Source organism: Thamnophis elegans, chromosome 1, assembly GCF_009769535.1.
Source record: "Thamnophis elegans isolate rThaEle1 chromosome 1, rThaEle1.pri, whole genome shotgun sequence".
NCBI classification, from domain to species: Eukaryota; Metazoa; Chordata; class Lepidosauria; order Squamata; family Colubridae; genus Thamnophis; species Thamnophis elegans.
The window spans coordinates 68,003,486-68,130,063 of record NC_045541.1 but is presented as its reverse complement, the minus strand read 5'-3'; the positions used below and the strand labels follow the sequence as shown (position 1 = coordinate 68,130,063).

Sequence of the window (126,578 nt, the reverse complement as noted above, 5' to 3'; positions counted from 1 at the left end):
ATCTAGGATCAAACTGCAATTAAACAAATATGGTAAAAATACAAGCTGCTCATTTTACTTTCTTCTTTTACTTCTTTACATAATTTTCTTGTCCTCTCTCTGGACTCCCAGACTTCTGCATGTGGCTCTTCCTCCTCTTTTCCTGCCAGCTGTCCTCTCTCAGCCCCCATGTCAACAGAGAATTAAGGGAGCCCTGCAGATGCTCTCAAACATTTTAGTGGTACGTACATATTATTGCTCCTTAGGCTAATCAATGCCCTGACTGCCAGAGTGAGCACTCATGATTTAAAACTGTTCAAGTAGATGGGGCCAGCCATTAAGAAGTATGAGTCACTTTGAAGTGCATATTGAAACGGGTGCTAAACTGGGCTGATTCAAATCCCTGTGCAGTAATGTTGAATGAGCAGATATTTTACTAGGGTGAATTATGTAGAACCAAGGGAGGGCTTTATTGAATATGTAACCAGAGCTGAAAAGCCTCTAGCCAAGAGTCTAGGATTGAAGGGAGCTACATTGTGAGTTCAGTGGAGCAAAGAGAGGCTACGAATTGCCACACTGAGACACTAAGACAGAAACATTGTTTTTCAGATAGTCTCCAAAACAGAGATAAATATGCAAGGTTAGGGAGCAAGCTGTTATATAATATAGTTAATTTAAAACAAGAACAGATTGGAAATTTTAAGTAGGCTTTTTAGAGACAAAGATACCATAGCACTGGTGACAACCTGGCACACGCATAAGAAGGGAATGGTTTGGGATGGTGTGAACCACAAAAATGGTTGTTTGGCTAGCCTTTTTCTTACCTCTTAGTCGAAGTTCACATGTATATGCCTATTTCTTGGTTTCTCTGCAGTTGATGCCTGGCAGTGGAGCATACAAATTCTGTCTATGTAGTCATAGTTATGTCTGTGACAATATCTTCGTGTATGCAATAGTCAAGTGGTGGCAATGAATGTGTGAAGGTTTCATGTTGAAAAATAAGTTCTGTTCGAAAGTATGGAGAATTGCCAAGGAGGTCCTCATCTTCTCTCCATAAGCCTCTTGGCTAGTCTAGGAAGCAGGTTATCAGATTAGTGCTCAAAAAAAGATTGCACAGCTCATCTCCTCTTCTATTTTTCTACTATTAAAATATCCCTGGGATGTTTTTTACAGCTTCATCTTTCCTCCAATTTCATCCATCTCTACTTTCTTTGCTTTCTTTTGTTTCCAATGTATTCATTGTGAATTGTTCACTGCCCCAAGTCGTGTTTTCCTTACTAAAGTTAGCATGATAATTGCTGACATGCCCTTTTTAAAAAAATATTTAGTTGACTGGCAGTATTTCTAAGAAGCACAACTGGCATCAAGTATCTTTAGAAAATAAGCTGGAGAATGAGGGGCAAGGCAAAAAGCATTGCAATGGTGCTTGAGGATATGAAGGAGAAAGGGCTGGCAGAACAAAACTGGAAGAAACTGAAAACTATAGGCAAGGTATCCAGAAAGGGGTTAGAAAACAGATTAATGGAGGCATGAGCAGATGAAAGGAAACAGCCCAGGGAAAGCAAGATATATAGTTGCTTTCCTAGAAGAAGATAATGGCAACAATGCATTTACTGCATTGTTGCCTAGAAAATTGTATGAATTTATCCATGGTCACCAGAATGGAACTTAGTTGAAATGCTTTACGTTTACTTTTCTTATCAAATAATTTGGAGTAGTGGCAGTAGAGAAAATGCCCTGCTAAGTCACAGTATTTGGCAATGTGATAGAAATGAACTAACAGGCTCAGATGTTCCAGGTTGTTGTTCCAAACAGGCAGCAAGAGGTCAACTTGTTCAGCTTTTATGCAGCAGATCAACATCCTTAATGGCCAGCTTGGCATGGCTTGTTTGTCAGGAAATTTGTCAAATGGTATCTGGTAGAAAGATGGGTCCAGTAGATGGCACTGCAGAACTATGTCAGCTTGTTCTGGGACACCAGAAAACAAGGAGATATAATGATATCTCAAGGGTGGGGGGTTGCTTTGGAGAAAGCAAGAAAAGTGACCCCACTCTCTATTAAAAAAAACATCTTGCAGCCACAATCACTCATATTCAATTATTCATTGATTAAAGCATGTAAGGCTTTAGGAGAAAGAATGCATAATCTAGTTAGCAGTGACAATGTGTACAGAAATGAAGCATTAGTAATTTAACATTTAAATGTTAGATGTAGTGCAAAAATAAAAAGGTAACCCCCTCAATATTTAGCCTTACAAGATCTTCCAAAATTAACCTTGATGTGAGAGGGAGAAAGGGAGGGAGGAAGGGAGGGAGGGAGGGAGGGAGGGAGGGAGGGAGGGAGGGAGAGAGAGAGAGAGAGAGAGAGAGAGAGAGAGAGAGAGAGAGAGAATAGACATAATAGATATAGTTATCAATCAAGGTCACTTTGATTCTCTAGCCCGTGAATAGTTCTTTCATTATTTGGAAGATACATCACACTTATTGGAAAACCTAAACTGCTTCTACAAAGAATTATTTTTGAGCTATGGCATTTTACTTTAGTTTAAATACATGTAGGATAATTCGAAAATTCCCCTCACAAAAACAAGATCTTGGAAAGCTGCTCTAGCTATCTGTATATTTTATAAGCCTTGCTCAATCTGGTGCCTTTTGAATACCAAACTGTAGATTCACAGGAGGCTATGTAAAAGAAGAAAATCTTCCCTTGGTTGAAACTGGTGATAAAATGGACCTGTAGTCTTGTAGTTTCATTGGCAAAAGCCCCAAATGGTTTACCTTCCTCCAGGTTTTTTGTTTTTGTTTTGTTTTGGAGATCAGCCGAGGTCAACCCAATGCTGCCACCTGCTGCACCTGTAGTCTCACACATCTGGAAAGCAGCCGGTTGAAGAAGCCTGCCCTACATCTTGTGTGCAATTCAGTGACGCGCCTGTTTAGTGTTTATTGTTTTACTATTTAGTTTTGCTCTGGGTTCCATGTTCTAAACCTATTATTTTTCTGAGAGAGGTGGGTAGGAAGATATGTCCGGAGAGGTTGCAACTTCCTGGACCAGAAAACATCCTCCTAATCTTCAACACACTTCACTTAACAGTGCAAAATTGGGACTAGGCGTGGGAACAAAGTTGGCGCCCCTTCTAAGGGGCTCAGTTGTTTGCCCTAGAAACACTTCTTGGCTTAAAATCGACTTGGAGAAACTACAAACCTGCCCGAGTTAGTTCCCTTCTCCGGGTAATACCGGTAATACGGATCTTTCGGACGCCTTGAATTTCTGGCTGCAGGGACGCCAAAGGGGCGCCTCCCTCTCCCCAGGAAAATCTTTTCCCGGGCCAAAAAGAAAAAGAGGCAGAAGGGACGTTGTAGAAAGGAGCGAGGCGTCCCTCTCAGAGAAGAGGCAGGGAGGCAGGGAGGGACGCCGTGATCAATCCTCCCCCTCCCTTCTCTTGTTCTCCCCCACCCCCACCCCCGCCCTCCCTGCCGCCACCCGTTCCAAATATGCTTCAAGAGATAATAATGGGGCGCGGGGGAAGGCGGCAGCGATGAGCAAATGGAGGGGCCGAGAGCGGGAAAACAACGTGTTTTTTGCTGCTTTAACAGCGAACAGATGGCGAGAAAGGGCTGCATCTCCTGCGGGGGCCGAGATTAGGGAGGGAGGGGGGCCCAGCAGAGGCAGGATTAAACCCCTCAGCTCCCGGCGGCAAGGCAAAGACGGAATCAGGGCCTCTCCCACAGGCCACACCCACTGCCCCCTCCCCTCCCCTCCCTTCTTTCATTCATAAGAGGGATTTTGCCGAGGCGAAGCAACAGCGAGGGCGGCTGATGAACCTTCGGAGTGGTGGATTCGGCTGCTCGGCTTTGTGGAAGTTTTTGCGGGATCAAGTCCGCCTGCTTGCCGACCCGCGCCGCTTTGTGATCTGGATATCCTGCGTACTGAGTATATTGCAGGTCCAGCCAGATTCCAAGGACAGAAATCCGTGGAATGGCAGAAATCTCGCCCAGGCACCTTCACGTTTGTTTTGAACGCCATTAAACCATCCACTCTTACTTTTTAAAAAGGTCTCTTGTGTTTGATCTATTATTCTAGATTAATGGAGGTGGGTTCTGGACAAGCCAGCCCCTCTTCTTTTTTGTTGTGACAGATTAACTGGCAAACCCAACAGATGGATTAAAATGCTCTTCACCAGTCCTTGATCCTCATAAATTAGGGCTGTCCCCATTGCCAATCCTATTCAGCCTCAGGATGGAGGCCAGGAACTGGCACCACTACCAGTGATTTAACATGCAATAATTTGATGGGTGGATTCACCCAGTTTTGTCACCCCTCCAACTAAGTGTCACCTGCCGATGGGAGAACAACCATCAACCTCTCTTCATAACAACAAGGGTTGGGAGAGAAAAAGGGATTTTTGGATCCACATTTTCAGCTGTCTCAGCTGATGGGCCACAAGCAGGGAAGAAAGATATGAGGGAAGGAGAGAGCTCTTCTAAAGCTTTGACTCTCTTTCTTAGCACTTGGAAGGGAGGCCATGAGGAGAGCCAAGGGATATAGGCTGGATTAAGAAGTTTGCTAGGCTCAGTGGCTAAGATGCTGAGCTTGTCGATCAGAAAGGTTGGCAGTTCAGCGGTTCGAATCCCTAGCAGTGTGTAATGGAGTGAGCTCCCATTACTTGTCCCACCTTCTGCCAACGTAGCAGTTCAAAAGCATGTGAAAATGCAAGTAGAAAAATAGGGAGCACATTTAGTGGGAATGTAACAGTGTTCCGTGCACCTTCGGCATTTAGTCATGCCGGCCACATGACCACGGAAATGTCTTCGGACAGCGCTGGCTCTTTGGCTTTGAAACAGAGATGAGCATCGCCCCATAGAATTGAGAATGACTAACACATATGTGTGAGGGGATCCTTTACCTTTACCTTACGAAGTTTATACCACCAGGAGAAAGGCAATGTCAGGCAACTTCCCTTTTTTTCCCCAAGAAAACTGCATGGAAATATGTCTATGCGATTTCCTGGATTCAAATGTGATTTTTTTTCTAAAAGGTTTTCTAATCCTGGTTCTGAAATAGCTTGACTGATAGGTAAAAATAGGAGGAAGGGTGAAATAGGACTGAGTGATTGATGAAGCTCATCCTCAATGAGGGAAGGAATTGGCAGCAAGTGAACAAGGGCTCCAGTGATGGCCTGGCAACCAGCAGTGCCTGGAAGTAGCCAATGTAGTTAAGGAAAGCCATTGTGATTAGTCCATGTGTAATAGCGATAGCCCTTACTATGGCACCCAGTGCACCATGGCTGAAATGTAGGCCAATGGCTGTGTCTCAGTCACCACAAAGTAATAAAAACAAACAGAACCTGCAAAATCTCCTTATTGCCAGAAAAGGTAGAAAACCTGTAATACAATGAAGGGTGATAGGATAAAAACCAGTAGCCCCTACCTGGCAGAACCTATTCTCTTTCCTGGATTAAACTGACCTTCTGTGCAGCACAGATCTAGCTCTCTTTCCAAAGAGTGTAAGTTCCTTGCTTAGAAGGAACCACTGTAAGACCAGAGAAGAAGTTTGGATAGCAGCAGTTGACATTAAAAAGTGGGCAGAAGCTTCTGCAGAAGCCAGGGGTCTACCATCTCCTCTACCTCCCAACCCTAAATGGCAACAGGTGGCAGTTTTCAGGGACCAGAGGGAAAGGGGCTGGCTTGCCATTGCTTCAATGGCCAATAGGAACTCAGCACATCTCAACCCCAAGCTGCATTAGCAGCCACTTTATTGGTGGAGTGTGCTGAATCATAGTTCAGCACCCTGAGTTATATATTAAACCTGCAGGAAATAATAATAACATTCTTTCCTCCAAAGGAACAATGCCTTGTTGTGCTGGAGAGGCCTACATGCTCTAAGGGCTGTGCTGAACAACATTTCAGACAGGTCTTAGCTGAAGAGTCAAACCAAATCTCTTCCAAAAAAAGACGATAAATATTGTGAGAATACATCATTCAAATGTACAAGAGTCCTGTTTGGTACTGTGGCTCCTGAACATCTACCACGAAATATGCCACTGGGCTGAGCTCTCTCTGCTAGGTAAGCAAGACATGGAATTGGAGAGCTACTGGAAGATAATCAAAAGTGGGGAAAAAAAGGAGGAAAACTTCTCAATTATTGAATAGCCATTGAAACATGGATTTCAAAGGTGAATGTACCCACATTTTAATTTAGGGATTAATGAGTGCCATGGTGACGGAGTGGTTAGAATGCAGTATTGCAGGCTCACTCCAAAAGTTTGATTTTGAATGGCTCAAGGTTGACTCAGGCTTCCATCCTTCCGAGGTTGGTAAAATGAGGACACAGATTGTTGAGGGCAATAGGCTGACTCTGTAAACTGCTCAGAGAGGGCTGTAAAAGCACTGTGAAATGGTATATAAGTCTGTTGCTATTGACCAAAGGTGTGTAATTTTGCAATTTGCAGAGTGAGCAAAAAACAGACCATGAAGAGGTTGTTGATATTAATGAAGAACAATAGAGAGAAGAAACTGAAATTGATGAAGTTCTGCAAGCATGATTGGTTAATTAAGTTGGGAAAATCAAGGATGGAATGAAAGAAACTAAAATAGTATGTTTGCCAAAACTGAATGAAATTAACAAGCACATTTTGGCTAAAACAATAAAGAATGTTAATGCAGCTATTAAAATTGTGCAACATTGGCTCAATTGAACCACTAGCTATATGACATAGCCTATGTCCATGATGGTGAACCTATGGCATACGTGCCACAGGCGGCATGCGGAGCCATCTCTGCGGGATGTCATCTAGGTCAGTTCCACTGCGCATGATTTTCGGGTCTCTGGTGGGAGAAACGCGTAGGGGTGGGGGGATCGCATGCACAAGGGTGTGGGGGGGGGAGTCACACATGCATGGGGAGGTATGGTGCCCCCCATCCATTATTTGGTTCCAGGAGGCTTCAGGGAGGCCTGCTAACACCAAAATGGAGTGCGGTAGGTGTGGGGGCCCCCCTATGCCCTGTTTCCTGTCCCAGAAGCTTCAGGGAGGCCTGCTAACATCAAAATGGGAGTCATCCACACATGCATGGAGGGCAGGGGGAGCACAGGGGTTGTGCGCATGCACAGGGGAGTGGGGCCTGTGGTGTTGGTGGTTGGATTATGGGTGTCAGCACACACACATGCACGCACGCTTTTGGCAGCCAAGGGAAAAAAGGTTCGCCATCACTGGCCTATGTAATCACTGAAGAATTCGGGCTTGAAATAGCAAGGAATGAAGTTATTGAGAAATGGAAAAGGCAATTGGAATTGAAGATAAAGAAACTTTGCACGGATTTGAGAAATTTGAACAAGTTGAGGCAGGAAAATTTGAAAAATAAGAAAACCAAAGCTAATCTCTCGGTGAAGTACAACCTGGAGACTAAAGGAATTGCAGAGGCTGTCATACAAAACAAAGCCATGCCTATTGCAGAGAAGATCAAGTGATATGACAATCAAATAATTCAATTCCAGCAGAATTTGCAGTTTAGAGTAAATCAATATCAATTCTACAAACCTTTGAAAATGGAAAAGGACCAATACAAATAATGATTTGCCTGTAGAAGAAGAGACACCAAAATTTTGGAAAAGCTTGTTGGAAAGCAATAGGAGTCACAATACGAATGCAACAGAGATCAAGCAAGTTGAAAATGAAGTGAAAGTATTTATTTATAAAAGACAATAGGATAATTAGGGAAGTGATACAAAAAGAATCAGAGAAATAACAAACTGGAGTGCTGCTGAACCAGATGAGCTCTATGGATTCTGCATTATATCATTGACAAATCTATACTTGAAGATTAGGGTTTTGGAAGCACCAGGAAACAACAAAAACAACAAAATATGGCTAACAATCGGAAGGAAATTCTTAATTCAGAAGGATGAAGAGAAGGGAAATCTACCTGGAAACTACAGACCCAGAACATTTTGCAAACTTCATACAAACTACTTAGGACAGTAATTGCAAATCAAATCTACATCCAGGGGTGGGCTGCTGGGGGTTCGCCGGGGTTTCGAAGAACCTCTAGTTAAGATTCTGTGTAGTTTGGAGAACCCCCAAATCCCACTCCCGCCCACCCCTCCCAGGAGTCCCCACGTGGCCTGTTTTGGATGAAGGTAAGTGCAGGGCAAATGCAGAGGTTCAGGGAGGGTGAAAAATGGGCCTATCAGAAGGTCAGGAAATTCCAGTCTCCAGAGGGCCAGAATGGTCTCCCCAGGCTCCAGAGGCCCTTCTAGAAGCCATTTCCGCCATTCTGGAGGCTTGAGGAAATCTTCCAGAGCCTGGGGAGGCCAAAAACACACCTCCACCATGGTTCAGGAGGCCACCATGGCCATGCCCACCCAGCAACCGGGCAGAGAAACCCTTGCTAAAATTTTTGAAGCCCACCCCTGTCTACATCTATTTGAAAAGAAATGATCAACTCCCTGTAGATCAAAAAGTGTGTTGCAAAAAAAATGAGAGGAATGAAGGATCAGTTAATGAATTATAAAGTGGTTTTAAAGAAAATAAGAAAAGAAACAAATTTGTTTATAGCTGGGGTAGATTATAAAAAAGCATTCAATTCTGTTTCACATAGCTGAATTGACAACTGTCTCAAAAGTTTTGGAATCAGCAAGAAACATTTGGCAATGTATGAATATTTCAATTCAATTTTGGTGAATGAAGCTGCGGGTTGATGGGGGAGAGTTAGTAGTCGGAATTAATTGTGGAATTTTCCAAGGTGATTCATTAACACCTTTATTCTTTAGTACTATAAATGGCCCCACTGACAACAGTTTTGAACAAGACAAACTGTGGATATGAATTGATAAAAAAGGAGAAAAAATTCTAATATGGATGAATTAAAATTATTTGGAAATACAGAAGCCAAAATAGATTCCTTATTTAAAAGCACAAATGGCTTCAACAAAAATATTGGAATGTGATTTGGCATCCACAAGTTCACAATTATAGCCATAAAGGCAGACAAAATTGTTGAAGATGATGAAATACAGCTTAACAATAAAGATGCACCTGCCACACCCCATGATTAAAAAAGATGAAAAAAATCTGGAGAATGGATGTTGCAGTATCTGAAGACAGCAGAAGAGAAGAAAAAGAACTGGAGAAAATCACAAAATATAAAAATCTGCAGATAGAGGTGGAATGACTATGGTGAAAGAAAGCTAAGATAGTATCAACAGTAGTGCTGGACCCGTGCCCCTCCTGGCTGGTTGTTAACAGCAGGGAGGTGACACGGGGCTGGATCCAGGCGGTTGTTGCCGCCTCCTTACGGGAGGGGGTCTTTCCCCCCGCATTAAAGGCGGCGGTGGTGAGACCCCTCCTGAAGAAGCCATCCTTGGATCCAGCCGTACTAAACAACTATCGTCCAGTCTTCAACCTCCCCTTTGTGGGGAAGGTTGTTGAGAAGGTGGTGGCCTTTCAGCTCCAGCGGTCCTTGGAGGAAGCCAGTTATCTTGATCCATTCCAGTCTGGCTTCAGGCCTGGCTACAGCACGGAAACCGCTTTGGTCGCCTTGATCGATGATCTCTGGAGAGCCAGGGATGGAGGTCATGCCTCCATCCTAGTACTCCTTGACCTCTCTGCGGCTTTCGATACCATCGACCATGGTATCCTTCTGCGACGACTGCAGTGGTGAAAATTAGCTGTGCTGCGATGGTAGGAACCTTTTTTGTGTGTGAAGTCCAGCTGCTTTTGCGTTGTGTGTGTGAGTCAGTTGTGTAGCTTTTGTGTTATTTTTGTGTAAAGTGTGATAGTTTGTTTTTGAGCTCTCTGTGACTCTGTGAGGTTCCTGCTTGTTGCCTGCCTGGCCACATGACCACCAAGCCACGCCCACCCAGTCACATGACCACCAGGCCATGCTCACCAAACCATGCCCACCAAGCCACAGCCACAGAACCGGTAGGGAAAAATTTTGAATTTCACCACTGAGACAAAGACAATAACTTCACACATGGTAGGAAAATGCAATTACTGAGTCATGTTCGTGCTGCAACTAGAAGAATTTGAGAATGAATCCATTGGTAATAACAATTAAATAAAAATGAATAGCAGGTAAACAGCCCTGGTAGATCTTATTTTTCCAAAGAATTCCTATTTATTTTAATGCTTTTGAGTTTGGAGAAGGCAGACATTTATAGTCCCTGTTATCCTCCAGGTAGAATAGCTTCAATTCTCTGAATGGAACTGGCTTGGCCAAATCCATATTAACTGGGAATTGGAGAATATGAGATTGGGTTTGGCTGCACCATGAATTGGAATGCTAGCATAGATATTCATGCTGGTTGTACTACAAGTACTCCTATACTTGTTTCTCTTTTTTGATCTGGCTATCAAAGCCACAAGTTTCAAGAGCCCTCTGGTGTTCTTTTGTGTCTTGAAACTCTAAAAAAGATACCTTTTTTTTCATACTGAGAATATAGTCCAGGTAGGTGGAGCTCCTAGTACTCATGAACATTATAATGAAAGATACAGATATATCTGGGCATGCTGACCAGGTAGGAGACTTCCTACCTGGTGAAAATGTTGTAGGCATCACGCATCATTTAGACAGATTGGTAGGTGGTGCAAAAGAAGCCATTGTTTGTGGTGCATGTTGGTACCAATGTTGCAAAGTAGTTGGGTGATCCCATAAGTCAACTATAAATTCCGGGATAGGATGTTGAAACTCAGGTCTGCTAAGGTAGATTTCTTAGGAAAATTACCTATCCCTCATGCATTAGGGCCAAATAGGGGAGAATAATCCAATCTATGGATGAGGGTTTGAATATTCATGTTTGTGAGGTTCTGCAGTATCTTTTGAGAGAAGCCATGTCTGTAGAAAAAAAGATGGCTGCACTGAAACTAGAATACATGAGACTGCTGGTGCATAATATCAAAGGCAGGAGATGGCAGAGTGGATTTTAAATTGATTCCAGGGAAAAGCTGCTAGGATGCAAGAAGCATTTGGTTCATGAAAAATTACTTCTGGAAGAGGGAGGGCGAATGTTTTTGTAAGTATTCAGGAGACAGGATAGAACAAGGAAAATAGGCTAGTCACTCAAGAAAGCCATAAGGTCACATACCAATTTCAAGGTTGAATCTGTATACCAGTGCGTATCTAAAAATATCAAGCTCTTGTAAGCCAAATGGGAGAGCTACGGTGTTTAATGTTAGATAAATCAAGTACTGCAGAAGCCTAGAGGAATGGAAATAATGAGTGGTATACGGTTTTCTCTAGAAGAAATTGCTACAGAAAAGTCAGGGAAGGATGCACTTGGTATGGAGTTGCCCTGTATGTAAAGAGGCCATAGAATCACAGGAAGCAAAATAGACTCTTCCATTGAATCACTGTGGATGTCTGTTGTCTACCTGACTAAGAAGCTAGAGCTCCAGAGGAGAGGGGAAAAGGAGGAATGAGAAAGGCAATTGAAAAACAAACAGCCATTCTAGATATAACCAAAAAAAACCCCTACATTTCTAGATACCTAAAAGACTGCAACCTTGAACAGCTGGACAAGGAATCAACGGTAAGAGATTTGGCATCTCATGTAATACAAAGTAGTGCTCCTACCCTTGTGGACTATGATGTTCATAATGTGGTCACTTCATATCAATGTGCATGCAAATGATGGCCTATTGAGAAAGCCTAGTGTAGTCACATTTAGTTTCAGAAAAGCAATTTAAAAATAAAAAGGAATTGGTGAAAAGGAAGTTGAAAGGGAAAGTCAGGAAGGTCAATTCTCTTCATAGTGCTTGGAGAGTCCATAATAATAATAATTGGATCTCGGGTAGAAGGAAGATATACTCGAGTTCAGGAAAGTCATCATAACAAAATCCAGGAGGATGCCAGAGCGATGAATGAGCAGAGATGCTATTAAAGGCAAGGAGACGTCTTTCAAAAAGGAGAAGTCTTTGCCCAGTTGAACAAAATAAAAAGGGACATAAAACACTGGCAAATGATAGCAAGCAATTGAAAAAAGATGCCAAAAAAATATATTTTTTTTGAGAAGCAGATGACAAAGAACTTCAAGATAAACAATAGGATCCTTCCAATTTATTTATGATCATGGTACTGTTGGTTGACAAGGGCAGTAAAGGTGTGAGAGAAAATAGGCAAACAGAGGTTCTGAATGAATTCTTCCCTTCCCTCTTGGCTGCTGAGCCTGTAGGACAAATGCTGGTTTCGAGACTGAATTTTTCCTGAGAAAAATTGGGAAACAAATGTAGGTTGCAAGAGATGAAGTTGCACAAGCCAAACGAAAAAAATCAACTTTAAACTAAAAAAAATCCTCCTGGACCCAAACAATCTCTACTCAAGGGCTCTGAAAGAACGTACGTAGGAAAATATTAATCTTTCCACAAAAATATGCAGCCTCTCTTTGACATCAGCTTCTATTTCTGTGGACTGGAAAAAAGCCAATGTGATCATAATTTTTAAAAACAGATCGAGGGGCGATAAAGGAAACAATATGGCAGTTAGATTAACATCTGTTCCGGAGAGCGTGATTGAGAGTATTATGAAAGAGAAAATAAGCAAACATATAGAAGAATGAACCTTGCTAAAATGAATCATTCAGGCTCCTGCAGAAGAAAACCTGCCTGCCCTATCCTTCTGGAATTTTTAGAGGTTATCCACAAACACACAGACAATGGCACTGGATAGCTAGACTTTCAAAAACCTTTGGTAAAATCTTTCTCCTAGGATAAGGTGACCAGATTTTCAGATTGGTAAAGAGGGACACCTTTGACCGGGGGGGGGGGGGCTTGATTAAAAAATTTATATGGAGCAACAAAATTTTTCATAGAACGCAAAAATAGTATTGTAATATTTTTTTATTTCAACATAACTACAATTTACAAATATAAATTGTAACTGTTGCCAAACATCAAAATTTTGATCGTGTGACCATGAGGATGCTGCAATGGTCACTAAGTGTGAAAATGGTCGCTAAGTGTGAAAAATGGTCATCAGTCACTTTTTTCAATGCCATTGTAACTTTGGTCACTAAACCCATTATACCACCTTTCTTGCCAGAGTTCTTAAGTGAATAACTGCAGCTGATAAGTTAGTAACATAAGTGAATCTGGTTTCCCCATTTGACTTTGTCAAAAGGCCACAAAAGGCGATTACATGACCCCAGGACACTAAAACCATCATAAATACGAATCTGTTGCCAAACATCAAAATTTTGATCGCATGACCATGAGGATGCTGCAACGGTCGCTAAGTGTGAAAAATGGTAGCTAAGTATGAAAAATGGTCATCAGTCACTTTTTTCAATGCCATTGTAACTTTGGTCACTAAACCCATTATACCACCTTTCTTGCCACAATTCTTAAGTGAATAACTGCAGCTGGTATTTTGTATTTTGGATAGAATCTTTTTTTAAATAGTCTAAGACAATTTAAAAAAAGAATCCCCACAGAATAAATTGAAGTAAAACATTTCAAACTATTCCACACAGAATAAATTGAAGTAAAACTATTTTTAAAAATTCTATGCACAATACATTTCAAAGTATTGTGTATAGAATTTTTAAAAATGGTTTATTTCAATTTATTTTGGCTAGTCTAAGACAATTTTAAAAAAGAATCCACACAGAATAAAACTATTTAAAAAAATCCTATGCACAATAAATAAAATATTATTTTAAAATACATTAAAAAAAAAAAACCTGGCTCACTTACCAGCAGGCAGGCACTCCAAGTCAATCTAGAATGATGTAGATGTTAATACAAAGAACTGAGCAAATTAAAATGGTGAAATTAGTCCCAGGGAAATATTTTTCAAAGAAACCTTGATAATGATGAGGAGCCACCATTTTTCCCACATGAGCCAACCTCCAACCTCCGTGCCCCTCCCCTCCGGGAAATCCAGGAAGGAACAGTCGCTCTTTCTCTAGCCAAAGTATTTCCTGGAGCTCTATGGTACTGTGTCATCTTTTCTTATAAAAGGAAATAAAAGGGGCGGGGGAGGGTTCCATTTTCTTGCTTTAACGTTTTAATATCTTCAATGAAAGTACTGAGACATAGAGAGGGGTTAGACAGAGTGTCTTTTGTCTTGCCCTGGTTAGGATTTCTTAAGCAAATCCACTGCGCTTTCAACATGAAGCCAGAAAGTCAGGACTTTTTAAAAACGCCAAGGAACGCGGGACAAATTGTTAGAAATCGTGACTGTCCCTCCGAAAGTGGGACGTCTGGTCACCTTATCCTAGGACCGTGAGGCTGAACCTATGGCAGGCGTGCCACAAGTGGCATGCGGAGCCATTTCTGGGGCCATGTGAGGCGTTGCCCTGTCAGCTCCAGCACACATGCGCACGCTGGCCAGCTGATTTTTGGCCTTGATTTTTGGCCATTTTTTGCCCCTCCCCCCCGGCGGCTTCTCTGAAGTCTCTGGAGGGTGAAAAACCACCCAATGCGTAAACTGGAAGTTCAGGAACAGACTTCCAGTTTGCGCGTTGGGCTGTTTTTCAACTCTCCCCGGAGGCTTCAGGGAATCATCCTGAAGCCTCAGGAGGAAGGAAAATGGCCCAATGCACCTCCCGGAAGTCTGGAGGCTTCAGTGAGGTGTGCACATATGCATGTGAATGCATGAGTGGGGGGAAGGCATTGCATTATGGGTGCTTGTGCATGTGCTTGTGCGACCCCCTTCCACACTCCCCATGCTTTTGGCATGCCTTGACAAAAAGGTTAGTTTTTGGTTAGTCCTAGGAGTTCAGAGAAAACCCAGTTGGTGGCATAAGAGGACAGGAACTCTCCTAGATTGGCAATAGATTCAAGAATAGGATAAAAGAACAGGGCTAGAGTGGCATTGCTCAAACTGGCAAGAGGGACATTGTGAGGATGTTCAGGGACAAATGTTGGGGCTGGTGCTTTTGAACATTTTTACAAAAATGGAGAGCCATCATGTAGGGGTTTGCTGATGATTCCAAACTGTTCCACGGGATAACCTCAACAAGGAATTGCCAAGAGCTCTGCAAGTATATTTACTCAGTTTGCCAGCTGATGAGGCTTTAAAATGACAAAAGCAGCTCAAGGGCCAAGAAGTGCATATGGGTGCAACAATCCCAAATTTCACCTATACATGAATGAAAGAGCATAGTCGGCCAGTGGAGAGCTCAAAGGAACGGTTGGGCTCAGCAGCTGCTGTCAATGGTAAAGCCACATGCTTAGAAACATCAGGAAGGAACATGAAATAGAACTGCTAATATAATATTGTCCTTATAGAAATCTCAGGTGAGGCTGTGCTTGGAATATTGTGTATATTCTGGCCTTTGCAAGATAAGAAGTTGCTATAAGCAGAGAAAATGTGCAATTTTTTTTAAAAAAAAGTTTCCCAAAATGATTAGGGGACAAGATGAGCTGCAACTGGGGTTGTTTTAGCTTGAAACAAGGAGGGAGGTGAGATACAACTGAAGTATGTGAAATCTTGCATCACATAGATACTATGAAGAGTTTCCTGCCCTCTCTGGTAGAATTTGAAGTCACCAACTGCAGCTAAATACAATGAGATTCAGTACTGACAGAAGAGGTTTTTGCATAACATGCAGTTAAACTCTGGAATTTGTTACTGGCAGTTGTGATTATTCTGGTGGGTTTGAATGTTCTCCCGTAGTTCAAGGTTATCAATGTCTACTAATGTTGATGGCTGTCCACTACCTCTAATATTATCTTAAGTACTGATTGCTGAGAAAAAAGAGAAAAAGTTGGCTATTATGAGTTCTGGCAAGGCTTGAGTGTTTTCCAATGGTATCCAACCAAGCAATGCATGACACTTGAATTAGATGAGTGTATGGGTTTGACCAGCAGGTTCTTGTATTCTCATGAATTGTGGCACTAGGAGAGGCCACCTACCATTCAGATGCATGAAGGAGAATCTTTTGATTGGAGTGTTTGCAGTCTATTTATTTATGTATTGTTTTTCCTCTTCTATTGTGGAGCCAGGGAATTCAGGGAATTGTTATTCTGCCTCCCTCTTTAATTCTTGCAACAGCCTTGTGAAGTAGGTAAACTGATTGTCCATCTTCCCAGATAGTCCAGACAGGAAAGACAACCAGACGAGCTAATTCTACTTTATTGTAAGGTTACATTAACAAAATCTTGCAAGTCTGAAAGTACAAAGCTCCTGGTGTCTTCTTTATCATCTGATAAATTAGGGCAGATTCTTTCTGGATTTCTTTCTCTGCCTGTTATGCAGCTGTGGGCTATGCCCTCTCTTATCATTCCTTAGGCAACATCTCCCCATCCCCAGCGCTCAAGGTCATTTCCACATACTATCATATTGACAGAGAAAAATACTTATGAGGTCATTTATTAGTTTGATGACCTGGCATGTATTTTCATCTTGATCCCCAAAGTGACCTAATACTTACTAACAAGTCATTAATGTCAGGATAGGGGCCATGTTGTCCCCATTTTTGCACCTTCCCCAGTTGAAGCATTTCGTCCTGGAGATGAAAGAGGTATATTCAGTTAAAAAAAATCCACCTAACATTTTCACTTGATTTAGGAATTAGTGCTTTTTGTTAAAAAAAAAACCTCTCTTAATCCATATAGTACATTTTATGTGTTTTTCCTATTCTAAATTTGTCGGGGTTTGTTCTGCTTATTTATGGTTATTTTGGGAGATATATCGGACTCTGGGCCCTCAGATTGCCAGACTTAGAATAAGGACCTAATTGTGTACATTCTGACTGTAAATGAGGCCCACTGTGTTAGTGATGCTTATCAATTACCAGATGTGCATAGGATATCATGGTCCCACTTGCCCACTCTTTGGGAACTCTCAGAGTTCAGGTTGGCCCTAACATAATAGTAGACTTTTGTAAGGCTTTAAATATATGGTCACTCTGGAGATCAGAGTGTGCATTTGAAATGGTCTTTGAGTGTGTGTGTGTGTGTGTGTGTGTGTGTGAGAGAGAGAGAGAGAGAGAGAGAGAGAGAGACAGACAGACAGACAGACAGACAGTTTAGTCTAGAGAAAAAATGGAACCACGGCAAACATTTCAGAAGGGACTTTCTGTAGTTTTTTTGGACTGTAAAGGAAAGGGGGAGAGATGTACTTCGAAATTGGCAAGGTTCTATTACAGTAACCTTACAACTAAAGATGGCGTTCATGGTTAGTGCTTCTTGTCTGCATTACCTCTAAGGGCTGATAGAGTACAGCTTGTACAGTAGTTATGTTGGCCATTGCTGAGTGTTTTTATATCTCAGTAACTGTTTATGGTTTTTATATATTATTCAGGGAGGGGGGGGTTGCCTTGTTTTAATCCTAAACTGTCCAGAGTCCTGTATTCGAAATGGATGGCTATATAAATCAAAGTAATAAATAAAGAATAAATGGACCTGTAAATGACAGCTTTTCCCATCTTGAAGGCAGCAGAGAAGAAACCAATCTCTGCCTCTTTGTGGGGCAGAGTGAGGACAGGCCTTTTTTTATTGCTCTGGGATAATAATTGCTCTCATGGAAACTTCTGACCCATTTTAAACCGATCATATCAGCCTGGGCAGATTGAAATGTTGGAATTAAAAATGATGCCCGGCCCTCACTTTCCATTCCAAAGGGGGAAAAAACCCCACCCATTCTGAGGTAAAAACACACTCCGACAAACTTTAACTCATTGCACCTACTGGAAATATGTCATTGTGCAATATGAAAATTGCACTCTAAACAACCTGTCTGGAAACAAAAGGCAGGGAACCATTAAAATTTCAAAACAGAAACAGTTTCAGGGGGGAAAACAGAAAAGAAATAGGAAGGCAAATTGGTGATGAACAGGCAAGCGCTTTAGCTTCAAACACAGTGACAAAATATCAGTTACATTCTCAACAGTGTCCTAGGAGAAAGCAAATCATATCTGAGAGAAGATGTTGCCTAGTGACAGAATACAAAAATGTTCATTCTGGAAATCTGGGTGTCCTGACTTTATTTTATTGAATGACACCAAAGAAAGTCTCTGGTCTCCTTTTGCATCTCTCTTTCTTTAGCTGTAAAACTCGAGGTAATAGAATTGCAAATAGTTACTTTTGTCACTTGTATGATGGCTACATTTGACAAAATCATGGGCTTTCTTGCTATGCCTTTCTCCTCATCCTTGCAAAGTGTTCAGTACGCATGCATGCATGCATAAAGCTAATAACGTTAATAAGAAAAGCAGCTTTATTATCTCTATTGAACTGTTTCAACGCAAAACATTCCCATTGTAGCACATTTGTCTAGGAATAATAGCGTGTAAGGGTGATAACAGATAATTTATGATTAGGGTATTGGTGCAGATGTCACCTTGCTTATTAAAGCAAAGAATTATCGTGGTTTACGAGAGATTGCAATACAGTAGCAAAGCAAATGAGAACGCACTCTGCACTTGAAATCCCTTGGTCCCTTGTCCTCTATAAACCAATAGAACTTTATCATGTCTGTTCTCACAACCGCCCTCCACCCGAGGGCTGTTTTTAACTGGGGTTCAGAAGGCCTTGTCCTTGTCAAGGTCAGTAGGAACAAGGGAATCGGTATTGCCCAGATCCCTTTCCTAGAAGTGGGGGTACAAATCTTGTAATGAGTGTTAAGCTGAATGGCAGGGAAGGGTTAAGCCTCCGCATTGGAGCATTCGGGTGTGGGAGGGAAGGAGCTGGTTGCCACTTACTCATGACTGCAAATTTCAGGGAATGTGTTTCATGTTCGGGGGATCACAAATAGAAAGGGGAAATGTGTTAATTAAGACAGAATACAGATCAGGGGAAAAGGGAGAGAGGGAATGTGTAAAACACGGAGATTTTTCATTATCTTTGTAAGGATATATCTAATAGGAGCCCTGAGCTGGCAGAAGCCAGTCCATGAAATTCCAGCTCCAGAAAATTCAGATAGGTTCTTTTGTTTATGGGATGGGGGACAGCACTTTTTTGAAAGCTTGCAAACTCCATTGAGATAGCCCAAATCCACCGGCTGAGTGGCGGCCTCCCTTTGCCCAAGAACAGGGCTGGTCCTTTGGAGCCATGCTTATAGGGAGCCTTGGAGAAGGCATCCAGAAGATTTAGCACAGTATTTTTCAACCTTGGTGACTTTAAGTCCTGTGGACTTCAATTCCCAGAATCCCCCAGCTAGCATAGCTGGTTTAGCACAACAAACAAGCCAAAGGGGAAAAAAAGCATGCATAAAGCCCAGTGGGCAGAAAAGTATTAGAAAGAGACTGGCTACCTCATGATTTCCTTGGCTATGAGAAGCAGGAAATGACAAACACTGGCTGATTCACAAGATCTGATTACTAAAGCTATGTCAACACAGGTAGTCCTCGATTTATGACCGAAATTGAGCCCTTTGTTAAGTGTCTTTTGCCCCATTTTACAACCTTTCTTGCCACAGTTGTTTAGTGAACTATTGCAGCTGTTAACCTAGTGCAGTGTTTCTCAACCTTGGCAACTTGAAGATGTCCGGACTTCAACTCCCAGAATTCCCCAGCCAGTATTCAATGGCTGGGGAATTCTGGGAGTTGAAGTCCGGACATCTTCAAGTTACCAAGGTTGAGAAACACTGACCTAGTAACAGGGTTGTTAAGTGAATCTGGTTTCCCCATTGACTTCACTTGTGAGAAGGTTGAAAAAGGGGATCACATGATCCCGGGACACTGCAACTGTCATAAATGTGAGTCAGTTGTCAAGCATCCAGATATAAATCAGGTGGACTATGGGGATGTTGCAATGATCATACGTTGAAAAAAATGTCATTTTTTCAGTGCCGTTGTAACTTAGAAAGGTCACTAAATGAACTGTTTTAAGTCTACTTAAGTTTTAAGTATAGTTCTGCTCTTCCTATGGAGCCAATTTCCTGATCTGGCTACCTCACAGGGCTAATCATTGCATAAGGTTTTATTGCAGAAACAGGATGGGCTGTTATTCAACTGGTGCTCAGAATAAATTGTCTCTGTCTCAACATCCATAAATAAATGATTGGTGCAAAATTATCCAACTCTCCTCAAGTGCCCCCCCCCTCCCCAACCGAAGGAGCTAGGTTTTCATTCCTAGATAGCGGCTTCAAATTTAGGAGCAGCAGGCCCCAAACACCCCCAAAGTCTCCTTTCGGGACTGGATTAAATGAAATGACGCTTTATTTAGTTCGGTTTTGTTGCCCATAAAATCAAAGTGATACCATGTTTTATCCTGATCTGCTACTGACATTTCACCCTTGGAGACAAACGGGCGAGTCCAGATAGGTCGATACAGATGTCAGAATGTTGTGATTTGTGTAACAGTTCTCGTTCTTTTTGCCTTTCAACTTGGCTGCTCTACAAGGGATACGGCTGCTAACCCCTCACAACAACCCTTCAGCCAATTATTTCCCCAGTTTCCATCACTCAACAACCCTGAGGGTGGGTGGGGGGGTGAGGCACCTTCTACTCTTAACTTTCATTCGTGGATTTTTTTTTCTTTTGCCAAGAAGGGCGGTGGGGGGGAGGGTTCATTGCTATTTTCCATGTTCCTCTTGCTGGGAACTGCAAACCAATTGTCAGCTCTCCCCTTCTTTCTCTTTTTGCCACTCAACAAGGGCTGAAGGGCACCGCGAAGAACTTAACATTGGGCTAGGATTGCAGTCAAGATTGATTGGATTGGATTTGACTGTGAGAAACGGAGCTAGAAAAGATTGAATTAAGCAAAACAACAGACAAGCTGCCGAAAAGTTGTTGGACAACAAACCAAGCAGCAAGGGCAAACTTTGTTTCCAAGTGCTTCCTTTTTTTTATGAAGACAACGTTGAGTTAGATGCAACCTCTCTTGAAATCAATATTTGAACATTGAAGATGTGCAATGGGTTTGCTAGAACACAGAGACATTCCTCAACCAGAATTGGGTATAAAATGCTTGGGGTCAAAGAATTTGGGGCCCAGCAATTGAACCTCAGGAGTGAAAACAGTTCAGAGACACCCCTCCTCCTCCCACCAATAGCAATAGCACTTAGACTTATATACCACTTTACAGTATTTTACAGCCCTCTATAAGTGGTTTACAGAATTAGCATATTGCCCCCAGCAATCTGGGTCCTCATTTTACCCACCTCGGAAGGATGGAAGGCCTTGAGCGTGGTGAGATTTGAACTGCCAAATTGCAGTCAGCTGGCAGTCAGCAGAAGTAGCCTGCAGTACTGCATTTTAACCACTGTGCCACCGTGTCTCAATGTAATACATGTAATACCTTCTTCCCAAGCTTTCTTCATTTCAGCAGACTCATTTAAGGTGCTCATGCTGAAGTACAATCATCCTTGGCAAGCTTTTGCAAATGACCTTGAGAACTACCAGGACCCTGCCTTCTGTCTGCCTTCATCTTACCTTATTCTACCCAACATCATTCCGTTCCTTGCATGCCTTCTCTGAGCAGAGATCTCTGGCATCAGGCCTGAGATGAGAGACAGGTGCATGGGTGATGACACTGAGAAGATATCAGCCAAGCTGCAGGATGAGCAAATTTATGCAGGATGATACAAGAGAAAATACCTCTGGGGGCAAATATAAAATATATATAGCTGAATTAGGAGGTCACAAATCTACAGAGGGGAAAAAGAGACTAGAAAATGGAAGAACATCTACAAGGGTTAAAGCTTCCTCCGCTGAAGAGTATTCTTATAATCCTGTGTTGTGTGAATAAGTTTATAAGGTCCTAGCATGTTTTGAACTACCCAGGTGAACAAAAGCCCCTTTGTCTATTTTTCAGCTTAAGTTTAAGGGAATACTCTGAGGTGTAATCCTGAGTTAAGCTGAAGGTTTTGATTTGGATTAATTAACCTGGAGTGATCTCATCACAATCAATGATGAGTCTTAAACTTCCCACTCTTTAAATGCTTGGAAAGGAATTGGCAAAAGAAACATAGCTTTAGTACTATGAAGCGGGGAGGAAACAGTGGAGTTAATTCTGCAGAAGTACAAAACGTTGGTTGTAGGTGGGAGAGTAGGATGGGGATAGAGAGTAGCTGAAAATAAAATTAAGCCCCTCCCCCTCACATTTTTGAAAATGAGCCCCTGAGACAGGCAATGGTACTTTGGAAAGCTCCCTTCAACCTTCTTCCTTATAATTCAAGCATGACTTCCAATGACGTTGCCTGAGGATAAAAAGATGGTGGTGGAGAACTCCAAAATGTAACAAGGACATCATCCTGATTTCAGCAGATTCAGTGTGTGTGTGTGTGTGTGTGTGTGTGTGTGTGTGTGTGAGAGAGAGAGAGAGAGAGAGAGGGGGGGGGGGAGAGAGAGATTAAAAATTCATGGAGGTCACTGGCCCTTCCTATCTTCCACCCTCCCCATTACCTCTACTGGTTCCACAGGCTTGCATTGTCTGTGTGCTGAACACTGAGTTGCTATCACATTTCATCAATGAACAGCAAAGAATGGAGACTGTCAATCAAAGTCCAGCAACAGCAATCGGAAGCTTCCAACCTGACAGGGCCCTGCCAAGACCTAATGAAAGCATCAAAGTGAAGCCTCACAAAAGAAAGCTCTCTCAATGCTCAGCTAGAGTTGCACTACCTGACTTCACCCAGCTTCCCAGAGACAGAGACACACACGGGGGGGGGGGGGGGGGGAGAGCATTCCTTTGGGCCATGGCTCTGCTTTTGAACTTGTGCAGACATGGGAAAAAAAGCTGTGTACACAAACCTAGAGGAGGCCCTTGGTATATTTTACTGCACTTGCTTTTTAATTCCCAAATCCTGGGAATTAAATTTTTTGTGAGGTTTCTGGGAATCCCGTTAGAAATGTTTAGGCCTGTTCCCCAGTGGTGGGATTAACTTACCTTCACTACCAATTCACAAATGTGAGCATGCTCGCGCATGTGCAGAAGGTTGTACATTACGGCGGGGCAGGTGGGTGGAGCCTCCAGCAGCCACCACTACCGGTTTGCCTGAACTGGTAAGAACTGGCTGCATACCACCTCTGCTGTTTCCCCAGTTTTTATTTCCCAAGAGATGGCTCCCAAGTGAGTTATCTACTGGGCAAGTCTTGCTTTAGAGTTAGAAGGAATGGAGAACCGTCTCTTTAATCAAGGGTAGGAAGGAGCAGCACCAATTGGCAGTCTTCATCTTCCCATCTTCTTAATTGGATGGGGAATTTAAAAGAGTGCATCCAACAGCCCATTGCAGCACTTCCCATTTTGTGACAGGGGCAAGAAGGAGTGCAGACCTAGTGGAGTTCCATTCGCCTTGCTCATGCAATTTGCTGCTTCCATTTGTATATTTCAATATTTCTCAATCTCATCAACTTTGAGGTGTGAGATGTCCACCTCCCAAAATGCTGGCTAAAGTCCACATATCTTAAGGTTGCTGTGATTGAGAAACACTAGTGTACTTCAAGTCCCAACAGGGGTCTTCAGCATTCACTGTTAATGTCCATGTTTCTATGTAGACCGACATTACAAGGTCTGTATTGTAATGATTATGGAGCAATGGGATGGTGGAACTGGAGAAAACAACTGGCCCATTTTTATATCCCAAAATAGAAGACCCTGTTTCTACACACCTGAGACCAACAACTCACAGTGCTGAAACTAGCAGATTTGCCCTATGGTTTCCTGGTTTCTTAACAAGCTTAGATTTATCAGGCCAGCAATGAAACAATCAGGTTTATTAAAACTCTAGCTAGAGTTGATCCTGTTTCTCTTCAATTGCACAAGTTGTGCCTTATTTCAAATGCAAGTGAGAAAGTTGCCTCCTTGACCTTTTTATTATTATTTTTATTTATTAGATTTCTCAAATGCCTTATAAAGTCTGAATATATCCCACAAACAATTTTTATTGAGTGTGGAATGTATTAAGTACAAGCAATAAGTCCAAAAGGATAATAACACACGGCAAAAGTATGGTATTATGGAATTTTGCCATTTTATATCTGTTAAGCTTATTATCTATTCCTTTTTTTCTGTCCAGGGAAGTATTGGAAATAAAAATCCAATCCTCTTTTATAGCAGTGTAAAACTGATATGTGCTACCTCCAAAAAGAGGACCTGGAGGTACTTGATGTAATTTTACAGAATTAATATGATGTAATAGTTTTAAGAAGGGACGCAGTGGCTCAGTGGCCAAGACGTTGAGCTTGTCGATCAGAAAGGTCAGCAGTTCAGTGGTTTGAATCCCTAGCACCACGTAACGGAGTGAGCCCCTGTTACTTGTTCCAGCTTCTGCCACCCTAACAGTTCAAAAGCATATAAAAATGCAAATAGAAAAATAGGGACCACCTTTGGTGGGATGGTAGCAGCGTTCCGTGCATCTTCAATGTTTAGTCATGACCACGAAGACGTCTTCGGAGATGACACTGGCTCTTTGAAATGGAGATGAGCACTGTTCCCTAGAGTCGGGAACAACTAGCACATATGTGCGAGGGGAACATTTACCTTTAATAGTTTTAATTTTCATATATATTTCTCCTTTTCTCACTGTAATCCTCCCCACTTTTTGGAGGACCTTCAAGTCAGTCCTGACTCCTGGAAAGTTGCTGGATAAGTGTCTGCAGTTTTCTTGATAAGATTTTTGAAAGTGACTTGCCCTTGCTTCCTTCTTTGGGGGAAGGGGGAGAAAGAGACTGTCTCCAAGGCACCCCCAACTGAGTTTGTGCCTAAAGCAAGACCAGAATTTACAGTCTCCAAGTTTCTAACATGTTGCCTTAATCATTATGTCAATCATTATGCTGGCCCTTTTAATATATGATGTTATAATATTAAAAATAGTTCAAATTATTGCTTAATATTTGTAAATATTAAATTTGATATTTGTCCCTAAGGATCTTTTTCCATGTATGTGACTTTAATTGAGGGGAAAGAATAACCTAATATGCACCTAAAAAAACAATCAAACTCTGAGAGCTACAATATGTTTAAAATTAATTTAAAGTCAGAAAAAATATGTCATCGTTTGATATTTTCCAAAACAGACAAAGTTGGAGGCAGCTTAGTGGAAAATGCTGAAGTCAAATTGTTTTGGCTGCAACATTTGCTTGGATGTTGTGTCATTAAGGAGCAAACTGTAATGCCCATCAATCAATTAAATAAATAGCTGAAAGGGAAAGCAGTTAAGAGTCACAATGGACATAAACTGGTTGAGATGGGTTATTTGCGCACACTGAGGAGCAATAGCACATATCTCTGGTAATATAAGAAATTGCTAAGACTCAGCAATTGCCTCCTGCTTTTCTAACCACATTCTATTTGGTAGGACTTTGCTAGGCAACATGTGTGAGTTTGTTGATCTTTATTACTTTACTGTGTGCAAGCAAAACTGTACGTATAGCGTGCAAGGGGAACGGAGAGCTGATGTTTAGGGCATGTGTGAAAAGTTCTCCTGGATCCCAGGGACTACCCATTGCAACCTCAGCTCTTGCTGACTGGCTGAAAAGTGGGTCACTGCAACGCTGTGATGTCACGTTTCAGTACTCAGTTAAAATTACAGCAAAAAGGAGCTTTGGGAGGAAAGTGGAACAATAAGAGAGGAACCACTTGAAAACATCATGCTCAGTAAATCTCATTGGCTGCTGGTCCAGCAGGACAGCCTTTAATGCCACGTGGAAAGTGTAGGAATGCCTCAGTTACCATCTGCTATTGTCACTCAGTGAGACTTCCCTAGGCAGTCTGACAGATCAGTTGGGTCTCAGGATGAAATACTCCTGGGTTGCCTCACATCTGCATGGAACTGTTTCTCAAAATTCACAGTCATCACTACTCAGATCCAGACTTGGAAAAGGAGAGGAAGAACCACAGGCATTTCCCAACATGGACTTCATCCCTTCCATAATGGAGGAATCCACCTGCATAACAGTAGTGGATCATTTCTCTGGTTCAAAATATAATTTTTAAAAAATTGCATACATACCACCAGCATTTAAACTGAACAGCCTGTCTACTAAACACAGATATAAAGTAACTTTAATATTAGCCCCTTCTGCTCAACTTCTTGAAACTCAATTTTCGCTATGGAACAATGTGAATTTATAACACCGGATGCTATTTATTAATTTATTGAATGTATATAGCCCCCCCCCCCATTCTCACACTTGTGACTCTCAGCAGCACACAAAATTAAAACATAAAACTAAACAATCAACACAAATAGAACAAAACCATCTAAATATACAATAAAAACAGTTCAAAAGTATTACAATAACAAAAAGACAAAGCAGAGCACCTTCTAAAGGTAGATATTATGCAACAATTGAATAGATTCCATAAATCTATAAGATACCCTTGCCTGATAGCAAAACAAAATTTTAAGGCCTTTCCAGAAGGCCAATAGGGTTGGGGCCAATCTTAACATGTAAGATTGTATGGGATGTAGGTTTATTTGTAAAAAGTATTTAAAGATTGCACCCCAGTCTCGATAATTCTTGTTGATTTGCAATGAAGTAAAGTTACAATACCAAATGAAGGTTTGTTTCCAGAGCATCCTTCTAGCTCAATTTTCCCCAGGTTTTTGGGAAATTGAGTTGGATTATATCTCCCATTTTTACTAGTTGGAAATTAGACAAACCACATATGAGTTGCACCACTTACGTTACCATGATGAAAGCTATGAAACCCCTCAGGAACATGCATGGCGGTAAAAAATTGCAGTAGTTTATTAGAGCAGCAAGAATGAAATGTTTTTTGGGGGAAAAGGAGAAATTTTACATGACATGAATTCAAAACTAATTTCCTAACTATTGACCACATTCTTAATTGTGTTTAGCTGACAATGGGTGCTTTTTATGAGGAGATAATAACACAAGAGTTAAACAGACTGTATTTACTAAGATCAGCTGGGAATTAACTTTGACCTGGAACTAGCAGGGATTTAATACATTGCAAGGAGTATTCTATTTCTCCCTATAATATGGAAAGGTTCATCTTTTGCTAAATATGGATTTCTTCATGTCCCCTTCTTTTGAAATAAACTGATATATCCATGCACCATTTAGTACTGTTCATTTATTGTGTCTGGCCATTTGTTCACAAGTTTGCTCTCTGTAAGCTGACTAGTAGCATCTGTGAACCTTTTATTTCTTGTAGAAGGATCGCAAAATTGCATAAGGGATGTGGGCTTAGAGTATTGTTGAGGTAACTTAGGTTCTGGTCATGTGCTGAAGTCTAATGCCAGGAGGCATCTTTGCAAAGTAATGCCCTCAAATTTGTGGTGTGGGCAGTGAGGCTGCGAATGCATTTCAAGACATAATTTACCATTCCCATGATACTCAGAACCTTGGTTCTGACATGTTTACATTTGCTTTTCCTTTAGCATGGTCTGTTCAATGCCATCTTTCATTAGTATTTCTCCCAGAGGCTGTTTTTCTTGAATTTTAAAACATTTGCTTTTGTTCCATTTAATATTTGAGGACCTGGCTTTTTTCTTTAGTGCCACATTTAATCAATGATCATGTTCTTCTTCTGTGGTACCCCACGCAAGTAAGTCATTCTTGAACACCACACAGTTCCTGGAATGCCTCCCAAGAGTTGTTGCATGATGCAGAGAAATATTTCTGAATGAGAACATAACCTGAAAGTCATGTGTTTCAAGTTGTACTGGCCCATAAAGAAAAGGTTCCCCTTGTACATATGTGCTAGACATTCCTGACTCTAGGGGACAGTGCTCATCTCCGTTTCAAAGCCAAAGAGCCAGCGTTGCCCGAAGACGCCTCCGTGGTCATGTGGCCGGCAATACTAAATACTGAAGGTGCATGGAGCGCTGTTACCTTCCCACCAAAGGTGATTCCTATTTTTCTACTTGCATTTTTACATGCTTTTGAACTGCTAGGTTGGCAGAAACTGGGACAAGTAACGGGAGCTCACTCCGTTATGTAACGCTAGGGATTCGAACCACCGAACCACAAACCTTTCTGATCAACAAGCTCAGAGTTTTAGTCACTGAGCCACCCTATGTACTGACCCATAGAGCACACTAAAAGTATACAACTCAATGCTATGAAAGACATCTGCCTATCTGCTTAAACATGGAATATTTTCTTTTTTCCACTGATAATTCTATGTCTATTGAGTTAACACTATTGACTATTTGTAATTTTTCAGGAGTTTTTAGCCAGGATGGCTCTTCCAGATTTGGTACTACTAATGCTTTCCTATCTGATAAAGTGCCATTTTATTTTAAAGTGGCTTCAAAGCCAACCAGTGTGGCTATTGGGTTCTTAGAATATGATTTTAGAGATATGGTTACTGGGTATTCAATTTGTTGTGGTCACTTTCACCTATGAAATAGACTTATGCACCGGTATAAAGTTTATAAATGGGAGATTTTATTAGTGGGTTTGTCCTTTAAAATAGTCGCTGGGTATCACTTCTTTCTCAAGGTCACTCTTCTCCTGTGTGGACACCCTAAAGGCATCTCTCAGCATTCCCCAGCCAGCATGGTGTTTACTAAGAGTTCTAGGAATAAAAGTTCACAACTGGAAGCTTCTGATCAACAAGAAGGAATCATATCAATGGGATTGATAAAGAGGACAAAGATAAGCTATTTCCCCCTTCTCAAAATATTAGAACCAGAGATCACCCGTTGAGATTGAATCTGGAAAAAATCAGGACAGATAGTAGAGGAAAAAATTACACCACTTTGGATTAAACTTTGGAACATGGTACAGGCTACCCGCTTAACTGCTTCAAAAAAGCTTGAATCAGTTGACAGAAGTCCTGGGGATTAATGGCCATTAGTCTTCATGGCAGTATGACTGCCTCTGAAGGCCATCTGCTGGGTGGCTAATAGGCTTCCTTATGCAGTTGGTTGGCTGCTATGAGGACGGGCTGCTGGACTAGATGGACCAGGGGTCTGATCCAGCAGAGCACTGCTTATAAGGTATTATATTTATGTTTGAAGCTGTGCGACAAATAGAAGCTGTGTGTACTCAACAGTAGATGATTTAAATCAAGAAAATATACAGGGGGAAAAATATTGTTTCCTTGCTGAAGTTCAACTACACTGCTCCCTAAGCAGTGGGGAGATTAATCAGTCTTTGTTTTTTTCTGCCCCAGCTTTACTAAAACTCTTCAATGTAAAAATACACAGTAGGTAAAGTGGGTAAAATTTATACCCTCAGGGTGAGGCAACAATGATGCCATCTAATTCTGTCCAAGATCAACAAAGGCAGCACTCTAAAAATAAAGCAGAAGAGGAATTTAAAGGAACCTGTTTCTAAAACATCTGCACTTATTTCAATAAAATAAAGTTGATATTATTCACAATTATCCAACTGATCCTTCTAATTTCATCCTATTCCGCAGCAAAGTTTTGAAATTAAAGCCCTTAGTGTTTTCCCCATACTTGACAAGGAGACCTGTTCACAATGACAACAATGACAATTGTACATTTGGGATTAAGACTCCAGTCAAAACAGATGGCCTCTCCGGGCACTTCCACACTACTAGAATTTCCACTTCCATTCAGAAATACCTTCACTGCCTCAGCTCTCCTGCTGGTCTATGTTTACAGGTTTTGCGCCTGCATGCAGAGAACATGACTCAGTATCATTCTCTGTCCTTCCAGCTGATCAATCCAAGATAGATTGCAAAACAGATACATAAATAACTCCATAACCAATTCCATTGCAAGCTGCCAAGGGCTTCCCATTCACCACGGGGCCAGTTTACAATTGCTTTAAAACGTTCCTGTGGCTTGTGAAGCTGCCATGATAGGCGTCAATTATTTTGCAATGGGCCCTATTCCCAGGAGCAGATTTCCCAGGACCATGAAAAGGGGTGTAATTTTGATAATGTGCTGCACATTTTGCAACGTGTTAAATCTTTTGATAAATCCCTTCTCCTCCGCACCACACATGGGTCTCCAAAGGGCTAATTTCTACCAAGCCACATTGTTAAAGCTACACTTTTATGGACTATTGATGTAATCTTCCCCTAAGTCCAAATCAAGAAATATATCCTAATTATGAATGAGAGCTCCAACTGCAAATTAACAAACATGCCCAAATAATGCACAAGAGATCATTGGGCTGATGCAGCATTTTCTATTCTGGTAGGCAGTGGGTAAAGTGACTGGATTCTTTGTCCGTACACAGTTTTCTTAGTTATTTTGCTGCCTGGAAAAATGGACTACCAGTTCACCGAAACAGTTATTCATAGCAAATTGTACTGCAATTTAAAAAAATCTCTCTGAAAAAAATAGTTCTGCATTCACTGCTCGATCTATGACTGAGTTCTGTGAATTGGTCCAGAAGTTGTTGGTATTTAGGAGCACTTTAAACTTTTATATTCCCATTTTTATCTTACATTGGAGGAATCCCTTTGCTCCCTTATATCACAAAACTCACTGGAGGATAGCAAAGTCACAAGTCTTTCAATTATAGAAGGTTCTCTCTCTCCCTCCCTCCCTCTCTCTCTCTCTCTCTCTCTCCCTCCCTCCCTCCCTCCCCCCTCCTCCTCCCCCTCTCCCTCCCTCCTGATGTGCAACACTGAATGAGGACCGAAATGGGTTTTTTTTGTCTTTGTTTTGTTTTTTTGGCTTGGATTTGTGTCTGGGCTTCCCAGGCCACGCAATTTTGGAAATAAAAATCTCTTTTGGAGAAGTGAGGCTTGAAGCCCTTAAGCAGTTTTTGAAATAAAGAAAAGGCTAGGATAAGAATAAGATCTTGTGATCAAATCTAAAGTAAGTCTTAGAACCAAAAAAGACTGCTTTGAATAAGGGAGAGCCTTTATTTTATTCCTGTTTTTGCAAATGAAATGCCTGTGTGTGAATATCTATATATTTGTATATGTACAAGCACACATTTATAAATATAAATATACACCTCTTTCTGTTCTCCCCTATAGTATCTTTTTCTCCTTCACTTCTTAAAATAAATAGTGATGTTGGAAGAAATATCCATCTGGGTTCAGTTCCAAGTGGGGAGAAAGACACTGGAAACATGGAGGCTGATTGGAAAGATGATTTTTAATGGGGGACAGGATCACATGGTTTGAGGTCCTGGGCAAAAAGAGATCCTGAGAGTGCCTGGGTTTTATGCCCTCTGTTGGGCTTTAAATTTGAGCTTGTATTCTGATTGGTTGTCAGACTCCCAGGGGGACACGCAGGGATAACTTTTTAGGTTTGTCTGTGTCCCAGGCTTGGTTGAGCCTTGCTGGGTGATGATGTAATGAAAGGGCTTTGGATAATTCTTACGATGACACTGCCTGAAGGAGGTAGATGGTTGTTATGTAGAATAGACTTAATGGTCCATTAACAAAGGTTGGGGATGAGTTTCTGCCTCCCTTTTAGGGGAAATATTCTGCCCTTTTAATATTTCCTAAAATATTTCATTTTCCTAGGAGAGGGGTGGGTGCTACTTCCTACATCGATAACTTAATATTTGCTGGTTTCAGTTAACTAACTGTCCAACTATTCCAGGGACTTTTCTGTTCAGCAGTTACACCAAACTCACACTGCACTCATGAACTTCCTGGGGGATGGGGGGGGGCAGCAGGGTCAGGCTGATGAAAGCAAAGTCATGGCACAAGTGCCAACCCTAATCTATGGGCCATGCCCATGCAGTGTTGCACATATGCCCCAAAATGGAAGAGCTTGCCGTCTGATACCACTGTGCTGCGTTTGTTGTTCAAATAAAAGCAACAAGGTTTTCCAGATGTCCCTGGCAAAGGGACCAGCAATACCAGGACATCAGGATGTAATCACACAAATGACACCAATTACATACAAATCAGTACATTTTGAATCGTTTGTGTGATGATATCCTCCAGATGACTGACCAGAAGCCTCCTCATGGGCCCAAACAATTGTACTGAATGATACCAGTAAGCTGCAGTAAAAGAGGTGAAAATAAATCTTTGTTATCCCCCCTTAGTGGTATTCAGCTTTAGACATGTAAAAAAAAGCTTTAAAAATGGATTCAAATGCATACTTGGATTCAGAGGATTTTAAAGATTAATATTCAATTGAAGCCAGAACTTTCCCTTTTAGGACTAATGGATAAGCAGTTAGAAAAAAGCCACAGAAGATTATTTCAATATATGATTACTGTGACGAGGTGATTATCATTATATGTACAGGGGTAGAAAGTTTCAACACTGCCCACTATGGAGGAATGGTTGGTGAAATGGGCAGATCTTGCTCAGATGGGTAAACTAACTTTCTTTGATTAGAGAAATGACACTATCTGCATTTATTGGTGACAGGAAACCTCTTAGGGACTTTTTGTGTACAATTGAAAAAAACGAAGTTATAATTTATAGATTATAGATTTAGATTTATTAATATTTGTAGGCCGCCCTTTTCCCTGAGGGGACTCAGGGCGGCTCACATAAAATCGGGGAAGGGGAGATACAGACATTAAGATAAGACATATAATAAAATAATAAACAACATACATTCATCATTCGGGAGGGGAATTATCCTTGTCCCCAGGCCTGACGGGCGAGCCAGTTCTTCAAGGCTGTGTGGAAGGCCTGGACGGTGGCGAGGGTGCGAATCTCTACGGGGAGCTCGTTCCAAAGGGTCGGGGCTACTACTGAGAAGGCCCTCCTCCTTGTAGTTGCCAGCCGACACTGGCTGGCCGATGGTATACGGAGGAGGCCTAATCTATGTGATCTTATTGGTCGCAGGGATGTAATTGGCAGAAGGCGGTCAATTTATGACTTTCATAATTAGATAGGCTGGAATATAGAAAGAAGAGCACTATGTAACTTCATAAATATGTAATAGTAGTTATAACGGCTGTGAAGAATACAGGTAGTCCAGTGGTGGGATTCAATTTTTTTTTACTACCGGTTCTGTGGGTGTGACTTAGTGGGCGTGGGATGGCTTGGTGGGCATGGCAGGGGAAGGATACTGTAAAAACTCCATTCCCTCCCCACTTCAGGGGAAGGTTACTGCAAAATCCCCATTTCCTCCCAATCAGCTGGGACTCGGGAGGCAGAGAATAGATGGGGGTGGGCCAGTCAGAGATGGTATTTACCGGTTCTCTGAATTATTCAAAATTTCCACTACCAGGTCTCTAGAACTGGTCAGCACCTGCTGAATACCTCTACAAGAGTTCATTTAATGGCCGTTTGAACTTCCAACGGCACTAAAAAGTGTCTTATGACCATTTTTCACACTTATGACCGCTGCAGCATCCCATGGTCACGTGACTTATATTCAGATGCTTGACAACTGGTTCACATTTATGACCGTTGCAGTGTCCCAGAGATCCTGTGATGATCTTTGGTGACCTTCTGACAAGCAATCAATGGGGAAGCCAGATCCACTCAACAACCATGTTGTTAATTTAACAACTGAAGTGATTCACTTAACAAAAGTGGCAAGAGAAGTTGCAAAATGGGGCAAAACTCACTTAGCCACACATGTTTCTCACTTAGAAACATAATTTTTTCGGCCTCCATTGTGGATGTAAGTTGAGGACTACCTCTATAGGAAACCACTCCCCATTTCATCACCTGGAGATCCAAGGGCCCTTCTGGAATCCAAGGCACTGAGGAGTCCATTGAGGTACAAACGCCATTTCCATCTTCTCATCCAATTTATGTCAAAGGCCTGAACGAAATAGAAATCTGATCAGCTGGAAAATCCATCAAAGCATTCAGAAAATATACCAGTGTTTCAAAGCAGAACACACCAATGGGTTCTTCTTTAAATGGGGCTGCCCTTGAAAAGTGTTCGAAGACTTCAGCTAGTCCAGAATGCAGCCGCGCAAGCAATTGTGGGTGCACCTAGGTACACCCATGTTACACCTATCCTCCGTGAGCTGCACTGGCTGCCCATTGGTCTCCGGACTCGCTTCAAGGTGCTAGTCGTTACTTATAAAGCCCTACATGCCATCAGACCTGGGTACCTGAGAGACCGCCTCCTGCCAATTACCTCCCAAAGACCAATTCGATCACACAGGCTTGGCCTTCTCCGGGTTCCATCTGCCAGCCAATGCCGGCTGGCGACCCCCCGGGGGAGAGCCTTCTCTGTTGCTGCTCTGGCCCTCTGGAACGAGCTCCCCGTGGAGATCCGGACCCTTACTACCCTCCCGGCCTTCCGTAAAGCTACTAAGTCCTGGCTGTTCCGGCAGCCTGGGGGCTGTTAAAGCACCCAGCCCCGTCTTAATTGTGACTGTTGTGGATTTTAAAATTGTTTGTATTGTCTTATTTATTCCCTCCCCTGTTTATTGTGAGCCGCCCGGAGTCCTTCGGGAGTTGGCGGCATACAAAACCAATAAACCCTAACCCTAAACCCTTTATTTACCCTTATGGAGAGGGTCTATTCCAGGCCATCTCAATTTTACAAGGAAGTGGTGTGGTCCGAGATAAACTCACCTTTGCCAATCTAGGCTTTGCTCATTTGCAAGTATCAAACATGCAATACTGTCCCCGTGACTGCCTATCACTGTGGCTGGATTCAGGAAGCCAATGACAGGAACCAGAGGCTGCACCTCTATGGGGTGAGAAGCTTTGCTTGGACTTACTCTGTAGCATTTTGCTCATTTGAACCCAGGAATTTGAAATGAAGCAAGAATTTCTTCCAGCAGGAACTGCTGACACCCCTCCCCCTCCCAATGCTGCAGAACTGGATTAAATACTTTTTTTGAAATATGCCAAAGGAAAACAAAGCTAAAATAATAATAATCAGGTTTGCTCCTTTTTTCCAGTAAGCCAGGACAGTGCCAGGAATAAATCTTGCTTCACATCCTAGCATTTCTATTGAGGAATGACTTGATTCCATCTGTGCAGGGGCTTTTCGGAAGTTACCGGCTCTTGTGCTATGTGTATCTCTGATCTTGACCGTATGATACCTTTTTGCTGTAATTGGCAGTTTTCATTGTAAGACCTATACAATAGCCCTGAACCGTGGCCATTCCTGTTAGAGCAGAAGTCTTTTGGGGTTTTGAGGAAATCTAGAGCTTTGGCTGACCTCAGAGTTCTCCTGTAATATGAATGTCACTAGCTGAAAGAAGATCACTTGAAATCACGTCCATCTGTGGGCTCTTTCCTGAAAATATTTTCCTCAAACCAGTTTAAAGCTCACTAGTCACTACTTCCTTTCCTCTATGGCAGTGTTTCTCAACCTTGGCAACTTGAAGATGTCTGGACTTCAACTCCCAAAATTTTGGGAGTTGAAGACCGGACATCTTCAAGTTGCCAAGGTTGAGAAACACTGCTCTATGGCATGGATCCAGCCTGCGGGGTGCTTAGACCTGGCCTGCGAGGCCGCTGTGGAAACAATGAAGGACCAGCCCCAGTGTCTCTGCCAGTGAAAAAGGAACTCACGCAGCCCTCCCAAACTGTGATGGTCTCCTGCAACCCTCTGCCAGCAAAAATAGAACTCTGTTTTCACTTGCATCCTGGCCATGGCCCCCTCCCCCCTCCCCAAGGTCAAACACGACCCTGATGCAGCCCTCAATCAAATTGAGTTTGACACCCCTGCTCTATGGAATTTAGTGGGCCTATGCTAAGCAGCTAAGGGGAATTAAGATTTCTGGGAGAAATATCAACAACCTCAGATATGCAGATGATCCCACTCTGATGGCAGAAAATGAAGAGGAACTAAAGAGCCTCTTGATGCGGGTGAAGAAGGAGAATGCAAAAGTTGGCTTGAAACCTAAGATCATGGCATCTGGCCCTCTCAATTCCTGGCAAATAGATGGGGAAGTAATGGAGGTAGTGCCGGGTTTTATTTTCCTGGGCTCCAAGATCATTGCAGATGGGAACTGCAGGCAATAAATTAAAAGACAGTTGCTCCTGGGGAGGAAAGCTATGGCAAATCTAGACATCATACTAAAAAGCAGAAACATTCACCCTGCCAACAAAAGTGCACATAGTCAAGGCTATGGTTTTCCCAGTTGCAATGTATGGCTGTGAAAGTTGGACCATAAGAAAGGCTGAGGGCTAAAGAATTGAGGCCTTTGAACTATGGTGCTTGGACTGCAAGGCGATCAAACCAGTCAGTCCTAGAGGAGATCAACCCTGAGTGCTCTTTAGAAGGCCAGATCCTGAAGATGAAACTAAAATACTTTGGTCTAATGAGAAGGAAGGACTCATTGGATAAGAGCCAAATGCTAGGAAAGATTGAGGGCAAAAGAAGAAGGGGACGACAGGGAATGAGGTGGCTGGATGGAGTCACTGAAGCAGTAAATGTGAGTTGAAATGGACTCTGGGGGATGGTAGAGGACAGGAAGGCCTGGAGGAAAGTTGTCCATAGGGTTGTGATGGGTCGGACACGACTTTGCAACTAACAACAACAATGCTAAGTGGCAATGTTTGGCTCAAATGCAGTGTATACAGGTAGTCCTTGACAACAGTTCATTTAGTGACTGTTCAAACTTACAATGGCACTGAAAAAAGTGACTTATGACAGTTTTTCACTTGTCCGTTGTACAGGGCGGGGCATAACCTTTTCCTAGGGGGTCACAGCAACACTTGTAATAACAACACAAATAATTCATACACCATTCGAAAGCCCATCAAAAACTGAGTTTATTGACACGATTTAATAGTCAGTATGACCACCATTAGCCCTTCGAACAGCATTCAAACGAGGTGGATAAGAACACAACAAATCTTCAAACAGTTCCGTTCGATTTTCCAGATTTTTCAACACAGTTTCCAAATTCATTCTCAAAGTTTCAACCGAATATCGATTTTGACCTTGCTCCTGAATCATCAGAGCTTCCACTTCATCCTTAATTATGGCCCCAATGTTCTCTACCGGATTGAGATCTGGCGAATTTCCCGGCCAGACGTCATTGCCCCAAAATTCGACATTGTTTTCCTTTAACAATTGCTGAGTCGCATTTGCACGCATGCAAGGAGCTTTGTCATGAAGAAAGACAGCCTCACCAACCACCAAGACATTGTCTGGATCACTGAGAAATGGAATGACATTCTCCAATAAAATTTTCTCACGGAAATAACTGCCATCCCAGGATTCCCCTTTATCCTTCAAAACCCAATGCAGTTTCTTGGCTGTGAAAATGACGAAAATCCCGATGCAAGTCGGATTGCGAACGATTTGTCGATATCGTTCATGTTTGGCGATGTCGTCGACGTCTTTAGCCCAAATTCGATCGTTCTGGAAATTCAGTTTTCGAATGGCATAAACGAAGAATTCGTCAGATGGCGCCAAATGAAGAAAATCTTCCTCGGTCCATTCAGACAACCAATCGCACAACCAAAGCCGATCTTGAACGTGTGTTTGAGTTTTCAATGGTTTGCAAATGACGTGGAATGGCTTCAAACCTTCTCGTTCTCGATATCGGCCGATTGTCCTTTGATCAACTCGTTTTCCACGAATTTGAAGGATTTCTTGGGCCACTTTTCGGTTTCCTTTTCGTTGTTTGCGACTGCCAGTTGCAATGATGGCTTTGCTTTCTTGGGACAGTTGCAGAGGACGCCCTTCTCCAAATTTTGTGAAACATTCTTGGGCTGTTTTGTTCCAATTATCAGTAACCCAATCCGGATGACGTTTCAATTTGTTTGCAATCCATTTTCGATTGATAAACGTCGCTCCAGCATCGCGAGCCTCTCGAAAGGCAATGCATTTTATTCTGTCAATGATCCTTTGTTCTTCCGAATCGAATTTTCCAGCCATTCTTAAAGCAAATTTAACATTTAATAGCTCATTCAATTCAGGTTTTTATGGGCTTTAAAATGAGGTGTCGCGGAAGTTGTAAACTGCTGTCGATCTTGCTGTGACCCCCTAGGAAAAGGTTATGCCCCGCCCTGTAGTATCCCAGAGTCACATTATCAAAATTCAGACATTGGCATGAGAACTGACTCATTTAGGGTTGCAGTGTCCCCAGGATTATGTGTTCATCTTTTGCGATCTTCTGACAAGCAAAGTCAATGGCCAAGCCAGATTCGCTTAACAACTGTGGTAAGAAAGACTATAAAATGGGGCAAAGTTCATTTAACAACTGTCTCACTTAACACGAGAAATGTGGGGTTCAGTTGTGGTTGCTAAAGTCAAGGACTACCTGTATTTCCACCATCAGGAAAGGATGTGTCCATTCCTGATAGCCAGAAAACAGATGCCATTTTCGTATTCAAAAGACAAAGGGTGGCGTTACTTCCTGGAGCCTCATGTTTGTTCCTTTAATACGGGCATGATCGACACATCTGGAAAGCTCGTATGTACAATCTAGTGGAAGGTGTGTTGGAAATCCTTGCAAAATTACATCTGTGCCTTTCCAAGGGTATCCGTCAATAGTGGCTCATGAATTCCGATTCCTCCCCATCAACCTCTCTGCTTCCCTTGCTCCATCTGCCAGCCCGTTGCCTCTCATTCACTCTGGCCTGCTCACTCAGTCTGGCTCTCTCCACAATGCAATAGCAGTTAGCAATAGCAGTTAGACTTATATACCGCTTCAGAGGGCTTTCAGCCCTCTCTAAGCGGTTTACAGAGTCAGCATATCGCCCCCACAATTTTACCCACCTCGGAAGGATGGAAGGCTGAGTCAACCCTGAGCCGGTGAGACTTGAACCACTGAACTGCTGAACTAGCAGTCAGCTGAAGTGGCCTGCAGTACTGCACTCTACCCACTGCGCCACCTCAGCTCTAGTAACTGCAACTGATCCATTTCCACCATCAGAATGAGACCAGCTGCTCCTCCCAAAGAGACTCCTCCCAACCACCCTGGAATCTTCCTGGATTTGATGCTTAACCCTCCCGATATCCTAAATCACAATGTGGCAGCAGTTTATTGCTATGCAGATGCAGTGGCCTGGGGGTGGGGAGTGGACAAGGCCAGCAGGCCTTCGTGAAATCAAGACTTGCAGCCGAGCTTTGGCTGCAGTATTCTTGCTGCCGGGATCATTGAAATGTATTTCTATTTATATAGTCCTGTTGAGCCCAATGCGGTTGACAGGAGCCATGAGTTTCTGGTGTAAGCACCAGGTTCTGTCCTGCTGTCAGCAGCTGAATCATTCCTGGGTTGTTATATATAGGCTTCTTGAAGCAATATGGTTGAGGTGGGGAAAGGGGCTACTGGATACTATAAGGCCTTTGGGTGTCCTGAAGTGTGATCCAGCAGCTGCTCACTCTCTCCACACAACCACACAAAATACCTCTTACATCTCTTGCAGTGAGTGGCTCTCCAATATCCAAGCTCTACTGGGAGCCATGTCTTCTTCCATTTCCTCCTCTCTGTCTAGGCCATAAGAAAGGACTAACAAGAAGGAAGCATTTTGTTTCAGGGCAAAAAGGAATCCCTGCTTTCTACTGTGCCTGTCACAGGCCATCCAACTCCTTGTTCTCACCCCTAGAATGGGGATCTAAGACTTCTGAGTCTTGATTCTTCCTTCTGTGCTGCCGGACATCCTTGGAACTCACATTTGATGCACTGGGCTCCTGAAATACCTTTCCATTTGATGCTAGCATCTAATAGCCTTATGTCTTTAAGATCAAAAACATTTAAGACATTTATCTTTTCCTTTCCTGCTGCCTAATCCCCCTAATCCCCCTCTCAACAGCTGTTTCAGCCCTCAGATGTGATTGTAACTAACTTCAGATTGAGTGGCCACCCAATGAATTGTGGCAAAGAAACCCAGGTCCCTGTTGTCCCCTGGAGCAGGGCAAGGTAGGTGTGTCTAAGTTATTACCAGATGTAATCCTGTCTCTGACAATTGGACATCCTCTAGGCTTGAGGAGGGAGGGAGGGGGAGAGAGAGGGTGGGAGAGCAAGAGAATCATTCTCAGCAAATGATGCCAGACAAAGAGAGGGAGAGAGAAGCAATATGCCCAGGGAAACAGAGCAGGGCAGGGAGGGAGATGAAACAAGAGCCCAGCATCTATTTTCCAGCAAGGCATTTCACTGCTTTCCACAGCAAGATATATGGACAGCCAGGAGAATAACCATGGGGATATATCAGAGAGCGCACTCTCATTCACCAACCAATTATGAATTCATAGGCCCTCTCTTTTCTAAAAGCAGCACTGCAAGTGATCTTAAGGGACAAACGGGGTGAGATGCCATTAGCAGTTGGGAACGGTAAATAGCAAGCTTCAAAGAAATTCCTCCCCAATCAGGGTTTCAGCCTTTTGCACACCAATGCTCTCACCTCAGTGGAGTCCCGATCCAAATCTAGAGAGCCCGCTCTGTGAATTGAAACACTAAGAGGAGAGCAGAGCTGAAGCTAAAAAGCTAGCTTGTGAGATAAGTCTTCTTGGAAGCTAGCTTTCTGCCCTGTAAGCCTTTGTAGCTGCATGTCAGAAATGGGTTAATGTTTGTGCAAATTGCAAGCACTTAAAAGGCAATTCTTATATCAGCCCTGGTGTACCGAAGGATTATGGAAGCGGAAGTCCAACCCATCTAGAGTTCACTAGGTTAAGGAAGGCTATCTAAGATTTGATAAAAGCAATCACTTTGTTTGCAGAATATGTGTGCAGTCATGCCTAACGTCATCAAGGTTTGCTTAATTCACTTTTGTGGTTGTACACAATGAATTGTAAAATAACCATATGAATAAGTACTGTAGGTGTGGCACACAACCACTATCTCTACCAGGCTTCCTATAAAGCCATTACTCCAGCTACTCAAATACACTAGAAACTGGGGAGGGGGGATGGTCAAAAGCTAAGCTCAAAATCATGTCAACTTATTCTCAAGAGAAGTCAGGCTTCCACCAAATTTGTTGTCTGAGATATAGGAAATGAAAGCAAAATTAAACTGGAAACCAGGCTAATCTTTTTGGGATGAACTGTTTTTTTTAAAGTAGGTTGAATTAAATAGCAATAGGGAATAAAAAATAATAACAAGGAGAAGGGAAGAGGAATATGCAGTTCATATGCAGCTTATGAGTGCAATTTTATAACATATAAACAAAATATACTTGATTGTACAGTCTTTGGTGCCAATCAGAAAGAGTCTCAACGAGATAAAAAATAGAGCCTGGGAAATTTGTCTATATTTAATTTTGTCCAGATGTCCAGGCGCTTTTGAAGAGTGGGGGAACAGCAAGCATGACTGAGACCTGCTGTTTCAGGACTATAGACCCCCATTAGCAGATGGAAGCCATGCTGTGTGCTGGCAGGAATGCCAATTAGATGAGGAAGGCAAGGGAGCAACCAATAGCTAGTTTCTCCCTTCTCAGTGGAAACCATATGCATAACTGATACCTGAGCCAGTGCCATGAGGTTCCTGCTCAGGGTCTACCTTCTCTTTGATGGGGCAATGTTGGCCCTTGGTGCTACCTGTATTGTTCTCTCTGATCCTACTGAAGAAGTGGCAGCATCCTGTACTTGCCTCAGGCTCTCCAATTTGGTACTGGAACAGACTGGATCTAGAGGAAGAGCACAACCAAACTGTTAGCAGTAAAGTGGAGGTGGTTTTCTCCTGAGGTGGTTCAGAGATGGCATTCCACAGGAGTGTTGAGTTATGGGCATAGCAATCATTTTCAGAGGAGGAAGGTGGAGCAGATGAGACACCATCTCAGTTTCACCCTGGAAAACCAGAGGTGGGCATCAGCAGTGGGGTAGAGTCATGCCTACTGTTCCTGTCTTAATTTTGGAGACTGAAACCAGAGCCATGGCTATTTGACCAATAGGAATAACCACAGCTGCCACATGGAAACCCAGAAAACACAGTGCTCTGCTGCCTGGGGAAGACCTTTAGGCAGCAATACTCTTTTTGGGGCAAACTATTGTTCCTATGTAGATTTAGATTTAGATTTGGTTTATTTATATGCCGCCCTTTTCCGGGAGGGACTCAGGGCGGCGAACAACTCAAAAGGGGAAGGGGAAACATAGAACACAATACAAATAGTTAAAATAGCCAAGAATCATGCAACCACACAGGTCAAGAGGGGAGGGGAACTCATCAACCTCAGGCCTGCCGGCAAAGCCAGGTTTTGACAGCTTTTCGGAAGGCCTGGAGAGAGGTGAGGGTCCGAATCTCTGAGGGGAGTTCATTCCAGAGGGCCAGAGCTGCCACAGAGAAGGCCCTCCCCCGGGTAGTAGCCAGATGACATTGGCCGGTAGACGGAACCCGGAGGAGGCCGACCCTGTGTGATCTAATGGGTCTTTGGGAGGTAATTGGCAGCAGGCGGTCTCTCAGCCTGGCTTTCATTACGAGAGCTGATTTAGATGGAAGCTGGGAGCTCTTCATTCAAGTCCTACTGAGTACATCATGTGTGGCACAGAAACATTGCCTGCCGCAGATTATCTTGTGAATTTTGGGCACTCTGTGCCTTCTCTCCGAGCTGTGGGATCCTCTCTGGAAACCTTGATTCCTCACCTGGACCTGACAAGTTCTTTTGACCTTACCTGCTGAAATCGACACAATTTGGACAGGGCCTTTCCTTCACATTTTCACTTCAAGGGTGAGCGCTTCTGTGATTTACAGGTTTTCTTAACGTTTGTCAAGCCTGCAGACAAGGATCAAAAGTCTCCAAAACCTACTCATAACATTCTTCATATTGTGAAAATGTGCACATATCTTTCATTTTTTTAGCTGTAATGATAACATTATTTTTTATTATGAGGTCTATTAATACATGTGCTCTTTTAAAAAAAAATGTGGATTGTCTTCCCAAAGAAGAAGTGGACCAAATAGTTTACTCTAAGGAGCATTCACTTGGTGATCCCTGCATTTCTGATTTTGAGTTGTTAACTGCACAATCAGATCCGATGTAGACAGGCTGGCGTAATGCATCTCCTTGCCAAGTGCCCTGCAGCAGCTTTTCAGTAGAAAAAGAGACTCCTTTGCTTGCTCTGGCTCTACCAAAGTGGCATTGGTTTAAGCTGGAACTGAACCAGAAGTGTTTTCAACTGCAGCTGAAACAAATCCCAATTACAATAAAGTTCGGTGATTTGACCAAAGAGAAGGTCATTATTGAGAGGTAGAGGAATATCCATTTTACAAATGACTTTGCTATGCCCAAACAAGAGAAATTCACAACATCCCTTCTTTCTCTTTCTCTACCTCCTTCACTTTCTACCAGAGAGAAAAGATTATAAGAAATACCCAGTAAGAATAGCCTGGTTACATGGATAAACATTCAATTTTATTCCTGGACAATATGACCATAGAAATTGTAATTCAAGAGAGAGCATTAAGTTCACCAGTTGCTGTGGGGTGGGGCTATGCAATCCAGTCAGGGAGGCAACATGACTGCTAGACCTTCATACAAATTTTATTTTTGGTTATTGGATGGGGAGGCACTTGTTCACTACTTCAAGAATCAGATTTTGAAATGTGTTCTTGACTTTTCACCTGTCGGGCGATTCATTTTTCAGTTGAGAGAAGAAAGAAAATGCTGTGTAAGTGAATGTTTGTTCCATTCTGAAAACACAACTCACTTGTTCAAATTGGTGCGGCATGCTTGTTCCGCGAAGATAATATGTTACTTCAAATGGTCCATAAAGCTGCTCTCTTTCATTTGAATCTGTCATTTGCTGTAGTTTAACCTTCCCAACCCAGAGTCCTCCAGTTGTGCTGGGAATAGAACACTTAGAATTCCTGGCCATCACAGCCAAGAGTCATGAGTGCTGGAAATAGAATGAATTGTATCTCCAATGTATCTGGAGAGTATCTAGTAATCAAAGTTCACTGACACAATCAACAACCTGTAAACCATGGTTATCCAACCTTTTGGCTTGCCTCGGCTGCATTGAGTGAAGAGGAATTGTCTTGAGCTACATGTAAAATATATAACATAGTCAATGTATATAAACAACAAACCTTTATTTTGGAGGGTGGGGTGGAGTCTTATGGGGCTGCAAGACTAGTTGTCCAGGACTGCATGTAGCCCCTGGGCCATAGGTTAAACACATCTGCTCTAAAACATTCTCCTTATCTACAGAATGTGCATTTTCCATAGCACTAAGCTCAAATTCAGATGTCTACATAGATATACATTAATAGTGTTTTTCTTACATTGCTAGAGTGAACTCAGTTTCCAATTAATTCCTGACGTTAGCAAGTCTTATGCTTAAACCCTGTTTAATTTTCTAAATGGAGAGAACCCTACTTTGATTCATAGAGGTAAAACAAACTTTTTTTTTGCTTCTAGCTTAGTTCAAATCCAGTTATGGTGATAAAATTGCTTGATCAATATATGTTTGCAAATGAAATGGCACTATTGGCGCCGTAGCATTTTCGCAATTTGGGAGGTTTCTTTGTAAGTTGATCATCTGCCTACTTGTTCCGAAGTGCATTCTGCCAAATTCAGGTCAGCTTCCATAAAGGCATAGGACTATAGCCTTAAAGTACAGGACAACCAGCCCTCTTCTGGGTGAGCCTGAATCATCCCTGAGTAATGAGGCTTGTGGCTTTTAATGCCGTCCAGGCCCACCTTAATGCAAGTCCTTGGCAGGTCCAATGCAAGCTACTTACATTGATCCTAGTAGGGCCAGGAAAGGAAAATATAGCTTTATGGCTAGAACACCGGGCTCTGTTTAATTTCTTGCCATGCCAGGCCTTGCTTAAGAAAGCTTTCCATGATGGCACTTTGCCATCTGAAACCCAAAGATCTTTGGTATGCAGCTCTTGATTGATCCAGGAAATTTAGTGAGCCTTTAATACCCTCCTCCACAAAATGCTCAGAAATAACTCACTCCAGAGATGGTGACCTTGCAAATTCATTACCACATCCCTCCAAAGGGCCGAGTTGAGGTTATGAATGCATAAGATGGCATACCAACTCCTGGCTGATTCCAGTTGCCCTTGTGGGCAACACTAAAGGACACTTGCCCGTAGCCTCCTCTCACTCTGGAGCCAAAAAGTTGGCTCTGGAGTTGGGATCTGCATTTCATGGTATTCGTGCGTATTCATTTAGAAACGTTAGGAATTATCAGTAGTTTCAACTTCTTTGTTCATCAACATATTGCTTAGGGACATTGCCCCAGTCTTCAGGGAAAGAGGGGCTACTTAATTCATGAACTGTTAATGCTCTTTCAGTGGGTCACAGAGCAAACATTTCCTTCTACCCTGTGCTTATCTCCTTCCCTCTTCCTTCTAGCATCCAAACACAAACATGATGGGTAAGAACTGATCACTGTCCTGTAAAGCTTTCTATATTCAGTGTTTTCCTTTGAAGTGTTTGAAGCTGGTCTCTTTTATAGAAGGGGCATAGGCATTAGGCAGTCAGTAAGATCCTGTGTACATTGCATAGCCCCAAGATTACATTGCATACCAAGATAATACAGCTTGTTCTTTGAGTAAGTTATTTGATGTTAGTAAATCTGACTGATTGCTTCTTTGGCACTGTTTGAACTCTAGTAGTAGCCACAATGCTGGATCAGAACACTTTCACTCTATGCCTCTGGCTTTCTCCAGGCTTGCACAGGATTCCATTATGATTTTTAAAGATTTTAAAGGTTTCCATTAAAAGAAATCTGAGTTTTTAAAGAAGTTGATGTCCATATGCATTCTATCTTTATGCATTAGAGTTAAGGATGCCTTGAATTCATGGATTGGAGGCTTCGGTGTGGTTCAGTTGAGAAGAAAGAAGTGCTATATGAATGGCTCTGATGTTCAGAAGTCTGTACAAATTCACGAATGAGCAGACCTACAAGATATGGACTTAGCTCTCTCTATAGAAGTCCTTGTTGGGAGAGAATACAGATTATTTCAGAAGATGTAGGTTTACTGTAGAGACACAGCACCAGGCCATCCCTTCGTATCTCATATCTCATCATATCCCATCTGTCAAAGGGAGACATCACAACTTCACCAGAAACTAAATATGATCTAGGATTAGTTGCAAGGATTTTGTAAAGCTGATGTGAGATGGTGCAAATGGGGCACTTGGAAAAACGCACCCCCCTTTGTACACCAAAGACTCAACTTTTCCTGGCCCAAGCACATATACAATATACAGAGGATATAAGATATATTTTCCTATGCATCTCACACATGCATATTCACATGAAATGATTGAAGAAACATGACCTTCAAGGAATGTAGGAGTGGGAAACTATCCAGAAAGAGAGAGATCAGAAATTCACACATAGAGGAACTATTGAAGTTTATCATTATCTCTCTTACCTCTACATCCCTGGAACAAAGATATGTTCCAGGAATGTAGATACATAGGGAGATGGAAAGTAAACAGCCAGGAATGGACTTGCATAGATATTCCATATTGGGGGGGGAGGGGATAGAGTGAGAACAGTAAACAAATGGGATGGCTTCAAAGTTGTGGGTGCTTCATCATTGGAGGCTTTTAAAAATAGATTGGACAGTCATTTGTCTGAAACGGTATAGATTTCCTGCTTGACCAGGAGGTTGGACTAGAAGACATCCAAGGTCCTTTCCAACTCTATTATTCAGTTATTATGAATTACTATCTCAGCAGTTCTAATCCATGTGTGATTTGCCTTAACTGCTGATTTGCTACTCACTTAACAGAGAATTAAAAGCTTACAGCCAAAACAAATGGAGGAAAAGAAAATTGATGGCTCTGGTTATAGGAGAGAGCAAATTCCCAATAACTTTTGCATAGACCATTGTTGACTTAGATTGGCCTTGCCCAACCAAACATTGCCCGCCCGACAGTCTCAGTTCATGCCACTCTCAGCCTAGCTGTGCCAGGCTGGGGAAAATGGACAGATTCCTAGGAAAACACTTTTTGTTGTTGTTTTGGAAATGCTGAGCTCGACTATTCAAATTTATGTAGCAGCTGATCACACAAGCAGATGCTACAGGAGAGGCAGAAAGGGCGAAGATTAATTAGGATATAGCCAGGTTTGCAAATCCACAACCTTAAACATCTCTGAAAACATGAAACCGTGTGTGCCCAACTTACGGATGTTTGTGTGCATTGAAGAGAAAGGGTGGGCTGGAAGCCCTGGGATGTGTGTAATTTGTAAAGATTCGTGCTGTGAGGTAGGTGTGTGCCTGTATATTTTCTGGAGCTTTCATTCTCGCATCCCAATCTCTCTCCCCCTGCTGCTCTGAAATAGCATCTGGGATAAGGGGTCATGAATATTTCACAAGGATAATTACCTGACCTGGAAAGACTCAGCCTGCCGGAGTCTTGCTGGCAGATTTAATGGCACTTTCCTCCCAATTCACGGCTCAGCATGGCCCTTACTACAGCTTTGGCCTTTGTACACAACCCCCGGCCAATGAACCCTAACATCCGTTGACCCACTCACTCCCAGCATAACCCCCTCACTAACATTGTGGGGTAGCTCTGCAGATCGTCTGCCTACACCTCCCCCCAACCCCAACCCCAGTTCTCTTCCCACTCCCCATTTCTGCAATCCTGATAATAATCTTCTCTCTGCTTAACTCTTGCTCCCCTCCAGCATGAGGCATGCATGTAGATATGTCTGGGACCATGCACAGAGACATCCTGCACCTGTATGCTCACATTTAACTCTGACTACTAGCAGACAAAGGCTAAAAATAGCTCTCTCTTCCAGCTCTCCTCTCTCTCCCGTATATGAAGTTAAATTAAGAAAGCCGCCCTTAGACTAGGAGGATACAGGCTCTTCCTGCCATTTCAGCTCAAGTGCCAACAACTCTGCCCCTTTCCACACGCTGAGAAAGACCCTCTCTCCCACAATTTGCAGTCTCTGGAAGATTATTAAGCACCAGAAACCCCAGTGCCAGCCATAAAACCCACAGATCCCTCTAGATACAGAGGCCAGGGCTCTATTTATTTCAGAAAGCTGAAAGATCTCGCGTGTTGCTGCAAAACAGACTAAGCTGCGGCATATTTTGAAAATGCAGAACAAATCTAATAGAGCAGATAGGAGTGTTAGATTTAGACTGTCTTCCTGTTGGCAAACAGAGGGAAGGAAAGAAGTAGAAAAAAATATTTTTAATATATTGTGTTGCCAAAAAGTAAAGGTTTTGGCAAATAAACAAAAGAAATCAAGCAAAACAAATCTTAAAACAAAAGAAAAACTGTATGAGAAGTGTGAACAGAACATTTTCAAAGTAACAAGTCACTTAAAGACAATTTCTGTTTCATTTGAATTATTGGTGTCAGACTTTTTTCTTTTGAATGAGAACAATATACCTGTGTATTCTTTTTGAATATATGGGACCCAGAAAGAATTCTGCATAACCAGAAAACAAGAGATGGGTGGGGGGATCACAGTGGTACTTTGGTACTCATTGTTAATTGGTTCAGGGAGGTGCTATGAGTACCAAAAATGATGAGCCTCCAACAAATGTTTCCCATAAGGAATAATGTAGTCAGTCAGAAGGCAGCCAACACTGACAGGTTCTAGCTTGTGCGTTGAGTACCAAACAAACGATGAGTGCCAGAACAAAATTTTTGTGTCAAACTGCTTTAAGTACCAAATTCAAAGCAGTTGAGTACCAAGGTACCACTGTATTCTGAACCTCATTTTATGATCAGTCCTACACTAACAAGGCTCTGCATTGGTCCTGGAGAATGTTCTCTTCTATGATTGAAAGAATAACCACATGGACCTGAAAAATGAAACTGGTGCCACTTACAACTCTGATTCTTTCTTAACACTCATAGGAATCCTTGCAATGGCTTTCCATCTTACTCAGATGGAATATTTCCACCTGACACCATAATGAGTGGGCTGGTTTTGAAGGTGTTATTTTTGAGACTCTGAGTGTGTGTTTGTGGGGGGGTGTCTTCCACACTGCTTCTTCTGACTTAATTTCACTAAACTCTTCTTTTCCAACTAGATCTGACATTTTGCAACACACTTCCAGGAGAATGCTATTTTCCCCATGGCTGCTGTGGGCCTGGCCAAGCAATGTCTTTGTTCCCAACAATTTCCTTCCCAAAGGGCAGATTAAGGTTGACCAAAGCTTTAAAATTAAGGCATTTTAATTGTTGCATTCTGTACTGTGCAAACCACTGGAATATCTGTGTTTAAAGGCAGCATAATCAGGCTACTCAGTCAGTAGTTTGTTCTGATGGGGTCTGGGGACAATTTCCATCTAAGTCTGTAACAACAGCTATGCTAACCTATTTGCTGACCAACTTCTAGTACATTTGGAATTAGCCTGGTCAGAAATTTCCAGAATATCTTCAGTTGACTACATTATTTTTAGGCATACCATTTGACAAAGTAAACACATAACTGCAGGAACCCTTTGCATTATAGAAGTATATATCAGGGAGTCAGGCTTATGCGGGTTCCTTCTAGAGTGTGTGCCCTTTGGCAAAACTTGGTTACAGTCTGGATTTTAGGAAGATGTGTGTTTTGAATAAGTGAAAAGCCCAGATAACTTCAGTGTGATCTTTTTCAGCAGACCCAGGGCATTGGACTGGATGGGAAGGTGATCCCAATACAAGAATGAGTAGTGGGGAAAATGGGAATAGGAAAGAAGATTCCCTTTCAAGCTACTTTCTGGGTTATTAAATGGAATGTTTAAGCAGCTTAGTTCACAATACACTGAATCATTGTGTATTACATTGTTCATTTGGTTGAGTGACTAAGTTGTTCCAGCCGTATCAAAATAGTTTAATATTTCTCTAACTGTCCATTGTGGTAAAAGGGGAGACATGGAGGCACCAGAGGAAAGTCACACCCATCAAAATTAAGACCATTTTTTATGAATAAAGATCAATTCACATGAATTTATCATATGATTGCAACCTTTCTCTAAAGATTAAATTACAGAAGTGAAGGGACTGCAAAAAAAAAAAAAACATTAAATCCAGCTTTCCACAGCCTGGTGCCCTCTTATGTTAGATCAGACTTTCAGTCAAACCAAGTAGATGTAACCATGATGGCTGAAGGTGTTGGGAGTTTTAGTTCAAGTTGTCTGGATGTCACTGAATTGGAGAAGGCAGATTTGAACTAACTGCTTGTCAGTGCAGAAAATCCATTGTTAAGAATATTTGATATGGGTTACTGAGAAGCTGAATGGTCCCCGATCTACTCAAGAGTCATCCAACGATTTCCGGTTTCAACAGCCAGTGGGCCAAACTTCCACCATCACACCTCTATCAATTAAGACAGGGGTCTCCAACCTTGGCAACTTTAAGCCTGGTGGACTTCAACTCCCAGAATTCCCCAGCCAGATTTGCTGGCTGGGGAATTTTGGGAGTTGAAGTCCACCAGGCTTAAAGTTGCCAAGATTGGAGACCCCTGAATTAAGATGACCAACACTGCAATTAAGTGTGTGAATTGCTCCCCTGGGGTCCCCTCAAATAGCTTTAAGAGAAACACCAGATAAAAAGAAGTCACAAGTGATCAGAGCCCCAAATTTTGATTATTATTATTTTCTTTAGTTCTGGAAGAGGACACGGTATCCTTTAGTTGAAGGGTCCTATCCTATGAGACAGAGCAGGCACTTATATGCGTGAAAGGATATTGTTAAAAGAATGGAGGCTCTGAAAAAAAGAGGTCCTCATCCATAGTTCCTTCTCATGCACAGAAGAGATCCTTGCCCTGTAGAGCAGTGGTTCTCAACCTGTGGGTCGGGACCCCATTGGGGGTCAAACGACCCTTTCACAGGGGTCGCCTAAGACCATTGGAAAACACATATTTCTTTAAAAAATACGGAAAACATAAAATAATTTTATGGTTGGGGGTCACCACCACATGAGGATCTGCATTAAAGGGTCACGGCATTAGGAAGGTTGAGACCCACTGCTGTAGAGGATATGGAGACTACAGAAGGCTCCTTACACACTCAAGAAGCAGTAGGATTTCAGGAACGCCTCTAACAAGAGAGTTTTGCAACACTCTACAAATAAAAAAGAATGGATTGCCCTTGCCATATGTTCATGAAATATAACAGGTGCCACATAGAAAGTGGCTTCAAGTCTCACAATTGGCCAGAAAGCAGCAGCAGCAGTAACAGACCGAGTTAGTCTTCCTTTACCCCTGGGTTAGGGTGAAGGTGAATCACTTTGGCCTCAGCTAAGTGCTGGGTAGGGATCCAGCCTCCCCACAGTCTCAAAGTTCCCAGACTCTATTAGCAATCAGTAGAGTAACCACCTTCCATTGTCAAAACTATGAAAGTTCCAACAGAATGAATAGACAGGAAAGGAGAAATAACCGGCAGCCAATCCTGACTGTTCCAGCGTTCGGAGACGAACAAGAAGTTCCTAGGCATCCCTTTTTCAGTTGGCTTCCTTCTCCATTACCATAACTCCCCCAGTAGTTATCTTCTGTTGGTGGATCATACTTGTGGCTCTGGATGTCATTGGCCGGGACATCCCTATAGAAGGAGGAAGGATCAGCAGGAGGGGATCCTCCAAGGCCATAGAGATGATTTGATGAGCCATTGGGGTGTGGGTGAGGGTGAGGATGTGGGTGGGGGTGAGGGTGGGGGCGAGGATGGGGGTGAGCCAGTCCATTTTCCCATTCAATCCTACAGCTCCAGTCAAACTCAATAGGGTGATGGCTGGTCGGAGGGCAGCCTTGAAAGACTGCTTCATTCAGATATCGCATGTCATGCCCCTTGCGTTCCACAGGAGAGATGCATATGACATCTGAGATGGAGACATGCGTGCGCTGGAACCAGGACCAAAGAGAGTAGGCACGGCAGTCACAGGCCCAGGGATTGTTGTTGAGGCGCAGAAACTCCAGGGAGGGCAAATCTGAGAGTGTTTCTCCAGACAGAGTTGTCAGGCTATTGTTGAACAGATAGAGAATGGTAAGCTTTCCCAAATCATGAAAAGCCCACGTAGGAATTGTGTGCAGGTGATTCCGGTGCAGCAACAGGCGGTCTAATCCAGACAGGCCACGGAAGACATTCTCGGAGAGCTTCCAGATTTTGTTCCCATGCAGAAAAAGATGGCTCAGGTTAGCTAAGTCCACAAAAAGGTCATCCTGGGAGAGAAAGGGAGAACGAAAGCTGTGAGATTCTGCTTTTCTGGAATGGCTCACCCCGAGTGGCCTCTCCTACCCCTGAAACGCTGCAAACTCAATTCATTGCCCCACATCCCAGACTCTTCAGCCAACCTTCCCCTGCTTCTCCCTGCTACGGTCTGCTGTTGCATGGGAGCCTAACATGTTTTCATTATATGGATCCCTGTTTTTTAATGCCCCTCCTTCTCCCTCTGTGTGCAACCCGCATTGTCTCCTCCAACTAAGGATGTGGCTGGAGGCAGTGAAGGCATAATCTGGAAATGCATTTTTACTGCTGCAGGGCCAGACTGCAGTTTCTCCACTCTTAAGCCACAGCGCCTGTAGCCGGATAGGTGTGTGGTTTTAGAGTGAGTTGCTGGCAGGGCATTGTGCCTTTCAGGATGATCCAGCATGAAGATGAAGGTTGAGAGCCACACCAGTTCTTTGCCAGTTTTCAGAAAAAAAATTGGGAGGGGGTATTCCTCTCTTGGGAGACATTTCAAACATTAAACCATCTATTTTCATATTATTCTTAAGAAGTAAATCCCTCATGTCACATCCCTGTTCTGCCAAATTAACTCTCTCCCACCTATTTTACTCAAAACCCAGAAGCCACATTTTCTTCCGATTCAGTTCCCCCCCCCCCTTACTTCCCAGCTATATATAGTTTCAGAAACTTTTTGGGCAAAGCCAAGCTTGTTTTTACAACATCTTTCAAGTGGGTAAGGACAGCCATAAGGGAAGGAGGATCACCTGTCTCTCGGCCCCATCATCCTTCTAGAGTGGAACAGGATCGTTTATGGCTCACAGGCTGCATAGTGTTCCTTTCATCATGTTCACTTCATGACTTTCTGCCCTGATCCTGCCTGTGTCTTTTAATCAGCCATGCATATATTTCGGAGCTTGGCCTTCTGCCCGAGAAAAGATTTCCCAACCTTGCTCATGCTAGGCCAGATTAAGCAGATTGCTCACCTGTAGGCAAAGCAGGTTGTTTTCCTGAAGATAGAGGTATTGGAGGCTGTAAAGATTGTGGAAGATCGTGTTTGGGAGGCTGCTCAGCTGACAGCGATAAAGGTGCAAAGACTGCAGCCGTTCAAGTCCACGGAAAGTATCTGGTTCAAGTGTGCGCAAATTGCGGTTGTCCCCCAGATCCAGCTCCTCGAGAACCTGGAGATGGCGGAAAGTGCCAGGCTGGATGGAGGAGATATTGTTGGAGTAGAGCCAAAGGGTGATGAGGCTGGGCCCAAACATTCCAGGTCTCAGGGTCCCAATCAGGTTGTTTTGTAGAAAGAGGCGCTGGGCATTGGGCGGTAGTATCCGTGGCACAGAGGAGAAGTTATTGGCCTGGCAGCTCACTGTGGGTGGGGAAAAGTAGCAGGTGCAAAGCATAGGACACATTGGAGATCCAAAGGGCAAGGCCAACAACAGGAGGAAGGTAGGAGCCAAGCCTGCAAGAGAAAAACATGGGTTAAGGCTCTTTGCTTCCCAGGACTTCGTGAAGGTGGGATCGTTCCCCTTTGCCCATTGATCATATGAACTATTCTAAGAAATCTATATACTTCCATAATCTAAACAGTACATTGTATTACCTCATTACAGTAGCTCCATTAAGTACAAACCAGTAGGCTCAGTTATTAAGTTTTCAATGAAATAGTAAACGATCAACGTTCTACTCTAGACAACTTCCTATTTGTAGATATTTTGAAAAACCTTTTTGCCAGTTACAGATTCCACCTCTTGCCTTTGGTCTCTGAGTACTGACTGCTGTTTTAATTGAATTACATGGGAGCTATAGCTCCCTCCCCCACCTTTTTTAAGAGCTTGGCTGCGGAGAGAAACATCCTCAATTGTGAGATTTACAAAGGCACAAAGTTGGCAACTACGCGAGGCACAATCCAACGTGAGACATAAGCATGCCTGTGTATGCACTTCACTAGGCAAGGCAAGCAAAGGTTTGGCCATGCGTGTCTCTTCACAGATGGTCTCACATGAGCACTCCCCGTGCACGTGTGCATGGTTCCCTACCTCTGTATGCATGTGTGTGGGTGGTGTGACGTGATGAACGAGTAACACAAGCTGCCAATGCTGTTTCAGTAGTTCACACCACCTCCACTCAAGTCCTCTTCTCTTCCCACTCTTCCCTCCAGCCTCCCATCTCTTTCTGACAAGCACCACACAAAAGCAGGAGCTTTTCAAGCTACCTCCTCCATAACTGGAGATCTGAACTCAACCCTTCTTCTGACCGGCACCCTAAGCTTCAAACTGCAAGAAAGTTCTTTCAGCAAGACATGCATTCCATTCCCTTTTATTTTTAATCCTTCTACACAAAGTGCCCTGAGAACAAAAGCCCCAATGGATGGAGTGCGATGGCATGGAGCTACTCCAAGAGTAGAGATTCAGTTGGGAGGGTGGGGGTGGGGAAGGGAGGGCTGAAGCATTTCCTCTACTTCATTTTAGGCTATTTCCCCTTGAAATGGATATTGCGACTCTCCCTGCTTTCTGCTGGCAGAAGTCAACTTCTGAAATGGGAGGCCTGAAAAAGGGAATTGTTACCTGGCAAAGTATAAGCTGGTCCTGACCCTGAAAAGGCTGAAAAGGGCTCCGTCTATTCTGTATCCACCCTTTATTGTGCTGCAAAACTGTAAGCTCAGGTTTTATAATGACCCAGTTAGAAGCAACATGCCAGAGGAGCCAGGCGGTATGAACACTAGGCCAAAGGGAGTTCTCCTGCCAGCTGCTGACTGCCACCAAGGTAAGACGGCCGCTGCCCCAGCACTGTAATAAGGGAAGAGAATCTGGCCCTTCGTTCCCTGCCTGGCCCCCACCCCTGAAAAACCAGCTTCCGTCTCATATGTTAACCGAGTGGGAAAGAAACCTTCACAGACATCGAGTGGATGATAGCCACTTCCTCTAATAACGCAGGCTGGTTTTCCCTCCAGGGAAAAGAGAGCCTGGGAGAGAAACAAAGCCTTTCTCTTGAGCCTGGGGAAGGGAGCTGTACACAGCTAATGTTGACGGTCTCTGGACTCTTCTCTGGTGCGATGCGAGCAACGGCTGTAACCCAAGGAGTCTCATCCATAATTCAGGCCTGTGGCTTTCGCAGGAGCTTGGGCAGAAAAAGAGGAGGGGAAGAAATTGTAAGCTTCTCCTTTCTCCCCATAAAAGCTCTCTGGCCTATCTTCGTCATCTGGGCAAAAGGAATGTATAGATATATTGGGGAAGATGCTGATAACCCTTCCTGCTTCCTTGTGACCCAAACAGGCCCACATTATTTCATTTCATACAACATTCCTTTTATAGCCATCTGATATGATCACCCATCCATATTCATTTTCCATCCTCCACCCCATTGCTGCTGTTTTCATGGTATCCAACTCCACTTCCTGGAGTGTATTGGATTGGGAAATGATGATATTGGTCCGTTCCTAATACGTAGTATAAGGCCTTGTTCTCAACTGTAATTCTTAGGGGTGTCCTGCAATCCTCATGGGCCTTAATGTGTGCACTAGGCATTTGCTCAGAAAGGGCTTTTTGCAGAGATTAAAATCCTGGATTCTCAATAGAAAAACTCCACCGAACATTCATTAAGATGTAAGATGATTAAAGTTTGCAAGTCGTGTTAAAACAAGCCCTTCAGCATCTTCCAGCTTTTAGCCACATTGCTATGATGAATTACCACTCCATGCAAAAGGCGCAGGAACAAACTCACTCTGTCATGGAGAGGAAGCAGCAGCTTCTGAATCCTCCCCTCCCCCCAACTCCAGGTGTTCAAAATGAAGGGAATCCACACACAATTGTTTATCCTTCAGGAAGATGAGTGTGATGGTACATCCTGGCAAACCAACTGGGCCTTCAGGGCAGTTGAATGAAAGTAAGAAGACTCTGGAGCAAAACTGCTGGAGTTGCTAACTGGAATCAGGTGTGTAGTTCTGTATCTCATCTAGACATCTTTGAAACAGTGCAACACTTTGTGGGAATTGGGACTTAGCAGCTTATCAAATTAGAAAGAGTTAAACAAAATTAGTACCACAGAGGTCCATCGACAGAGTAGGTGATAACTGTACATGCTTCCACCAGCTCCATTTATATCCTGAGATGTAGGAGTAAAATAACCACTAGCAGATGTGTTTGCTAATCCAAGGAGGAAGAAGAAGATTGGCAAATGTTCAAATTCTACAAAAGGACTTCCCAACTACTTAAAAGTAACCATCATCTGGCTGGACATGCTTATTGTGGAAAATAAGTATGCTGAATGGAGAGGAAAGGAAAGGAATCAATGTGTCCATGTTTGCTCTGCATTTTAACAGGGTTTCCCCAAAGATCAGATTAATATATAGAATAGGAGAAAGAAGGTATTCACCTCCTCCTCCTTTTTCTCTCTCACCTATTTTAATTATCAGTGATGAAATGAGACCCATTCTTCACCTGCCACGGTTGGTTTTGTCTTCATCTTCCTGAAGGAATTCCTTCTAGTATCTGCAGGTTTCATTCTGAAAATCCTGACTATACTTAAAGAGTCTTTAAATATTTTTATTGCTTTCCTTGCATTCCTAAACCCTGGCTTTGAACTTATCCCTGTCATTCTTCCCAGCAACATTTCCTTCATCCTGTAGGGTGGTTTTTTTTTTTTTTCAATTGATGCCAGATCAGAATTCAATATGCGCCAGTGGCTGCATCTGATAATGAGCCAGGGATGAGACATTCTCCCATCTTAACACTAGAACCTTCTTTTAACAATGAAGAATTTTCATTCTCACCACCACACTTCTATTGTTTGCCATAATTCATCTACAACCTTTTTACAGGGACAACATCAGCAGCTGGAGTCTTTGGGGCAGACCAAGTCTCTTGAGGAAGCATCATCTGAGTCTCCAGTTGCTACTCTCTATCGGAAAGAATGATGCACCAAGGTGGGCAATGGATCACTTGAAAAAGTGCAAGGAAAAATATCGGCTATCTCTCATGATTCCATTTTCAAACAAACCCTGGTGTCCCTCGGGTCTATCAAGAAAACTTAATAGGACTTTAGGACTTTAAAACTTAATAGGACTCAGGATTTTAAAATCTATTTTTGGGAGTGTTGCTTTTAATGCTTCCTGAAGTTTGTGAATGATTTCTCAATATCCAAATGGATCCTGGAATGGACAACCCAAACAGTTATGTTCAACTTTAGCCAAATCCCTTTGAAGCCACGCTAGGCCCAATGAACCAATAAAGTCCATCCTGAAAAGATCAACATAAGTAGCTGTGGGGTCTACTGCTTTCAGTTCAGCCAATGGCAGAGGACTCTGGCACCAAATGGGTCAAGGTAGGCAACAGCTGAACTCTGCTCTTCATTTGACTGGTGTGGAAGCAAAAAAACTTGATAAGTCAGGCGTGAGGGATAAAGGTGGTGTTTTTTTTAGAGAGGCTGGCATAAGCAGGAGTGACGAGTCTGACATGGCTGGTGACGTGAATGAAGCCAAACTCTTTTTGCGTCCATAATTTATCACCCCTCAACTAAGCAGCTGCCTGTTGTTGTGTAACCCATTGAACACCAGGCTATAAAAGGCAAGAAACAGAACTGAGCACAAAACCGCATCTTTCCTCCAGGAGGGGACCGCTGTCACCACACATATATTATATATTACTCTGGTCCTTCTCCTGGCACCTAATGGGCCACACACTGCCCAGGCAGAGGCTGGTAAATGCATTTGGAGTACTTGCCTTGGCTTCTGCCTTACTCTATACTCTTTGGTCTTTTAAAAAATGAATTAAGTGACAGTGGAGCATCTTCCTGAACCAGGAAACCCACTACACCCTGTGACCCCCCACCAACTCTCTCAATGCTGCTAAGAGGTGACCCCCACCCCTTCCCCATCCTCCAATGCTACTTTAGGAAAGCACCCTTCACTTTCTCGGCGAGAGACCCCCCCCCCGTCGATCTGTCTCGGGGGCTCGGAAAGGTTCTCCCTCCGCCTCGGGGTCTACGCAGCTGAGGCGGAGAAAGGAGAACCTGCGGCCCTGCCCCACCCCCACCCTTTGCTCCCGCTGCGGTCGAGCGCCTGCCGTGACGGCAGAGACCGGATCCAGGCTCCGCCGTGCTTTCCGAACGGCCCTTCCGCCCGAGGCCCGCAGCTCTCGTCTGAAAATAGCGCCCGGAGGTTTCCAACTGAGCGCAACTGGGCAGGGAGCTAGGCAGGCTCTGATGGGGCGGGCAGGATCTTCCCTCGAGAGGCGCCCGCCTCCTCCCAGGGGCTCCGAAATGAACTAGAAAGGCTCCCGGTTCCTGCCCCAAGTCGATCCATTCCCCAGGCTCTCCCCGTCAGCTCTTTCGCGGCGCTACCCAGCCCTTTTCCACGCGAGGTCCCGCCGCTTTCCCGCTCCGCGCTTTCGCTCCCTCTCCAGCAAATCGAGCCGATCCAACTCCTCGCCCTGAAAAAAAGCCATCTGCACCGGACGCGGTAGCCAGCTCACTCCCTTACCGTACAGAGTGGATCCTAGACGGAGCAGCATGGTGCCAAGCAGGTCTAGCGGACGGAGTGGCAGCAGAAGAATCCAAAAGAGGGGCAGCAGAAGCTCCGGAGAAGAATGAAGAGGAAGGAGGAGGAGGAGGAGGAGGAGAGGAGGAGGAGGAGGAGGAGGAGGAGGCGGGGACAGGGAGGGGCGCGCCGGGGGAGCTGGTGGTCGGTCGAATTCCTGGCGGAATTGTTCCGAGTATCCCCTAAACGAGGCTCCTGCCGGACGGAGCGCAGATCGACCGCTCGTCGTCGGATCAGTTCTTCACAATCTCAGCGCCACCCGCGGGAACTCATGGCCGGCCGGGACGACCATGAGTCCCGTTACCCTCCGTTTCTCCGGCGAGAACTGCCGGGCGGAGGTGCCATCTCGGGGGAGCCGACGGGGAACATTGGCTCGGCTCGGCTAGGCGCACCTCCGCGGCTTAGCCGACCACACCGCGAAAGGGAGGGAAGGGAGGCAGGCGGCAGCGCCTTATTCTCGGGGCCGGCCAGGGCTCCGCCCTCTCCGCTGCTGCTTTAACCCTTTCCAGAACGGGAGGGTCCTCTTCGCCCACTCCCGAAGAGGCCAACAGCGCGCTCGTTCCTCGGCCGCCGGTCCGCCCGCCGCCCGCCCTGCAGTGAGCACTCCTCCAGCCCTCGCGCCTCGCCCCTCCTTCCAGGCGTCATCGCGTCTGGTCCCCGGGTGGATTGAATTCCGTGCCCTTTTTGCCCAAAGCAAGAAAGGGAACGGCGTGAGAAGCAGCGCCGCAGATACATAGCCTTTTGGTGTTCGGTATTTATTAATCCGGATTAATTCACATTTCCATTCACGCCCTGGCATCTCGGTCTGTCTTTTCAGTATTGGCTAAAAATAAACCCGGTCCATTTCAGGAATTGCAATCCTGCTAGCCGGAGTCATTGCCTCGCGACTCAGTGGGACTTAATGTTGCTGCTGCTGAATGGGCTGGTTAACTAAAGTTAAGGGATCCTTGGGATGCAGTAGAAAAATCTGAGCATGCGCCTCAAGCACACCTGTTTCACTGCTCCAAAAGCGGGACTCCGTCGATTGGGAGAAGCGAAGACTCGAAGTGGGTGTGCTCTGAATCCAAGTTCTAGCCAGGCTCTTAGGAAGGGGGTGGGGCAGGAAACTTTTCCTGGCAAAGACCAAGTGAAAATGAGGAGGAAGGGCCTTTGGGGTGGGGCGGGGCGCCCAATGTAGTGAGAAATCTCAGCTGGGAAAATCAGGCAAGTGCATGAGTGTGAATACATTTCCATCCCACTGACTCCCGCTTGTCCCACCGAAATTGTCTTTGGGAACACTGGCATCGGATTTTAAAAGTTGGCGTTGGAGCCACCGGAGCTTCCCATTAGATCAATGGGAAGAAATGAAAGATCCCCGCTTTCACGAGGAGGGCTATTTGAAAAGCGCCTCTTCCTCCTCCTCCTAGTCCTCCCCACTTCATTACCCGAAGACCGAAGGGATGAGGGTTTGTAGCTGAGATTCTAGAGCAATTAGAGCAGAATTAACAAGTGTGTATGGTCGGTTTTCAGCAAGGAGCAGAAGAACGTTTCATGCGACGATGCGAAACCTGGGCCCTCCGGATGGTGCTGAAGGACAGCTCCCGAGGAAGGCTGCCTTCGCTTTGGCAATTTTGATGGAAGCTACTGGGAGTTGTCCTTCTATATAGCTTCGGGAGAGCTGCGCGTTCCCCTCCAGTGTGAAACCCGGGGCCTCCTGAAAATTCGCTTGCTGTCAGCAGTTGGTTACTTGCAACTTTTCGCATTGAAGTTCCACATCCGGTAATAGTCAATTGCAGCGTGTAATCCTCGCTTTCTAATCGGGGGAAAAATCCCCAATGGGATTCATGCCCAGAAGACGTATGTATCTCTTCAGGGCGTGTTTCTCTGCTTCTCTTTTAGAAATTCCTACCGCGGTCGGTTTATGAAGGAAGAAGGAGCGAGGGAGGGGCTTATCCTGCCATCAGCTGTCAAAGTCCTGCCTCTTCAGAAAGCAAAGGTTTGTCCTTCCGATGGACAACGTCGATGCTCAGGCATAACTTTTTTTCATGGAGCGAGCGTTGGGTTGCAGTGCAGCGCTTCCTCCTGCGGGATTCTAGCCGAATGGCAGGTTCACTGCTTCAGGCGATTACAATATAAACAGGCCGCGAGAGTTTAGCTGGTTCTTACACCAAAACCACATCCCGGGGTCTGTTATCACACAAGGATGGAGGGACCTATCCCTGAACCTCTAAGAAAACACATGAAACATGCATGGCCCAAAGCCAGTGCGGTCGGGGTTTACTATGCCAAACTAGGATCTGAATTCTAATTGGTTCTCAGCAGCGATATTCCACGGAGACATGATTTCTCAGTTTAATCTATTTTCCTAGGGTCCTGCATGTCCACTTTGGAGCAGATGGGAGTGGGGTAAGCAAAATTGTGTACTTATCTGCCACACTTAGCCTTAACATAAGGGGGCATCTTTTAGCCAAATAGAAAGAAGCACACGGTGAGAGAGGGATGAATCCCACTTGGGGGAAAAATTCATTTGGCTTGCTCCCTCTTCCCTGATCCAGGGTGAAGCGAATTATTCATGGAAAAGTCCTGCATTATCAGCTTTTGACATTTGAAACAAGAAGAGTTGAGTTTCTCTATGAGAGGCCACAGGAAAAGAGGAAGCCTGAGTTTATGAGACATTTTTAGCCCTGGTTAGTCAAGCATGGGTTACTGAATTAACTCACTTTCTGGGTTAAACTGGGAAGATATTGGCATAATATGCTGGACTAAAATATAGTTAGTTACTTTGTGATTCAGTGCCCTTCAGAGTATCTCTAAGAGACGGCCCTGACATACCACTATGTAGACATAATATATGATTTAATTAACCATAGTTAAATTATCCACAATAGATGGATCTACATAATAGGCTAAACTACAAATTAGCCAGGTTTCACGACTCCCTGAAAAATGACGGCACTGGCAAAGAGGATCTGAAAGCTATTCTCTAGAGAAACCCAGTTACTCAAAATAAATAAATAAATAAATAAATAAAACACCCAAGCTTTAGAAGAAGCCTCAGAAAGGAGGAGGTAAAGAAGGAGAAGCAGCATCCCGGGTAAACGATAACCTGGAATAGGCGCCAGCTGGTGGAAAATTCTGCCAACGACTCCCCTGCCAATAATCTCTGCTCTCCCAGGAAAGGAAATAGCGCACCCACCCGCCTTCTCCTCCTCCATCGTTTAGTGCGATCGCCCCGGGCCAATTCACTTGCCAAGTTCCACTGGGGGGAGGGGGTGATTGAGGGTGAAGATGTGGCGGGGGGAACCTTACCCGTCCCAAAGGAAAGCTGGCGAGGCGCAAAGGCTTAGGGCTGCCATCTTCGGGCCTCTAGCCGACAGCCAATCTCCTCTGAGTCCGTGTGGTCGGTGGACGTAGACGAAGGGCCGAGAAAAGAGCGGGTCCTTGGGTTATTTAAACTGGAGCTGAACTTGAGTGTGGGGTAGATAACCTGGTATTCTTCATTTTGAGGGTTTCAGTACAATTACTCCAAATCTCACCCCCCCAATCCCCGTTTGAGGGGAGGAATGGGCAATCCAACAACATCAGTAGGATTCCCCCCCCCCCCGCGCCTCTTTCTTTGGGCTGCCTTGAACCTTCAGTCAACTAAGATCAGCCTCTTCTGTAGAGGAAAAGGGAGCGTCTGAATTGACCTCGCAGGGATGGCGCTGGGAGAAGAGGCGCTCGGCCCCAGACTTTTGGGCTGGGGTGATGGGTGTCGGTCAGTCCATTGGAGGACACCGATCCAGCAAGCTACTCCAATTCCCATGCTCTTCCTTCCCATCTCCCCTTTCTAACCATAGTTGCCAAGATCAACAACTCGAACCGATTCCCTCTCTCTGTGTTTCCTATTATTAATGTGACAAATAAGTTTCCTACTTGGGATTAGGGTCCTTTGAACTCCGATTTATTCCCTCGTAGCCCTAGATTTAGGATTACTGATTGGTAATGCATGTTTACTCACTGGTAAATCTCGCTAACTTCAACGGGACATGCAGGTCTGGTGAAGGGCGAGAACTGTAAGCGTAGCCTAAAAGAAAAAACAACAACAGCGACATAACATAGACATAGAAGTGGCGGGAACTTCCCATGTATTTTACGTTCCTTGAGAGGACGAAGGATTTGCGGATCTGGTCAGTTTGAGTGGCAATACCCACACAAAAACCAACCAACCAGACCACCACCGCCCGTCAGAATTTCCATGCACTTGAAATCCGGGCAAAACCCACATTTTAGGCTTTACAAAAGCGTTTCGCTTCTGACCAAAAACCAGCCCACGACGAACAGCTTTAGTTATTCTAACTTGGAACGCGCCGTCTTTCTTTTTTGTTTTCTTTCTTTTTCCTTCTTCCAATTCGGGTGACAGAATGCCTCATAATCTGCATTAAGTAACGGAGGGCTGGGAAAGGGGGAGACGAAGAACTCGGGGTGTAAAATGACCTCATCTTCCCAATACAGCGGAGTGGGCCGCGGCTGTCATTTATAGGGACCGCGTGTCTCTGATTGACAGGGCTAGGGAGGAGGGGGGCAAGTCCGGGGCCCCGGGAACGCACGCGCACACACCCGCGCGCGCCTCCCGACTGGGGAGGACGCGAATTCGCGACCCCGCCAAGCAGCGCCGGTGAGGAACTCTCGAGAGCCTCGGGAGGGCTGGGAAGGGCTCTTCTGCACAATCTGGCGCCGCGTTTGTTTGCCTCGCTGCCTCCGGAGTGAAATATCACAAGATGGAGAGACAGACGGCGAGGGGTGCGGGTGGGCGGTGGCGGGCGGTAGCTCAGGCTGACTCAGGGGGGCCGTCATCCGCTTGGCTGGCCATGTGCGGCTCGCTCGAGGAGGGAGGATGCTCCCAGCCTGCAGTGGGCCTGCAAACCAAGCTGGACCCTCCGAAGTGTGGCAGCCCTCGGCTCCTGCCCCCACCCCCGCCGTCATCCTCTATTCCACAACCCTCTTTCGCTTCTATCCCCAAAGCCGATTGAGAGCAATGCTTACTCTTCTGATCTGATCTGGGGACTGGGGAGGCGGGGAGGCGGTAGAAGCACTCCAGGGGTGCCGGAATTCCAACACCCAGAACTCACTATCGTGGTTCAGGCTGGCTCGGATTGTTAGGAGTGGGAGTCTAACCACCTCTGGAGGATCACGATTCCCACTCCGAAAGACACTTCGCAATCCGTCCCGGGTCAACGGTCTCGCTTTGCCTGGTACAGCAGGCCATTCCGCACCAGAAGTCGTCAAATGAGATTAGTAGCCTGGGTTTCTAACCCCTGTTGTTTCTCCCAGATTCCGTTTTTGTCAAACACAAGCCTGTTAGTTTTACTCAGCCGGGTTTGGTGGTATGTTTTTGGGGAGGGTGAGGTTGTCACTGATTGATAACCCCTAGGAAGGTGCTACTCTTTTTTTAAAAAAAACTTCCAGGATGGCAAACCGAGCAGATCTTGCTACAATTAATTCTTTAGATCAGCTCCATGTTAAATGAAAGCATTTGTTTCTCTTCGTTTGCCAAGAACTTCCCTGTCAATCATTTTCAGCGAAGGACCCTGAGCTATATAGTATGAGAACATATGTTGGAGGTGGTGGGGGGCTATTTCACTTTTTAAAGTGCTGTCAGTTTAATAAATCTCAGCAGGCACCCCCACCCAAATTACTTTCCAAATGACCCCCTTTGGTTTCTTGAGATATTTTCATTAAGGAGAGGGGTTTCTTTCATTAACACCTCCTTTTAAATACTTTCTTCATCTTACCCAGAATTGCTTCCAGTGTTTGAAATATGGGAATGTTAAAGAATTACACTATGATACTTGCTGATGTAATTGCAGGCCCTTCTTAAAACAGTTTTAAGAATTGTCTTTGAAAAAAAATGATCACAGTTCAATGGGATAGTTGCCATGACTTATTTGCTTCTCTAAATATTTCACTCATAGGTGGTTACTGTCAATTTGGATAGAAGATAGAACCCCCCCCCCCCATAAGTTATGTATCTAGCTAACACTTTTATGATGGATCTCCTCTTGTTATATGTTGCCAAGTTACCCAATTTAGAAAAGGTTTTTTTTGGAACCCTTTATAGTCTGTTTAAATTTCATCATCTGTAGCAATTCAGTTACATTCTGCACATTTGACCACCTTTCTAGTTAACTCTTGATACTCATGTCATTTATGAATAAGTTACTCATTTAATCCCCAAATAGATCCTTAAAGGACCCAACTAGTTTTATTCATTTTCAAAAGAGTTCTCAAGGCAGTGAAGTTGTTGGAGGGTCTACATCTTAAAAAATAAAGTGCTTATTCAAAACGTACATAAAACCCTATATTTTCTGATTTAGACTCATTTTGATATTTAAAAAGTGTGACTTGCTATAGATACTTAATATTGTGGTGAGCACCCTGTGTTTGTGTTCTTAGAATGTCTCATCTATTTTAGAATTACATCCTTGAACTGAAACAACAAAGTTTGGCTCAAGTTCAACTTTCTCTGTCAAGTTAGATTAAAATATACATTTTTCCTGCATGTATCAGAATCCATGAAATTTCCAATTCCTTTATGCTGATCATTCTTGTAATTCTCAGAAGGATTTCCTTCTATATTAAATGGAACTTATTTTCACTGAATGCTCATGATATTCAGACATTTTAAAAGTTTTTTTAAAATGCCATCTAGATGCCTTTACCCCATTTGTGGAATAAGTCCAATAAACAAGATATACCGTATTTCAATATTTGATTCATCCCATCTATTACACTGGCAGAATTATGTCATGAAATTTGCTGATAATGCTTCTCAGATGGAAATAATTTTGAATGATTCAAATTTCAAACAAATGCTTGTGCTCCTTTAGTTGGCAGCTGAGTGATGGATAATCAAAAAGATTAGATAAGGAGCTTGTCAAAAGTGCTGTGACATATATATGTGAGCCTAAGTCTCCCTCTAGTGGCTGCTGGTAAGATTTTAGTATCCAGGAACCACTTCTAGAATGGTTCCATTCAAATATAATTGAAGTGATTTTATCTCATCTGCTTTTAAAACTCCAAAGTTGTGGCACTTTGAAGGCTGACAGATATTATGAACTTTATTTGGGCCAAAACAACCTTCTAATAATCCATCTATTATTTTTAAGGTGCACACAACTGCTACTTTTAATATCTGCTGTCCATCTCATCCATCCATTTTACTCAAGTGTTGCTCCCTAAACTATTTCCTTCCCAAATATGTAATATGAAAAGTTGCAAGAATGATTCAAACTTTTCCTAAACATTTTCATATATACTGATGCATATGAAATCCACACAAATCGGCCAAGATAATGAATGCATATGAATGCAACCTTTCAACTACAGTCCATCTAAGGCTCTTACTGCATGTGACTAGTTACAAAGGTATGCATAAAATTATGCATGTTCCTCTTCCGCATAATAGCAATTAGCAATAGCAATTAGACTTATATACCGCTTCATAGGGCTTTCAGCCCTCTCTAAGCGGTTTACAGAGTCAGCATATTGCCCCCAACAACAATCCGGGTCCTCATTTTACCCACCTCAGAAGGATGGAAGGCTGAGTCAACCCTGAGCCGGTGAGATTTGAACAGCTGAACTGTAGCCTGCAGTGCTGCATTTAACCACTGTGCCACCTCGGCTCTTAAAAAATTGGTTTATACTGTTTTCCTTCGATGGAGAGTATATGTGGAAAGACTGTGTTATGGAGCCTTGCACTTTTGAGCGGAGTCTTCCACTTTTCTTGTCACAATATAGAAGAGAGCTCTCTCTTTCTCTCAAATCAGATTTAGGAATTTTTAATATTATCTAAACTGTTGACCATGTGCTTTAATGATAGGTTGTTTTTATTATGGTACTTTCATAAATAGATCATGTGTGGAGCAAACTGTATTGCCTTCTAAATAAAGAGCTTCCCCCAGTATACCACATCCAGAACTAAATTAACATAGCTATGGAAATACCCACAAAAGCAGTTTCAACCAACCCTGGACTTGCCTTTCCTTTTGCAGGCCTTAACTTGCAGACAATAATTATGTGATGACTGAAACTTTATGGGGGAAGGAGGACAGAGGAATCAGATGGAGTGTGAGGCCAATGTTCTCATCAGCGATACACCACCCAAAAACCAACATTAAAAAGATTGCCCTGAACCAGAAACAGTTTGACTCAGTTCCTAAATACAGATGACACAATGAGGTGAGGCAGATTATGAACCACTTCCAAATTGGCAAAAAGTGTCCTGACAGAAATCCTCTTACTTCAGAATTGGCAACTGGTGCTAATGGTTGATACGGGTTGCTGTCAGCGTCCTAGGTATCAACCAAGTATCTTATTGAAATATATGATGTTCTGAGTAGCAGAGTTTTTTGCAGTTCTGCTGGTGTTATTGCAGGAAGCTGCAATTTGATGTATCTTATAAAATTCTTGACATGGTGCCAAGTCCCCCGATGACAATGGGTTACATGCTTCATGCATAGCCGTGTAGTTTTGATGGCCAGGTCACGATATTTCCTTATTTTTTCTAGTTCTTTTTCATTGACTCTGGCATCTCCAGGAACAGCGATATCAATAAACTATATACTTCGGCCCTCTACAACTGTGATATCTGGCATGTTGTGCTCCAAATGATGATCCATTTGTATTCGAAAGTCCCACAAGATCTTCACCTTCTCATTTTCCATAACTTTTTCCACTTTATATTCCCATGACTTTCTGGATACAGGTAAATCATATTTTTTACATAATGACCAGTGGATTAATTTAGCAACTCGGTCGTGTCTAGCTTTGTAATCAGTTTGTGCCATTTTGCTGCATTCACATAATAAATGTAAAACAGTTTTGACTTTGTTATTGCAAAGTTGGCAGTTTGGGTTGTCAGTGGATTTTTGTATCTTAGCTTTCATGGCATTCGTTTGTAGTGCTTGCTCTTGAGCAGCCAATATTAAACCTTCCATTTCTTTCTTGATAGTTCCCATCTTAAGCCATGTCCGTGTCAAGTTGTCATCATATTTTCCTTCAATGTTTTTTAAGTGCTATCTATTTAATCTGTCATCCAGCTGTTTTTCCTTATATTCTGCCTTTGTTTCTGTTGTTTTTATGCTGTTCTCCATTTTCACAGTGTGCAGCAATTTTTCTGTACTTTGGTTCACATAATCATTCAAACTTCATTTTTCTTCTTCTACAGTTTGATGGATTTGCAATAGCCCCCTGTCCCCTATTTTTCTTGGAAGGTACAACCTGTCGATGTTACTTTGTGGATGTAAAGCGTATTCAAAAGTTTGCGTGTTTTAGTTTTTAAATGTTATTTGGAGGCCTGAACTAGACATTACAGGGGAATCATTTTTGCTATTCACACCCTATAGCTGGATTTTAATTTTGATTCTGATTCTGATTATTACTATTATTATTATTATACAATTGTATCACAGCGGCCAGTTGTTTCGCCGGATTTGGCATTGGTTACTAGTCGGGCCTCACCCAGGGGCCTAGGACATCGTAATGTATTTTAATAAGACGTTTAATAATTAATAATTATTAAATAATAATAATATGGTGGAAATACAATCAAGGCCATAAATACCTGGGCAATACCAGTTATAAGATACACAGCTGGTATAGTTAACTGGACACAAGCTGATTTGGACATTTTGGACCAAAAAACCAGGAAACTAATGACAATGCACTACAGTTTACATCCACGTGGTGATACTGATAGATTATACCTGCCCCGAAAATCAGGTGGCAGAGGATTATTACAAGTGAAGCAAACAGTTGAAGAAGAAAAACATGCACTGGCTGATTATTTAAAAGAAAGTCAAGAACATCTGTTAATCGAAGTAAAGAACAAAAATCTACTGAAGGCCCAACAGACGAAACAAGAATACAGAAAAGATGTGATAAAATCAAGAATGGAGAGTTGGCAGAACAAAGCACTGCATGGCCAATTTCTGGAAAAAATAAAAGATAAAGTGGACAGTGAACAAACTTGGTTATGGTTAACAACAGGTACATTAAAGAAAGAAACAGAGTCACTAATCCTGGCTGCGCAAGAACAAGCTATCCGCACAAATGCCATTAAGGCCAAAATCGAAAAATCCTCTGATGACGCCAAATGCAGACTTTGCAAAGAAGCTGATGAAACTGTTGATCACATACTCAGCTGCTGTAAGAAAATCGCGCAGACTGATTATAAGTTGCGGCACAATTCAGTAGCACAAATGATCCATTGGAATTTGTGCAAAAATTATAATATTAAAACAGCAACAAACTGGTGGGAACATCAGCCTGAAAAAGTCACCGAAAATCAGATGGTCAAGATCTTGTGGGATTTCCGTACAAACCGACAAAATACTGGTGCATAATACACCAGACATCACATTAGTTGAGAAAAATAAGGTCACAATCATAGACATCGCAATACCAGGTGATAGCAGGGTCGCTGAGAAGGAACATGAAAAAAAATCGCAAAATACCAGGACTTAAAAATTGAAATTCAATGACTATGGCACAAACCAGCAGTGGTAATTCCAGTGGTAATTGGCACACTAGGTGCTATTCCAAAAGCACTGGAATTACATTTAAAACAGTTAAAAATTAACAAAATCACCATCAATCAAATGCAAAAAGCCGCACTGCTTGGATCTGCACGTATATTACGAAAATACGTTACGACGTCCTAGGCCCCTGGGTGGGGCCCGACTAGTAACCAATGCCAAATCCGGTGAAACAACTGGCCACTGTGATACAATTGTAGTATAACAACAACAATAATAATTTATTACATTTGGTTGCTGCCAATCTTGCCACAAGGTAATTTTTTGTGAATTGTATGTCAAAATGTCTATCAGAGAAAGGAATAAACTCTGTTGTTATAACTTCCTTTTTTGTCCTATTGCTTCAGGCACAGATTGAATTGTATCTGATCCTGGAACTCAATTTGAGGGTGGGAGATTGATAGACGAATCAGTCTTGATCCCATTCAAACTTCTGAACAAAGTTAAAAAGTCAAATTTGATTAATTTAGACCTTCAGATCAATTTAGAAATCTATCCAATCCAAGTGGGACTTTTTAATTAACTCAGAAAATAGAATTGATTTGATTTGGACAGTGAGATTAATTCAGAAAAAAAAATGTGCTTGAGTAAAAAACCTGTCATATTTCCAAATTGGATCTGAATTTTCTGCATTGATCGAGAATATTTCTTTCATTGCTTCAAACTGCTTTGGTGATATGATTCAGAAATCCAAAGCAAATTGCTGGCTGGTACAAATCACTCTTGAACTGACTCTCCAAATCAAATATTTACATTGTCTTATCTTTATTTCAGTGGAAGCTAAAGATTGGGAGAGCTCTTCCCAAATTCCATATCTTAATTAAATCTCCACTTCCTGCTTAGACAGACACTTGCAGCCATCATTAGTCAAACTTACTTGGCCCACCCAATGAAGAAAGACAGACTCCAAGAAGCCTACACTCTATTCACCGAGCAGGTGTGAAATGGTGAAAGCCCTTTGCCATTTTCCCAATATAGAAAGACACACACTCCATACTTGACTAGTTAAATCTTTTGGATAACCCTCCCTTTTGCAGTGAGAGACCATCCTTACAAGACAAGATACCAGAGGTGGTATTCAGCAGGTTCTGACCAGTTCTGGAGAACCGGTAGTGGAAATTTTGAGTAGTTCAGAGAACTGGTAAATACCACCTTTGACTGGCCCCGCCCCCATCTATTCTCTGTCTCGAGTCCCATTTGATCGGGAGAAAATGGGGATTTTGCACTAACCTTCCCCTGGAGTGGGGAAGGAATGGAGATTTTACAGTATCCTTCCTCTGCCACGCCCATAGAACCAGTAGTAAAAAAAAATTGAATCCCACCACTGCAAGATACTTTTTTGTGTATAATTTAAAGGTACATCAGTTGCCTTGAGCACACAGATTTATGCAGGCCGTTGTCCGTGGGGTCCTGACACAACTTCGCAACTAACAACAACAACAGTTTACTTAGCTGTGATTTGCTCAATAAGCCAAATTTGGCTAGGATCACATAAACAATATGTGCTAAACCACAACTAAGGCAACCACACTGTGGATTAACCTTGGCATGCCATATGAGCCAAGCCTATAACTGCATCCAAAGTGACAAAGCTTCTGAATTCTCATCATCCCTTCTGAAGACATTTCCTGGATGGTCACAAATGCTGCTTCATGAAATTTTTCCTCCTGAAAATAGAAAAAAATAAGTTTTAATGCTGCTATTTTGATACTGATGAGCTGTCAACTCCAAACAACTTTGTAACCAAAGAATGCACACTGGTGATCTGTGTCTCTGGCCAGTTTTCGGACAGAATTTTGACAAAATATCAAGAGAAATGCTAAGCTCAGTAGGAGCAGAAAAATGCTAGAGGGAATCCCTGGGAAAGGGAGAAAACCACACAGAGCAGAAGCCTTTTCTTACTCATATTTACAACTGTACAGAATGCCTTGAAAACCTCACTACTTCCCAATACCTCATTTTATCTTGTTCCCATATCTCATATTTTAAGTAGTTTTATTCCTGTTCTTCCCCATTGTGAAAAATGTGCATGTGTTCCTGTTTAAGCCACTAGAGAACTAGGGAGAATTAATATAATTCACTCTATTGCGTATCCCTTGTCCCATATTTTGGTGAGGCACATTCATGACACAAATCTGCTTGTTGCCTCTGCCTACTGGAACAATATCCCTCCCCACAATTTGCACAGCTTCCACCCTACCTGCCTTTAAACAGACCTTAAAAATTCAATTCTTCCATTAGAGCTTTAATTAGTATGCAGTCATACACTTCTAAGCTGGGGTATAGGGCAAGTTTTTCTCTGGACTGGCTCTCCTTCTGGGTGGCTGCTGTACTTTTTCATATAATGTTGTCACTAGTTTTTCTTTGTGAAACCATTCAAAATAATTCTAGACTTGGATAGCCCAGAAATTTTATGACTGACAGACTAAATAACAGATATCCAACTTTACTCACTCGTTGCTAGATTCCTGAGGGGCGTATCTGTATGTAAGGAAGGAAGGTGGGACATATTGACTATTCATCAGCTAATCAGCACTGTCAAAATATTAATACATACAAAACCATGAGAACAAATCAAAATGCCTTGATCCAGAAGGACAAAAGCTAGGACAGCATGTCGGTATGCTTAAAAAATTATCCAGAGGGAACCTGTTCAGTGAGTGCGTAGCATGCTAAAAAAAAATAAGTCTATATAAAGGATTGTTTGGTGCACGGGGCAGCACTAAAGTGTTGTAATCCAGGACAGGAGATGGCACAAAGCAGGACAGCTCAAAGCAGGGGGACCACAATTTGGACTGCTCTTCTGACATCAGGACAAGGATGCTGCCTCCACTAAAATAGAAGAGAGGTGGACCCCTTGTGTGCCAAAGACCTTCTGCTGCTCATGGGGAGTAAAGGAGCCATCCCCTGCCACTTCAAACCCACCCTTTTGGGTGGCAGTCAAAGCAGGGGAAAGGAGGAAGGAGAGGCCCTCTTATGTTCAAGAGGCAATTGGACTTTCTCATTTTTCTTTGAAGAAAAGAAGCTTCTCATCCAAGAAGTTTCTTCTGCTCTGACAGGATGGTGGGGAATGATTTGACAGGGTTTATATATACTCCTTGCAGGCAGCTGGTCATTTGCATTCTTTTTAGAGGGTGGTCGAAGAGGGGTGTTACCCTGAAGAGCAAGGGTTGAACATTGCTGTCCTTGGAAATTTTAGTCAAATTATGCCTGGAATAAACGGGATTGAAAGAATGAGGTAAGTTTTGACTTGTCTGCATTCCGTGAGGGAAACTTGGGGATTTAATTCTGCTTCATACACTTTGGCTTAAACGTAGTTTTTTTTTTAGATGCGTCCCCTCTAAAAGAAAAGAAAAAGGACTCAAAGGGACCACGGCAAAGCCGCGGCAGTCCCGCTCCGAGGTCGTCGGAAGGAGCCCGGGCGTGTCAGCCATGACGTCACGAGAGACCCTTGGCGCCCCTTAAGAGTCAACGGAGGACCCCGGGAGAGGTTCGCGGGGAGGGCTGCAAATCCGCCTCTGCGGCGTCGCCGGAGGTAGGAAGAACGAGTCTCCCCGAAACGAACCCCCGGGCTTCCTTCGAGGGACGCGCATTCGTGCAACTCCCCTAAACGTCGCCTGGGAGGGCGGTGGAGTCGAGGCGGGGAGGCGGAGATGGGCGCCCAATCGGAAAGAGTCCCCCGAGGGAGCCGAGAGGCGGTGCTGCTGCGCACCGGCTTCCTTTCTTCGCTGCCCGTCAAAAGGGAAAAAAACAACTTGCAGGGGGTATCCGCGTCTCCGACCGTCCGGCCCCTTTTCCTCCCGTGGTCCAGTTTTTTTGTTCCCCCCCCCCCTTCTCTCTTGCCGGCGACCTGCGCTCCACTTTTGAGGAGGACGGAATGGCAATGGACCCTTGACCTTTAGTAAGGAGGTACGTCTAGGAGGTGATGTCGCCCCTAAAGAAAAAAAAGGGAAGTATAGGGGAGCCTAAATTTCACAAGCCAGCCCTGTTCATCTTTTGCCGCAACACCGGCGTAGAAGAGTTTGGTGGGTTTACTTTAAAGTAAAATAAGGTGCTTCTTATTCCACAAGCTACCAGCCGCAAAAGGGATATGACATTAAGCTCCTTTTTAGGGTGCGGAAGAGTCTGCAAGGATGAAATTGAAACTGAAACCCTCTGAGCTCAACCTTTGGGCTATGCCAGTTGCTTTGGAGCAATTTTTGAGCGGGGACATACCGTGGGGCATAAATTGCTGGAGTTTGTGTGCTGGCTTGCAACTCCTGTTCTAATTTCACAGGAGAACTTTGGTGTGTGTATTTGAGAGAGAGAAAATGTTTCTCCCAAATTATGGAAGTTGTTTTAAGACCTGAAGAGGTAATGCCAAAATCGATAGGCAAAAGGAGAGAGAAATAGTGTGGTTAGAAGAAGCCTAATCAAATAGATAATCCAGCCCAAATTGATCATTGACTGTACATTTGTTTCCTTCAAACTGAGAGATTATTTGATTAGGTTTTCCATATCTGTTTTGGGAGGTATTAATATTGACATATGTCCAAGTGTCAATATATAGAGCTCTGTACAAAATTAAAATAGTTTTCCTACCTCCCATTTCTTTTTATCCTCTAAAAGAAAAGTTGAGAAATTGTGCTTTCCAATAAAGCTGGGAAATACATACAGCTGAACTTTGGAGAAGTTGATACTTAAACTCTAGTAGCATTTTATGTAAGCATAAATGTGAAAATTGAATTTCTGGGATGTTATCAGAACAAATGCCTTAATACTGAGAAATTACTAGTGGATTTCTTCCACTGCTGCCTTTCCCTGAGACACACAAGATGTTTTGTTGCTGTGAAGTAAAAGTCATGATGTACTGTGGAAAAACATTCTTTGTTTGATAATCTATATAAACCCAGCATAGCTCACCAGCTGGAGACAAATGGGAGTTCATTTGTTTTTGAAGAGGTGAAATGTTCTCAGGGAGTGTTACTGCATACATTTTGCATTGTTTCCTTATCTGAGAGAAGCAAGCAAGGAAGGAAGAAAATTACAGTGTAGAGCATATCATAGGCAGTAAAACATCCCTACTGCTCTTTCAACTGGACAGTCTTTGTGGTGTTGACTGCCTGACTTTGGTGCGACTTGCAAGCATGTGATGTGACCTGTGTTTTGCACTGGGACTGGGTGGGATGGGGCAGGGTTGGGAGATCAACTTGCTTGATGAGAATTTGGTAGGGAGCAATGCTGGGAAGGGAACACCTAAGGAAGCCTTTAGAACACATAGTAGAGTCAGGTGTAGAAAACAACTAAAACGATATGAAATTTATGAATACATTTAGGAACAGAATAATTTTTTACATGTGTTCAGCATTACATTGAAAAGTGCTGTTTATCCTTTTCTCTCTGAAGTCCTGTCCACTGTTTGTGGTTCTGAAATTCTCTTAAAAGGGAGGGGAGAAACATGTGCTTCTGCCTTTCTTTACTGTGTTTTGAGGGCTGGTTCAAGGGTACCTCTGCTTCTCTTTGACTACTTCAGTCATTACTGAAGGTTTCATAAAAACTATATTTGTTTTGCTCAACTCAGAAACCACCTTCTTGAATAGGGTCTTTATTTCTATGATCCAGGGGGTTATAGATGTGGCTATAGCACCAAAATGGATTTTTATTCTTTCAGCCAAATACTCAGGATCAAGTTCCAAGCTAATGTAAATAAATATTTTATGTAAGTGAGATCACAGCTTGGCTAAATATCTTTTTTCCCTACAGTAATCCTTTCACCAAGGTGGAATTGGTTCTGGTCCATGTATACCAGTATTAGAATGATTGTTGTACCCATTCCTATTCCTCTAGATATCTTTTGCTTCAGGTGCCAGACAACGGTAAAACAGGCATGTGTTTCATGGGCCAAACCAACTTTCCCTTTGCAAAGGGAAAGCCCCCTCCCCCCTACACACACTTAAGGATTCACTAAGATATTTGTGGAATCACAGATATCCTTCAAATAGGCTGTGATTGTACCCTTAAGCCATTCTATCCACAATGATTTTATTTCATTTTCATTTCCCTTTATTTGTATGCCGCCCTTTTCCCTGGGGGGAAAAGGGCGGCTCACAGTTCAAAAAAGGGGGGGGGGAAGGACAAACAATTTCCAACATAAAAGCAATACAACACATTAAAAAACACAACAATCACACAATTCGAGTGGGGTTAGAATCTTAACCCCAGGCCAGCCGGGACAGCCAGATCTTTAAAGCGGCGCGGAAGGACTGGAGGGTGGTGAGGGTCCGAATCTCCACGGGGAGTTCGTTCCAGAGGGTCGGAGCAGCCACCGAGAAGGCTCTCCTCCGAGTAGTTGCCAGTCTACACTGGCTGGATGATGGAATTCGGAGGAGGCCTAATCTATGCGATCGTATCGGTCTGGTGGAGGTAATTGGCAGTAGGCGGTCTCTCAAGTACCCAGGTCCAGTACCATGAAGGGCAGCCAGTGCAGCTCGCGGAGGATAGGTGTTACATGGGTGAAACGGGGTACACCCACGATCGCTCGCGCGGCCGCATTCTGGACCAGCTGAAGTTGCCAAATGCTCTTCAAGGGCAGCCCCATGTAGAGCACATTGCAGTATTCCAGCCTAGAGGTCACAAGGGCACGAGTGACTGTTGTGAGGGCCTCCCTGTTCAGGTAGGGGCGCAACTGGCGCACCAGGTGAACCTGGGCAAATGCCCCCCTGGTCACAGCTGACAAATGATGTTCGAAGGTCAGCTGTGGGTCCAGGAGGACTTCCAAGTTGCGAACCCTGTCTGAGGGGCGTATAGTTTGACCCCCCAGCCTGAGAGATGGAACACTTGGCCAATCCGCGGGAGGGAAACACAACAGCCACTCGGTCTTTTCTGGATTGAGCACAAGTTTGTTGACCCCCATCCAGTCTTTAACAGCCTCAAGACCCTGGCTCATCACATCCATCGCTTCGTTGAGTTGGCACGGGGCAGACAGATACAATGCGCTTCAAGGTGCTACTTACCACCCATAAAGCCTTCCATGGTAGTGGATCTGAGTACTTGAGAGACCGCCTCCTGCCAATTACCTCCTCATGACCTATTAGATCACACAGATTAGGCCTCCTCCGAGTTCCATCCGCCAGTCAGTGTCGACTGGCAACTACGCGGAGGAGAGCCTTTTCAGTAGTAGCTCCGACCCTTTGGAATGATCTCCCCGTGGAGATTCGTACCCTCACCACCATCCAGACCTTTCACACAGCCCTCAAGATCTGGCTATCCCGTCAGGCCTGGGGATAAAGATCGTAATCCGTCCCCACCCGAATGATGAATGAATGTTGTGTTCTATTTTAATTTATGTATTGTTTATGTCTTATTGTTTTGTATTCCCCTCCCTATAAATTGTAAGCCGCCCTGAGTCCCCTCAGGGAAAAGGGCGGCCTATAAATAATAAACCTTAAACCTTAAACCTTAAACAATTGTGTATCGTCCGCATACTGATGGTATTTTATCCTGTGCCGTCGAATGATCTCACCCAGCGGTTTCATGTAGATGTTGAAAAGAAGGGGGGACAGGACCGAACCCTGCAGCACCCCATACGTTAGGGGCCTAGGGGTCGATCTCTGACCCCCGACTAACACCGACTGCGACCTGTCCGAGAGGTAAGAGGAGAACCACTGTAAAACAGCGCCTCCCACCCCCACCTCCCGCAGTCGTCGCAGAAGGATACCATGGTCGATGGTATCGAAAGCTGCCGAGAGGTCAAGGAGCACCAGGATGGAGGCGTGGCCTCCATCCCTGGCTCTCCAGAGATCATCGGTCAATGCGACCAAAGCGGTTTCTGTGCTGCAGCCAGGTCTGAAGCCTGACTGGAATGGATCGAGATAACTGGCTTCCTCCAAGGACCGCTGGAGCCGAAAGGCCACCACCTTCTCAACAACCTTCCCCACAAAGGGGAGGTTGGAGACCGGATGATAGTTATTTAAAACGGCTGGATCCAAGGATGGTTTCTTCAGGAGGGGTCTCACCACCGCCGCCTTTAAAGCGGGGGGAAAGACCCCCTCCTGTAGAGAGGCGGTAACAACCGCCTGGATCCAGCCTCGTGTCACCTCACTGCTGTTTACAACCAGCCAGGAGGGGCACGGGTCCAGCACACATGTGGAGGCACCTACAGCTCTCATCTCCTTGTCCACATCCTCAGGGGTAACAGCCTGAAACTCAATCCAGCGATGGCTTACCAGATCATCCCTTAGTGCCTCGGCTGGTTCTGCAGAATTGGAGTCCAGGTCTGCCCGGAACCGAGCAACTTTGTCTGCGAGGAATTGGACGTAATCCTGCCCTGCCCTGCAGCGGATCGCCCCTATCCCTCCTATTTAGGAGGGAACGGGTTATCCTAAACCGGGCGGCTGGGCGCGACTCAGCAGACGCAACCAGAGAGGCAATATATGTTCTCTTAGCCGTCCTAATTGCTCGAACGTACTCTCTGGTGCAGGCTGTTAAAAGTGCTCGGTTCGATTCGGAGTTACTGGACCTCCATAAGTGCTCTAGGCGTCTCCTTTGGCGCTTCCTCTCCCGGAGTTCCTCAGTAAACCAAGGAGCCCTCTGGGATCCACTGCCTCGGAGCGGCCGTAGAGGCGCAATCCGGTTAAGAGACTTCGTCGCTGCCAAGTTCCAGGCAGCAACCAGAGTCTCCGCCAGACTGCGGGCGAGGGTATCAGGAATAACCCCAAGCTCCGTCTGGAACCCCAAAGGGTCCATAAGTCGCCTGGGGCGGAACCACCTGGTCGGCTCCTCCTCCCTACAGTGGGGGTTTGGTCTCCGAAAGTCAAGCCTCAATAGGTAGTGGTCTGACCATGACAGGGGCAAGATCTCGCTACCCCTCAGACCAAGATCACAATTCCACTGCTCCGAGAGGAATACGAGGTCAAGCGTGTGACCTGCTGAGTGGGTTGCTCCTCGGATTACTTGGGTCAAGCCCATGGTTGTCATGGAAGCCATGAACTCCTGTGCTCCATCAGAGTGTTCACCGAGCGAAGGCAAATTGAAATCCCCCAGAACCATAAGTCTGGGGAATTCAACTGCCAGCTCGGCTATCGACTCGAGGAGCGAGGGGAGGGCTGCTGCAACGCAGTTAGGAGGCAGGTACGTTAGCAGCAGACCCACTTGACCCTTGAGGTCCAACTTCACCAGCAGGGACTCACACCCGACAAGCTCCGGAGCAGGGATCCTACGAGGTGCTAGAGACTCTCAGTTAACAATAGCCACACCCCCACCCCTTTTCTGAGCTCTCGGCTGATGGAGCACCTGAAAACCCTCTGGGCACATCTCTACGAGGGGGACTCCTCCCTCCGGGCCCAGCCAGGTCTCAGTAATACATGCCAGGTCTGCCCTCTCGTCTAAAATTAAGTCCCGAATGAGAGGAGCTTTATGAACTACAGACCTGGCATTTAGCGCCAGCAGCCTGAGGCCAGGGTCCTGATTACTCACACCACCTGGCCTTGGAGTGGGACTCATAGGGCCGGAAGGAGGGATCTCTGTGACATAGCGAGCCCTCCTTCCCCGGTAATGGCCTGCCCTAAAGTCCCCGCCATATCTGCCCCTCCCTGTTAATACCGTAATGCTCCGGCCCACTCCCGTGTCCGTAGTCCCACCAACCACCCCTATGGCCCCCGCGTTCCCCGACAGGCCCTTCGAATCAGTCATCCTCTCACACAAACACAGCCACTCATCCATGCATTCCCCACATAGGTCAGTTAAAACACAAAAAATACAACAATAATGAAGTTAAAAAAGTGGGTACAATCATCAGTCAAACATACCAGTCACACCGCATTCCTAAAAGTTTTTTGCGCACTGTGCAAGAGAGGAAAAAAAAACTTAATGTTCTTGATCTTCTCCTCTGTGGAGTCCAGCAAAAAGGGCAAGGCCCAAGAGTTTAAAATGGCTGGAGGGTTAATGTTAGTTGGGGGGAGGTGCTAAGCAGGCCCCCTGCCCATGTCCTATTCGTCCCCTGCCTTCTTCTTTCTGCAAGATTAAGGCGCAGGATGGTATACGGGATAGTGTCTGGGGGTCTCAGCGAGGCCAGAGGTGGATTCAAGTATCCCAGCTCACTCCAGAATGTTGGTCCTGAGGGTAAAGGCGGGGGGTAAAGCCGGTCGGAAGGCGAGGACAGTCAGGCGTCTAAAATGGGGGCTCCTAAAGCAACCACGGATAGCAGCGGCAACAGCAACAGGAGCCGAGAGGCAGGCCATGATAGTCAAGAATTCAAAAGAGTTCTGATGGAAGGGGGGGTGCGTTTGGGTCGGCAGCAATAACAGCAACAAGCCTAACCCTTCGGCCCACGGCGTCCCAGCATCAAACTCACCAACCCCCCTGGGGGCAACACACCCAGTGTCTCAGCAGCATAAACAAAAATAGGACCGTGGCAATCCGGATCCAAAGCTGAGCGCTGCGTCCACGATGGAGGGTGGAGGAAGGGGGGGACGCCCAGTTCAAAGGCCCAACGGTGCCACGCAGAACAAAGGCAGGGCTGCGGCGATCCAATGCAGCGCTGGAACTGCCATCCGCTAGAAACCACCGTCCGCAGGAGGAGGGAGGGGAGGCTACACGTCCCAGCGGCTCCGCGGCGTCTCGCAAAGGAAAGGCAAGCCGCGGTAATCCGTCAGCTGGAGACCGCCGCCCATGCCGTCTGTAGGGGGGGGAGGCCACCCGCAGGCTTCTCAGCACCGTCGCCCAAAGCCGTCCGAACAGCGTTTCTCCAGGTGCTCATTTTTCCAGCACCCTCTCAATATCCTCTTACCCAGGCTTCGCCCTTCAGCAGTCTGGCTACAGCAGAGGCTCGTTTTTTTTTTTGAAGTTTCCTTTCTCTTCAACCCCGAGCGAAAAGCTCAGGCAGCCATCTTCCTCTCCTTTGGCGCTCCTTTGGCGCTTCCTTTATATGTCTTTTAAAATACCTTCAGGCCAAGGTGCTATTTTATTTATTTATATCCTCCTTTTTATTACTTTTTCAAATAACTCAAGGTAGCAAACATATTTAGTAACCTTTCCTCCTCTTATTTTCCCTACAACAACCACCCTGTGAAGTGAGTTGGGATGAGAGTATAGCTATAAATGATAATTGCTTCTTCCCTTCACTTATTTTTGTTGAAACAAATTAGCCATCGTTATAAAGAGTGATAGAAGAGAATGGACTATGTTATTGAATCAATAGAACACTGACTAAATGTATCCATTTGGCTTTTATTGATTTTATTCTTACCTCAGCCAGCTAGCACCCCATATTCTCTTGGGCATCCTCTGTCTTCCCTGAGCTTTGCTGCATTGTCTCCCTTCAGGACCTTCCCTCCACTCCTATTGTTAAACCATTGGAATTCATCCATTGATTGTGCCATTTTGACTATACAGCCACCTTAGGAAAATCAGTTCACTGGTACACAATGTGTACAACAAAAGACATGTACCTACAAAGTGCTCACAGTGATCCTACTGGAAGACCTCATTCCATTGTTTCTCCTGGCCATTATTTGGCCACCTTTCCATTGTTTCACCTGGCCATTCTCTGTGTATTCATAATAGAACTCTTATTCGCTTTGTAGAAGAGTGCATGCAAAAAGAAAAAGAAAAGAAAAAGAAAACAGATAGGATTTCTGAAGAATGGAAAATTCTAGTAAGTACAGCTTAATGTGTGGCGGGAGAACAAAATGTATGCCTTTGATTTCCTTTTTCTATAAAAGGTTGACTTTACTGTATGTTGTGAAAGTACAGCTTTTATGGAACATTTTGGTATTGTTTGAAAAATGCAGGGGTCTCATGTTTAGAAAATGTATTTTTTTTACTTTTTCAAGGTCTTTACTGCAGATAGAAACAAAAATAAACTTCAACCTGAGATGGTTCAAGAGGCAGATCATTTCCTAAAGAGGATTAATGCTTATTTATCATATGGATTTGAGCTCTGACCTTACTGAATAGGAATAAATTTACATTCAGGTCCTTCTTATAGCGTTTGAATAGGATGGTGCAAAATTATAAAGAGATTTGCAAAAATATTCTATGACAGCTAAATATAACTGAAGCTCATACTTCAGTACACTTCTACTCCATTCCCACTGCAAATATATTTCACTCCAAATCACATCATTTGGCTTAGGGGAACTTTGAGAAGACTCATTCCAGTATACCCAGACTCTCAGAGAGTGGAAACTGTCCATTGTATAACCTTCTGCTGGTATAATGCTTCAAACAGAAGCCTGGATGGATAATCTATGTAGTAAGAACACTGTTCTCATAATTTCTGTTTGGTCTGTGATGTATTGCTTCAAAAGATAAAGGTAAAGTTTTCCCCTGTCCAATCATTTCCAATTCTATGGGGCAGCGCTCATCTCCATTTCTTCACCAATGAAGCCAATGTTGTTCAAAGACATTTTGGTGGTCATGTGACCAGCATCACTATATGCCAGGGCACATGGAATGCTGTTACCTTCCCACCAAAGTGGTACCTATTTATGTACTTGCATTTGCATGCTTTCAATTTGTGGAGAAATGGCCAGGATCCATTTGGACAAAGGAAAACAGAATTAATAGCAGTAAGCTTAGAATAGGTAGCCCTGTCAATTGTCTCATGGCTTAGAAAAAAGATCATGCCAGGAGGGCAAAATAATTCTTGCCTGGGCAGTGTGAATGTGAGCTCAATGAGCTAATGCCCACTTCCTACAGGTGCTTAAAGCAGGAATGCTTTTGGATGGAAAAGGACAAAGTGGGGAGAATTAGAAGTCTATCTATTCCATGGAGCAATAATCTAGCAAAGTGGCTTCAAGAGAATATCTTCAGCACTTTCCAGGTATCTTAGGCTATGACAAATGGTTGTCCAGTCTCTTCTTAAAAACCTCCAGTGTTGGAGCACCCACAAAATTTCATTTCCTCCCAGGTGTCATATTAAAGACTTCTAGCTGTATCCCTTGGAACTTGATGAAGGAATTCTAAGATAACACATTCATGATGTCTTTGTTCAGTTGCCATTGCAGGATTAGCAAGAAGGAATCCATATTCTTCTGCTGATATTCAGCCTCAACTATGTCTACTCAGCTGTTTAAAAAGGCCAAGGGACTCACTTTTTTAGATTTTTATCATCCCTATTTTCATACACAACTCGAGGTGGTGAATATACAAATACTCCTTCCTCCCCGTTTTTCCTACATCAAAAATAACAATCCTGTGAGGGGGTGTGGGGTTGGGCTAACAGAGAGTGACTGGCTCAAAGTCACCCAGCTAGCTTTCATGCCTAAAGTGGGACTAGAAACCACCATTTTCTGGTTTCTAGGCCTACACCTTAATCACTAACCAAACTGGATTTTGTGTTTCCATTTCTGTCATGTGTTTTCAACTGTGCTAAGCTGTAGCAGTATGGCTTACACTTTTATTTTAGCAAGTTATATAAATCTAATCTCTGTGATTTGTAAGCCAACACTTATACTTAGTAGTGGTTTTGTGGTGGTGAGTCCAACCAGTCGTGTCTTATCCAATACATCTTGGTATAGAGTGTGTCAAGTTTTTCAATTTTTCATTTCAAAATATTAGAGGTGCTAAAAAATTGTGACATGCCTTGGGGAGTGTAAAGTTATTTTGATTACTTTAATATAATTTAGATGTGCTTGTTAAGTAATTACATAAATATAAATTTTTAACATTTTGTTTGTTTCATTTGTTAACCCAATCATATCTGTTCTAATTATGTAATGGGACAAGAGCTCCCCTCCCCTTGGGACTGTTGTCAAGATGTAAACCCTATTTTTCTTGTGGGTAGGTCACATTAGACAAGCCAGTGAACTTAATAGAAACCCCATCTAAGCTTGTAATGAAGGTTTAAGTCCTAGATAAACCTTGATTTGTCTAAAGTTGCCTGATGGTCAGAAAAGCCCATTAGGGCATCTTAATCATTGTATAACAATTGTATAGTTGCGTCGAAGAGGAAATTCGAGCCATTTTACTATCATGCAGTGTCTAATATGGCATAAAATATGGCTTGTATAGAAACAATTAATTGTAGTTTATTCAATAATCCATGTCTAAGTGTCACTTGTGCTTCTTGTCATTCTCAGTATTTAATTTCCTTACTGCTGGCTCTAAATCAAGGCCAACTGAAATGTATGGGATTTAAATTAAATGCATAAAATTGGCTCACAGTTTAACAATACAATTTAAGTTATAGGGCAGTCAGTTGTTGTTCTTCATTAAGTATTTCTGGATTTCATTCACTTTCCTGGGTTTGAACTAACTGCTTTGTTAAATCAGAGCCTCTAACAACTGTTTAGCAATTGGGCTGTTGATCAAGGGTATTTGGCTCAATATACATATGTTCATGGTATTCCTGTGCCACCTTTTTGCTGCTTTTACTTTGTGAATGATTAACTTCATACACATGAAGCAAAAAGCAAGTGTACTCATCAGCTAGGATTTCCTTTAAACATTTATATTGGTTCTAGGACTTGGGAAAAGATGCTTTCAATCTTAATCCTTTTTCCTGATGTGACAGATTGTTGGTGGACTGCCTCTCCACCATGCCCACTGGGCCTGCCGAAGCTTATTATGATATTATTCATTTATTCCTTCAGAGACTTATCCTGTATGTCATTTAAAGCCAAGAGATAAAAGCTTTATCTCATTACTTTCAAAGGTAGAACAATCGTGAGTGCATGGGAAAGCTACTATTCTTCCTCATTTTCCTTTGGGAGTTTGGTACCAGCATCATTCTTGTACACTTTTTCAGTAGGAATAGCTGAGAATTTCAGGCACTTTAAAAATTTGAACAAAAGGTACTTATGACAGATCCTAGAATTTTCAGTCATCACAGCACATTTGCAGTCACATAATTGCAATCCGGGTACTCAGGAACCAGCCCAGATTCTAACCAGGGGTGAAATCCAACAGGTTCTGACAGGTTCCGGAGAACCGGTAGCAGAAATTTTGAATAGTTTGGAGAACCAGCAAATGCCACCTCTGGCTGGCCCCAGAGTGGAGTGGGAATGGAGATTTTGCAATATCATTCCCCTGCCACGGTCACCAAGCCATGCCCACCTTGCCACAGCACACCCACCAAGCCACACCCACAGAACTGGTAGTAAAAAAATGAATTTCACCACTGATTCTAGCCTAACTGTTGCAGTGTCCTACAGTCATGTGATCTCGATTTCTGACCTTTTCTGAAGATTTCCCACAGTGGGAGATTGGCAGGAAGTCTCAAGTTGCAGACACATGAGGGTCTTGCTTAAGGACTTGCATAGTCCTCATTTAATGAAAGCAACCAGACTGTCAGAATTGCTAATAATAAATGACAGTCATGTGAGATTGCCTTTTACAACCATATCATTTTTTGATGGAAATTCTGACCCAAATTAGCAGAATTAAGCAAGAACTACCTGCACCTTTTTATGTATACAAAATGTTAAAGAAAATTGATTTTAAAAATTAAAGAAAGCAGATAATTATTCTTGAACAGAAATAGACCTATTTTCCCCACAGTTCTCATTTTATACAGTTATAATTATAATATAATCTAAGAAAAAACAAAATGTTAGATTTTTGTGACCTTTAATGGACTAACAAAACAAAATAAGAATCTAAATATAGTAATGGAAAAGAATAAGCCCCTCCAATGTTTGAAATATTTCTAGAGGAAATACTCGTTTTCTACTGTCTAACAGGGTGTATCTTCCTGAGAATGAGTGTTACCTTAAAAACAATCCTGTTCTTGTTTCGGGTACCCAGATAAACTTCTAGAAGTTGATCTTTACAATGGATAAACAATTCATACAAGACAGCCTTCCCTAATTTCTCCAAATCCTGATGAATGAACTCCAGCTTTCTGAATCCTCCAGCTTGGCCACTGCTAGGAGTTCTGAGAGTTGAGAGCTGGTCTGGAGTGCTAATATAGGAGATGTTACATGAAGATTCTTGCTGTCAGGATTTTGGTGATAAATAAAACTGAAACACACACTGTGAGTAGCATATCACCTATTCTTACTTCGCAATTTATTAAACAAGTCTTTTAAGTCCTGCTATTGGTAAGAGAGATTGTGATTTTAAAAAAAATGTCAGAGATGTAGAAGCTGTCTGACTCCAAAATAACCCTGAGTGACTTACTAATAATAAAGAAATAATAAAGAAAACAAAAAAGGCAAAATCCTCTGACTAAATAAGTCCACTCTAACAAAAACATCACCCACAGGGCTAGAAGCTTTATATACAACCCTCTGCTGTAGTCGGCATGTCTCCTTCTAACTAACCTTGCAGAGATGGTATAATGATCACATTTGGAAGTTGATTTATCTTGTACATCTTGGAAGAAAGATAGAGGATAAATATAATAACAAATTGTATGCCTAAACAACTGTCAGCGAGGCTTTTTTGATGTTGTATTGCTGCTGAACAAATTAACCCTGTTGAATGCATAGATCCCAAGGGGGAGGGTTAGACAGAAAAATAAGTGCATGTTATATGCAAGAGGATAGTTGTGTCTTTCTAGATATGAAAGACCACCTATTTCTAGCTTTAATAAATTATAGAAATAGAAATTCAGGTGCAAACCTGAGTAGTTATAATTTAGATTGACTCTTTGAACAGGGAAAGAAACTTCTCCCTGAATGGAAGAATACAGTATAAAGGTAGAATTTCTTGAGGAAATTGACAAAGGATTGTCCCAAATATGTTGGCAAAGTGGATTTAGTGTTGCAGTCAAGGAACAGTTTCCTTACAGTGAAGGAAATCAGTTATCCTGAAAGAATGTCAACGCTAGGTCATAGTTAATCTTTAGTGGGGAAATGCAACTATTGGGATAATTAAGTGGACCTTTCACAAGCCTTTGTAGTAATATGCCTCTATTAAGAATCCATTAAGGGTGTTGAATAAACAGATGAAAGGGGCAAAGTCTTGTCAGGGATTAAAAGGGCTTTTAAACTGTAAGTACTGTAACTAAGTTCAGAATCATGCAGGCAGTGAAGCTCTATGGAAGCAAAAGTTGGACCTTGAAGAAGCAGGATAGAAAGTTTATTAACACTTTTGAATTCTGATGAAGAAGAAGATTCCTGAGAATAACATGAATAACCAAGAGAATGAACAAATGGATCATCTACCCAGAGTTCTCATTTGAAGCAAAAATTACCCAGTTCAAATTATCATATTTTGGAGACCTAGCTCCCTAGAGAAGATTATAATATAGACAAAGGTGCACAGAAAGAGAAAAACAGGATAACCAGCAGAAAAATAGATTTGTTCAATTACAGCAGTGATGAGTGAACAGTTGGAAGACCTAAAGGACCATGTTAGGAACAAATAATCTTTGTAAAATGCCTAATTATGTGATCTCTAAGACTTAACACTGACTTGATCAACAACGTTAAACCAAATTACAAAGTAAAGAAGAAGTTGCTTATAGTTTGGCATAATAGAAGTCTCCAGCCTGGAAATCAAACAGTGCTAACAGAGTTCTGGACATGGAGATTTTTGGTTTAAGACATTTTACCTGGAGGTGCCTAAATATGGTCCTGCAACCTCATCTTGATGGAAATACAGCATGAATTCTATTGAGTCTCTGAGAGTCCTACCCACTCAGATCTGGACTAATCCCTGCAATTTTTTAGATGAGTAACTGGGGATCTCTGCCATTCCAGAATTGTGAAAAGCAGCTGATGATTCAGTTTCTTAGTAGGAGACCATACTGTTTGAAAAACCCGGTGACTTGCAGTAAGTAATGCCTCTAATCTTCTGGCTTTCAAGAAAGTCTTGTTCTACAGCAGGGATGTCAAACTTGATTTCAGTAAGGGCTGCATCAGCGTTGTGTTTGACCTCGGAAGGCAGGGTGGGGGTGGCCAGCTATATGTCACTCAGGTCAGGGGTGCTTGTGGTGGCCCGAGAGCTCTACCAGCGAAAATGAGCTATTTCCAGGGATGAGCTATTTCCAGCTATTTCCACAGGGTGGTCCTGTGGGTCAAATGTAAGCACCCCTCAGATTGGATCTGGCCCCCAGGCCTTGAGTTTAATGCCCCTGTTCTACAGAGAATAGATTATACTAGGCTTTTTCTGGGAACAGTCAGATGACATGGAGCATATATTATTACTGAGTCCTTGTCAGAGTGGGTGGCCAACAAATAATTGTATACGTACATACATAAATACATACACACATTGTCTGTTTTCCTGAAAATAAGACCTATCCAGAAAGTAAGACCTATCATGTTTTTTACACTGGCCCATGTGGCCACTAGTTCTTCTGCTTTCTCCTGACCTCAATGTAGCAGGAGACTGAGCGATGTGCTGATGCCACGGCCGTGAGATGAGGCAGGTGTGGGTGGATTGGCTGCAGGGGCCAAGTCAGTGCAGGGTGCGTGGGGCAGCTGCAACACCTGCCTCACCTTGTGAAAAGACACCCTCCAAAAATAAGCCCTAGTGCTTATTTTGGGTCACAAAAGAAAATAAGACCCAGTCTTTCGGGGTGCATGCATGAATTCATACATATCTATATACATACATCTCCAGCTCTCAAAAAGTGCTGCTGGTGGTGTTTGTTTGTTTGGGTTTTTTTAGTAAAATATGTGAGTTTCTTTTGGTTTTAGGTAATTTTAGACATGTTGCAAGAGGTAACTTTCTTTACTAGAAGAATACTATGGGATCAGGATTTATGGTTTTGATGACCAGATAAAAGGCATTATCGAAAAAAAGTCATGAGGTAACATTAGGGAGAGAGGTCAATTTATAATTATAACTGCTGTATAGAAGATTGAAAGCTACTTTTTTTTCTTTTCTTCTCTTTTTTTCTGCTATTCTTTTCCTTAATGCATTTTAGCCTCTTTAATTTTTTCTTTTTTGCCCTTTTTTAGTTTATTTTAGTTTATTCTTCTATTTAAAATTCTGTAGAAGTAATACTATAGGAACTGATTAGCTTTTCTCTGTTCTTTTTTCTAGAATGTACACTGTGTTTGTGTGTCCATGATTTGTGCACTGATATCATACTCTGTAGAATTACAGGAATGTGTGTAATTCCTGTGCAATATTGAGGGAAGAGTAAATTTTTGGCAAGAAGGTGTCGGAGGCAAAGTTTCATAGCTGGCTGGCTATATGTTTTATGTAATGAAATAAATTCACCTTGAATATTAAATTTGACTTCTCAGAAATCTTGAATGTCAGTTTCTCTAGCCTATGAGATTTAATTATTGAACTTTATTATGTTTATGTTCATTGAAGACAATACTGAATTTCTCTGTAAAAATAGGACAAGCTGAATACGTTGACATATAGTAGAAATACACCAAGGAGAGGAGGAGTGGGATAGAAGAAAGAGGGGAAGAGAGGGCGGGAGAGAGGATGGGAGGGAGGGTGAGAAGGAAGGGAGGGAGTGGACTGGGAGAGAGGAGTGGTAGAGGGGGAGGAGAAGTAGGGTAGAGGGGAATGATGGACAATACTGAATATTACAGGTAGCACAATTGCATATAGTCTTACAAATAAATGTCTATCTTTTAAGGGAGGAGTTGTTCTGTGACAATTTATAGCAGCATTTGAACATTACAGGTTTCGTTGGTTTTGACATCGAGGCATGAAAAATTAACTGGTAGTCATTTCCCTGTAGACTAAAAAGTAGATTCTTCTTCCTCTTTGCCCCATAGTTTAATTTCTTCTTAATCACAAAGCTATATTCAGCAAGATGGGTTGACCATATAAAGCATTTCTGGATATATAGTTTATTACCTATATGGAGTTGAACATTTATTTATCTCAACTATACTTTTCAAGATGTCAGCCTCAATAACATGACCAGGTTATCATTTGAATCGTAAAGCATTCTACCTCCAATTTTTTATACTTAATACTGCTTTGGTATAAAACCTCTAAAATTTCCCCAGATAATGTGGCCATGGAAGGATGATGGGGACTGCTGTCACAAAACAACATTCTAAACTACAATTTTCATTGTACAAAATCTCTGTTAAAATACAGTTTAGTTTCTGATGAAGTAAATGGAAACTTTGTGAGTTTCTTTAGAAAAGATAGATATTAAAAAAAAAATCTTTCCCCCATAGATGGAGTTACTCTTACAGGTAGTCCTCAACTTACCACAATTGAGCCCAGCATTTCTTTACACGGCAATGTGACACAGCAAATTTGACACCCGTGCCTTAAACCATCTCATAGTAAAATAAGTATGCTATACCTCCTATCTAACTATACCTAACTATACCTAAATATACCTCCTATCACAAATGGGAAACGTTTGTTAATTTTGCCCCAATTTACGACCTTTCTTGCTACAGTTGTTAAAATGAATCGCTGCAGTTGATAAGTTAGTAATCCAATTGTTAAGTGAATCTGGCTTCCCCATTGACTTTCCTTGCCAGAAGGTCACAAAAGATGATCATATAACCTTGGGACACAGCAACAGTCATAAATACAAACCAGTTGCCAAGCATCTGAATTTTGATCACATGATCATGGGAATGCTGCAAGTTCATAACTGTGAAGGACAGTCATAAGTAACATTTTTCAGTGCCATTGTAACTTTGAACAGTCATTAAATGAACTGTTGCATGTTGAAGACTACCTGTAATAAGATGCTTTATTTTTGACAAATCCATGTTGGTGTTTGGTGATAACTTTGCTTGCCTCTAGGTACTCACACATTAGTTGCTTGATTAGCTTTTTCAGGAACTTCCCAGGTATTGATGTCAGGATGATTGGTCTGTAGTTTCCTGGATCCATTCCCCCTCCCCCCCTTTTTTTGAAGATAGGAACTACATCAGCTCTTTCCTGTCCTCTGGTAGTTCTCCAGTATGCCAGTATCTTTGAAGGATATGGGTCAGTAGACATAGCAGATTCTGCTATGTCAAACATACAGGGGCTTGGTATGATGCATGTCACAATCTGGCAGGTGTGCCTACATAGACAATTCCTCAAAGGTGTCTTGTTCCTGACTTTTAATGGAAGTACAATTACAATTATTTATTTGTCAGTGCACAACATATGTACAGATTGGTTGAGCTCCCTCAGGGCACCTCCCCCATCCCCAACACAATACAACTCACAGTGAAAACAGAAAATCCCTAACCCAATAAATCATATTAACAAACACCCAGTCCTATTGCACCAGTGTGAAGATGTTACACGTTGTACCGGCCCTGCAAGTCCATCGTACTACGCAGTTATGATGTCATTTCACATTCAGGAGTCTGACAGCCCACGGGTAAAAACTGTTCTTCAGCCTGTTTGTGCAACTGGCTATGCTTCTATATCTCCTTCCTGATGGTAGGAGGGTAAAGAAGTGCTGACCAAGGTATGAGTCATCCCCGAGGATTTTCCTCATTGTTCTAAGGCAGTGAGCCCTAGCGATCTCATCTAGTGATATCAGGGGACAGCTAATAATGTTTTGTGCTGTGCTCACCACCCTCTGTAATGTTTTTTCTATCCGCGGGTGTCAAACTGGTATGCCACACTATGATCCAGTAAGTGAGGACGCTTTCTATTGTTGACCAGTAAAAGGAGATCATCAGTTGTTGTTCCACACTGTTTTTACGCAAGATGGGTAAGCCTAGGATTTGACCTTGCCTTTAGTCATTGTACATAGTTTCTGTGTGGATTTCTCATTACTGCAGACTGGTCACTATGCTCTTCTTGAGGATATAGCAAGAAAGCAAATGCGTATGGGTAAGATTATAATGCAGAGGCAGTAGACTTTTAGGAAATTATTGCAAACAGATTTATCATTATAGTAAGCAGAAATTTGAGTTAAGGCATCAGGTTTAGAGTGTAAGATCTAGTTTTGTTAGACACAAATCCAGCTGAGTGATCTTTGGTCAATCACTTTTTCTCAACCCTAGGAAGCAGGAAATGGCAAATCACTTCTAGAAAACCTGGCCAAAAATACCTGAAGGGACTTGTTCAGATAATTTCTGAGAATTGGACATGGCTGAATGGAAGAGGAAAAAGGAGAACTTTATGCTCCCTTCCAATATATGGTGTTCTATTTTCAAATCCAAGTAGAAATAATACATGTCAAAAGGATGATTGTCCTAATTTGCAGCTGTATGAAGTAGAACTTTTAGTCCTCTAAGACATTCTAGATATTTTTAACAATACCTACCTTTAAACTGTAAACTGCAAATAGTCATTCAGCAATAATTAAGCAATTATTCATTATTTAACCTCTGGTCGAATACTACAAAAGGTTGAGCTCTGGGGGAGGTTCTCTTTTGCCTCCAGATAATTTCTGATCACCTCCCATTGGATTGTGGGTCGCCTGCCTCTCTTTTTACTTTGCTTAGCCTGGAGGCTGTGATAAGGGACAGTGAGGTGCCAGCCGTTCCTTCTTGCTTGCTTGGGCCAGGGAGAAGAACTTTTTATGGTGCAAATGCTGGCTGGGGAAAAGGAAACATGTAGGTACTTATGCTCTTTTTAATCTGGGAAAATGTGACCTTTGCAAAGCAAAACTGTAAAATGTCTTAGGAGTAAAATGTCCATGTAGTATATAGCTCTATGTGTGGCAGTGATCTTTTGATGTGAGAACATTTGTGGCAGTGAACTTTTGATGTGAGAACAGGAGTGGAGAGACCCTGTTCTTAGTCCTACTTGTGCAATGTTAGTTGATACCTCTTTCTAAAGAGCACCTGTAGCACTTTGTGACTATCTAATCATGGGGGTGAAATGCTACTGGTTCATGCCTGTTCACCCAAACCGGTAGTAAAAATGCTACTGGCTTGCCCGAACCGGTAGTAAAAAAAATGAAACCGTTTCAGGCGAACCGTTTTTTCTGATGATCAGCTGTGTCTTCCTGCTTTCTAGCTAATCTAAATCATGTGGCACGGCGGATTCCCCCCCCCCCCGCTGCTCGCTTACCTTATCTTTTTGACACTCTGTGCATGCACGGGAGGTCCTGCGCACACGCTCACATTGCTACTGAACCAGTAGCAAAGGTAAGTGGATTTCACCCCTGGATAGACCCTGCTGCTGACAACAGTTGTGAGACTGTAAGCCCTTCTTTGTTTGAAGCTAAATATCCAAGTTTTCACATTTCTGACCCAAACAGCAGAACAGTGTCTGGTTCACGATAACATCGAATACATCATGATTTCATTATACTCATGAATTTGTTTCACCTGCATGACAATTCCATGATGTGTGTGGTCTCCCTTGCCCTCTACTGTGGGAATCAATGCAGAGGGAAGGCATTTTCAAAATAAGATCCTGGTTCACAAGATTCTAGGTAGATGATGCATCCAACAGTTTTCATCCCTTTCCCACATCTGAACATCATAGTCTAAATCATAGTTGAGGAAACCAACAGTACTCCAGGGATTCTTTCCACACAATGCTTTGAGGAGGAGGACGTGAAGAAGAAGAAGACAGTTCAACAGTTTAAAGAAATGCTTGCAATCCTCACATACCCCATATGCACTTTGTCATATTTACCTGTAGCAAAATGAATGTTTGTGAGTCTGCTCCTGAGGATATTAATGAGAATGGCATGTGATATAACTTAGTACAGCGAGCTGGTACAGATGCCAAGGCATTAATGTGTGAAAATATTAAATGTTAGTATACCATGATGTTTCTAGTACTGTCTGCAGAATTGAAGCTCCGTATCTTATGTTGCTTTATCCATTTACTTCCTGTGAGAAGGGCGGAGACTATGGGAGGAGGCATAATTTGTTCACTCTGTTGCACACGATAGCTAGATGTGGTCAAGGCTCAGTTTCTGCTTTCTCCTACTGATGATTCTTCTGAGCCACACGGTCTTCATTTGGAAGAGATTTCTCTCTTGAGAAATCCATCTGCCTCCCATATTCTTTCCAAGAGCATTTTATGGAGAACAAAACTCATCCCGGTGCTGAGGAGACTAGGTAGGTCAGAGATCAATATGCTCTTCTCTTCATTTTTGGTTGTTGCACAGCCTAAAATAAGCTTGACCTAGGCATGTGTTTTGGAGAATTATCCAATTCCGGAACTAAATGTAGTGAAAATAAGAAAGACCAGAGGCTGTGAGGAATCAGGGGTTCCGTGAGGTTGAAAATAACTTAAATGTGAGTTAAGGGGATTAAAGACTCAATGGATAGGTCAGATAGTATTATGGAGGCATATCTGACGAGAGTGAAGACGATGGAGTTCTGCTGCGAATCGGGAACAGGTTGCCTAATAGGGTGACCTCCAGACACTTTGGACTGCAGCTCAGTTGTTTCCAGCTCTTCTCAAACTTCTCTCCAAAAGGGAACTGTTAAAATCAGCTGGGAAAAATAACCCAGGAAGCTTCAATAACTTGTTCACTATTTTGTAACATTTTAACTACTCTGAATAAAGCTATTGTGAGCTAGTATGGTGCAGTAGTTCAAAGCACCAGGCTAGAAACTGGGAGAGTATGAGAGTATCCTGCCCTAGGCACAGAGATAGCTGGGTGACCAGGCAAGAACACATTAATCCCGAAAATCTTGCTAAGAAAAGGGTGGGGACTTGTCCACGTAGCCTCTAGGAGCCAACAGTAACGTAAAGGCATGCATATGCACACATATTACTTTGCATTTTGGATGACTGAGGTGGAGAGGAGACAAGATGTTTGCAATAGATCATAGTTTGTAATGGACAATGCAGTTGCAAGGAAAAATATTCTGTACTTTTGAGTCCCTTTTTAGCCTGCATTTTTTTAATAGAGGATTGCCTTTCTGCATTTTAACTTACTTTGCTTTCTTAGTGCTTTCTTTCTTTCTTTTTTAAGCCAACCTTCAACAAAATGCAAAAGACCAGTTTGCTAGAGAAGGGCAAGGCTACTCTACTCTATAAAAAGGCCAGTTTGCTAGAGTATAGGTGACTGGTTTCCTTGTTGTTATGTTTCTGCAACACCACCTGGTGTGCTCACAGATTTTCATAGCAAAGGAAGTTTGACTCTTGCATTTATGGAATAGAGCAGATCCAGAGGGATGAAACTAGACTTCAGTCCCCTTCCAAGTGAGTGAGGGCGATGGGATGTTTGTTTACTAGCAACAAAGGCTCAGTATGAGTGGTTAACATTTCGATAGGGCTGCAAATTGAGCAGAACCCAGAAATGGCAGAACATTATTTTTAACATTTACCACCACCCACAGTTTAGAGGGAACAGGTTTTTATTAAAAAGAATGTGTGATTAATGATTCACAGGCAAAGATGCAGCTATTAGTTACGCAATACCGCATATTTGTATAGTTTTAGGGGATACACACAAAGAATTACATGCACATGGCCATGTGATGAAGCTATCCAGATACAACCCATCACAATAACTGAAGACAAAACGGCTTCCATCTTATTGCATACAGGGTTGAAGGATTGTGTAGTGATGAGCCTTCCATAAAAGATAGGAAAATGCTAGAAGCATGGAAAGTGAGGGGGTACCTGGAGGCTCTGGCACATGACAAGCGGGAGAGTAGGTGATTGACAGAACACTGGTTGCCTTAATTTGTGCAGATGGCAGGATATGGCTCTGAATCTTGCAAGATGCTGGAGATAATGCTTTCCTGTTTAGCAATGATCATCTGTATAATATAAGTGATGAAACTACACCGGCATGGCTTCTTACTTTCATCCTTCTTCCCTTTTTGGGGTTAGTATAAATATGATATTTTCCTGAGGGAAATATTGGGGTGGAAAGAGCAAGTGATAAATAGACAAGGTTAAAATTACATCTTTCTTTGCTTGAACCAATAGGGAAGGAAGGCTGTTAAAAACTTAGGAGAATTAGCTCCTCCATTCCTAAGAAAAACTTCTCCAACCTTCATCTCCTGCTCCATTTAAGTTTTGATAAAGGCTTTCATTGGCAGCAGGGATGGTGTTTTTTTTTTTTTTTTTTTTTTTGCTGAGTTTAAAGGCTGTGTAGTGGCAAACTAGTTTGATCAATCTTGTGAAATTTCATTTGAAATGGTGAGAAGTTTCCTGCATGCCCCAGCCTTTTTCCTGGGAGCGATTGCTAGCCAGTCAGATATTGTTTAGGGAGTGTCTGTCCAAAGAGTAGCTACTGCTGTCATTCTGTCACTGCCTGGACTTCACTTAAAACAAAGACATGAGAAACATGGTCAGCGTTCTTGGGAGGCTGTCAAGAGATGCCTAGCAACTCTACCAATTTTGCTGTCAAAAAGCAATTATACATTCCAGTGCAAAGGCAACGGAGTCATCTCAGTGTTGGATGAAAGGTTTCAATTGTTACCATAGTTAACAATTGGGAAATGTATGTATAGCGCTAACCCTTGTAAGGGCCACTGGAGTCTGGGTTCTCCTGGCCCTCTTCATATGGCTGCCAGTCCACCCTGGTCCCTCTCTGATGCACCTCTACTTGCCAGAGTCACGTGATGGGTTGGTGGTCAGCCTCCGCTCAGCAGGCAGGTCCCGTGATGGGGTGGTATTCAGCTGGCTGGTTGGACCTTCTTCCTCTTCCTCTTTCTTCACTCTCTCTTGAACTGCCTGCTGGGCTCTCCTTCCACAGCCTCTGCTCCTTCATTGTTTCCTCTGCTTGCCTCATTTTACTCAAACCCTTCTCCCCCTCAGGTTTGCCTCACAGAAACTTCTGCTACCCTATACTCTTCCCTCCCTTAGTCTCGCTTTACAGAAGCCTCTCCCCTTTTTCTCTTGGTCTCCACCTCCTCTTCCCCAGCTTCCTGCTCTTTTTTTCTTCTTTTTTTCTCCCAGCCAAGCCCCTCCTTCCTTCTCTTGCATTCCTCCCCTTCTTCCCAAACCCTCCTTTTAGTCCCTCCTCCCCCCTGCTACACATGAATGGTTGAGTATCTGTATTTTAGTTCCAGGGGTTTATGTTTGACTAGTTCATCCATTGCACTAAACCATAATGTTGCTATTAACTTTTGTTTAGGGTGAGGTGTATATTCAGTGCCATGGCCTGTCTGCTATTATTTCTGGCTTAAGTGACTCAGGCATTGTGGCTTATTCCGGAAACCCTGGTTAATGAATGAAACTCTGGCTATGTAATGAAATAATAGTTTAGAATGAAATAGGGGACTAATCATTCCATTAATTATTCTTTTTTCCCTTTACCTGCCAGATTAGAAAAGACAGAGAAACGGAAGGAAAGTGCTCCTGAAGCCATGGAGTCTCAGAAGGCGAGAACAGCCAAACGTCTGGCTACATTTATTACAGGCCTGGTGGAGTGCATGTGCTTTGCAGGAGTCATTTTCGGGTGGACATCGCTGGTCTATGTCCTCAAACATTTGAAGTACTTTGACAACTTTTGCGAGTCAGCTGTCAATGCAACCACCAATCGAACAATGCAAGGTATGATCTGAGAAGACTTGAAGGGGAAGGTATTTTTTCCTTTGTTGCATTTACCAAAGGTTAAACTAGCAACTAGTTTCATACAGCCGCATGGTAGGAACTGTAGCTACTTGCTACTCCCTCAAACCAAGTTCATCACCCTGAACTAGGCCCTGTCAATTGCTTGAACGTTTAAAAAACATTCCACCAGTGCAAAACTGAAGATGCTTATCAACCCTATGACCCACCCCAATATGTGGCCCATGGGCTTAAATTCTGCTTGATGCTTACTAAAGTCTTCTCACTGAATTTAATAATAGCAGCAGTTGGCTTAGTGGTGCCATTATGAAAGGTAAAAGGAGTTTGAATATGAAACTTTCAAGTCTCCTTGCATCACTTATTCCAGAAGAGAACTGCTGGCTATTAAAAATACAGAGTTGATGTGGTTGACTAGGGAAACCTGGGGAATGAAAAGCCAAATATATCAGTATGGAAGATAAGAGATAGTAAATGTCTGCTTGTGGTTTTATGTGGCATTAAGGATTACACTTACATTTCCTCACTAATTTACAGGCTGTGCTGCTCAGGATGAACAGTTCTCTCTCATCTTCACCATTGGCTCCTTCATGAACAACTTCATGACCTTCCCTACTGGCTACATCTTTGACCACTTTGGCACCACAGTAGCCCGTCTGATTGCCATGTAAGTGTTGGATACACAACACACTCACTCCCTACCTTTTTTTTCTCAGAGATACCTGATGCCAGAGAACCAGAGTGGAATTTCAGGAGCACCTTTGTCTTTAATAATTGCATAATAAAAACCTGGCAGATTCTTTTATCAGATGAGAACCTGCTGAATCTTCCTATCATGCAACACTTAATCCCCAGGTCTTAAAGCTTTTCTTTTGATAGGGAGAGCTTAGGCTAGAAAAACACAACTCTGAGACTGTCAACAATAGTCATATGCTTGCGTGTGTGTCGTTCTTGGGGCAGCACCAGTTTCCTTCTCTCAATTTGCTGCTGCTGCTGCTGCCAAGAACAACAACAACAACAATAACAACAACAACAAACTAATAATAACTACAAAAAACTACAAAAAAATAATAACTCTACAAAAAACCACCCTACTTGGAACAGCTTATATCCTCCAATGTTACTTTAAAAGTTCCTAGGTCCTTGGTTAGGACTCGAGCTGTTGAGTTACCAACCAGACCCAAAGGCTGTGAATCTCACCAAACATTAACATACTACTACTACTACTACTACTACTAATAATAATAATAATAATAATAAAAAAATCGCGCAGACTGATTATAAATTGCGGCACAATTCAGTAGCACAAATGATCCATTGGAATTTGTGCAAAAATTATAATATTAAAACAGCAACAAACTGGTGGGAACATCAGCCTGAAAGAGTCACAGAAAATCAGATGGTCAAGATCTTGTGGGATTTCCGTATACAAACCGACAAAATACTGGCGCATAATACACCAGACATCACACTGGTTGAGAAAAATAGAGTCACAATCATAGACATCGCAATACCAGGTGATAGCAGGGTCGCCGAGAAGGAACATGAAAAAATCACAAGATACCAGGACTTAAAAATCGAAATTCAACGACTATGGCACAAACCAGCAGTGGTAATTCCAGTGGTAATTGGCACACTGGGTGCTATTCCAAAAGCACTGGAATTACATTTAAAACAGTTAAAAATTGACAAAATCACCATCAGTCAAATGCAAAAAGCCGCACTGCTTGGATCTGCACGCATATTACGAAAATACGTTACGACGTCCTAGGCCCCTGGGTGGGGCCCGACTAGTAACCAATGCCAAATCCGGCGAAACAACTGGCCGCTGTGATACAATTGTATAATAATAATTTATATTATTGACAAAATCATCATCAGTCAAATGCAAAAAGCCGCACTGCTTGGATCTGCACGCATATTACGAAAATACATTACAACGTCCTAGGCCCCTGGGTGGAGTCTGACTAGTAATCAATGCCAAATACCACGAAACAACTGGCCGCTGTGATACAATTCTGTTGTTGCGATAATAATTTATATAATAATAATAATAATAATAATAATAATAATAATAATAAATATCAAATATCTGACCAGTTTACATGCAATATTGGCCAGGCAACTGAATGAAATTTTACAAAAGGGCCAAATTGATGAATGGTTGACAACTGGAAAAACATACTTGATTCAGAAAGATGCAACTAAAGGAACAACACCTGAAAACTACAGACCAATAACATGCTTGCCAACAACCTTCAAATTACTCACAGGCATTATTGCAGATAACATGATGGATTATTTGGAAACAAACAACATCTTGCCAGTAGAGCAAAAAGGCAACAAAAGAAGGAGCAGGGGCACAAAAGATCAGCTTCTAATTGATAAAATGATATTAGAAAATTGTAAGAACAGAAAAACGAACTTGAATATGGTCTGGATTGATTACAAAAAGGCATTTGACTCACTGCCACATAGTTGGATCATAAAATGCTTAGAAACAACTGGCATTAGCAAAAATATTACATCCTTTACTGAAAAGGCGATGAAACAATGGAGAACTGAGTTGGCAGTAGGGAATGAGATCTATGGAATGGTTAATATCAAGCGAGGAATTTTCCAGGGTGATTCACTTTCACCTCTTCTCTTCATCATCGCAATGATCCCACTATCAATAATCTTAAAAAAAATGAAATTAGGCTACCAAACAGCCAAAGAAGCTGAAAAAATTTCACATTTACTATATATGGATGATTTGAAACTCTATGGAAAGTCAGAAATAGAAATCCAATCATTGACAAACACAGTCCGAGTATTCAGCACCGATATTTCAATGCAGTTTGGCATGGAAAAATGCGCCACTGTATCCATAAAAAGGGGCAAAATCACTGCATGTGAGGGAATTGAAATGCCCAATGGCCAATTAATTAAATGCAAAGAAAATGAAGCCTACAAATACTTAGGCATTCTGCAGTTGGATAACATCAAGCATGGAGAAGTAAAAACTATTGTCAGGCGAGAGTACACCAACAGAGTTAGGAAAATTTTAAAATCTAAATTGAATGGTGGAAATACAATCAAGGCCATAAATACCTGGGCAATACCAGTTATAAGATACACAGCTGGTATAGTTAACTGGACACAAGCTGATTTGGACATTTTGGACCAAAAAACCAGGAAACTAATGACAATGCACTACAGTTTACATCCACGTGGTGATACTGATAGATTATACCTGCCCCGAAAATCAGGTGGCAGAGGATTATTACAAGTGAAGCAAACAGTTGAAGAAGAAAAACATGCACTGGCTGATTATTTAAAAGAAAATCAAGAACATCTATTAATCGAAGTAAAGAACAAAAATCTACTGAAGGCCCAACAGACGAAACAAGAATACAGAAAAGATGTGATAAAATCAAGAATGGAGAGTTGGCAGAACAAAGCACTGCATGGCCAATTTCTGGAAAAAATAAAAGATAAAGTGGACAGTGAACAAACTTGGTTATGGTTAACAACAGGTACATTAAAGAAAGAAACAGAGTCACTAATCCTGGCTGCACAAGAACAAGCTATCCGCACAAATGCCATTAAGGCCAAAATCGAAAAATCCTCTGATGATGCCAAATGCAGACTTTGCAAAGAAGCTGATGAAACTGTTGATCACATACTCAGCTACTGTAAAAAAATCACGCAGACTGATTATAAATTGCGGCACAATTCAGTAGCACAAATGATCCATTGGAATTTGTGCAAAAATTATAATATTAAAACAGCAACAAACTGGTGGGAACATCAGCCTGAAAAAGTCACCGAAAATCAGATGGTCAAGATCTTGTGGGATTTCCGTATACAAACCGACAAAATACTGGCGCATAATACACCAGACATCACACTGGTTGAGAAAAATAAGGTCACAATCATAGACATCGCAATACCAGGTGATAGCAGAGTCGCCGAGAAGGAACATGAAAAAATCGCAAGATACCAGGACTTAAAAATCGAAATTCAACGACTATGGCGCAAACCAGCAGTGATAATTCCAGTGGTAATTGGCACACTGGGTGCTATTCCAAAAGCACTGGAATTACATTTAAAACAGTTAAAAATTGACAAAATCACCATCAGTCAAATGCAAAAAGCCGCACTGCTTGGATCTGCACGCATATTACGAAAATACGTTACGACGTCCTAGGCCCCTGGGTGGGGCCCGACCAGTAACCAATGCCAAATCCGGCGAAACAACTGGCCGCTGTGATACAATTGTATAATAATAATGTGAAATAATAAAATAAAAAATAAAAAAATTAAGGGCAGATGCTAGTAACTTAAAGAACATGCATGAGCAATGGCTTAAAAACAACAAAATCATAGATCGGCTAATCAGAAGATATAGATTGGATACAAGAAACATCAATGAAGCTGTAGAGATTGTAAAACAGCAGATAACAGCAACAGCTAGAAAAATTGAAAGATATGAGGCACGAATCATCCAATATAAACAAAATCAGCAATTTCGATCAGACCAATGGAATTTTTATCAAAGTCTTAATGTGAATGGTGACACCAAAAGTGAAAAACCAGAAAAGCAGGCCACAGTTGAATTCTGGAAAGAATTGTGGGAAAATGCAAAGGACTACAACAAGGAAGCAAAGTGGATACATGACTTTGAGAAAAGCATTGGCAACAAACAAATGCAAGTATTAGAAATAACAACTGAGATGGTAAAAAATCGAGTTAAAAAGGTAAAGAATTGGACATCACCTGGAAAGGACCAATTACATGGTTTCTGGCTCAAATATCTGACCAGTCTACATGCAATATTGGCCAGGCAACTGAATGAAATTTTACAAAAGGGCCAAATTGATGAATGGTTGACAACTGGAAAAACATACTTGATTCAGAAAGATGCAACTAAAGGAACAACACCTGAAAACTACAGACCAATAACATGCTTGCCAACAACCTTCAAATTACTCACAGGCATTATTGCAGATAACATGATGGATTATTTGGAAACAAACAACATCTTGCCAGTAGAGCAAAAAGGCAACAAAAGAAGGAGCAGGGGCACAAAAGATCAGCTTCTAATTGATAAAATGATATTAGAAAATTGTAAGAACAGAAAAACGAACTTGAATATGGTCTGGATTGATTACAAAAAGGCATTTGACTCACTGCCACATAGTTGGATCATAAAATGCTTAGAAACAACTGGCATTAGCAAAAATGTTACATCCTTTACTGAAAAGGCGATGAAACAATGGAGAACTGAGTTGGCAGTAGGGAATGAGATCTACGGAATGGTTAATATCAAGCGAGGAATTTTCCAGGGTGATTCACTTTCACCTCTTCTCTTCATCATCGCAATGATCCCACTATCAATAATCTTAAAAAAAATGAAATTAGGCTACCAAACAGCCAAAGAAGCTGAAAAGATTTCGCATTTACTATATATGGATGATTTGAAACTCTATGGAAAGTGAGAAATAGAAATCCAATCATTGACAAACACAGTCCGAGTATTCAGCACCGATATTTCAATGCAGTTTGGCATGGAAAAATGCGCCACTGTATCCATAAAAAGGGGCAAAATCACTGCATGTGAGGGAATTGAAATGCCCAATGGCCAATTAATTAAATGCAAAGAAGAGGAAGAAGGCGGGGCTTAGCAGTGAGAAGACGGAGTTTCAGGCCATTCCTGAAATTCCCCTATTCCGGAAGAAATGGACGGGTCGTTTACGATCCTAGATGTCCCGGAGAGACAGTGAAGGTTTGGGGAGATCCAGTGACCTCAGAGACGTTCGCAGGTCTCGGGGGGGCTCGGATTTCAACCCCTTTTGCCATCCCTTTCTGGATTAGCTGTATGCTAACCGAAACTGCAGGCAGCCCCTAAGAATGGTAGAAGTGTTTTCAACTGGTAAGCTGATTTTATTACTCAAAGAGAGACGGTCCGCATTAAAATCTAAGCTAATTGAAACCAAAGAACAGAAGAATCTAGTGGCGAATTGGTTTGTTTTTTTAATGGATTTATGGCTGGTGGTTACCCTATTTCTTAAATGTTTTGAATGCTGATTACGTGGATAAAGGAAAGTTTACCCTACTTCAACATTCCCTCAGGCTCTCATTAAGTGGGCTGTAAACCAATTTACTATAATTTGGCTTCTTATAACTTGACACTTTTACTGCTTGGCTGTGTTGGTCTAAGATCAGATAAGATTGCATAGCTCTCAGCGTGTCTTTACTTGCGAATATCTTCTGCGTCACATCATGGCGTCTGTACTTGCTTCAAGTGATTCCTTTCAAATGATTTTTTCTGTTTTTCAAAAGTTGTTTGATACGTATGAAAAATCTTCAGAAAAATCTGAAAAAAACCTGGACTATCTCTTGTTTTTAACATCAAAATGTGAAAGAAAGAGTGAGAGCGTTGAATGTTTGAGTGCTTCTGAAACTCAAATGAAGAATGTCAGAAAGGAAGTCTCTCAACTTGCTGACACGTCGGGCGTCTGGTTTATTTCGGAGGCAGAAAGAGAAAGAGATACAACGCTTGAAAGAAGGGAAGCCATACAGAAAATTTATCTCAAAAGACAGATTGCAGGAGGAATGAGAAACATTAAAGAATCTATACTTTATGAAACATTATTTGCAGAATTTTCGATACCACCCTTGAAAATCAAAAACAAATTGAGTACAAGCCAAGGACAAAGTTATTACATCAGAGGCACCCTAAGCAAAAAGGTGTGAAGATATTTCTCTTTGGACTTGCTTATAAAAACGTTTGGAGAACTTGTTTTAAGAATGGTAACAGGACCAAGGAAGTTTTGCTATTGGAGAGGCATAGGCTGATAGATTGAAGAATACAATTGAAAATTAGCTAAATCTAATTACTCTTATTTGTAATAGATATAGCTGAATAATAATTGATATTGATAGTAATGTATATAATGTGGAGTTGATATGATAAATAATAATTGGATATGAGAAAGGAAGGTTGGAAATATTTTTGAATTATATACAAAGGTTATTAATCACAATAATTATCACTATTAAAAATAAAATAAAATATATACAGTTAAATGTTAATTAATATGGGGAAAATGTTATGATATATGATATAACTACATAAAGAAGGGAGAATGATAATAAACTATACTGCATGGAAGATGGACTTTTTGGTATTAAATATTATGGATGTTCAGCTAAAATAGGATATGAGGATTTGATGTTAATAGAGGATTTTACAAACAAGTAAATGAAATGTCAGCAGGTGTTATGGATTAATTCTTTGGCATAGTTAAGGATGAAGGATGTTTAAATAACTGTAGTCAACTAAAAGTGGAGGTATAATGATGTTAATATAGTAAACATTTGAGTTAAGATATTAGAATTAATATGAATTAATGGAAGAGATGCACCAAAACATGTTGTAACCAGCTGATATACTTTTTTAATATATATATAATATACACCTGTGTTTGTTTTTGTCTTGTTTTTGTTTTTGTTTTTGTTTTTTGTTCGGTTTTTTCTTCCCTGCCTTGTCTTTTGTTCTTTTTGCGTGGGCATGTATTGTTTAAGATTATTATTTTTGTTGATATCTTTAAATAATAATTACAGTCAAATGAAAATGGATATATGATGATGGTGATATGTATGAATATTTGAGTTAAAATGCTCGAGTTAACATGAGTTATGTTTGTTGACTGTGGAGGAGATGCACGAAAGTTTATTTGTGACTGACTGACACACTTTCTATAGCATGTAAAGAAAGATGTTGTATTTGTTTTAAATTAAAAATTAAAAAATCTTTTTAATAAAAAAAAAATTAAATGCAAAGAAAATGAAGCCTACAAATACTTAGGCATTCTGCAGTTGGATAACATCAAGCATGGAGAAGTAAAAACTATTGTCAGGCGAGAGTACACCAACAGAGTTAGGAAAATTTTGAAATCTAAATTGAATGGTGGAAATACAATCAAGGCCATAAATACCTGGCAATACCAGTTATAAGATACACAGCTGGTATAGTTAACTGGACACAAGCTGATTTGGACCTTTTGGACCGAAAAACCAGGAAACTAATGACAATGCACTACAGTTTACATCCACGTGGTTTCCACCATTTTCAGGCTCATGAATTTTCAAGAGGGAAAGTGAGCTGTGGTGGCGCAGTGGTTAGAATGCAGTATTGCAGGCTACTTCTGCTGACTGCTGGCTACCAGCAGCTTCTCAGTTCGAGTCTCATCGGCTCAAGGTTGATTCAGCCTTCCATCCTTCCGAGTTTGGTAAAATGAGGACTCAGATTGTTGGGGGCAATAGACTGACTCTTAGAGAGGGCTGTACAGCACTGTGAAGCAGTATATACTGTAAGTTTAAATGCTATTTCTAATTACAGCATCAATTATATAGTATGCCTAACAGTGTTAATTTGATTTCTAAATCTACAAAACTCCTAGCCTTCTCTATATGTGTAATGTGGCTTCTTGTGTTATCACCCCATGATTATGGTCTCCTCCCATACCCCATGTACAAAGCATTCCTTTGTTTTCAAAATGCTGCCCATCAAAAGTGCTTCAAAAAAATCTTCAGTCTCTGCAACCTGATTCACCAATGCAAATGGGCTGGAAAGTGTTGAATGCTGGCACATTTTCCCATGAGAATCAGGGCCTGCTCTCCAAGGACATTTGAGCTGGATCTGTAGTTGTAGCAAATGACCTAGGGGAGTGCTGAGGTATCCATATGGACTGCACCCTTCAGTCTGTGCATGGAGGACATCGTTGTTGTTTTTTTTGCATGGTTACTTTGCACAAGACCACTCTGCAAAGAGTGAAGTGGAACACTGTGGAAAGATGCTCTAGCCCACTTCTTTTCATATGATAATAGGAAGCATTTGTTAATGCAAGACACATTAAAATTGCCCCACAGTCTGAAACAATTAATCTATGCTTGCTGTGTGCATGGAGAAGGCTTCGGTGATGGAAGAGATAAAGTTCCTTCCACTCAGCATATGGTAACAGAAGGGAACTATGATGATCAGAAGTTCTCTGCTGTACATATATAAAAATGTGTGCTCGCTCTCCCTCGCTCTCCCTCCCTCTCTCTCTCGCTCCCTCTCTTCTCTCTCTCTTGCCTTTCCAGTCTATCAGAACTGCCAGACAGCTGAAATGATAAATGCCTATTATCTCTGACAACCCAGGCAGCCTCCATAAGCCCAGAGAACTGTTTTTTCTTGACATAATACTCATCTCCACATACTTTAATGCATAGTTTGCCACCCTTTGGGTGGAGGGAGGGGAGAGCTGCACCCTAAGGAAGTAGAATAGGAACTGCACTATTCCTCCTACTTCAATGATGTGTCTAAAGTGCAAGTTCTGTATTCATCATAGACATCTACCAAATGGAATTGAATATTCAAAGATAAAAATTTTTTGCCTTTGTTAGTACGTTTGGCAAATTTTAATTGTTTGATAAAAATCCGTGTAGGAAAAGGAAACCCTAGAAATGTGAAATAATTCATAGGAAGTAACATAATTTAGAACCATTCCTTCCACATTTGTATAGAAATTATTAAGAAAAAGATTGAAGAATGGAGAACTCTAGGATTGATTGATCCTCATGGAACTCTGAGATATCCTTATGATGCTAATATTCTATTTTAGTCTTTGGTCCTAGCCCTCATCTTTTTTTTTAGTTTCCGGGGAAGACTTCAACTTTTGGGGAGAGAAGATTGAACCAAAATAGGAATTGCATTTCTGCCTTTTCTTTTCTAGCTATTAGTGTTGTTTTGATGTTTACCAAGCTGCTGGTATATGGACTGATTACCTTTTTTCTTTTACTGTGAATATATTTAAAGAAACATTTTTAATAAATTTAGCTTCTTTTATTAACCTTAATTATTATTATTATTATTTTGTTATGATATCAGCTCTGCTGTTCCTGACTACCTGTGTGACCTAGTCCTCTTTCCATTTTCTATATCAATCCTTTTTATCTTTAGATGTTCACTAAACTGTGTTGGGTAGCTACACTGATTTCTTCTGATATAAATCATTTTCCCCCTTCATTGCAATTATTTATTTTCATTTATTTCTCAGGCATTTCTATTCATCCTGAACAACTTTTTAAATTGTTTTCATGCTGTGGCATCCTATTTCTTATGCCTTTGAGTTTATTCAAATCAATCTTTTTTTAAAAATTCAAGATAGAGGTTGAATTTAAAACAGTTACATTTCCTTCAAAAGTCAAGAACTCCAAGAGTACAAAGTTTCACTCATGCATGTACTAATTCCATTTCTTCAGCTAATTCCTCTCTATGTATTAGTATCAAACCAAATGGAAATTCACTGCCACAAAAATATGATTCCCCATTTTCTCAGCCAGTTTTAGTATGCATTAAATAAAGACTATTGATGGCAGGACTGACTAGGAGAGGAGGTCAGTAGCTGGGAACCTGACCCTGTTGTCTGTTAACAAAGTGTGTTTATGATCAATTAAGCATTGTAGTGTGACTGTTTCCATTGTGTGGTGATAAGAGTCGAGATCTTTGAATCATGTTGATTTGTATCTACAAAGCGTCTCTGAGAGGTTTTCAGTGGTGCCAAACTTCATCTCAGCTTATGCAGCTGGAAGTCCAAGGTTTCCTGCATGATTACAATCCAGGAAGCTGATATTTGCTGTGACTGCACTTTAAGTTCCTTAATTGACTGCAAGTATTAATGGAGTGGGCAAAGTTATGCATCTCATGTGAATGGACTGATTAACCACATGCAGGAGAGCAATGCTGAAGAGGCTATTCCCCCCCCCCCACTTTCTTCCTGGCTGTAGCAGGGCATATAGCCAATTTCCTGGAGCTGGGCAAGTCTCCTGGAAATACTCAGCTGCATATGCAAAGCATGGCATGGAAGACTCTTTCAAGGTCCATATCATTTCATGACCCACTTTGTGGGTCTGCATTCCAGTGGTGGGTGAGACCTGAACAAAACAATACAAACATGGGCCTCATAGTTAAAGTATCACTAAAAGTCTTTCAGAATAAGAATTGTTTCAAAGGTAAAAGATGCCAGTCCAGTCCTGCCAGGGGAAGACATTTCATGCCTATGGCTGAGAAACAACGCAAATGAGGAAACGGTGTGAATTTTGGACCAGCAATTCTATCCTGCCAAAAATAGCTGTTTGTAGCCTACTTACAATTTAAGGGATGCGGTGGCTCAGTGGCTAAGATAATAATAAATAATAAAACCATAAACCATAAACCATAAAACCATGAGCTTGTTGATCAGAAAGGTCGGCAGTTCGGTGGTTCGAATCCCTAGCAGCGCATAACGGAGTGAGCTCCCGTTACTTGTCCCAGCTTCTGCCAACCTAGCAGTTCGAAAGCATGTAAAAAATGCAAGTAGAAAAATAGGGTCCATGTTTGGTGGGGAGGTAACAGCATTCCACGCGCCTTCACCGTTTAGTCATGCCAGCCACATGATCACAGAGACGTCTTTGGACAGCGCTGGCTCTTCGGCTTTGAAATGGAGATGAGCACTGCCCCCTAGAGTAAGGAACCACTAGCACATATGTGCGAAGGGAACCTTTACCTTTAGCTACTATTTGTTCCCACAAGTAGCTCTATCAGCCAAATGTTAGCCACTTTGATTTCAGCGGGAGCATCTAATATATGCGGCAGTGCATTTTAATATTAAAACTAAGCGTGGTTGAGAAGTGACTTGCTTTGACTGGCTCACTTTTATAGAACTGTAGGCCAGGCTTCTTTTAACTGTAGAAAGGCAAGCACAATTAATGCTGGTCAGGAAGGAGAAATCACTCAGACAATATAAAGAGTATGTTTTACTTTCCCTTCCGGGAGCTCCTGCGAAAAGCTTAAAAGAGGTATGGTAGCAGGGTTAGGTAGGAAAAGTTTAGTTTCGCTATGAAAGAGGCAGCCTTTGTAGCCACCCAGCATTAGCAAAGCATCTGTGAGTCAAGTCAAACTGCTTCACTGCCAGTGAATGAAAGATGCAGAAAGCAGCTGGGGGCGGGAGCAGCATACGAAATGTAAAAGGTTACAGTGGATCCTTTTATGGCGCCAAAATTAGCAAAACTCATGTTACAGACATGAGACCGATACTTTAAAAGTGGAAACTCTCCAGTATTATTACCCTTTCAAAAATTACCCTTTAATGCCCTTTAGAAGTCCTCCCAAGCAGAATGGAATGGCTCCAAACACCAAGCTTGGGCTGGCCAGGCTGAGGAAGGTGCTCAGTCATTGGAAGGCAAAGACTCTCTGCAGATTTCCTGCTGGGTAGAATTAAAGAAAATGTTGCCTCTCAGCCAGCAGAATCAAGGCTGGGAGAGAGAAGCCTGAAGGGTGGAGGCAGAAGACGCAGAGTTCTATCAAACGTATGCAGACTGAATACAGCCCCTTCATTATGGTAGACAATTGAGGATGTGAAGATTGTGCTAAAAGCTTTTTAGAAAAGGAAGGTGGGTGAAGGAATCTTTGGGTACTTTTGACTCCATTGCTGATGTTCAAATGGATTAAACAATCCATCTCAGTATGCAGGAAGCTGGGAGGACAGTTTTTTCTTTGGAATTACTTAGTGCTATGGAAGAGTCAAACAAGAGGTTGCATAGCAGAGTCCAAAGAAGGAAGAATGGAATTCGGGGCATCTGCCATTCACATAAATTTACAAAAGCCCAATGAGATCTGTGGTCAGCAGGGCACCCCCAGGCCTAAAGCAGCCCCTTGTTGTTTGTAGCCGCCTTTTATAGATAGAAAGACAAAATCATTACTTTAGGAGGGGACAGCCTGCTAGCCTGTTGAAATGAATTGGGGTTAAGATGGCAAATTGTGTAGGCTTTCTGTAGAGCAAACATTTGGAAACATCTTCAGTGTGGAAGAGGTCTCAAAATTGTGAGAAGAGAGAGGTTTTCTAATCCCCAGCTACTGCATCCGATGCTGCTAATTGCAATAATCAGGCCCATCGGATTCCATAGATCCCCTGAGTCCAGCTTCCCTGGATGAAAGCAGAGTTGCTTGGTTCTGTGTGCTGCTTTATATTCTGAAATATAAAGTGTCTTTGACTCATCTTCATAGTGATCTGGCAAACTGTGCCTTTCATTATTATTACCAGCCTAAAAATAGGGGCTCGAGAAAAGGTCAGAGAATCAAGCAAGTGGCTTTTTCAAGTTCTCAATGGGAATACTGACTTCAGAGGCACATTTTCAAGACACTGTTTAACTCTTTCCCTCCATAGTATAGCTCCAATGAGGAGTAGGAAAGAGAAAGAGAAGTAAAATCTTTCTTTACTTCCCCACCCATTTACTGGATTGCTCAATTATCTTTGAAACTGCTGTTTGTATAAGAAATTATTGTGTTCAATCCAGGCATTTCCTCTCATGTCTGAAACTATTGCATACTCATTGTGGTTTCAGTAAATGTTGCAGAAATAAATTAATAATTTCACCCCTCCTCCCAAACCACTTAACTTTATTGGGTAACTGCAGGAAACATTCTCAATGTGGTAACACTGTAAAATCATGTAATACCAATAATATCTGAAATTAGCTAAGATGGTTATTTTTGTGTCTTGCTCCAAAAGTATTTGAGAATTGAAATTCATCTTGGTCTTTCTTAGTGATCAGATGTGACTCACCATTCTGAAGATGTGATACTATTAAGTGAAAATAACTATATTTCAAATATGTATTTTTCTCAAAATTTAATTACGAAGCTGTATTGGGGTAGGAATGACACTAAACTGTTGACATGAATATGAACTAGCCAGTTGAAAAGTTCTCAACAATTTTTAAAAGTGTTATGGGTAAAATGTACATGATTGACTGCAGTTTTTACTTTCCCCTGCAGTTTTTATAGCTAGAGCCAGGTTGGCAGATTAGTTACTTGGATGACAGCAGGGGCTGATGGAGAGGATTTAACTCTTTCCCGTCCTGCTATGACCCAAGAAACTAATCACTTTGTGAAGAAATCCATCTAGTGGTAACAATAAGCAAGCTCCATTCAAAGCAAATAGCAGTTTCAGAAACAGGATTTTCTTCTTAAATAGGGGAGCAAAGGGTAAAACACTCTAGAGGCTTGTTATGAATCAATCTTGATGGCTGACACTTTTGGTCTTTTATCATGTCTTCATACAAAGTGATATTTAACTTGCATGATGAAGTTTGTGTGAAAGAGTTCCTATGTGCTTCTTGTGTTGGCCTGACTCACCAACCACTTGTTGAGAACATGAATGCATCATGCTGTCCTCAGCCTAGTCTCTGTCCATCATAAAGACAGCCTCTGTTTGTCTTTTTTTTTTTTTGCTTGTTGGCAAAAGTGGTCTTTTCCAAATTCTCCTAGCAGAAATGCATTTCCTGGTATGTATTTCCAGCACATCAATTGACTAGTGTGTGCTGTTGCAAGCCAGCCACGCTCTCCTCCAATCACTGGTACCTGCCTTTCATGGATGCCTAGTCTTGGGCTGTCTGCTCCCACTAGAAGGAACTTTCCTACATAAATCCCTGCAAGGTGCATCTTAGGCTTATGTGGACTCCTTATATACTGTATATACTCGAGTATAAGCCTAGTTTTTCAGCCCACTTTTTGGGCTGAAAAAAGCCGCCTCGGCTTATACTCGAGTCAGTGAAAAATTTGCCCGAAATGGAGGAGAAAAAGGGGCGGGGCCATGCCACTGGGTGACACTCGTGAATGGCCCGGTGCCCCTGTAAGTTTCCCCTCCCTCTGTGTCAGTTTGCCGCGCAGCGCGCACCGCACCATCCCCCCTCCTCACGTTCTAATGTAATGCAGGGCTGTCTTACGATTCCCCTTCCTCCCCCTCCTGCCGCTCTGCAACGATGTCCCACCTCCTCCTTGTTATGGCAAGCAGCCACATAGCGATGTCCCACCTCCTCTGGTACAGTGATCCAATAATAGGAATCACTGTGCCGTGTGTCATAGGAGGCGGGACATCGCTCCCGCGGCTGCACGGGACATCATCATCACAGCGGGACATCAGCATCATGAGGTGAGTGAAGTATTTCATTGAATACACCGCTAGTTTACTGTTTTTCTTTGAAATAAATATTCAAAAACATTATTGGTATCTATTTTTATTTTTGAAATTTACCAGTAGCTGCTGCATTTCCCACCCTAGGCTTATACTCGAGTCAATAACTTTTCCAGTTTTTTGTGGTAAAATTAGGTGCCTCGGCTTATATTCGGGTTGGCCTATACTCGAGTATATACGGTACCTGAAAACATTTTTAGTTTAGAACTCCAATCTGCCAGTTCCTACATGGGTGAGGCACTGGTGTATTGCTAGATATGTGAAGAAGTTCAAGTGGTATGAGTGGGTTATACAAGAGCTATTGTCACTTTCTTGTCTCTGCCTGTCACCCTATTGTGGCAAAGCCCAGGTAATTGCTGTGAGATAGTGTTATTTTGCATACTTTATGGGATATTCATAGGGGCTGTAATCACTTGCGATAGGAGTCACCTTTGCATCACTGATAGATTGTGATATTTGGTACCCGGAGTGAACTTATTATGAGTTTGACCAGTTTCCTTTTCCCACCAATTGTCAATCTTTTAATTTACAAGGCTGATATTTCTCTGTTCAGGAAAAAAAGCCCCAGCTGACAAGCAACTGAAATTCGGTCAGGAGCTCCACTCTATATTTATCCTCCAGCCCATCCATGTATTGGCTGGAGTCTTTTTGGACAAAGGTCTACCAGAGTTAGAGAAGATTAGTAAACTGGTTGGCTCTTCTTCCTGTTGCTTGGACTTTCAGGAGAAGAGGTCTGCCTTCGTGCTGAGCATGCGTCAGCTGACATGTTACAGGTGCAGAGCATCTCCAGCTGGGCTTTGTGCTTTGCATTATCTCAGAACCCCCATCCTAAAGTTCCACAAGCCAGATGAGGCTTCTTGCACTGGGCATGCAGAGAGGCTGCTGATGGCATATCCAGGAGCTGACTGGAAGCATCAGAAGAGGCTCTGTTGAAACTGCCAGAGGCAGCCTCAGCAGTGAAGGAGGCAACCGCTTTGCTTTGCTTTGCTTTGCTTTCAGATGTGTAGACTGGATGTTGTTTTGAGAATAGTTTCAAAGCCTACTTCATGTGAAACTTCATGATAGCTTGTGCCGATCATATGATACATTATTAATTAGCTGAAAATAGAATTTAGTCCAAAAATGTACCTTTTTGGTCACTTCTCCCATCTTAATTTTAAGCTTATAATCTCTTCCTCAGCTAGCCTCCTTTCTTTCATTCTCCCTGAGTATTTCCAATATCCTCAATCCAAAATTTCATTTTACTGATACAGCTGGATGACCAGAACCTTCTGTTAATCTTCTGTCTTCTAACGATGTCCATAATTGCCACAACTGCCTACCTATCTACCAACCAGGGGTGGGTTCCTGCCAGTTCTAACCTCTTCTACAAATCTACCATGCCATTTAGAACCGGTTCCAGCTCCCTCCCCCCGCCCGTCTGTACTACGCTTGTCCCACCCGCCGCTCACTGATTGGCTGGCTCACCAATCACTCCGCCTGCCTCTAAAAGTCCTATCTAAACCTTAAAGTCTTAAAGCTGTCAAGTTTGAACACCCCTGGGGTTTTTTTTCTAAAGGGTTAAGGGTGCAAGGGTCTTGTAACTTGATAGCTTTAAGACTTGCAGACTTCAATGCCAGAGTTCCTGAGCCAACATGACTGGAGGAGGAATTCTGGAGTTGAAGTCCACAAGTCTTAAAGCTGTCAAGTTTGAACACCCCTGGGGTTTTTTTCTAAAGGGTTAGGGGTGCAAGGGTCTTGTAACTTGACAGCTTTAAGACTTGTGTGCTTCAAATGCTAGAGTTTCTGAGCCAACATTTTGGTTGCTAAGCAAGAGCGTTGTTAAGTGAGTTTCACCACATTTTACAAGTTGGCCATGTCCACCCAGTCACATGACTGCCAAGCCACTCCCACCCAGTCAAATGGCCAGCACACCACTCCCACAAAGCAGACCACACCTACAGAAGAGGTTCTAAAACATTTTGAAACCCACCACTGCTGCCAACCTACCTACTATCTAAGTTCAAGATGGACAGCTGGAGAAGAAAGCCATGGTATCTGGTGGAGATGAAGTGAAAATATGCCACAGCCTCATATGCACTGACAGCTCAGGCTCCCCTTTTGTTTTCCAGATCTTCCTATACCATGGGTAGTCTCCTCATTGCATTTTCTTCAGCAGGTGAGTACTTCTGAATGAAGAACCCGCTTCAGCTCACTAAACCTGTGTCGCTATGTAGAAAATGCTAAAGAAAGTAAGCTGAATACTGGTGATGAATCATTGGGAGGTGTTGGATAGATGGGGAAGGTTCTCTGCAGTTTGTTTCCTGTAAGATCTCTGTTTGAAGGTATGAAATGCAAGATTAACAATGAATAGAAGCATATTCTCTGGGGGGAAACAATGCTAATGTTAACTGAATATATAGTGTAGAAGGAAAATGAGACCTTTAGTTACATTAGAGGAAATATCTGAGATGGTAAACATTTTTTGAAGATGTAGATGTTAAAACAACCGTAATCAAACGACATGCTGCATGTGATGATGGTTTTTTTTTTTTTTAAGTTGCACTCAGTTTTATGATCTTTTTTGAGATGGTGGTTAAGTGAATTACCAAATGGCATTCACATGATCCTGGAACATTGTAGCCATCATAAATCCATGCCAGTTGCCAAGGGCCCAAATTCTGATCACTTTACTGCAGGGACTGTGTGACAGCCGTTAAGTGCGAGAACTGGTAATAATAATTGGTAATTTTTTTCAGTGGTGTTGCAACTTTGAAAAGTTGCTAAATGAATAGTTGTAAGTCTAGGACGACTTGTAGTTACACAGTTTGGGAAACGCAGATAAATTTTTACCAATTCTGTAATTCAAGCTAAGACTGTGAGATACAGACAGCCTTGTATCTTAAAAATTATATAGAAAAGGAAATACCGTGTTGCCAGGTTTCCTTTCATATAAAACCAACAACTGCTGGGTTTTTTTAAAAAATTCTTTAATGCTCCTACTAAAAAAAACCAAGATCCTTGTTCTCCTTATTCTATTAATTCATCTTAGCTAAAGGCAATTTAGTGGGTCCAGTTATTGATAGTGGACCATTGAGTTAAGGGTAGGGCATGATACATAGAATGTCTTGGTAACTGGTTATCAATGCAATGTTTAAACTAACCTCTGTTGGCTAAATGAGGAGTAATGGCTATCCTTTGACTGTTCAAAGCTTGACAAGTAGTTAGATGTGAAGGATATACCATATCCTAGCTATTCATTGTGCTACTCTCTGAGATTTATCTTAATATATATTTATACAATTATCTTGAAAGGCTACAAGGTGTCTGACTGGATGTGTGCCTCTCTTGAGAAATAATTCTACTGTATGTATTTTTGTTGAGATTGCTTGAGTTGGCTCCAGTTCCCCACAAAAATCATGTGCATTGTCTAGCTTACCTCTGCTCAAGCACATCGTCACATGATAATTTTTGCTAATATTTATCAAAAGACAAAGGCAGGGCAAAGACTGTGGGCTCATGTTTTTTATGACTAATTTCTCAGTCTCCTGAACTGAGAATAAAATATCTGTTGCTACAGTTTGCTATGCTCCTTCTATGTACATTGGGAACTGGTTCATCGGAATGGTTGTATGGGCAATATATGAATGGCTTTTCATGCACTAGCACGACTGACTATCTAGTTCTGGTCTATGAATGAATATGGAAGGTGTACAACAAGTATTTTGAATGATAGATTATCTATGTCTTCGTTATGAACATGATAATACAATGATTTTTATTCTTTCTAGCCACTGCAATAATGTTATATCCAGCAATGACATTTATCTCTGTTGGTGGGATCCTTCTCATTCTGACAAACATGCAGGTTTGAATTTCTTCCCTTGTGCATCCTATTGGGGTGGGATGCTGGGAAAGGAAACTGTTCAAAAAGAACTTTGGAGGGGGGGGGCATGTATAAGTTTTATCCATGGCAACTTTTACTTGGGTACTGGAGGAGATCCCAGAGATATTTGTATTTCCTCTTTGGGGGAATATTCAAATGCAGCTGGAAAAGAGAACCATGATGTCATTTTCCTACATGTTCAGAATGTATCAGACTAGTCTGGAGTTGAAATCCCAGGAAAATTGGCCACAGGCATGGAAGAAATCTGTTTCACAAATTGCTTGTTCTTCCATAGCATCTAACTTTTTATATTCTAGCCTGTGTAGAACTGAGTTCATATACTATGTCCTGCTGCCACAAAAGGGGATTCATCCTTTTAATTTATTTCTCCAGGTTGGGAATCTGTTCGGAAAACATCGGTCCACAATCATTACCCTCTACAATGGAGCCTTTGATTCTTCCTCAGCTATATTTCTTATCATCAAGGTCGGTGAAAAGGGCTTTTTTTTTTGGCCTTCCCATATCAATTTATCTTTAATTTTAAAAAAGCCTCCCACTTCTATATTTGGACTTTACTGCCTTGTTGCTGCTTTTGATAGATGCCGGATCATCATCGTAGGCACAGAATTACCTCATTGTCCTTATCTAAAGCACTAAAGCATGAGCTTAGATTCATCTAAATTATCAGCACTAAATGAATTAATGACGAATGATAACTGGTTTAAACATTTGGATGTGAGGGCGATTTGGCTGCGACATCTGTCACCCCATTGATCGCTAGGGTTGATTCGGCTGATCTGGCTGGCTAGGCGGGTGTCCCCTTCCTCCCTCATCGCTCCATGTGTGTCCCTCCCGAAGCTGCGTGCTCGGTGGAAGAGGACGACCATCCCAGATAGAAGGAGTGTACCGATCTTCGGTCAAGGGTATTCAAAGAAACAGCCTGCTCCCATGATGTGGAGGACCACAAGAGAGGAGATAAGCAAGATCGGGGGGGGGGGGGATAAATAGCACAAATACATAATTGAATTGGTTTAACCTTCAGAAATATTTGATCTTGATTTATATGCTGAAAACTAAGACTACAGGTAATACTTTTCCTTCTTGCCTCCAGCAGATTCATTTTCTCATTAAAGGACGTGTGCAAGCTGATTTGGAAATACTGTACATTTCTACAAAGATTAGCTCATGCATACTCAAGACTAGCATTAGTTGCATGCAGACAGCTCCCTTGCTAGTGGGCATTAGAGGAAGGTTACCGTTTGCATTTAGCCATGGATCTGGGACATTTTCACCCATTAATGTTGTTAATGGCCATTGAAATACTAAAATGATATACCAAAGTCACTCCTGTGGATTCAGTTAGTCCACCTGAGGCAGAGCAGAGGTTACAGCCAAAATGAGACAGTTGCCTGTTTCATCCTTCTTTCAAGGATTGGTATTGGTTCTTCTCCAATGAAAATCAATCTTATGGAACTCTAACTTTGAGCAAAAGCTTATCAGGGAAAGAGGTTCTGCATCCTTTTCCCTTTTGCATTTGTTTGGGGATAGAGAGATATGCAGGTTTAGGTAGATCAGCCACAGAAGCTCTGCAGGTAGCTTTGGGCCACGACTGACTCTCAGATCAACCTATTTCATGGGGTTGTTGCAGAGGGAAATAAGAGGAAGGAATGCTATATGTACCACCTTGAGCTCCTGAAGGAAAGATGGGTTACAAATAAAATAAGCATATGTTTATTTTCCTTTTGGGTTGAGCAGGTGGACATCAGGAAGAAAAGTGTAAGGTGGCCTCCTCTCCTTCCTTCTATTTATGGGAGAGTGCTTTGCATTTCAGACACGGAGGGTGGGAAAGAGGGAGGCAGTTGCCTGCCATACAAAGACTGGTCCTCCTTCTGCATGTAGGGAGGGAGCAGGAGAGGCTGGCTGTTGAAAGCAGAGTGAGCCTGATTTCAGCAGGAACTTGCGCTAGAAGTGAGAGAGAGGACTCTTTGTCCTGTTGCTTCTTGTAATTCATGACTCAGCTTTCTAAAGCTCTTTTGTGGCTGAACTTTGCTTGTAGAGGAGAATAAGAACTGGACTTTCTGAGCAATTCCCAGCAGAATGAATAACTAAGGCTGAGAGACCCAAAGGAACTGTACTATGTGACATGTTGCATTGATTATAGCCCCCATTAACCTCCTCCTGCTAACACTATTAATTGGCTGAGTTCATCCAGTATCTAGAGGAGGTTAAGGTTTCAATTTATGGTAGACACCCTGATACTGTCTTAGCCTGCTGTGGAAAGCAGACCATTTATGTATTTGTTTGGGTATAATGTTGTGTGAATTTTAGTTTTATAAACCCAGGATTTATAAGGTGTATACCCAGGATTTAGTGTAGGTATATACTACATTTTAGATTTGAAACCAAAATTGTATGCCAATGTGGATGTGGGGATACACTACATCTATCTCCTTAAAGAAACTGTATTTTTTCTTTGGCTCAGCAGCCATGTTCTCCCCTTTTGAATTAGGAAGCTTGTAAAAAAAAACACCCTCCATTTCTCAAACCATCCAGGAAAACAAATGAAGTCTCAACATCACTCACATCAATGACCTAGCTTTGCCCTATTGGCATCCCTGCCCCTCTCACTGTGGCAACAGGCCCTTTAGAAATGTTCAATGGTGGTACCAAAAAATTGCCCAATCATTTCAGAAGTCACCCACCTCTGCTGAGAAGGACCTATTAATGATCAGGATAGAGGATCAAGTGGAAAGGGGGAACTGAAGCCTTTCCATCTTCCTTGCTACGTTTCTGCAGGAATTCAAGGATTGGCGCACACGGTAGGTGCGTTAAAATACAGCAGGCTTATCTTGGAATGCGTTGTTTGTCCTCAGCTCCTGTATGAACAAGGCCTCTCCCTGGGAGCCATGTTCTTCTTCATGTCTGCCTGCAGCGCCTGGCACTTAGTTCGCACCTTTTTCCTGATGCCCCGATACCATATTCCTTATCCACTGCCCCCAGGCTATACATATGGGTAAGCAGCACTTCTGTCCGATTGGCAGCTGATTCCTCTGTGTGACTTTCCCAAAACCCTAGTCCCCTCTTACATTCCTATCATTTTTCTCCAGTTGCTTCTTCCTTTTTTCTAGCTGTTTATCATGATGCCTGAAATCTTAGTGACCAGAGAACATATTTTAGGAATCTTTAGATCCTCTCAGTTAATCCTATAAAGACAATCCTTCTTTCTGAGTGCTATTTTGGGCACGCACTGTGAAAGCTTGTCCTTGGATTTGTCTAGGGATGTGCTTCTCATCTGACTGTCACTGTACCTTTAACAGCAGTTTAGTGTGCAAAAGTAATTTGATGTCTAGAAAAGCTGCACCAGTAGGTCTATTCTTAACATCCAGCTGCTATTTAAGGTAAAAGATGCATCCATGCATTGTTCTGTTATTAATTTTAGATTCATAGATTTCCTTATGTCTGCCTATTCATCCTAAGCTTTTTTGTTCCTGAGTTTCTGGCCCAGGTGCTACAAAAATTACAGAAAAATCTGAACTTAACAATAGAGCAGGTGGCCTGCACTGGGATGACTCATGTCATTTAAATGACTTAAGTATGCCTGCAGATTAGGTGTCATTAGCAGGCCAGACCTGTATATGTTTACCTGCAGATATGAACACAATTTATTTCATGATGTACATCTCATAGTTCTCTAAGTTCAGTCTGGATTGACGAAGCCACTTCTTCTGAGTGAAAATCAGGAGGGAAACAAGGGATGAAGAGCTGAATTCTCCACTTACTTGTCCCTTCTGTGCTTCCAAGTGAGCCTTTCCTCCCCTAACTTCAAATAATATTTGCAAAGGTATCCTTGGTCTTATCACCTTGTTTCTGTTCCTGATTGCTACAGTAGCTTTGCTTCTTGAAAAAGGAGTTGCAGATCCATCTGCATGCCAGATATAGACTGGCTCTGCTGGTGTAGTTCATGCATTATGCTGAGCCGCAATAAGTGAGTTAACTCATCATTCTGTGCCAAAGCTAAATAAATCACATTATGCTGTTGCATTATGTCTGAACCGGGGCAATGAGTTTAATGGATTCACTTCCAAATAAAGGTAGATGTCAGTATCAACAAGCAGACTAGTAATTCTTTTTTGCATTTCAGAGATACTAATGCAAAGAAAGAGTAAAGGAAAGCGGTAAGGAGTAAGATCTAGAAAGAACAATGATTAAGTCAAAAGTGACACTGAAAGTGGTTACCAGAAAAATACAAACTTCAGTGCCCCTGAGGCTTTCCCCTGCCTTTTGCTTTGTATGTTTGATTACCCATTTAATGTGTATAAATGTTTATTGACTCTGACTAATTTCATTTCAGTTTCGCATTTTCATGCTATGGTTCAATGGCTTCAAGAATTAAGTGTTGGAGCATTCAAGTTGTGAATGCTCCAACACTGGAAGTATTTAAGAAGATGTTGGATAACCATTTGTCTGAAATGGTGTAGGGTTTCCTGTCTAAGCAGAGGGTTAGACTAGAAGACCTTCAAGGTCCCGTCCAATTCTGTTATTCTATTCTATTCTATTCTATTCATAAAAGCTTTCTCGTAAATCCTTTTCCTTCTTTCTGTACATATGTAACATTGGTTATGTTCTGTATGCAAGATGCATGTAGAAATAAGTTCACAAGGCCAACGGGAGAACAAGATGTTTGTCATATTTCCTGTGTCTGCAGATTGAACTGTCCTGGGATTTCCCATTCATACCACACTTATGAGGAACAAGGCTCCCCCAAGATCACAGTTGCAGATGAAGCCCAAGACTCAAATAATCTGCATGATGAGTCAGCACTCAAAGGAGAACAAGCTACCATCAAGGACAAAGGTAAAGGCTGAGGCTGGTTTAGAATAATACAATGACAGAATTGGAAGAGACCTTGGATTCCCCCTTGGATCTCATATTAGCTAGGATTACTTTATTTGGAATGCCTGGGCTATTCTTCTGTGTAGTTTTTAGGTTCTCTGAAAAGGGATTTTTGCATGTGTTTGCCTGTATATATTTGTAGATACACCTCTGTTAATTGTCTTAAGGCCCTGTGTGCTGTGTTATGGCTCCTGGGTTTATCTCATTCTACTAGTCACATTGCCAAAACTCTGACAGCAATGGTAAAATAGGAGTGTGCCTCCATGTACATTTCAGGGGCAGCCTTCACTGGATTTACACAATTCATCCAGGATTGAGAGAGGGTCCTCTGTTTGTAGCCAGTTTCTTTTATTCTCCTTCTTTTGCCTCATTCACTCTCTTTAGAGTTCCATACACGAAGTCAGGTTTGAATTACCCATTTTCTTAGCTGTTAGGCATTGTGGAACATGATCAGCTCCCAAGTCACCATGTGCTTCTAGGCTATTGCAGTCAACTATTTTTTATGGGAGAGCGGATAGGAAGAATGAGCTCAAATGTCATACTTTTTCACTTTTTATGGTTTCCCCAGGATGTGGGATCTACTCCTTGAAGTTCCAGCAAGATATTAATCACATTTAATGTCATGTTACTAGGAAATACTGTTTCCTTTTTCCTCCCAGTGACCCTGCTGCAAATTGCTAGTAAGAAACAGCATGTCAGCCAATTGATCAGAGGCTGATAGAAAAGTGAGAGGGCGCTTTGTGACTTCATACACTGTAGGAACTGTTACCAAAGGCATAGTTAGTTCAACCTGGAATTAAGGAGAAACTTCCTAACAGTGAAAACAATTAACTGATGGAACAATTTGTCTTCAGACGTTGTAGGTGATTCATCACTGGAGACTTTTAAGAAGAGATGGTCTGAAATGCCATAAGGTTTCCTGTTTGAGCAGGGGTTTGAAGATTTCCAAGGTGCTCTCCAGCTCTATTCTGATTGATTGATTGACTTTTGATGTCCTCTATACCAGTGGTCTCCAACCTTGGCAACTTTAAGACTTCTGGACGTCAACTCCCAGAGTTCCAGAGTGCCAGCTTTGCTGGCTGAGGAACTCTGGGAGTTGAAGTCCACAGGTCTTAAAGTTGCCAAGGTTGGAGGCCACTGCTCTATACCCTAGAAACTATTTCACATACTTTTTTTGGTGGGTCTGGTTTGAAGTCAACAAGAATAATTGTCTCATCTCTATTTAACCAAACCTTTTTCCCCCCTGGATTAATAAAACTTAAGCCCACATATGTGTGATTTATAATTAATCATTTATAATTAATCATTTAATCCTGGAAGTGCAGTCAGAGAAACAGTAGCAACTAGTCTCCTGTGAGAAGACATTCTGAGTTTGTGATATAAAAATCAGACTGGACATAATCCAGAGTATATCCACTGGTTTTTTGTTTTTTTTAGGTGATACTGATACTGGAGCAGACGCCAAGCAACCGCCTGTTAAATCCTTCAGGAAATGCATTTTCTCCATGTTATTTTTCTGGCACTTAGTATGGCTGTCAGTGATGCAGCTGCGCCATTACCTCTTCATTGGCACCCTCAATCCCATGCTGAGAAAACTTGCGAATGAGGACAACAGCCTTGGTACTAAGAGAACCCAAAGAATTGTGGGGAAGGAAGGTGGTTTTTGGGGAAGAGAAGGGAATAGGGAAAGATAATCATAAATTTAAGGTAAGTGAGAAGCAAGCAATAAGAAAGAAAGCTATGGAAATGAATAGGGAGAGTTGAAAGTATTGATGGGGGCAGCAAAGTGGAAAATATGAGGAGAAAAACTGATAAAAGACATTGCTTTACAATGGAAGGATGAGCCAGAGTCCCATCAGCTTGCAGCAATTTTTTTTGTCAAGTTGTGGTTTTGTTTTGTTTTGACTTTTTAAAATAATTTGGGGAGAGGTATTGAAGCATCTCAGTTTTTTCTGGAGTCTGATCCTTAATTTGCCTGCTCAAAGTCTTTGAGCAGATGGAACTTGTATATTCTTGTCTTATAAGAAATATGCAGCTGCTGAGTCCTCATATCTCATTTAACCATGATACTCTTGGTTTTGCCTTAATAAGTTCTGGAATCCAATCATTTTTCCTCCAAAAATGGTGCTTTCATATAATCATGGCTTAGCATAACGTGTGAACCTTTCGGGTCCCAAAAAGAAAGTTTTCTCCTAGAATATATTAGATGTTCCATTGCTCTATTCTATTTATGTTGCCCCCTTTTCTCCCTTCCTGGCACAAAAGGCAGGTGATTTCTCCTCCAAGATGTTCTTCTCTCCTGAGATGATGGGGTCAGGATGTAATCAAACATAGCCTGAGGCCTGCCCTGAAAGCTTTTCCCTTACTTCAGCAGAGATAAGCTGCTGAAGTAAGATTTAAATTGTGTCATTTTAAAACTCAGATATGAATAATGGCAGAACTCAGCTGTTGATTGCTAGATAGGACCGGCTAGCAAGCTGAGAGAACTACCAGCTTCCTTTCATATTAGTCTTGTTAGAAGCTTTGTTCCATACCCAAAGGGAGAGTTTTCTCAGTTCTGAGAACTGAATGGCCAAAGAGTCAAAACCTGAACACATTCTAACTTCATCTAAACACAACTACCGTGATTTATAGAAAGGAAAAATCCATTGCATTGGGAAAATTGCCTTTGGAATGACACTGCAGTTATCTTTGGTCTTCCTTTTTTCTATCCACAGTGAGTAGCTACACCAATGCATTTGCCTTCACACAGCTCTGTGGAGTCCTGTGTGCCCCTTGGAATGGGCTTATTCTTGACTGGCACAAACACAGGCAAAAGAAAGGAGAAGGTATGCTCTTTGAATTGTGGGAATTTACCTTCCAGATTAGATTGCCCTGCCAAAAGTGGGGTGCTTTCCCTAACTGAATTAACTCTTGTCATTGCAGGGGCACCAGATCCTGTTGCTGACCTCCGTTCTTGTATCCTGTCCCTAACCATTACAGTCCTACAGTGCCTGGCCTTCTCCATCTGTGCTTCCATTCCAGTGCTGCCTGTGCAGTATGCCACTTTTATCCTGCAAGTTCTGAGCCGCTCCTTCCTCTATGGAGGCAATGCTGCCTTCTTGGCTATTGCGTAAGAGAAATTGGGAAGGAAGGCTTGGAAGGAGTGGGGAAAGGAAGGGAAGCCTATGGCTAAGCATGACACAGAATTATCACAGAGGTTTATGATTCTGATGAGTAAAAATGTTGTCAATCAGTCCTTTTCTATTGGGAGTGCCATATATGCTTTTCCCAGTTTTGCAGGTTTTCAATTGCAAACATGAACTGCTAAAGGAGGTTAAGATTTCTTCCTATGCGCATTGCAATTGGCATACCCAATTCTCCTCCCCTCTTCCTGCTTTAGAAAACACAACCATAACACCCTTTTTTTTTTTTTTTAGATTTTCAGAGTTCTGCTAAAATACCCTCCAATCTTTATTGGACACTTTATTGGGCATTCTGTTTTTTCAAATGCCTAATAACATAGACAAACTATGCTAATAATAAGTGGAGACATGATAGCAGTACTTACACTAACTTATGTGAAAACAGGCATGAAGCTAGATTATTTCTTGTTATTTGTATTTTGCAATGAGAGTTGAATCAGAAAAGAAGAAAGTACATTTCTTGATTCAATCATCTCGAAGCCCAAGATGATATTTCCCCAGAGATATCCATTAATTAAATCTGTTGATATATATTTTAATAGTGCATGATGAATACCACACGTGCTTCCCTTTTAATCATTCTTTTGTGTGAGAGTGCCATGAAACACTGATGTAGGTGCAAACAAGTGCTCCACCCACCTACTTCATCCTACTAGGGATGCAGAAAGATCCAGAAGGAGGGCAAAGTGACAAGTTGCTATAAAGACAATAATGAGGAAAAGTCACTTGATAGCAGTGTTTCAGTATCTCAGGGGCTGCCACAAAGAAGAGGGAGTCAAGCTATTCTCCAAAGCACCTGAGAACAGGACAAGAAGCAATGGGTGGAAACTACGGTAATCAAAGAGAGAAGCAACTTAGAACTAAGGAGAAATTTCCTGACAGTTAGAACAATTAATCAGTGGAGAAACTTGCCTCCAGAAGTTGTGAATGCGCCAACACTGGACATTTTAAAGAAGATGTTAGATAGTCATTTGTCTGAAGTGCTGTAGGGTTTCCTATGTAAGCAGGGGGTTGGACTAGAAGACCTCCAAGGCCCCTTCCAACTCTGTTATTCTATTCTATAGCACTTTAAAATGCTGAGATGATTCCCTTCCTGCTCCCATTTTATTTTACAGTTTTCCCCCTGAACACTTTGGGAAACTCTATGGTCTGGTGATGGGACTGTCAGCTGTGGTGTCCCTCCTACAGTATCCCTGTTTTATACTCATCAAGGGTCCACTAAAAGGGGATTCCTTTTATGTAAGTATTCTGTATCCCTCTCAGGCCCTTTTCCTGTGGGATGTCAGCCATACATCTGGCAGTTGTGTGTTAGGATCCAGGATATGTTGCCTGAAAGGCAGCATTTACCAGTTTGGGGGAAGTGACCGAAATTCCCTTGGAGTTATTTTGGTTGAGGATTGGATGTGTTCATTCTTTTTCTCTCTCTCCTTCTAGGTTAACATTGCCTTCATAGTGTTAATGCTTCTGGCTTTTGTCAATCCTTTCACGGTGTGGCGGGAATGTAAGCGACGACAGAAGGAGCAGGCTGCAAGAAAGCTAGGCCTAGAGACTTCCCTCTGAGTTCATCCCAGTTTAGACTTTGGAAACCTCACCTAACAAAAGGGACCCTTACGAAGGCCTGTGTGGGATTAAACACTGTCTCTAAATCTTGAAGCAGCAAAATAGGCCCATATGATCAGGTGCTCTTAAATCCCTCAAACTTAGAAGGGTTTAACTGTGTCTAAATTTGGGCTAGGTTACTAATTTCATGTTTCAAAACAGGGTTTAAATACACAGTCCCCTCCCCCCCCCGTAGCATTTTATAGAAATTAATACCAGATTCATAATTTGGAGTGGAGGGAATTTATAATATTTTTCACTGTTTTGTATTTTGTATCTTTTTTTTTCAGAGATCTATTTTTGTTCATTGTATAAAATTTTACTATAGAAACCAATTTATTTTTTTTCCAAGCTAAAAATGTTTAATGAACCAGAAGCTGTATTTTTTAATGTGACAGTATTTTAACCTCCCTTTAAACTTTTGAATATGTTGAGAAATCTTCTATTCTCTAGTTTTTAATTATTTTAATATTATATTTAATGCTTGTTTCTACAAATTGAACTACATGTTAACTTTGAAGAATGAACAAAAAAAAATTTTTTAAGCCCAGGAGCAAAAATTCAGCTATTAATAAAAATGATCTATCATAAAATCAAGTGCCAGTCAATGAAAGCTATAAGGGCAGGAAACAGACGGGGTGTTTTTTTTAAATAATTGGACCTCAAGGAACCAATGTTAAAACAATATCAAAAATTAGAGAAAAGGCAGAGTCCATGAATGCTCTATATATACTATGATAGAATAGCAAAAGATTAAAATTCTCATTTCTCAGGCTTAGGGATCCACAACCTTCACTTTCTTTTTCATCTCTCTAGACATTGAATTCTCAATGAGGCTTTATACTTCACAGTCAAGCTCCTGGAAAAGAACATGGGGTAGTCAGTTATTGGATCACAAAACTGCCCCCCTCCACAAATAAGTTAGCCTAGACCAGGGGTCCCCAAACTTTAAGACTTGTGGACTTCAACTCACAGAATTATCCAGCCAGCTATGAGTTGAAGTCCACAAGTCTTCAAGTTGCCAAGTTTGATGACCTCTGGCCTGGACGATGAGTCTTACCACATGCTGGAAATCTCATGCAGATTGGGAGTTGTCCCATAGCACAATATACCATCTGTCGGCTACTGAAAACTCAGTTATTTTATTTTGTGGCTTCTGCATTGGAAAGAATAGTTATGGAAAGGTGTATCTTCCACCCTTCAGATAAAGATTGGAGAGGCTGACTCCTTGCCATCCCCACCCATGTCTTCACATCTTAAAACATCCCTGAAAGCAATTTACAAATTGAGGCAGTCAAGAAGCAAAAGCAAGTGAGTGTTACGTTCCATTGGGATCCAAGTGCTAATCCAATGGAGTGCAGTATACCAAGTTATGATACTTGTCTTCTACATTTTCATTCCTTTGAGAGGGTAAAACCAACTCTGTCTTCTGGTACACTAAGATAGAATCCAAACTTCTATCCTTTTGGTTTTTTTAAAGCTGGAAACTAATACCTAGTAAAACAGTGGCCATTGTTTTTTGGGGTGCTTTGTTCGCATCCTTCATTTTGGAAGGAAGTGAGAGATAACCAAACACTCAATTTCAAGATGTCAAGGCTTAGAAATGTTTCCACAATTATTTATGGCTGAGAGAGATGAGCTAGTCCAGACAAGAAGATGGATGCAATGGAGTGTGGTGAAAACATTGTGTTGGGGTATCTTGTAATTCTTTCACAGGAATAGCAGCTGAGAAAAATTGTTTTGGCTCTTTCTCCACATCTTAACTCAAGGAAGTAGAAAATGAGTTAGGACCTTCTTTGAGACATATCTGACTCAGAAAAATACCCCGCTGACCTAGTGGATGGTTTCCAGATGGACTGATCCTTATAAAAGCAAACAAAGGCACAATGCAGCTAGTCCAGTTTTTCCACTTCCAGTGAACTGGAAGAAGGGGGAAAATAGAGCTTTAGAGGAAGTTATATTCTTATTACTGAAGAAACATTCTGTGAATGAGGCAGAGCAATG

The 126,578-nt window shown here is 42.3% G+C and overlaps 2 protein-coding genes across 4 annotated transcripts; one reads left to right on the top strand and one right to left on the bottom strand.

Annotated features, from left to right (window-relative positions):
• Positions 1-1,561: 1,561 nt before the first annotated feature.
• Positions 1,562-53,042, bottom strand: RTN4RL2 (reticulon 4 receptor like 2). The gene is made up of 5 exons (XM_032212342.1): positions 52,626-53,042; positions 51,143-51,635; positions 50,860-51,094; positions 41,025-41,188; positions 1,562-1,947 (listed from the first exon to the last, which is right to left on the bottom strand). Exons 1-5 carry the CDS (start codon positions 53,040-53,042, stop codon positions 1,562-1,564), a joined length of 1,695 nt encoding a protein of 564 aa, XP_032068233.1.
• Positions 53,043-72,479: 19,437 nt separating this feature from the next.
• SLC43A3 (solute carrier family 43 member 3) lies at positions 72,480-125,259 on the top strand. 3 transcript variants are annotated; one of them, XM_032228209.1, is made up of 13 exons: positions 72,480-72,639; positions 95,744-95,973; positions 96,526-96,655; positions 113,144-113,190; positions 114,803-114,879; positions 115,291-115,383; positions 117,771-117,910; positions 119,603-119,751; positions 121,228-121,410; positions 122,508-122,618; positions 122,716-122,902; positions 124,091-124,214; positions 124,410-125,259. In XM_032228209.1, exons 2-13 carry the CDS (start codon positions 95,787-95,789, stop codon positions 124,533-124,535), a joined length of 1,554 nt encoding a protein of 517 aa, XP_032084100.1. In that variant the 5' UTR covers positions 72,480-72,639; positions 95,744-95,786; the 3' UTR covers positions 124,536-125,259. The 3 variants fall into 3 exon arrangements, with proteins under 3 accessions (XP_032084100.1, XP_032084091.1, XP_032084108.1); XM_032228200.1 differs by lacking the exon at positions 72,480-72,639 and adding an exon at positions 92,408-92,570; XM_032228217.1 differs by lacking the exons at positions 72,480-72,639; positions 117,771-117,910 and adding exons at positions 92,408-92,570; positions 117,694-117,716.
• Positions 125,260-126,578: the final 1,319 nt, after the last annotated feature.

What these genes read in the sequence shown, in the direction of transcription:
- SLC43A3 (XM_032228200.1), top strand. Translation starts at nt 92,533, where the DNA reads ATGGAGAACAAAACTCATCCCGGTGCTGAGGAGACTAG. An exon ending in AGCTACCATCAAGGACAAAG is followed by an intron (nt 119,752 to 121,227) that starts GTAAAGGCTGAG and finishes TGTTTTTTTTAG; the next exon opens with GTGATACTGATACTGGAGCA. An exon ending in GAATGAGGACAACAGCCTTG is followed by an intron (nt 121,411 to 122,507) that starts GTACTAAGAGAA and finishes TTCTATCCACAG; the next exon opens with TGAGTAGCTACACCAATGCA.
- RTN4RL2 (XM_032212342.1), bottom strand. Translation starts at nt 53,042, where the DNA reads ATGCTTTGCACCTGCTACTTTTCCCCACCCACAGTGAGCTGCCAGGCC. An exon ending in ACAACCTGCTTTGCCTACAG is followed by an intron (nt 51,636 to 52,625) that starts GTGAGCAATCTG and finishes TTTCTCTCCCAG; the next exon opens with GATGACCTTTTTGTGGACTT. An exon ending in ACCTCATGGCACTGGCTCAG is followed by an intron (nt 1,948 to 41,024) that starts GTATCAGTTATG and finishes CTGGTGTCCCAG; the next exon opens with AACAAGCTGACATAGTTCTG.